Source organism: Heterodontus francisci, chromosome 42 (assembly GCF_036365525.1).
Source record: "Heterodontus francisci isolate sHetFra1 chromosome 42, sHetFra1.hap1, whole genome shotgun sequence".
Classification (NCBI taxonomy): Eukaryota; Metazoa; Chordata; class Chondrichthyes; order Heterodontiformes; family Heterodontidae; genus Heterodontus; species Heterodontus francisci.
Window position 1 is genome coordinate 8,018,649 of NC_090412.1, and position 144,179 is coordinate 8,162,827.

General features: G+C 45.0%; 2 protein-coding genes across 4 annotated transcripts; both read right to left on the minus strand.

Moving 5' to 3' along the window:
* Positions 1–12,284: 12,284 nt before the first annotated feature.
* On the minus strand, positions 12,285–12,842 carry LOC137355308 (basic phospholipase A2 Sms-N6-like). Its single transcript, XM_068020294.1, has one exon. It carries the CDS (start codon positions 12,840–12,842, stop codon positions 12,285–12,287), a length of 558 nt encoding a protein of 185 aa, XP_067876395.1.
* Positions 12,843–14,786: 1,944 nt separating this feature from the next.
* LOC137355430 (ras-GEF domain-containing family member 1A-like) lies at positions 14,787–72,067 on the minus strand. Of its 3 annotated transcripts, none has more exons than XM_068020483.1 (14): positions 72,005–72,067; positions 40,202–40,381; positions 39,240–39,359; positions 34,215–34,352; positions 30,990–31,211; positions 29,419–29,493; positions 28,468–28,563; positions 27,438–27,540; positions 26,930–27,009; positions 25,195–25,290; positions 23,869–23,964; positions 23,627–23,750; positions 21,206–21,278; positions 14,787–17,917 (listed from the first exon to the last, which is right to left on the minus strand). In XM_068020483.1, the coding sequence occupies exons 2-14, from the start codon at positions 40,373–40,375 to the stop codon at positions 17,893–17,895; spliced, it is 1,422 nt and encodes a 473-aa protein (XP_067876584.1). In that variant the 5' UTR covers positions 40,376–40,381; positions 72,005–72,067; the 3' UTR covers positions 14,787–17,892. The 3 variants fall into 3 exon arrangements, with proteins under 3 accessions (XP_067876584.1, XP_067876583.1, XP_067876585.1); XM_068020482.1 differs by lacking the exon at positions 72,005–72,067 and adding an exon at positions 45,936–46,255; XM_068020484.1 differs by lacking the exons at positions 39,240–39,359; positions 72,005–72,067 and adding an exon at positions 45,936–46,256.
* Positions 72,068–144,179: the final 72,112 nt, after the last annotated feature.

Below are 144,179 nucleotides of genomic sequence, written 5' to 3' on the forward strand. Positions count from 1 at the left end.
GTCTGTCTCTTTCAGTTGAGACGTTAAGCCAAGATCCTGTCTGTCCTTTCAGGCCGACGTAGATGATCCCACAGCCACTATTTTTAAGAAGAGCAGAGGAGTTATTCTGCTGTCCTGACCAATATTTTACCCCTCAACCAACATCACAAAAAATACAGATGATCTGGTCATTATCACTTTGCTGTATGTGGGAGCTTGCTGTGTGCAAATTGACTGCCACATCTCCGACAGTACAGCAGTGATGACACTTGGTAAAGTATTTTGTTGGCTGTCAAGCACTTTGGGATGTCCTGAGGTCATGAAAGGCTCTATGTAAATGCAAGTCCGTCTTTTCTAGTTTGACATTATTTCTGCAGAGAATTGAATCAAAGTTTAGGTAAAGGGAATGCAGTGGATGTTGCAGATTTGGATTTTCAAGAAGTATCTGTTGCATCTGCATTATTTCGGCAGCAACCACACTGGTGCATGGGTTTTCGGTGAGGAATTTCACGGCCAAAGACATGGTGTGAAGAATGGGGCCCGCAGTATTAAAGGTAAAGCGAAGAGAGGGGACAGCGGGAGAGAATTGACTGGGACTGAATAAAAGTGGCTAAACCAGCGGTGTTTAATGGGACTGCTGGAGCTGCACCAAAAACAGCAGCATGTTGCTCTTCATGGTCCCACAAAAATCTTCCTGCCTCTGCATCCCTCCACCTTCAGTTTTGACCCACACTCCCCTTTAACACTGCTTTGCGACTGGGCTGTGCAGAGGATCTGCTGGATTTCCTGGGCCCAATCCCACCCCACCCATTCCTGCTCACTGACCTCCGAAAACGGCTAAGACCTTTGATAACCATCACAGCAAAAACAATGGTCTGACTGCACTGTCTGATGAGGGGGGCATTTGAAAATAATGTCGGCCAAACCAGAAATGTGAGTTGCACGTAAGCATTCATAATATTTTCACTTTCTAATTTCTGGTCTTAGAGAGTGGGAAAAAGTATTATGTACTGCTGATGAAAATATAACTTGTCTACACATGTTTTAAAAAAGGTTTTAATTCTATATGTGGAATTCTTGATGGAGTTGGAGGTGTGAGGTGTCATCTGCAGGAGTTCAGTGAAACTAACAAACAACCAGCCTCAAAGGGCATTTTTTGCATGCAGCTGGCCAGATGTTTAATCTGGTCATCTGCAGTACGAGTTTCCTGCCAAGAGAGGGGGCTGGTCAGCTGTACTAAAGAGTCACAGCAAAACTGCTGCAAAGTCTCAGTAGGTGAGGCATCAGTGGGCATCCTGCGTGCTTGCTGGTTCTTAAAAGCTTGTCCTGCACTGCAGTCTTCTTGAGTACACTCCTCCCCTCACTAATCTGTTTGACCTCTTCCCCTTATTGCCCCTTTCAAGTAGTTTACCTTATCCTTGGTTTGTCCCAGATCATGTCAGATTGGATCGTTAAGGTCTCTGCTATCCAGGGGGTTTCACAGTTTCCATTCCTAGTATGATATCTGGGATCATCACCATTGTCAGGCCTAAATATTAGGCTCCCCACCACCCCCCCCAGTGATATCCACAATACATTGGGTCCCAAATTATAGGTTATAGATCGCTTGGTAGGAAATACTGTTAGAATGCTTAAAGTCCCCCATTAGTATGACCGTTCTGTTCACATGTCCCTTCCTTATCTCTACACAACGCATAACCCACAAACGATCATTGCTTGCTTCACACTGCCAGTCATACTATCTCACTGGAAAGCTTATCTTTACGGGGTATCGAGAGATGCTGCAGGATTAAACTCTTGTTATCAAATCAACACTGCAGCATGACGATGTAACTTAATAAAATATTTTGAGAAGCTGACATAACATGATGTTGATCTGAGCTTTGGATAAATGAGTTTGTATCTTACAAGAGGGAGTTAATAGCTGATGGTATGTTGTAACTGAGAAAAGAGGTTAGCGTGATGTAATAGAGGTAATTACATTATGAAGGGGTTGGATAGGATAGGAGTAGAGAAGATGGGTGGAATTTTATCGAGCCACTTAGAATGTGTTCAGAGGTCGACAGGTTCGGGGGGGCTGCGCAGGGGTAGTGCCTGTAAAATCTAAATGGAAAATGTTTGGCCAGAACTCCAACATCTGTTCGTCGCTCCCGGATCTTACCGACAGCAGCAACCTTGGAAGGTGGACTTTGCACGTTGCAGTGGGACAGTAATGAAGGTATTTAAAAGGCCAATTAACTGGAATTTTACAGTGCTTTTCTGATTTTACTGATGGCGCATGGGAACCAAGGGGCTTCGGAGTCTCGCCTGCTTAAAGAAGGTGGCAAGGAAGCAGCGACTCAGTGCTGGGTGTCTCAGCCAGCCATCAAGAGAGCCAGCGTGCGGTGCCAGGGAGGGTGGTGCAATGGCAGAAGGGGGTAAAAGGTGCCAGCAGTGCAGGGGAGCATGTGCTCCAGGGAAACATGGGGCAGTGGCACCTCCTCCAAGAGAATGATTCAGGGAAAGCAGGGGTGTTGTCTGGTAGAAGGTCTAGGAGTAGGAGAGAGTCCTCAGGATTCGGGGCTCTCCAGCGAAGCAGTCACAGATCTGTGGGTCATGATGCAGGACGAGCAGATACCCATGGGGGTTGGTGGACACACAATGCCAGTGGCGCAGAAGAAAACCATAGCTCTCAACTTTTACACCTTTGACTCTTTCCAGGGATCCACAGGGGACTTTTGTGAGATCTGCCAGTCTGCAGCCCATCAATGCATCAAGGAGGTGACCAATGACATGTTGAAGAGGGCCTGTGACTATCACAGCACTACCACATCAATTCAGACTGTCAGTTCCATTGGTTTCAGGGCTATCGTTGGATTCCCCAGGTGCAGGATGTCGTGGGCTGCATACATGCGGCCATCATGGCTCCCATGGACCAGTCAGCAGCCGCCTTCAACAGGAAGGGCTTCCACTCAATGTTCAGCTGGTGCGACCACAGAAAGTGGATCCTTCCGTGTGCACAGTTCCCAGAAAGTAGCCATGACGCATGCATGCTTTGTCAGTCCCAGGTGCCACAGCTTTCTGGCCTCCTGAGCAACTTCAGGGATGGATACTCAGACGAGGACTACCCACTATGGGTAGTCATGGCTACTCACCCCTGTGAGGGACCCATATAGAGGAGAGGTACAACACCTGCCACGGGGCAATCCGAGCGACCATCAAGCAGGCCATTGGGCTTCTGAAGGTGCAATTCTGGGGCCGAGATTAATTAAGTGGAGCCCTTCAGTACACCCCTGCAAGTGTCTCATGTATCGTACTGGTCTGCGTGCTCTGCACAACCTGGCACTGTAGAGGGGGGGAGGCATTGAAGAATGATGACATCTTCGATCACGATGCCTCCTCTGACGATAAGGATATGGAGGAGACGGCTGACCAGGCGATGAAAGAAGAGAGAACCTTTGGACCACAGGCAATGCGCAATGAGATATGTGCAAGGGAGGCGTTGGATGCCATAATACATAGCCATTTCTTGTGACCCTTATGCCCTTTCAGAAATATTCCAGTAAAGCCTTCGCTTTATGCAGCCCTGCTGTTGGCTCCTTCATTTTGCTCTCCATCGCCCAGTGCCCAGGTGCATAGTGCGCAGTAACAAGGCTGAGGAGCTGACCATCCGTGGCTTAATCCATCACTTCCAGCACATCGAGGGAGCAAGGCTGTCGATGATATCTCGAAGGGCAGCAAGAATTGGAAAGTGAAGCAACAACAGCGGGTGAACCCTTTATCGAACGGCTCAACAAGTGTGAGGCTCAAATGCAGCTAGGTGCTGTTCTTACCTCGCTTACGAGTGCTGCTCCATGGTGCTTCCCCTGCACTTGACCCTGAGGTGGAGGTGGGCTGCTGGTTGTGCTGCCTTGATGGCTGGGATGACCTTGGCAGCTGTCCTCTGGCTGCCAGAAGCCTGGAGGGCCTCGGAATGCTGAGGGGCTCCTGCACAGGTACAGGACCCTCCTCTGCTGTCACAGCCACTTGAGACGCTGGAGTCACTGGCAGAGGGGCTGAGGAGCTACTGTGCACACCAGGAGCGCACTGAGAGGAGCCCCCAGAGGTGGAAGGCAGTCGCTCCTCCTCCCTTGCAAGGCACACCTGTACCTGCTCACCTGAGAAGTGTGAGGACCTGGTGGAGACTCCAGGCGCCTCATTCCCCCTCTTGCCTTGCCACTGCTGCGGTGAGTTTATGGAAAAGACAATGGCATACAGGGTCTGCGCCCACTCCAGCATCCACTGAGTGGTTTGCTGAAACAAAGCTCTTGCTGGAGGAAGTCAAGCATGCACCCATCAGAGACTTGGCAGCACTCATGGCCTGGATGGACTGTTCCATCATCCACGCATAGATGTGCATAGCCTCTGGAATTTCTGCCAGATGTTCCCATAACCTCACACTGCAGCAGTTGCTGACAACCCGAGACACAACATGGGCCTGGCCTCCCACAGTCCTCCCACTGTCAGTGGCCTCGGCTGTCACAGCCTCCATCAGCTGCTCGGGTGCATCAGTGATGTGCTCACCAGCTCTTGACCCCGAATCTAATCTCAAACGCATACCCAATGATGTGATGCTGCACCCTCTGAGGATACCTCCTCCTCCTCCTTGGTGGTGACCAGCTGAGCCCTGGTCGCTTGAGCTCTTTGCACTTTGGCGTGACCCTGACCTGCATGGTGGAATATAAACATTGAAGGGTTAAGGGCTTCCCATCGCATCACCCCAACTATGTGGAGCTCCAGGTATCCAGTGGTGGATACATGAGAACTATGCCTTGTGTGTGCCAGATGCACCCTTGTGCCCCTGCACTCGTTCACTCACCCTTTTGGGTCGGCACTCCCGCCTCACCATCAGCAATCAATGCGGCCACCCTGGTGCCCTGCCATTTCCAAGGCGGCCTCCTACTTGGGGGTCAGGATGTGCAGGTACAGCACCCCTCTGCCAGTCTCGGCCCTTTCCTTGCTATTATGTGCTGTCTTCTCCTGCAAGAACAACAAAGCAGAGTGTTAGTTTCCCCACAGAGCGAATCACAACACTTATGCTGGTGGCAGCCCAGTGGTCCATGATAGAGGCATACAAATGCATCCAGCATGCAGTCAACTTCGAGAGACCTTGTGGGGTCAGCAGTGACAGATGGGTGCCTCACTGAGATGCATGCCGCCACACGGCTGATGGATATGCTTCTTCCTGACTACTTTGCCACTGACTGGGTGGTCTCTCCCTCTCCATCGATCTCACCCTCTCATGTTGCCACACGCAAGCCCCAAAGGGAAAAGAGCTGTGGACCGCTGACCTTGGCAGACTGAAAGAGGTCATTGCAGCACTGTATCGAGGTTCTCTGGGTGCTGACCTCCTCTGCGTTCTCCGTCCAGGCTTCCTGTCCCTGGAAAAGAGGATCCCCTGCCTTGCCCCTGCAGCCTGGAGGAGAACCTGCAGGGAGGTATCGCTGAACCATGGGGGTCACCTGGGATCTTCATTCTGCCTCAGGTTTCCGTTCAACTCCATGGCTGAAGGCAGCAGTCAGGCAGAGGCTCTGTGCAAGCAGGCAACAGTGACTGCAGGGCTGAAAGCCTTTTAAATATGGCGCCAGCACCTGCCGCAGTATTACCTGATGCTGCCATCACCGCCTCGCTTCCCACCTCTGCTGTTCAATTGGAGGACCCCCACACCTCCCCTGAATTAATTGACTGGCCGCCATGGGGTTCCTTGCAGCTGACCACTGAACTACTTCCGTCGCCACTGCCAGGATCTGTGACCTCACCACAAAATCCAGCCCGATGTTCCCCCTTGAGGGGGAATCCAAAGCTGGGGGGGGTCATAAATGTAAAATAGTCATTAATTAATAAATCCAATAGGGAATCCAGAGAGTAATGAGAATGTGGAACTCACCACCACAGGGAATGGTAGCAGTGAATAACATAGATGCCTTTAAGGGGAAGCTGGATAAGTGTATATGGGGGGGAAGGAATAGAAAGCTCTGCTAATGGAGTGAGATGAAGATCAGTGGCAGGAAGCTCATGTGGAACATAACCACTGGCATGGACCAGTCGGGCTGAATGGCCTGTTTTTGTGCTGTAAATACTATATAATTATATGTAGTAGCGGGTGTGTGTGTGTGTGTGTTTCTCTCTCTCTCACATATATGTTCACACTCATTCTCGGCTGCTCTCTCATCCCCCTCCCCTCGCAGGTGCCAAAGTGCTGGAGTTTTGATGGGATTGTGTTTGGCTGTTACACTAATATCAGGCCCCCAGCCTCTGTGATTTCATTCAGTAATTTGTCCCTGAGCAGTCTTCAGATCAGGCTGCTGCTCACAGAACTTAATGTCTTTTCATCTTTAGCCAGCAGCGCTATCATTTCCTGTCCGCTCAAGGGATTGACTCTAACAGCCGTGGAGCTTTTTGATGTGCTGCACCGTTCCCAATTCCTTAAGATAAACTTGATTAGTTTGTAAGCCTCAAGAGTTGTCCTTAATCAAAACTTTCAGTTGGCATTCTCATTCTTTGAGAGTGACCACAGACTGCATCCATTTATCATGTTCCAACAAACGGAGGGCTGCAGCTTTGAGGAAAAAAAATCTTATGTTTCCCTACCACCAATTTGGAAGGGATAGGAGCCTGTGTTAGTTCTAAAAGAAAGAGAGAAAGACTTGCATTTATATAGCACCTTTTATGACCTCAGGACGTCTCAAAGTACTTTACAGCCAAGGAAGTACTTTTTTCAAGTGCAGTCACTGTAGTAATGCAGGAAATGCAGCAGCCAATTTGCATACAGCAAGCTCCCACAATGTGATAATGATCAGATAATCAGCTTTTGTGATGTTGATTGAGGGTTGAATATCGGCCAGGATACTGGGGGTAGCTCCCCTGCTCTTCTTCGAAATAGTGCCATGGGATCTTTTACATCCACCTGTGAGAGCAGACGGGGTCTCGGTTTAATGTCTCATCTGAAAAATAGCTCCTCCGACAGTGCACAACACTCAGCACTGCACCAGAGTGTCAGCCTAGACGTCTGTGCTCAAGTCTTTGAAGTGGCTCTTGAACTCACAACCTTCTAACTCCAAGGAGAGAGTGCTACCAACTGAACCATGTCTGGCACATGTTGATCTCCAAGACAAAACCCTGCCGGGCAGCTCTCTAGTGTGGTTAGGCCCTGGCCTGGACCTTGACCTACTCTGAAAACAAGGCCCTAGAATCCTGATCTCTCCATGTAGAGAGGTATGCTCAGGCCAACCAACCCTCCCAGGATTGTCTTAGGATCTCCAGGAATTAAATATTAAACTCAAGGGCACTGCTGCGAGTATCTTGGGAGAAAGAAAATGTTATTTTTGATTCAGTTATGTAAGAAGAAATATTGGAAATAGGGAGGAAAAGGCTGTTTGCCAGTCAAGAATCATCCAATCGGGCAATGGAAGAGTCTGTTCGTTGCCCAATTGGTGGGGGAAGGCGGGTGTCATGAGTTGAGACAAGCCAGGTAACCAATTGTGGGATGGTTGGAGATCATGTGATAAAATATCCAGGAATGTGTCCAATTAGAGAATCCAGTCCTACTCATGCTGCTTACTTACCCTGTGTCCCCTCTTCTGTGATGTCCAATCCCACTGCTTTGAAGTTATGTTGGGGTGCCGTTGCTGCTCGTCAGGTACAATCTCATTCTGAGGAGAACACCCTTCCAGTGCTCCCTGGGATCCAGTTCCATTGAGGCTATGACTCAGAAACAGGCCATTTGGCCCATAGTGGTGTTTATACTCCCATCCCTCTTCATCTCATTCTATGAGCATATCCTTCTATTCCTTTCTCCCTTGTGTTTATCAGGCTTCCATTTAAATGCAGCTATGCTAGCCATTTCAGCCACTCCATTTGGTAGTGAGCTTCACATTCTCAGCACTGTGGGTTTAAAAAAGAAACTTCCTCCTGAATTCCCAATTTCACTGCGTTAACTATGATTAATAATTTGTTTCAAATACAGGTGCGGTTTCACTGCAGGTATGCAGATAGGTACTGCCACAGTACCAGGGGAGTTAAATGGGACATCTACTGTGACAGACGCTGAGTCTAGCTGTGTCATACACTTCCTGGTCTACAGAGTTCCGGGGCTGGAGTTGACATCTGGATGGAGACTGTTGTGTAAGAGGAGCAGCAAAAGTCCAGGTAAGAAAAGAACATGAACATAAACTGGGTTATTCGCTATCTTATCTATGTTATCCTTTCAGATTTAGTTGTAGTTTTACAGTGAGATAACAGGCTGCTCCGATGTTGTAAATAATTGTTTATTTACAATTATTAGAATTTTTACGAACCTCGAAGATAGCTTTTATTAAAAGCATCATGACCAATATAATAGAGTGGGAAAGAGCGTAGCACAGGACCGAAAAGTCCCTACCACATGTTCATCACTCTCTGTTTAAAATAGTTAAAACTTAAAGAAAGAGAGAACAAAATTGGATTTATATCGTGCCTATCGTAACCTCGGGACCTCCCAAAGAGCTTCGCAGCCAATTAAGTACTTTTGAAATGCAGCCGCTGTTGCAATGTAGGAAATGCAGCAGCCAATTTGCATGCAGCAAGCTGCCATGAACAAAAATAACAACTTGCATTGATATAGCGCCTTCAATGTAGGATGAATCTTGATTTCAAAACAGTGCAGAGACAGGGAGGAGGATGAAATATTTGCAGCTTAGGAACAGTTTAAAAATAATAATTGAATTTTACAGTAACTTTCTGGAGCACAGTTGATAGGCTATAAATCGCTGTGCAATGAAACTGGTAATTATTATAAATCTCACTGTGTATAATAATGGATTTTGTTTTCATTCTTGGGTCGTGGGCGTTGCTGGTGAGACTGGCATTTGTTGCCAATCCCTTGTTGTCTTGATTTCATAAAACTGAGTGATCTGCCAGTCCTTTCCAGAGGGCAGTGGGATTGGAGTCACATATGAGACACACTGGGTAGGTTAGGTTTCCTCCCCGAAGGACATTAGTGAACCAGTTATATTTTTGCCGCAATCCGACTGCTTTTACTAGTGCTGGCTTTTTAATTCCAGTATGTTTAAACTGAATTCAGTTTCTCTAACTGCAGCGATGAGGGTTGAACTTGCATTCCACTGGATTATTAGTACAGGAACATAGGCAGGACACTACCAAAGTGCCACGATAAGGCATCAGATCTCTGACGACGTGTTAGACATCAGATGAATTGTTGGTAAATAAACTGTAGAGTGATGTTTGAAAGCAAAGGCTTGATGTGAGTCAGAGGCTGAGGCTGGAGAGAAAATGAGGGCAGATGGGGGAGTAAGACGCAGATACCAGGGATGGAGTGAGAGAAGAAAAACAGAGAGAGACAGATACCAAGGAGAGAATGAGGACCAACACAAGAGGAAACAACTCAATCCTCTTCTTTCAACAACATCAACAAATCTTTATATAATACCTTTTAATGTAATAAAGCATCCCAAGGCGCTTCACAGGAGCATTATAAAACAAAGTATGACACCGAGCCACAGAAGGAGGTATTAGTGTATTAAAGGAGGAGAGGGAGATAGAGAGGTGTAGGGAGGGTATTCCAGAGCTCGGGGCCTAAGGCAACTGAAGGCGTGGCCACCAATGGTGAAGAGATTAAAACCAGGGATGCACAAGAGGCCAGAACTAGAGCAGTGCAGATATCTTGGGTTGTGAGGCTGGAGGAGATTACAGAGAAAGGGAGGGGTGAGGCCATGGAGGGATTTGAAAACGAGGATGAGAATTTTAAAATCAAGACGTTGCTTGACTGGGAGCCAATTTCAGTCCGTGAGCACAGGGGTGATGGGTGAACGGGACTTGGTGTGAGTTAAGACAAGGCCAGCTGAGTTTTGGATAACCTCAAGTTTGCAGAGAGTAAAATGTAAGAGACCAGCCAGGAGTGCTTTGGATTAGTGAAGTCTAGAGGTGGCAAAGGCATGAATGAGGGTTTCAGCAGCAGACGAGCTCAGACAGGGGCGAAGTCAGGGAATGTTACGGAGGTGGAAATAGGCGATCTTAATGATGGCACGATTGAGGTCGGAAGCTCACCTCGGGACAAATGTGACAACAAGATTGCAAACAGACTGGCTTAATCTCAGACTATTACCAGGGAGAGGGATGGAGTTGGTAGCTAGGAAATGGAGTTTGGAGCAGGGACCGAAAATGGCAGCTTCAGTCTTCTCAATATTTAATTGGAGGAAATTTCTGCTCATCCAGTGCTGGATATCAGAAAAGCAATGGAGGAGTTGAGAGAAGTGATGGTGAGGTAGAGCTGAGTGTCGTCAGCCTACGTGTGAAAACTAACGCTGTGCTTATGGATGATGTCGCCAAGGAGCAGCATGTAGATGAGAAATAGGAGGGGGGGTGGCCAAGGATATATCCTTGGGGGACACAAGAGGTAATAGTGTGGGAGGCAGGAAGAGAAGCCATTGCAAGTGATTCTTTGGCTACAATTAGACAGATAAGAATGGAACCAGGTGAGAGCAGTCCCACCCAGCTGGACAACAGTGGAGAGGTGTTGGAGGAGGATGGTGTCAATGTCAAAGGCTGCAGACAAGTCAAGAAAGACGAAGAGGGAAAGTTTACCTTTGCCACAGTCACATAGGGTGGCATTTGTGACTTTAAAAACAGCTGTTTCTGTACTGTGGCAGGGCCAGAAACTTGATTGGAGGGATCCAAACATGAAGTTCAGGGAAAGATGGAACGGATTTGGGAACGGATTTCACCATCTGATTCCCCACGTTGATCTTCCGAACAGCCATTTCCCCAAATCCTACAGATTGAAGCACTGACTGGGAATGATCTGTGCAGCAAAATCACTGAGTCATATATACAGATTTTAATTTAGATTGGCAAGTTTGTTGTGCGAATCCGTGCTACAATTAGTTTCTGTACACATGTTGTAACTGATCTGCAGATGGTCGCAGCATCTGAGTTGGATGGTGCTATGCGCTGTTGCTAACGAACACCTTGATGTGTTTGTGTGAAACTGCTTTTAATAAAAGGTTTCAGCCCAGGTTAAATAAATGACTTAGCATCACCGTTAAGCTGGCATGTTAACACCTTCTTTGTTAAGACTGCGCAATTTACAAACAATCGAAGACAGAGCAAAGACTCCACTGTTTATGGGGGTGGGGCCGGGAGGAGTGGCTGAGGATGAACATTGGTAACTGAAATAACATTATATATTGTAAACTGCTACCCACTTCCCCCTGTTCCTGAGGGGAAAAGGACCTTGGCAATCTAAGAAAAAGGATCTGAAAGGATTGTAAGGTCATATTTCGCAGCTAAGGAAAAACAATATAGCAGACTGCAACTTGCATAGTCCCGTACCCTGGCACCCTGTCAGCAGGCCAGTAAATGGGTTAAAGTTTTGCTTCTGTTCTGCCTCTGTTTTACGTGCAGTTTTAATTATAGCAGCAAATAGGGTTCATTTTATCTCTCCTACTGCACTCTGTTCTGCACACGAGCTCTAGGCTGCAAGGCTTAGACTGGGCTTGCTGGTGTTGCCCTGCTTCACTCTTGGTTGCTATGCTGCCTTGCTCCTCTTGCCGTTGCTATGCTGCTCTCCATGGTTGCGTTGCTACATTGTTATGTGTTGCTATGTTCTTCATAGCAACAGCGACAACACATGGGCTAAGCGGTCCAGTTGGTGGAATAATGTGTGGCTGCCTTTTGAATGGAGTGTCTCTGATCCCATGGGCACTAGTTTAGGTGCCCTTGCCTCATTTTGCTCCAACGTGGGGCAGGTTCCAGTTCATAGGACTAAATGCCAACAGTGTGCACAGGAATGAGGTTCATGGCCGATTGATCATTCCAGCCAATTCCCCCAACTGCTTATATTTCTAGACTCCGACATCTTCCTCCACAACTTAGGACATTCAGGGGTGATGTCAGGGAGCATTTCTTCACACAAAAGTAGTGGAAATCAGGGGCTCTCTTCCCAGACAGGACAGACAGGGCTTTGGTTTAACATCTCACCTGAAAGGCATTTACCCCTGATTAAAGATGGGTCACTACCCAAACATGAGGATCCCATTGAACTGCCTACCCTATGATGAAGGACAGGCATACCAGCCATTATAGGGTTCATTCTTGCTCTTCTCACTCTCTCCATCCCCCACCCTCATCCCTGGCCATACAAGAATCCATTCCATTAATACTGCAGTAAATTTCAGGTTAAAAACCCCCATTGATAAAAGTTTGCACATTTAACAAAATGTAATTGCTTTTTTTTTATAAACAATTATAATTTCCAATGGAGACCAATGATGTTCCTTGAGGTCCCTCTTCTATCTTCTGGTGTCCCCCTCCACGTCAATCTTCTCTTCGTGAGGGCATTTCCGTTTAGGCTCAGTGCAGAACTTCTGCTGGTAGTTGGAATGCTCGTCTCGATATGTGGCGATTGCCAGGCACTCTCCAAACTGCTTGTCGCAAAGGCAGAGGTCACTGGAGCAGGGGTCCGAGCCCTCTGGGCACTCAGCTCTGCCCAGCTTACACAGGGAGTAATTTGGCTTGAAGTAGACGTTGGTGCCTTTGCCACAGGAGGTGTGGAGTGCTCCCTCGTAGCAGCAATCGTGATTGAAGCAACAGCTGTCGAAGTCATCAAGCGGAACACCGTCACCCCCTTTACCACAGTAGCAACCGTAGCCGTTCACACTGTAAATGGAGAACTGGTAGCGGTTCCTGTAGCACCACAGGACAAACGCGATGTCCAGCACACTCCTCCGTGACATATAATGGCGACGGAGGCTGTCATTCTCGACTGGAAGGTCCTGGCAGATGGGTAGAGGCATCAGTTGATAAAGCAGAAAGAGATGGAAGAGGAATGGTGGTCTCATACGATCCATTTAAACCTTCTACTGCTGAGGTTTCTCCAACAGGCCTCCCTTACAGATAGGTCTCGGCCACCTGCCTGTTTACCCACCTGCTAGCTCTTTCTGCTGCCAAGGGGAATCCTGCAAATTAAGCATTCCCCATGGCAGCTTATTGGTGCGTTTATAATGGAACACCAAAACACAGCAGACACAGGAACATTTCCTTAAACTTTCTTTTTTGTATCTTTCATAATGGGAAAGCTGAAAGACAGTTGAGCCGGCGTACATACAAAATAGAAGGGATTCTAGAACAGAATAGAGAGAGGGAGACAATTGTCAGTGGAAAGTGAGAGATCAGAGACAGATGGCAGGGGAGAGACACATAAAAGAACTGTTAGAGGGGGCAGTCAGAGAAAGTAGAAGAGATAGAACAATTAGAGGAATCAGTCAGAGAGTATGAGAAACAGACAAAGAATGCTGTGTGTAGGTGAGATATCTAAAAAAACAGAGAATATTGACAGTGAAAGAGGTCAAGATGTTAGGTTAGCCCGTGAGAGACAGAGAGCTATTAGAGGTGAGAGAACTGTTAGAGTTGGGGGAAGAGAGAACGAACAAACCGACAGAGGGCAGTTCGGGAGATGATAGACAAAGACCACAGTAAGTGTGAGGCAGAAAAAAGTGAGTGAGCGAAAGAGGTAGAGAAATGTCAGAGAACAGTGTGTGTGCGTGCGTGGGAGGGAGTATGTTTGTGTGCGCGAGAGAGAATCTGCAAGAGAAGTTCTGAGAGAATAGTCAGAGTCAAGGGATGATTCCACTTTGAGATTCTTTTGGGGGGGCAGTTGGGGAAACGATGATAGAATAATAGTCAGGCTGTAAGGGTAGAATGGTCTTTTCTCTGCCCACAAGGGTGGTGGAAGCGGAGATGATCAATGACTTCAAGAGGACGTTGGATGGCCACCTGAGAGAAATAGACTTGCAGGGCTACGGGAGTCGAGCCGGGGAGTGGAACTGACTGCATAGCTCCGTGGAGAGCCAGCATGGAATTGATGGGCCGAATGGCCTCCTTCTGTGCCATAACTAACTATGACTCAGTCCTGATTTTCTAATGTTCTTGTAACACCCTTTAATTTAATCCTATCACCCTGTTGATAATTGTGAGACACTTCACTCGAGCAGGCACAGAAGATTAATACATTTTAAGTTAAGGACAATACACTTCTGTTGTTATAAAACAGTGTATCCTCTGACACCCAATACCCCTGTACTTACTGACCCACTTTGGCTCCCAGTCTGACACCGCCTCAATATTTAAAATTCTCATCCGCATTTTTGAAACTCTCCATGGCCTCGGCCCTCCCCGTCTCTGTAATCTCCTCCAGCCACACAACCCTCCAAGATTCCTATGTTTCTCCAATTATGGCCTCTTGCGCACCCCTGATTTCAATCACTGCACCATTGGCAGCTCTGCCTCCAGCTGCCAAGGCCCTAAGCTCTGGAAATTCCTCCTTAAGTCTCTCTGCCTCTCTCTCCTCCTTTTAAGATGGTCCTTTAAACCTACCTCTTTCGCCAAGCTTTTGGTCAGCTATCCTAACATCTCCTTATGTGGCTCATTGTCAAATATTGTTTGGGAAGGCGCTATATAAATGCAAGTTGTTACTGTGAGAAACAAGAGCTGGTATTTAATCGCTACAATGCAGGTGTTAATTTTTATTGTGCTGTTAAGTGTGATTTGCCTTTTGATGCCATGACTGTGCTAGTGGATGGAAACAAACTTTTTTTTAAATTACATCCTTTGCCACAGGAAGACTCTTTGCAATGTGCTGAGCTTCCCAATTCCACCCTTCCCTTCCCTTCCCAAGACAAAAGCAACTCCCACTGCCAGACACCAAGCCTTTTTTTTGGGAACAAGCCGAAATGGAGCAATTGGAAGTTTGTGTACATAAGGAATATAAAATTAAAACCGCAAGTGGAAATGTGTAGGATTTTCACATAATTTATTTTCTGTAGTTGTATCTTTATAAAAACCAAAAAACCAACAATTTAAACATTGAGAGTGGCGTACGATGCATTCAATGCTTCTAAAGAAGTAAACCCTCAGAGAAAGATAAAAGGAGAGCTGCTAAATCTTTTTCTGGCTGGGGAGAAATGCTTCCCCTACAAGAAAATGAAGGGAGGCATTTATTTTTAAGGGGAGGGGGCAAATATATAAATTTCCTTCCTTTTTATGTTTTAAATTGCAGAACAGATGCAACCAGATACCTGCAATAGCTGTCTTCCCACAAAACAGGCTGAAGTGTTACTAGATTTGTCTCCCAGTCACAATGTTTGCAACCCACATGCTGTTTTTTTTTTAACAAAAGTAATTTTCAAGCAAAGGCTGTCGTTTGCGCAACGTATTTACTAGCCGTTGTACTTCAATAGGCAGGGTCACCAAATGTAGATTAATTTTCTTCACGATTTTTTTCAAATCCACAAGACGTTTTTGTTCAATTACTTTTTATCTAGCCAGGTGGAGCTTCAGAAAATGACTTGAGGACTTTGTGAAAGTTATCTCACTGGTTGCCGTGGGTCAATAAATCCAGAAAAAAGCAGCATCCTTGCAAAAAAAATAGCCACAGCTGTGATTTCCGTTAGCTGTGTGTATATATTTTGCAGGCAGATACTTGGAGGTCCCAGGGCAGCCATACTGAAGTGTGTGCTGGTGATATTGTTCCAAGCAAAACCAGAAATGACGGGATTGCTTATAATGTCAAATTCAGCAATGACAAAATGGACTTTGATCTTATTGTGGGGGGGGAAGGTTTCCTGGTGTTATGTGTAACTAAATCATAAACCCTTTCTTTATGAACAATTTATAAACAATCATTCCACACAGCACACTGAGAAAATGAGAAAAACTGTGTTTTTAATTAAAGTGGGGCGGGGGCATTTTTAATGAAAGATAACTCGGGTCCGTGTCCTCGGCCACAATTTTCAGTTGAAATTCTCTATAACAGCAGATGTGCAGGGAAATGGGATTATAGTAGGTAACTCCAGTGTGGAGATAGCATGGGTAGGATGGGCAGAATGGCTTCCTCCTGCAATCTAGGTAATGATCATGTATCACCATGCTATCTGCTATCTTTGGTGTGTAATCCCAATGAGAGGTTTTGCAGAAGTTATATGATGATCAAAGTCCCTCCCTTGCTTTATGACAACTAAATTAGCTGAGTTTTGTTTTTCTGGAATTTTAGGCATTGATGCTGAGTTTTTCCGTCACCTTGATTCGCAGGCCATATTGTCGAAGCCCCGTAAATCACTGATTGCTGTCTTCAATCAAACCTCCTTCACAGATTGTTCAGAATAGATCCCGAATGACTGAGTTCTCATGTTTGATAGTTAGGCTCAATTTGAGTACTTGTGCTTAGGAAAACGCCCAGAAATCCACTCCTTCACCCAAGGTACAGACAGAAATGCATCGCCACTGCCTGGGCCATTGTAAGATGCTGTAACGTGATGGGATACAGTGTCCCATTCATTTGACTAAAGGACATAAATTGACGGATTGGGCGGACTGGTTACAGGATGGGCTTGGATCAAAGCTCTTCAGACTATTTTACCTCAACCCTCCTGTCCTCCTTTTACAGCATCCAGCTGCTATGTCCTGTGTCTTGCCCTTCCTGGCCCACTTTATTCAAGCTGGTGATTGTGCTCGGTATAAAGAGATACGTCCCCGTACTGTGCCAGAAAGTATTGTTTTGGATTTATCTTTTCAATCTTGTCTAAGTTGCCCCCGGGGATATGTCTTCTTTTTAGATTGGCAAACTTTTGTTTTTCAAATCATTCATCGCCTTGCCCTCTAACACTAAGGATTAGCCTAGCTGTTCTCCCCTGCACTTCCCCTTTAATGACCTGACACCCAGACATGTGCACAGTATTTCTGATGGGGCTCCATCGACAGTCCTGCACTGTTCCTTGTTCGGAGTCAGTAGGCCAGAGGGAATCTATTATATAAGATAATTATTGACACTTTTGTTTTTTGGAAAGATTCTACACAGTAACCGATTAGCAAACCTAAGGATTGGGCAGAGATCTTTCATCCTGGTCAGCAACTTATTTCAAATTTTTAACAGTTTTGCAATGTTTAGTTGAGATGATTTTATTTTAAAAATCACCTATTTTCAAAGTTGTGAGATCAGTTTGAGTTGGAACAGCAGCAACATGCACACGCAGAAGTAAGACGAGGGCTAGGGACTCCTCAGAGCTTGGGATCATCCATTCCACGGGCTGTAGAGTGTAATATGAAACAATCACTGCACTTTGCCCTTCATTCTAGTGAGTGTCTAAAGTGGGGTCTGAATTCTGTAGAAAAGAAAAAGTTCTTCAATCCAATATGAGTTATAGAGCACAACATAAAACAATCTGCGCACTCTGCTAGAGCAGGAGACTAGGGCTGCCGGAAATCAATATGTCGTATTATGGTCAGTCTATAAGCTGCATTGTAAAGCCATCAGTACAAAATGCTTGGTGGACAGTCTTAAGATCTGGCCTGTCTAAAGTCTTTTCAATTTGCCCCCTCCCTTCACTCTGTACCCCCCACACAAAAGACAGTAAGATTCTGATGCAACATACTCCCTTCATACCCGTAACTAACTCTCTCTCACAGAAGCAGCAAGTTGTCACAAAAAGAATGAACTGACAGTAGTAGGAATTTCTCACAGGCTGCTATTGTCCTATTTATTTTCTACTGGTATCCATAGAAACAGCAGCCAGGGATTTCCCATGATGCTTTTCTTCATTAAAGGGTCCTGCCCCATGGCAAAAGTCATTCTTCTGCCTTCTCTTTGTCTTCCATTTATTTTACAAGTCAAAGCGCAATGTCTGATGTGAAAAGCGTTGAATAGACAAATCCCAGCCAGCGGGAGCAAAGCCCCATCAGTCGGCCTCTTTCTCTCTCTACAGTCACGATCCGAGTCCGAATCAAAACCAAAGTTACAAATTTAAAGCAACAATGACCATGCCAAGTCTCTTTCCATCCAATTGGAGCTAAAGTCTGTCGCAGTGCAAATGATTCGCAGTGTCTAGTATGTACAAAGTGGATGCTTCACGCCCTGTTCAACAGTGTAGCCCTGCCAAGAGAAAGGGAAAATAAGGAATATGTTAGAATTCTGATTAAAAGACATTTGAGTGTTGGCTTGGCTCAGTGGTCGCCATCTCACCACCACCCCCCGCCTCCCCCAGCAAGTGATAGCAGGTCGAGGGTTCAAGTCCCACCCTAGGATTCAGTACAGAAATTAATTTGAGATCCTGTCTACCTGTTCAAATGAGTTTGCATGGCACTATTCAAAGTAAAGCAGGGAGTTCTGTTGGTGTGCTGATCAACACTTCTTTGTTGTACTGATTACCTGGTCATTCATAATCCTGCTGTGTTAACCTACACCAGAGTTGTCCAATCTTTTCACGGGGGGGGCGGGGGGCACATTACAGTTTTTGTCTTGAATAGGGGGCCGGTGAGACAAATTCGGAAAGATAAAAGGCATTAAAAATGTATCTTACTATTAATCAAAACAACAAATGTGCATTTTTGTGAAGAAGCTTTAAATGAGAAGATTAATTTATTGACTTACTTTCTCATCCCTATGTTGGACACTGATCTAGTTCAAGCAAATAATGCCAGGTATCTCACAAGTAGTTGCCCACGCAATTGTAGTAGCAATGCGGAGAATTCCAGATAAATGTCCAGCTGTCAGGAGTGATCTTGATCACTCTCTCTCCCCTCATCCTTTCTCTTTCCCCTCTCTCCTCCTCCCTTCTCCCTCCTTCCCTCCTCTCTCTTTCTTCCCCCTCCTTCACGCATTCCCCTTCCCCCTCCCCCTCTCTCTCTCCACCCCACCCCCCCCCCCAACAGTTGCAGAGCAGTTTTGTGGGTTTTTTTAAAGAAATTCTCAAGTCAATTTCACACCTGACAGTGGTTTCCCACTTTCTGACAGATTCAGGATTTTCCAGCTATTATTTTAAAGTCCACTGGAAAACTCCGAAGTTGGGAAACTGCAGTTCCCGATGTCAGCACCTGTCAGCTGTGAAACTGACAGTGTGATTTTTATAAAAAGCTGGTCTGAAAGAAAACAACAATGGAAAATTTCTCATCTTTGAAATACATCCGCAGGCTGAATGGAAACTTTTGGCAGGTCGTATGTTGGACAACCCCGATCTACACAGTCACTGCATTTCGTCATGGGAGAGTTTTAATACTTTTTCAGGGTGTGATGAGGCCCTCTGCGAATTCAAGTTTTCACATTGCATCTCATCACATCTCAGCCACCTCTTCCAAGTGCCTCATATACAATGAGTTACTCTGAAGTGCAGCGACTGTTACATCAACCAACGCAGTAGCTATTTTACAGTAAGATCCCACAAACAGCAGTGTGATAATAACCAGATCATCTGTTTTTGTGATATTGATTGAAGGATAAATATTGACCAGGACAATGGGGAGAACTCCCCTGTTCTGCTTTGAAATAGTGGCATGGAATATTTTATATCCACCTGAGAGAGGGCAGACGGGGCCCCCGGTTTAAGATCTCATTCTGAAGGCCTGCGCTGGCGTGTCGGCCTCTACTTTTTGTGCTCAAGTCCTGAAGTGAGACTTGCACCCACAACCTTCTTTTTCAGAAATAAAAGTGCTCCCCACTGAGCCACAGCTGGTGCAGGCAAACGGTAAAATGGATCCATATTGAATGGTTGGCATTGGAAAGCACTCATTTCTGAGGGGTTCACAATCATTTGGACAATAAAAGGTGCATTTTCCATTTATAATGATGCCTGTATCCTTCAGACTTCTTCCAAAGAGCTGTTACAGACAGAATTCTAGGTGTAACACAAGGAACGGATGGCCAACATACACCTGTGCCCTTGCATCAGACTAGATAGAGGCAGAGAGTTTCCATTTACTAACGTGACTCGTGCCTCAAATTCTCAGAACCGTGAGAGAGCCCATTTTAACTGGTCCATCCAGAATCAGTTATTTCCCTTTGTCTAATCATGGAATTTAAGTGGGTCACAGGCGGTAATGGGTAAATTCCGTCAGAGCTTCTCCTCCCTGCTCCCATCTCTTCACCGGAAGTATGGCAGAAGCCTCTTACTGAGGAAATTCACCCACTCTGTCCAAATCTGACAAAAGCTCCATTTAAGAAATGGGTCCAGACACATTTTCAGCTATGAAGGGAGACTGGATAGGCTTAGGTTGTTTTCCTTAGAGCAGAGAAGGCTGAGAGGGACCTGATTGAGGTATACAAAGTTATTAGGGGCATTGATAGTACAGATAGGGAGAAACTTTTTCCCTTAGCTGAGGGATCAATAACCAGGGGGCATAGATTTAAGGTAAGGGACAGGAGGTTCAGAGGGGATATGAGGAAAAAAAATTTCACCCAAAGGGTGGTTGGAATCTGGAACACACTGCCTGAAGGGGTGGTAGAGGCAGGAACCCTCACAACATGAAGAAGTATTTAGATGAGCACTTGAAACACCATAGCATGCAAGGCTACAGGCCAAGTGCTGGAAAATGGGATTCGAATAGATAGGTGCTTGATGGCCGGCACAGACACGATGGACTGAAGGGCCTGTTTCTGTGCTGTACAACTCTGACTCTATTTTAACCTTTACCTTGTTTATTTCTTGTTATAGTCAACTACTACCCCACTGCCTTGTGGGCGTCTCGGGAGAGACCAAGGCTAAGGGAGTAAACCCTAACAGAAAATCCAGAGCGGAACCCCGTAGGCGGAGATAAGGAGGCCAAAGAACACAGTCAACTACTAGTGTCGCCTTTCTCATGTTTCCCCAAATTGAATTGATCTGTTTAATGGATCTTAAATTAAAATTTGGGCCTCTTGCCCACAATGCACAGCTAAATTGTTATCTCGGCATCATCAGATTATGATAATCAGCAATTAGGACCAAAATTATGTGCTTTCAAACAGGGTAATCTTAATAGCATTTACTACCTATTTCACCTTTTGGTCAAAATAACCTCCAATGCTTCTATTATGAAAGCCAAGGATTCGATATGTATTTTTTAAAACAGCCTTTTCAACTTGCCCTGCCACCTTCAAAGATTTTTATACGTACATCTCCAGGTCTCTCTGTTTCTGCACCTCCTTTAAAATTGCACTTTTTACCTCATATTTTGCTGTTTATTTTTCATTCTTGGTCCTTTTAATACTTCTGTCTGCAGGTTATTCTGTCCCAGATTATATTAACATCTTAAACACAGAACTTCTTGCCCGACTTCTTGTACAATAGTTTAATGATTGCTTCTCCTTTGCTTTCTTTACATTCAGTAAGGATTCACAATCACAACATAACATAAATGAGGATGAGGTGCTCAAAGGATTAAGAATCACAAGTGCAGGGTCTGGTACCTGAGTGACTTCCAGCTGTCCTTCTCCATGTGATTCTCAGGCCCCTCACTCTCGAATGAAGCCAAGTAAAGTGCTAGAAATGAGAGAGAGAAAGAAAGAAAATTATTGATGAGCCTTCCAAATCACATCACTCCGAACCAATCAGAAACAGTTTATTCTTGCGGTATGTATAACTTAGCTTTTTTAAATTTGATAATTGTTCTGCTTATTAATGCTGGGAATGGACAGTTTCCCACTTTTGACGTGCGAGTGGTTAGTTTTAACCTAACTCGCTGGGTGGGAGACTCAGGGGATCAGATGGAAATCGGGTTTTACAACCCGCCCATTGACTTCAATAGAGTGTAAAATCAGCATTCCCCCCATCCCGTCAGTTCCACAACAGGTGGGTTATATTTAACCGTTCCCGTAGTGTCTGCAGCAAGCACTTCTAGCTTAGCCAGTTCTGTGATGATGAGTTCTGATGAAAGGATTTTGACCTGAGGCGTTAACTCTATTTCTCTCTCCGCAGCCTCTTTGCATCCTCCACACAGCTTACTTTCCCATTTAATTTTGTACTGTCAGATTTGAACAGGTTAAGTAAGTGGCAAGAACATGGCAGATGGAATATGATGTGGAGCAATGTGAAGTTATCCATACTGGCAGGAAAAATAGAAGTCTGCGAGACTGGGAAATGTTGGCATTCAGAGAGATCTGGATTGCTTGTCCACGAAGCACAAAATTAACATATAGGTACAGCAAGCAATGAGGAAAGCAAATGGTGTGTTCATAGAGAGATACAGCACTGAAACAGGCCCTTCGGCCCACGGAGTCTGTGCCGACCAACAACCACCCATACCAATCCTACATTAATCCCATATTCCCTACCACATCCCCACCATTCCCCTACCACCTACCTACACTAGGGGCAATCTACAATGGCCAATTTACCTATCAACCTGCAAGTCTTTGGCTGTGGGAGGAAACTGGAGAACCCGGCGGAAACCCACGCAGTCACAGGGGGAACTTGCAAACTCCGCACAGCAGTACCCAGAACTGAACCCAGGTTGCTGGAGCTGTGAGGCTGCGGTGCTAACCACTGCGAGAGTAAAGAAGTCTTACTGCATTTGGATAAGACTTTTGTGAGACCACACCTGGAGTACTGCGTACAATTTTGGTCTCATTTATCTAAGGAAGGATATACTTGCCTTTGAGGGAGTGCAACAAAGGCTCACTAGCCTGATTCCTGTGATGAGGGGATTGTCCTCTGAGGAGAGATCGAGTAGACTAGGCCTATGTTCCCAGAGTTTAGAAGAATGAGAAGTGATCTCACTGAAGCATATAAAATTCTTAAGGGGCTTGACGGGTAAATATTGGGACAGTGTTGCCCCCGGCTGGGGAGTCTAGAACAAGGGTCACAGTCTCAGAATAATGGGTCTGCTATTTAGCAGTGAGATGAGGAGAAATTTCTTCACTCAATAGGGCTGTGAAGCTTTGAGCATCTACAGCTCCCTGGAGTAAAGAATTCCGGTCATTCAGCATATTCCTGTCAGAGATCCGACAGATTTCCCCCCACTGAAAGTCAGTAGCTTCTGCAGACTCGGGGGTAGCACTGCTTAGGAGCGGTAGGCCAGGCAATGGAACATGGAAGAGAAGCACTAATTGAATGTACAAGGGTGGTTAAATGACGTTTGTAAAGCTGGTCCAGAATGGAAGTTTTGTGGTGGCTTTTATTTTATTTCGTGCTCTCTCTCCTTCCTCCCCCTGCATGCGCACTCTCTTGTGCTCTCTCCCCACTACCCACCTTGTGCTTGCTCTCTTCCCTCCTCCCCTGCGCTCTCCCTCTCTCTCCCCGCCACCCTCCTTGGGCACTCGCTTATTCTCTCTCCCTCTTCCCCCTCACTCGCTCGTGCTCACTCTCTCTCCTCCTCCCTCCTTGTGCCCTCACACTCTCCCCCTCCCTTCCTCCTCCCTTGTGTGCAGTCGCTCTCTTCCCCCCACTTCTCACATGCACTCTCCCTTTTCCCCTCTCTCCACACACCCCCCCCCCCACATGCATGTATGTACACTCGCTCTCCCATTCCTCCTCCCCACTCATGAACGCTCTCCCCCTTCCCCCTCATGTTCTCTCTCTCCCCTGCCCCCACCCTCACAACACTTTTACCAACTCAAGAAAAGCCAGTACAAATCAATCAGCATCTAACCTGACAAGGTGATGCTCATTTTCTCTCAAATGGTGCCTGATCGAGAGCACTGAGGTCAAAAATAGCGCCACTGATATCAAATCCAAGTCACAATCTGCCTACTTCCAGCACACATTCCTAAACAGCCTTGCTAAAATGACAGACATAGCGTCAGAAATATGGGTGCTACGGAGCTGAATTTTGCAATCCTGTAATGCAGGGACAGCACCAACACCCCACCTTGTTCATGTGAAGCACCTACCTTCCTCTGTGTAGACAGGAGCTGTCAGGAGATAGTTTTTGATCTTCTTGTCTTTCTCGAAGGGACATTCCACCTGTTTCCACATCATAAACTCACTGATCTGTTTGGCAATTTCCCAGAATTTCTGCAGGGAGAGGAAGTAACAATAAACCTGGGGTATTTTGCCCCTCATTACAAAACCATGCAATATGTGACTGATGGAGCTTTACTTTGTGTGTGTCGTTACTGCTGGTCCTGCTTACCTTGAAGTTAATTTGTCCATTAGCTAGCCTGTTGGCATGAATCTTGTTCAGAAAGTAGATGTCTTTAATGAAGAGATTGAACACTGGAATGACAATCTGAAAGAAAATTAACAATTTATTCCCTTGAGTTACTGAATCAGAAATAGCTGTTTTAATTAAAGGAAAGTAAAGAGGCATATGATATTTTATCCTGTCTTATCTTACATTCACACAGTGCTTTATTGTGTCTCTTCAAATGCAAGTTCTTGTCTGTGATGATGAAGCGTATTCATTCCCTATTGTGTAGGCAAAAGTAGCAGCTATTTTTTGTGCACAGAAAGCTCCCACAGACAGGAACGAGACATGCAGCCAGATAATCTGTTCTTTTTTTCTTGTGCTGAGGGATGAAAGCCAGCCTGGATGCCACCAGAATTCTTGCTTCCTTTCAATAACTATCATGAAAGACTGAACAGGCTGGGGCTCTTAACTGGAAAAGAGAAAGCTGTGGGCTGACTTGATTGAGGTCTTTAAAATTATGAAGGGGTTTGATCGGGGTAGAGGTAGGAAAAATGTTTCCACTGCTGGGGGAGACCAAAACTAGAGGCTCTAAATACAAGGTAGACACTATAAATCCATTAGGGAATTCCAAAGAAACATCTTTACATGGAGAATGCTTAGAATGTGGAACTCGCCATTATGGCAAAGGGAATAATTGCATGAAGGAATGGTTAAATAAGTATGTAATAAAGGAACAACAAGTTATGCTGACAGGACAAGATGAAGTAGGGGTAGGAGGAGACACATGTGGAGCATAAGTTTCCATGCTTTACATTTGATGTAATTCTATGTATGTAACAGTGCCATGGGATCGTTTAACCTCCACCCAACCGTCAGAAGATGGCACAGTGGCGCAGTGGTTAGCACTGCAGCCTCACAGCTCCAGGGATCCGGGTTCGATTCTGGGTACTGCCTGTGTGGAGTTTGCAAGTTCTCCCTGTGTCTGCGTGGGTTTTCTCCGGGTGCTCCGGTTTCCTCCCACAAGCCAAAAAAGACTTGCAGGTTGGTAGGTAAATTGGCCGTTATAAATTGTCACTAGTATAGGTAGGTGGTAGGGAAATATAGGGACAGGTGGGGATGTTTGGTAGGAATATGGAATTAGTGTAGGATTAGTATAAATGGGTGGTTGATGGTCGGCACAGACTCGGTGGGCCGAAGGGCCTGTTTCAGTGCTGTATCTCTAATCTAAAAAAAAAGAGGCAAGACAGAGCCCTACTGAAATGTCTCTGCCGACAGATGGGTTAGACGTGATAATAAAGCACCATCTTTCCATTGTAATGCATTGCTTACCTTCTCCCTGGTGCTGTGTGCTGTCTGCGATCGCTGGACTGCCCCCTGAAGTGCTGTTCTATAGTGAGAGAAATTGCTGGAAGGGTCCATGTGATTCTATTCAACAAAACACAGAGCAAAACAAAACAATTGGCATCAGTTGAAAGCTTCTTCGGGGCTTGAATGTTCTTCCAATGCTGTGAGCGTGGCAGTGAAGGACACTGGCACAAGAGTGAGACCTTTACACGTGCCTCCACCTAAAACCCAGTGGAGAGAGAGTTACCCAGACGCTGGGTCTGTATTCACAATTTAGACTGGAATTGTTTCTAGAGCAAATCAGCAGAAACTGCTTCCAGTGGCAGAAGGGTCGGTAACCAGAGGACACAGATTTAAGTTGATAAAAAAAAGAATTTCCTCTTGCCCTTTTGCCAAATAACAGCATGTGATCTGGAATACGATGCCTCAAAGGGACATGGAAGCAGATTCAACAGCAACATTCAAAAAGGAGTTGAAGAAATATGTGAAAGGAAAATTTGCAGGGCTACAGTGAAAGAGGAAGGGAGTGGGCTTAATTGCAATAGCTCTACCAAAGAACCAGCATAGGCACAATTAGCCAAATGGCTGCCTCCTGTGCTGGAAAATTCCATGAACGGTACTCCCAAGGCATGATTATTTGGTGCTAGATTCCGTCAAGTGCAATGTGTACCGGATGTTAATGGGGGAGGGGGGCAGGAAGAATCAGTATTAAAGGATTGAATCTCAATTGTGCTGTGCAGTATCAGCATATGTTGGTGCTGTGTTTAAGGAGGCACTGACCCATTTGAATCAGGTCACTGCATCTATTAAAACAGCAGAGAGGATTTCATGCAAACTTGTTCACGCTAAAATGATTTCAGCCCAAAGTGTTTTTAGTGAACATCACAGCCAATGGATGAATAAACCATACAGTAAACATCCTTTTTTTGAGGCTACACTGATCAGCTCGAAGTGTTTATGACACTTCAAGGCAGACATTCCTGTGCTCAACTTAATGGGCACCCAGTCGTGTGGGCAGAGTTCCTGTGGCTGTGCCTTGTATACAGAGAAATCGCGCTTCTATTGCCGAAGGTTTGAATGCACATCCCAGAACATCCTCCAGGAACTGGACCCTTGAGCCAAAGCACTGCCACATGGTGGTGCTCTAATCACAGAGCAATCAGGCGGGAGAAGAAAGACCATTGACCCAAAGATCAACAACTCTCACACTCTGGAGAGGTGGAAGGGACATCCCACTCCACCACACGCTACTCCACCATACCCCCATCTCTCCCCACCCCCCCCCCCCCAATCAATTTATCACCAGAGAAACTGTCTCATTCCCTCTCAAATTTCCTAACACCTCCCTGGCCAGTCTCTCTCACTTCTTTCATTCCCCCCTTTCTGTGTGCAGATCTGAACCGATCCTGTTCACTTTCCCTCTTCTGAACTTCAGCCTATGCCTCCTGCTGAGAGTTTGTGGTCATACCAAGTAACTTGTCAGGTTATAAGCAAAAGACCTTTAAGAATGTATCAGAAGGATACGTCAATAGGGTAGCGAGGAAAACAACAAGAAGTCTCACAGCTTATACTCCCAGAAACTAGGGAACTTATATTTTGGTGGCCTGCTGTTTTTTCATTGTGCAAAATAAAAGGTGACAAGACAGCATGTGGAATCCGTGGGTACACTGCACACACACTATCCCAACAGAGACAGATGTGTGCACTCACAATCACTTACTTCTAAAACTTCAAATTTTGCCTTTTTGACCTTGGACCAAGTTTTCTTCAGCCTGGCGACAGGGCTCAGGTTCATACCAGCTGCAAGAGAGAGGAAGGAGAGTAATACCTTCAGTGGAGGAACTGGATTCAGTATAAAAGCCTTCACCTCTCAGAGCACAGCGAATGGAGAAGAGAGATTCCCTTCTCATTTTACAACAACAAAACTTGTATTTGTATAGTGCCTTTAACGTAGCAAAGCACTTCACAAGAGCATTATCAAACAAAATTTGACACCAAACCACACGAGGAGATATTAGGGCAGGCGACCAAAAGTTTTGTCAAAGAGAGAGGTTTTAAGAATTGCTTGAAGGGGTAGAGAGAGGTGGAGAGGTTTACGGAGGGGATTCCTGAGCTTAGAAGGGCCATGCCAGCTGAAGGCATGGCCGCCAATGGTAGATCAATGAATTTTGGGGATGTGCAAGAGGCCAGAATTGGAGGAGTGCAAGGGATCTTGAGAGAATACTTACAGATGATGGCCATTAAGGAGTTGAAGTTGCCAATGTTAAAACATTCCCTTGCCACGTCAATGAAAAACTCCACCATCCGTGTCCTCTGTTTCTTTTTCCCAACCTGCAATTAGAAATGGCCAATGTCATATCGGTACAAGTGGGGAAAGGGAAGCAGAACTGGTTTGAAAAAGTGACTGCTGGATGACATTAGGATTCCACAGACCAACCCCTTAATAAATCAAATATTTGCCTGCACAATGTGTCACATTTAACAAAGGACACACAGTCATAGAGTCATAGAGTTATACAGCACAGAAACAGGCCCTCCGGGCCCATCGTGTCCGTGCTGGCCATCAAACATCTAATCCCATTTTCCAACACTTGGCCCGTAGCCTTGTAATGCTATGGCGGTTCAAGTGCTCATCTAAATACTTCTTAAATGTTGTGAGGGTTCCTGCCTCTACCACCCCTTCAGGTAGTGTGTTCCAGATTCCAGCCACCCTCTGGGTGAAAATATTTTTCTTCAAATCCCCTCTAAACCTCCTGCCCCTTACCTTAAATCTATGCCCCCTGGTTATTGACACCTCCGCTAAGGGAAAAAGTTTCTTCCCATCTGCTCTGTCTGTGCCCTTTATAATTTTGTATACCTCAATCAGGTCCCCCCCCAGCCTTCTCTGCTCTAAGGAAAACAACCCCAGCCTATCCAGTCTCTCTTCATAGCTGAAATGCTCCAGCCCAGGCAAAATCCTTGTGAATCAGTCTGATAGTCAATGAAGATTCAATCTGAAAAAAAATTCTGGGGGAATAACTTAAAACATCGAGGCACCAAAAATCCTGACTGTGGCCCCTGGAACAGGTGCAGGAGATACCCAGACTGAATTACTGCACCACCACCATGGTGATTCACTTATTAGAAGACTCCCTCCCCATCTCCAACCCGCAGACAGAGAGCCAAGGCGGCTGTTAACACCAATATTATTGACACATCGCAGCACAGCAGAGGTGACTAATCACACGCCAGAAGCAAGAGTCATCCCAGTTAACTCACTCTGCATATCTCGGTCGCGACCAGAGAGCTGAGCCGATTAAACCAGTTGTCACATGCTTCCAAGTTGCACGTCTTCTTGATGTCACTGCGACAGCTCTTGAAAAGAAGCAGAATAAAAAATAAATAAATGTCAAGGATTTGTCCGGCCGCAATGTGAGGACTTTGATAAATTATTTTTTTGATTACCCCATCACCCCCCCCCCCCCCCCCCCCCCCCGAGTCTTTGGAGGGTCTTAATGCTTACGAGCAACTTTGTGGTTTAAAGTTTCTGGCCTGCTCCTTCCAGCTGTTTGCTGAGTGTATCGGTGGCTCCAGGATGATTGCATTCCTGACTGAGCCGCAACAAAAGCTCAGCGTCAATCTATCAAAAAGCGGTCCATACTGGGGAGACCTGAACAACTGCAGCTTAGAAACGTTTTAAACTGGTGGGCCACCAGCTGTGAGATACCAGTGTTAAAGCGTGACAGAAGAGTTGTCTGATATCTATGATCCGCTATGTGTTATGTTGTACACCATCATGTTAAAATAGCAGATGAAGGAATTTCACACAAAGTGACATCTCACAGTATAATCTCTTCTTTAGCGTTGTGCCCAATGAGTTATTAAAAAAAAAATGCCTTGCTGCATTTGAAATATATTTTTACGCTTGGCTAGATAAGTATCAACTCCCTCTCTCCCCTCCCACCACCATTAAAAACACCTGAGCTTGAAGTGCATTAACACTATTACTCCATTGGTGTACCACACACACACACAAACACAGTCCACCCCACCCGACCCGACTCCTTAACATTTCACACAACAAAACATATAACGGTGATTTACTAATGACAGAAAATCATAAAGGTCCATTGGTTAAACTCCTGATAAGTTTGGCCAGCCGGTGAAGCTTGATAACAGAAGCAGGATCTTGTAAAACAACCCTTTCTTTCAATGCGCTCCCATCCCTACCTTGTGATTGTCCATTGAATCCATGTGGTTGAAAATATGCACGAGTTCCTCTGGGGTGATGTGTGTTAACCGTTCCTACAGACATCAAGGAGACATCAATTAGCATGCAGCTACATTAATGACAGTCAAACAACTTGCTCTTAAAAGTGTAGTTGGTATATTTAACTTTGCACACCTTAAGGACAAGACGCAGGCTGAATTAAGAATAAAAGTATTCTGTTCTCTGAGGCAGACTGTGTAGTAAAGTTCATGATCTAAAGGCATTGGAACACAGAAAAGGTCTTTCACTGCCCTCATACGTTCTAGGAAAGCTAATAGAATGTTATCGCTTATCGCAAGGGGAATTGAATACAAAAGGTAGGGAGGTTATGCTTCAGCTATACAGGGCATTGGTGAGACCACATCTGGAGTACTGTGTAGAGTACTGGTCTCCTTATTTAAGGAAGGATGAAATTGCTTTGGAGGCAGCACAGAGAAGGTTTATTAGACTAAACCTGGAATGGGCGGGCTGTCTTACGAGGAAGGCTAGGCTTGTATTCACTGGAGTTTAGAACATTAAGAGGCAACTTGGTTGAAACATATAAGATCCTGAGGGGTCTTGACAGAGTGGATGTGGAAAGGATGTTTCCCCTTATGGGAGAATCTAGAAATAGGAGTCACTGTTTAAAAATAAGGGGTCGCCCAGTTAAGACAGAGATGAGGAGAAATGTTTTCGCTCAAAGGGTTGAGAGTCTTTGGAATTCTCTTCAAAAGGCAGTGGAAGCAGAGTCTTTGAATATTTTTAAGGCAGAGGTGGATAGATTCTTGATAAGCAAGGGGGTGGAAGGTTTTCGGGGGTAGGTGGAAATGGGGAGTAATCAGTTCAGCCATGAACTTATTGAATGGCAGAGCAGGCTCGAAGGGCCGAGTGGTCTACTCCTGCTCCTAATTCATATGTTCGTAGATTATGAAAGGTTGTAATAAAGTAAATAGTGATTGATTACGATGGTAATGAGAGGGCACAAATTTCAGATAATCACAAAAAGAATTAAAGGGGAGATTACAAAAAAAATCTCTTTACACACAGCAGCTGGTTAGCATGTGGAATTCTCTGCGATACACCAGTTTTGAAAGAGCCCATAAATTCTTTTAGAAGGGAATTAAGATATACTGCTTGAAAAAGAGCAATACGCAGTACAGGATGAGCGGAGGATTCTATCATCAAGTTCTTGTGGAGAGAAAGGCCAGTATAGACTTTATGGGCCAAATGACCCGTTTCTCTTGCTGCATTCTGAGTCTTTCACCTCTAGCTCAGCTTGTCATGTGGCTCCTTACTCTGAATTTGCTCGAGTGAGGTTGTGTGCCAGTAGAGTGCATTCTGAAAATCACCCCTTGTAACTCAACCTTGGTGGCAATGGAAGTGGCTTGAAGCCAGAATTAAGAGGTGAAAGGGCAGTGTTGTGACAAACAAGCCATCTGTACACGTCAACTGGTAGGTGGTAAATAGCCCTTTTATTGCCATGTTTAGGCTCTACCACCATTTCTTTGGACTGTGATGCCCAGGTTCATTAAGCGCAAAAGCATTCACCTACCATCTCGATATGGGTGAGCTGCTGGGCTAAGACACAGGGGTCATTGCACACGCTCAGTATATCCTTCTGACTGGACTGAGTCTTGGGTTTCAAGATGGTATGCTTGTCCGTGACTGACGGTTTGATTATTTCCCGTGCCTCTTGGTATTGACTGTGGGTTGAGAGGTTGTGGATCAGACTTTGGGTCATCTGACTAATGCTTTTCTTCACACTGGAGTTTTCCTAAGGGGATGACAAAGAAAGTATATGATTTACACAGTGGAGTCATAATGCATCAGTAAGGGTTCCTGGGTGTTCAAAACAACCAAATTTACGTGCAAGTACCAGCTTAACTGTTGTGGCGGATATGCAACTCAAGTAAGCTTACATCACAAAACCACAGTATACATAGGAGCGATCAATAAGGTCTGCACTGGGGTGTATCTAGACTTTAACTAAGTGCACACTGTCCATTGTAGAGCAATGAAAAAGCTCCACTAGACTTCTTCACAAATCATATATAAACCCAAATTAAGTTTGGTTCGAATATAAGAGGCCAAAATCACGATTGGTTCAGATGCAGAAGGTTAAATCAAGTTTCTAGTGTGGGAGGCCCTTCAGCCCATCGGTCCCCTTGTTCCAGAATTCCAACCTTACTGTTTCTGCATTATACCATTCCACTCATTCTTAAAGGAGTCCTGTATGCTGATCTCAATTGAAAGCTAATGAAGCCCTTTTATCAGGAGTTAATCCTGAAAGGAAAATCGTCACACAGTGAGAAGAGAGAGTAACTGCTACCCTTGGGGATAGCACACAATGGGCAAGATGTACTGATGGTGGGCTACACCAGCGTTGATGTTGCCGAGGGACCACTATCTCAGTTCATGCTACACTTTGATGCTGCATTCCTGCTTAGGCTGAGGTACTGGCAGAAAATACCCCAAAAAATCACCAAAGTTTTAGTTGGGTTTCCGCACCAGACCTCAGTCTCCACTTCCTCTATCTCTTGCTCCCTTTATCTCGGTCAAGGCAATGGCACCTGAACTAAAGGAACCTGAAGTGGAGAAAAATAGGCAGAAGGAATGGAAAAGAACATCTTTGCTCATCAGTGACAATGGGCGAGAATTTCCATGGGGTTTCTTCCGATTTCCTGCTATAACTTGAGCAGACACCCTGGAGAAACTGTGTTGAGGACCATTTCTCCAGGGCTGCTGTTGACCTTTCACTCGAGAATCCCGTGCGCAAAGTAGTTGTGAGCTGCAATACATTGCCTGAAAAGGGCGGTGGAAGCAGATTCAGTAGTAATTTTTGAAAGGGAACTGGATAAGTATTTAAAAAGGAAAATAAAATGCAGGGCTGTGGATAAAAGAACGGGGGGAGTGGGAGTAATTGGATAGCTCTTTCAGTGGCCACCTTCTGTGCTGTTAAGTTCGATGGCCTGAAGAAAGTTACTTCGGGTGAGAGACTGATTGGACAACCTGAGATCCCCAAAGGAAGACTGGGGAAACTTGGGCTTTTCGGCCTTCAGAGTAAAGCACATGGTCAGTCTGCTTTACTTCATCTCAGCCTTCTGATATTTCCTTTCAAGCAGCATTTCATTCGACAGGTTTGACCATGCCAGTTCCTTTTGATTGTGCCGAGGCCATTGAGAGATTGAAAGAGCTGAATTCTTTGTGGATAGCAGAGGGGAGGTGGGGGTGGGGGGAACTTAAGATGAGAAGACAGAATGTGCTGGCATCACTTTCCTAAACATTCCACTAATAGCTGCTGTTTCTTCATTTCTCTTGCATAACCAGGATGAATATTTCCCAAACATCTTTGAACTAGAGGCAGAGAATTAACCCCTCGCTGGCTTTAACCCAAACACCAACACGTTGAAAACTATTCACAGTTGTACTCTCGGGGTTTGTGACATGCCCTGAAGAATCTCTTTCATTTTGTTGCCATGGAGATCTTTATTTTTCCTTCACTACTGCTGCATGGATACATCCTGAGCTGTACAGGGCGGAGAAGGAGATGAAATGACAAGGGATGTGTACAGCAAAGAGAAAAAGATGGAACGACGCCCCCCCCCCCCCCCCCCCCACTCCCCGTCCCCTCCCAACTGCCTCCCATTCTAAGAAGAGTTTATGTTCTTCCCTTCAAACCTGACCCAGGCTTCAATGATCCTGAAAGCCAACACCAGAAGTTCCAGAGACGTGAGAATTCAGGAGCATTGTGGTTGCGTTTTCATGCATTTTTGCAGTGCAGACAGAATCCATTAGTTTTGCATGACTGTGAACTCAGCACCACACAGCTCCAGGCATGTTCTGATTGGGCCAGTTCTCATGTCACTTATCCCTTTGAAGGGTAGGCAGTGCCCCCCCCCCAAAGATCCTTTATTATCCTCAAAGGTCCAGTGGACCCCATTCTCAAATGGTTCTTAAATTATAGAATCACAGAAACTTCAGCACAGAATACCTGTACCTACACTAACTCCACATCAGAACGGTCTGCTCTATTCCCATTTTCCTACTCTTTAATATTGCTCCTTCTTAAATGCTTATCCAACTCCCTTTTAAATGTCCTGACTGACAACAACAACTTGCATTTATACGGCACTGTTAAATGTAGTGAAACTTCCCAACGTGCTTCACAGGAGCGTTATCAGACAGAATGTGACAGCGAAGCACATAAGCTGATATTAGGGCAGACAACCAAAAGCTTCGTCAAAAAGGTAGGTTTAAAAGGGCTTCTCAAAGGAGGAGAGAGGGGCGGAGATATTTAGTCTAATCCCCTTTTGAAAGTTACAACTGAATCCGCCCTTTCAGGCAGTGCATTCCAGATCATCATAACTCATTGCTTGAAATAAATTCTCCTCATCCCCCCCTGTTCTTGATTCAAATATCTTAAATCTGTGTCTACTAGTTAGCGACCCTCCTGCCAGTTGAAACAGTTTCTACATATCTACCCTACCAACACTCCCCATAATTCTGAATTCCTTTATTAAATCTCCCCTTTGCTACTTTAAGGAGAACAACCCCAGCTTCTCCAGTCTCTCCACATAACACAGACCTTGAAATTATACTGGGGGAAGTGGCATTAACACTTAACACATTGAAGCAAAAATATCAGTGGAAATAGTTTCCCTTTATCTACTCTCTCAAAACGTCTCACAATGAGGGAATGTTAAATTCTTCGGACGCTTCCATAGAAAACATGTGTCGCTAAATAGTTTTTAAAAAATTGGCTTTTTTTTCTCCTCACCTCGTCACACTGTGCTATCTGGTGAGTAATCTCCTTGAGTTCCTTCATTGATTTCTCATCCTGAAAATCATGTGGAAATGTTTCAGTCCACTCTGTCAGCAGCTGGATGATCTTTGGGACAAATTCCTTCACTTTAGCCTGTAGGAGAATGAAGCAAGAGTTTAATGACACGACAATAACAATTTGTATTTATATAGCGCCTTTGATGCAGGAAAACATCTCAAGCTGCTTTATAGCACCGTAATGGATGTCGAGACACAGGAGATATTGGGAAGGCTGACCAAACATTTGGTCGAAGAGGTGGATTTTCAGGTGGGTCTTAAAAGGAGTGAGAAAGAGGTAGAGAGACAGAGACGTTTAGGAACTCCAGAGCGCACTGCTTCGGTGGCTGCAAAACGTGGAGTAAAAAGGAGAGCATTATTCACAGGAGGTCAGAGTCAGTGAGATGGAAAGTTTGGGGTTAGGAGTTGTAGACCTGAAGAGGTTACAGAGATGAGGGAGCAATGAGAGGCCACAGAGAATCAACAAGCAATAAGACTGTGCAGTTCTGAAGGTAGATGAAAGATATATTTGAACAAAATGTTTGCTTTTAACTATTTGAAAAGATCGACTGAACTAGCTGAATTTCACCCATTGTTTTGTCAGTTCCTGTCAAACCCTGTTCAAAGTTTGGCCTGTAAAGATCTATGAAATATCTTAAACACAAACACAAGATATCTGAAAGAGTTGTGCAGCCAGTGCATTCTTTTGCAAGTGCTAGATATCCCAAGTCTAAAACAAATTCTCCATCGACCCCAAAGGCTAAAATTCCTATTGATTTCCAAGACATCCTGGGGTCCTGACAAAATCGTGGATATCTCTCTGTGTACACACACTGCGAGGAAGACATACCGAGTGCACACAAACGTCGAAGTCAATTATACCCTTATATCAAGCCAGCTTTTCTGCCATTGCAGAAAGTCCACTTCAAATACTCAAACACAATAAATAAGCGACCATGTGTTCCTTCAACTACTCAAGATAACGGGGCAGTGAAATGGTTACAGATACGTGCATGGCCACAGGTGCTGGCCAGCGTTGCCTAAAACAAAGTGTTCTCATAGCAAAGATTAGAAGGGGCGGGTGTAGCGTGTGAAGCTGCCTGATTCTTGCCAAGAGTAACTTTCGACGGAGCACTGCCTGTTCTCAACTGTTTGACGTCACTGCAGGCAACTGTGGCATCTCGCCAGGATTGAAATGTTGTCAGATGTTCACCCGCAACCTCTGTCTAGACCTAGCGTTAAAGGGATAGATAAGAGAACATTGGGGTTGGCAGGTTGGGGGGTGGTGGGGGGGGGATGCACAGGAACAATTTTAACTCCTTGAACTTTTCACTCTGGTTGTGACAACTAGTTCTTTAACTGGAAATCAGCAATAGTTAACAAAATAAAATACATTTTGATTTCTGTTAGTATGAGAGGGTTAGAATACAGGATAAATATTTAATCTGGCTGTTTGTCTCATGTTACAAGAGCCTGCTGGTACGACAGCAATGTACAAGCAACATAGACAGCAGGGCTAGTTATAGTTTTGTTATGAAATCAAATGGCTTCTGCGGATATTGGTGATCCAGAGAATTAGTAACTTGTACTGATGGTCAGTTTGCCTGTTACTCGTTCTAATGTGCCCAAATCTATAGACGTTTTAAAAACAATGCTCTCATTTTACTGTCTATGTCAACCAATAGGTGCAAGCAGGTGAAGAGGAAACCACCAGACCGAAAGGGAGGATCCAGGGGCAAGGGGGACACGGAGTGGGGGGAAAGTGAAGGAAGAAGGCAAGTGAAGAAGGAAAATAAAAAAAAAAGAAAGGAGAGGAATTAGAATAACAGTGAAGAGCGAAAAAAGTACTGAAAGCAGAGGAAAACCCCAGGCTGCAATTGTGCTGTGTGGCTTTAGTGATTAACCCGTGACTGTGTAACATGCCTTCAGCTACCCAGGCCTCAAGCTCTTGAATTCCTTCCCTAAACCCCTCTCTTTTCCTTTAACATACTCCTTAAAATCCACCTCCACCTGTCTTAATATCTCCTTATATGTCTCGGTTTCAAACTTTATCTGATAACGCTCCTGTGAAGCTCCCTGGGACATCTTTAATGTCTTTAAAGGGGCTATATAAATGCAAGTCGTTGTTACGTTTCATTTACTTTCTCAGTGCGTTATTAAACTAAATAGATTGATGCCTTCATCAAACCAGCAGACAAATAATTTCCATTCAAATGTGCCAACGCGCCCTCACCAAATGCGTCAACCCATGACCTACAGGAAAGATCTGACTGGGTTACAGGAGCAGCAGTGCACTGTTCAAGAAAAGTTCTGATCTTAATTGCTGTCCCAAACTGTACATAAACGGACAGCAAGAAAAAAAAACTGCAAATCTGAAATAAAATCCATAAAATGCTGGACACGATAGGTGCGTCAACACTTGTGAAGTGTCTCATGTGCAAGGTCCCTCCCCTTAACACAGTTTTGACCAAAGATTCACACCTGAAATGCTGACCTGTCTTTTGTTGGAAGGACCAGACACCAACAGATCCAATGTTTGACTTCACCCTGCCGTGTGGCAGAGATGGCTCTGGAGCCACTAACATGGGGCTCCATACAGGAACGTAGACAGTGGTACAAGTACGAGTCTGCACTGCACAGCAGTGCATGGGAGGATGAAGGAGAGGGGGCTTTCAACAGTGATGGCTCATTGGTAGCAATCTTGCCTCTGAATAATCAGAGGTTTGTGGGTTCAAGTCCCACTCCAGACCCTTGAGCATAAAAAGCTAGGCTGACACTCCAATGCAGAACTGAGGGAGTGCTGTACTGTCTGAGGTGCCATCTTTTGGGTGAAATATTAAAACAAAGGCACCGTCTGCCCTCTCAGGTGGACCTAAAATATCCCATTATTTCGAAGAAGAGCAGGGGAGTTATCCCCAGTCTCCTGGCCAAGATTTATCCCTCAATCAACATCACTAAAGCAGATTATCTGGTCATTATCACATTGCTGTTCATGGGAGCTTGCTGTGCGCAAATTGGCTGCCATGTGTCCTACATTACAACAGTGACTACACTTCAAAAATGCCCTCGCTGGCTGTCGAATACTTTAGGATATCCTGAGGTGGTGCAAGACACTTACAAAAAAAAAAAGAAAATTCTTTATGTACTTCCCAGATACTGAAGACAAAAACAGATGAGTCACAGTCATTTGCCACAGGCAGGCATGGATCTAACCAGAGAACTGTTAAAACTCCCTTCTGTTACCCAGCAGAATATTTCCATATTTCGCAGCAACGTTGTGTAAAATCACATTTCTGTCTCACAGACCATTCCCGTTGAACAAATAGCGAGTTTGTCAGAGCTGCCAGATTTCACGAGTTTGGCTGCAGGCGCATACATTTTGAGTCTCTTGTCAAAAACACGTTTTCAGATTTCACAGCAAGCCCCCTGTCATTGAGCGCATGCTGCAGGCGGAGTTCTGTTGCTAAGAGTCTTTCTTTTCTCCCTTCATTTGCTGGAGTTTAATTCTTCAGTAAAGAAACAGGAACTCAAAAAAGAAACCATGCTGCCCTACAAGCGCTAAACCCAGGTCCTGTCTGGTCTTTCAGGCGGGCATCGCATTGCCTTGTTCAAGGAAGAGCAGAACATGTCCCAGTTTGGGGGGAAGGGTGGGGTGGGGGGGGGCACATGGGGGCGAGTCGTGCCCTGGGCACAAGATGTGTTCTCGGTACCAGACGAGGCTTCTGAGCAGCATTCCAACTTAAGGTGGCCACCAGTTATTTCCAAAAACAAATCTGGGCACCTGCCCACCTGACCTTTGTCCACTGCCTTGGCAACCTGCCTGGCACCAAAAAGCAGGAAGATTAAATTGAGGCACAGATCAGCCATGATTTAGTTGAATGCTGAAGCAGGCTAAAACAACAACAACTTATATTTATATAGCACCTTTAACGTAATAAATTCTCCTAAAGCGCTTCACAGGAACATTATAAAACAAAGTATGACACCGAACAACAAAAGAAGATACTAAGTCAGATGGCCAAAAGCTTGGTCAAAGAGGGAAGTTTTGATGAGTGTCTTAAAAAGAGGAAAGTGAGGCAGAGAGGTGTAGGGAGGGTATCTCAGAGCTTAGGGCACGGCCACCAGTGGTGGAGCGATTAAAACCAGGGATGCGCAAAAACCAGAATTAGAGGAGCACAGATATATCGGAGGGTTGTAGGGCTGGAGGAGATTACAAGATAGGGAGGGGGTGAGGTCATGGAGGGATTTGAAAACAAGGATGAGAATTTTAAAATCAAGACGTTACTTACCCGGGAGCCAATGGAGGTCAGCGAGCACGGGGGTGATAGGGGAACAGGACTGGCTGTGAGTTATGACACAGGCAGCAGAGTTTGGATGATCTCAAGTTTACAGAGAGTAGAATGTGGGAGACCAGCCAGGAGTACGTTTGAATTGTCAAGTCCAGAGGTAATGAAAGCATGAATGAGGGTTTCAGCAGATGAGCTAAAGTTTGGCAATGTTATGGAGGTGGAAATAGCTGGTCTTAGGGATCGCAGAATTATGAGGTCAGAAGCTAATCTCGGGGTTAAATTTGACATCAAGGTTGCAAACGGACTGGCTTAATCTCAGACTGTTGCCAGGGAGAGGGATGGAGTCAATAGCTTGTGAACAGAGTTTGGAGCAGGGACTGAAAACAATGGCTTCAGTCTTCCCAATATTTAATTGGAGGAAATTTCTGCTCATCCAGTACTGGATATTGGATAAGCAGTCTGATAATTTAACAACAGTGGAGGAATGGAGAGAAGTGGTGGAACTGAATGAACTCCTCTTGTTCGTATGTTGCATGGGTGAACTCCAAGTGTTTACTCAGTACTCCGCTAATGCAGTGGTCACTGAGATACACACAATCCAAACAGCAGTGGCTGTAGCGGATTTCTTGTTTCTCACCTGCTGTATACTGGAGGTGAATAACAAAGCTAAAAGGTTGCCATATTCTGCTCTGTACCTTATCCGCCTCAGTTCCCATCTCTAGCTGTTTTGCGCAGATCTGCCCAACTTTTGCCAGCAACTCCTGAGGGTGGATGAAGACACGTGAACTCAGCAGAAAGGTGAAGATATACGTTCTCTATGGAGAAGGAGAGAAACAGATACATTTTCATTCACCAGAACTGGATGATGGTCCTGAAACTACATCAGGGGAGGCTGTAATCCCATCATAAATATATGGTCTAAAATACAGAGAGACCAACTCCTGACCAATAATTTAAGAATCCATACATCAGTGCCCGTGTCTTTGCGCCCGTGTCTCCTGTGATTGGAGAGTTAATGTACCAGAGGGATGAGCTGCAAATGGGGCAAATGACTTTTTCTCATCCCTGATGTTTCTCATGTTTTAATCAAATACTGGTCAGGAAGCTTTGGCAGTAACGAGGCTCAAATTTGAGTATGGACTCCAAGGATTAAGCTAGGAGGAGAGATTAAACAAACTAGGGGTGTATTTCCCCTGGAATTTAGAAGGTTAAGGGGTGATTTGATCAAAGTTTTCAAGATATTAAGGGGATCAGATAGTATGGATAGAGAGAAACTATTTCCATTAGTTGGGGAGTCCAGGACTTGAGGGGATAGTATAAAAAATTAAAGCCAGATCTTTCAGAAGTGAAATTAGGAAACACTTCTATGCACAAAGGGTGGTAGAAGTTTGGAATTCTCTTCTGCAAAAGGCAATTGATCCCAAATCAATTATTAATTTTAAAACTGAGATAAAATTTTAGCCAAAGAGGGGTATATGGAGTTAGATCACAGATCAGCCATGATCTCATTGAATGACAGAAAAGGCTCGAAAGGCTAAATGGCCTCTTCCTGTTCCTATAAAATGGAGGAAAACCATCCAGGTAAATCACACTGATCAAAATAAACAACATTCTGATGGTTAAAGAGCGAGAGGATTAACCTGGGCAAAATACTCACATCAGGATAATAGTCAACCGTGGGCACCAAGTGCTCAATGAGCACCTCAAGGGACCCTGAAACTAGACTGCCATCCTGGTACACCGGGTCTCCACATTTCTCCTCCATATCTGGTTGCACATGACCACTACAACTGGTACCAAGCATGCTTGGGAAAATTGACGTCTGGGGCATAGTTTCCTAGAAAGAGAGAGAGAGGAAAAAGTGTGAATGGCTTGGGAACATCCTTGCACTTTAATGTAACAAGTAGCTTCCCGTTCCTTCCGTGAAGAAACACAGATTTGCATTTATCTCGCGCCTTTCACGACCCCATGACCTCCCAACTCGTTTTACAGCTGAAGTACTTTTGAAGTGTAGTCACTGTTGTAATGTAGGAAACAAAACAGCTTGCACACAGCAAGATCCCACAAACAGATTAAAGACCAGATAATCCATTATACCTTTCATATCCTCCCTGTCTGGGATGACTATAGTTGGCTATATCACCACTGTCAATACCAAGCTATCATGGGCAGGCCAAGCTCTTCCCACCTTGGCTCAGTCACAGCAGACATGAGGATAAAAGACTGACTGACAGTCAAGAAACATCCAATCAGATATTGGATCTATTTGCTCCAATTGGCATAGGAAGGATGGGTGTGTTGGGCGGCCAATGGCAGGAGTGTAGGGGTGAGATAGTTGGAAGCAGGAGGTCATGTGATGCCAACTCCAGAAATACGTCCAACCAAAGTAGGCAACCCTAGTTACTGAGGCGAATCAACAATGTACATGTTAAAACGTACTGTCTGAGGTATAGAACTTATCAAATGTGCAGCATTTCTTGGCTACATTCACTGCAGAGATCATTTGAAGCCAGCCAACAATAGGTTTTACTTTTTTTTTAATATATGATTTATCTGAGGTCCTGTAATAAAATCAAGGCTATGAGCTTAAGATAATGTGCGGACTTGGTCTAATGTCCTGTCAGTGTCCAATAGCAAATAGCAACAGCACATAGCAAAGACCTCCACAGGTTGGCAGCTGAGGTATCTAGATATCTGCCTGAAAAATCCTCATTATGATCCCAAGGATAGAGGGGATGGGTTATGAATATTAGAAAAGGGAAGGTTTAGAGAGAAGAGGGTTATGGACGGGGCCTCGAACTATATTGAACCCGAGGCAGAAACAGAACATTCCAGTAATACGCACTGCATCCATCAGCACCTGTGAAGAGAACAGGTGTGTTTGTGATCAATCGGTGGCCATCTGAAATATTAACCTGTACTTTTCAGATTCTGACAGACTAGCCGAATATATCCCGAATTTTCTGTTTTTAAATTTCAGATTTCCAACAGTTTTTTTTTATTAAAAGGAAACAAATTATCTGATCATTTATCACATTTCTGTTTGTGGGATCGTGCTTTGTTATAATAGTGACAGTGCTCGGAAAAAGTATTTTGCTGGCTGTAAAGCCCTTTGGGACGTCTTGAGGTTGTGAAAGGTGCTATATAAGTGTAAGTTCTTTCTTTTTATATAAAATAGACAGTGTGTAGAAAGCCATTAGAAGCCGCTCAGGAGACTGCAGAACAAGCCCTGTTTGGATAACATAATGCCCTCAGTACTTCCTATATCACTCCCTGACCCTGTTCATCAGCCAGGATTAACCCCTGTATTGTGTGCAACTGCCCTGCACGACAGGAAACTTGCCCACTACCAAAACAAGCCAGTGTTCAGGACCAAAATGCGAAGCAGGTTAAAGAAAACAACTCCAGCTACATTAGCGCCACTTCCTGCTCCCAGGTCAAACATGGAGGGAAAAAAAAACACACACATAGCACTCCCTGGAAAGTTTTTTTTAAGGCACAGGCCATCCCCCAATTAAAAAAAAGGGTTTTAATACACAGAATAATATAGCACAGGAGGAGGCCATTCGGCCCCTGGTGTCTGCATCGGCTCTTTCGAAGAGCAATCCAGTTAGTCTCATTCTCCTGCTCTTTCCCCATATCCCAGCAATTTTTTCTCCGAGTATTTATCAAACTCCCTTTTGAAGGCGACTATTGAATCCGTATCCACCACCCAATCAGATAGTGCATTCCAAATCCTAACCACTCATTGCATAAAATAGTTTTTTCCTTATGTCACCTTTGGTGCTTTTGCCAGTCACCTTAAATCTGTGTCCTCTGGTTATCGACCCTTCAGCCGCTGGAAAACAGTTTCTCCTTATTTACTCTATCTAAGCACTTCATAATTTTGAACACTTCTATTAAATCTCCTCTTAGCCTTCTTTGCTCCAAGGATATTAACCCCAGCTTCTCCAGTCTATTCACATAACTATAAATTCATTCCAACGTGAAGCCATGTCAGTGCCAGTTGTGGGGGGAGGGGGGGGGGGCTCCCTCTTGTGGCTGATGGAACCTGGCAGTTCATTGAGAGCCACCTTCCAGTCAATGTTCAAGCACCTTAGCCAAAATATGAACAACATAAGCTGAACAGAAACCTTCTTGATATTGGAATCGGATATAGATTTGGATTTAAAAAGAAGAAAATATTTGCAAGGCAATGGGGAGGGAGCAGGGGAGTGGGACTAGTTGGATAGCTCTGACAGAGAGAGCTGGCACAGGGACAAAGGGGCGAATGGTCTCCTTCTGTGCTGTATGACTCAATGATCTGTGAGATTGTCAGACAGGAGGAGATTGGTGTGCTGTGCCATGAGATAGCATCGCGTGCAAGGTGAAAATACTGGTGAGATGATTGATACCAGAGGTGACATTGACTTTAAAATTTTACAACTTATTCCTTCATAACACCCTGATCCAGGTTTGTACACAGCAATCGGCTGATATACTCAAATGTTCTGATTGGAATAATCATTGAATAGCTGGATGTGTCTGGGTACAATGAGCTGGGTTAAGGCATGGTGAGGCTGTAACTGGGCCATGAATGGGTGCCTCTATGTCGATTCCATTACACAGAACATGTCTGGAAGCTCCGCTGTGTAACATTGAGATGTTAATGGGGACACCATCTCTTCCAGCTTCCCCTCCAAGTCACACACCATCCCAACTTTGAAATACATCGTTCCTTCCTTCATCATCGCTGGGTCAAAATCCAGGACCTCCCTCCCGAACAGCACTGTGAAAGCACCTTCACCACGCGGCCAGCAGCGGTTCAAGAACAGCCACTACCACCTCCTCAAGGACACCTAGCACCTAGGGATGGGCAATTAGTCCTGGCCTTGCCAATGATGCCCTCATCTCAAGAATTGTTTTTTTTTAAAGTGCACAATAACATCACACCACCTAATTTTTTGGGACGTAAACATCAAGGATGAGCGGGAAGAAAAGCCATTTGGCCCATCCAGGATAGAACTCTGCAGACTGTCAGAGGAGAGATGGGGACGGGCAAAATGCAGCACGTCACTAAACTGCACCCCCCCCTGGGCATTTACCCAGCAACAGTGGCAGAGCCAGGCGGCGTGTGACACATTGACTGCACCCCCACTACCCCCCACACCCTCCACCCCCCCCCCCCACAACTGCCCCCGGTCCCCAACCATTTCAGCTTGGGAATGACGAAGGTTGTGAAGGACAGGGGCAACTCTTAAAGAAAATAAACAACATTTTTAAAGTATCCAGTGTCCCACACAGGAAGAAACACCGGCTCATTCACATTCCAATGTGTTGCTCACAGTTCAACCGCCTTGTAAATGCAGCAAGTTAAAAATACACAACTATCTCACTTCTTCATCTTGGCAAAGTCAGGAGGCTTCTTAGAAAAATGACATGTATGTGCACACCATGTACCCAGCCTGTGCCCAACTGGTATAATGTGGCACTTACACAGCATCTGATGCCCCATAACCAATTACTTCTTCACTACGTAAACAACTTGTAAGTACTTGGAGATGCCCAATCTCGCAAAGTGCGGGTGAGTTTGGAGATAGAAGGATACAAAGCCAGCGGAAAGGCAGCTTAGGGGCCAGGGCTAACACTCTTGTCTCTGAGTGAGAACATTGAGGGTTCAAGTCCCACTCCGCAGATTTGAGCACCAAACCTAGGTTGACACGACAGTGCAGTACTGAGGGAGTGCTGTACTGTCGGAGGTGCTGTCTTTTGGGGAGATGTTAAACCGAGGCCCCATTTACCCACTCAGGTGTATCGAAATGATCCCGTTGCACTATTTTGATAAGAGCTCTCCCTGCTGTCCTAGCCAATGTTTATCCCTCAACCAACATCAATGAAACAAGTTATCACGTCGCTGTTTGTGGGATCTTGCTATGTGCAAATTGGCTGCTGCGTTTCCTACATTACAACATTGCAGAAGTACTTCATTGGCTGTAAAGCACTTTGGGACATCCGGAGGTAATGAGAAGCGCTATATAAACGCTAATTCTTTCTTTAGGTCATCGCATCGTGCATCAGTGGTTTATCACTACAGTACTGTACCAAATATCAGCTAAAGTTGGCATGAGCAGTTACTGAGACTTGCACAAGACACCAAACCACATACAGATATTGCCCACACTTACACAGCCAAACATCCCAAGGCACAGGGCCAGTATTTAACAAGTTGTTTAATGGGCATTGATGAGAATTGGCACTTAAATACACAACACATTACGCCAGTAAATACTCTGCATTAAATAAAGGTGAAAGAATCAACATGCATTCATATAGCAGCTCATCGTGTCCCCAGAACATCCCAATTTTCCTCTGGTCCAGTGTAGTCACTGTTGTTAAATAGGTAAATGCTGCAGTGCACAGCAAGATCCCACAAACAGTAACTGAGATAGATCTCTGGGGAATCTTTTTGTTTGGTAGTTTGTGCTCAGGAATAAATATTGACCAGGGCACCAGGGAGAACTTCCCTGCTCTTCTTCAAATACTGCCACGGGATCTTTTATGTCCACCTCAGAAAGCAGACGGAGCCTTGGTTTCATATGTCTCATTAGAAAGACGGCACCTCTGATAATGCAGCACACCCTCATTACTGCACTGGAGTGTCAGCCTGGATTATGTGTCTTTACTGAATGCCGTTTCTCAGCTTTGTGCTTTCTCCATGACCGATCTTTACTCACTACATAGACAGGAGTTAGATCTGAGACACACAGGAGGCAGACAGTACCAGATGGAAGGAACAAGCAGGGTTTAACCCTTGCTTATAGTTCCCTAAGCAGTCACCCTTACCGAGTGTTTATACAGGAGTTAGCACCGAGACAGTACCAAATAAACAGTCTGCTTTCACTGTGTATACAGTATGGGGCGGATTTTCACAAACTGCATGTCAGGAGCTCTAGATTAATGCACCTGTTTCACAGCCTGATTTTCCATTGCTACGTATAACCGTCATGGTTGAGACTCTGTGTCTAATGGGTACAAGCTACCCCTATCTGTACAGGAGTTAGCACGGAGGAATACAAGGGGTCCAAAGGACCAGACAGGGGAATGTTCAGCGTTGACTGTACACATACAGGAGTTAGTATTGAAGAATACAGGGGATACACAGGACCAGACAGGGGGAATGGCCAGTACTTGTTTACTCTACACATACAGGAGTTAACATTGAGGAATACAAGGGGTCCACAGGACCAGACAGGGGAATGTTCAGAGTTTACTGTACACTTACAGATTAGCATTGAGGAATACACAGCATAGAATCTGTTTATAAGAAGTTCAAATACTGAAGTTCAAAGAGAATTTGAAAGATTCTCACACTGAAATCCAAACAACAAATGTGAAATAAAGTAACTCCTTACCCTCATCCTCAGCAACGACACGTTCTGCTCTCTCTTGTGACTCAGTGAGACGCTGAACAATCACTGCTCTGGGGGCTGCAGGTCAAGTGAAGCAAACTTCCCCAAATGAATTCCCGGCGGAGTTCCCCTGCTCCCCCTCTCTCTCATGAACCAACTGTGTGTGTGGCTTAGACTCTTTGTAAATAAGACTTAAGTCCTTCCCCCTTTGGACTGCTTCCTTTGCAAAGCAACCGACCCAACAGGTTTGAAGCGGCACTTCACTGTTTGAGGAAGATCATGTTTTATAGCACCTCCCAGGCACAAGGCAGTGGCCAGAATAACAGCTGAACACCCACATTAGGGACTGTCTCTAAACCTCCTTTGATTACAAAAAGCGTAGGAAGTTCTTTGCCACATTCTCATTTGTCACTCGGAAGCTCCTCCTTTTTAAGGCTGCTAAAAACTAACTCTGACTAATCACAGAACCATTTCCCCTAATTCCTGATCATTCTGTAAAAACCCAAGCTCTGGAATTCCCTCCCCAAAACCTCTCCACCTCCCCCTCTTCCCCTTTAAAGGCGCTCTTTAAAACGTACCTCTTTGACCAAGCTTTTGGACAGATGTCTTAATGCCTCCTTCTTTGGCTCGGTGTCAATCTTTGGTCAATTGCACTCCTGTGAAGCACCTTGGGATGTCTTACTCCATTAAAGGCACTATATAAATGCAAGAAATGCTGGATTCACTCAGCAGGTCTGGCAGCATCTGTGGAAAGAGAAGCAGAGTTAACGTTTCGGGTCAGTGACCCTTCTTCGGAACGTTCCGAAGAAGGGTCACTGACCCGAAACGTTAACTCTGCTTCTCTTTCCACAGATGCTGCCAGACCTGCTGAGTGAATCCAGCATTTCTTGTTTTTGTTTCAGATTTCCAGCATCCGCAGTATTTTGCTTTTATATTACTATATAAATGCAAGTTGTTGTTGTCTTGTCCGATTTTCCCCCATCCCTTTTCAGAAATTGTGATTTCCTTCACCTATATTGAGATGTTTCGCCCAACTAAAGGGAACATGTTAACACTGCCATCCCAAGCTAAGATGTCAGAGATCAGTAATGCATTATGAAAGGATTAGTCAAGGAAGCTCATATTCCCAAACCCGTGACCCAGTACATTGATGTCCTGGCACACGGTGTAACCCAACTACCCAATCTTCCCCAACTACCTACTCTGCCCATTTAACTGGAAAGTGAGACAAGCAGGGTCCTAGTCAACATGCGCCCAGCTCCACCCCTACCCACAAAGCTCTTTTGAAGAGTTGGCACAAGAGTTTGGTGGGCTGAATGGCCTCCTTCTGTGCTGTGTCATTCTATGATTCTAACCAACATCACCCAAAAAAAAACCAGATTATTTACCTCATTTGCTGTTTGTAGGATCTTGCTGTGCAAAATGATTACCCTAACAGTTACCACACTTTGAAGTAATTCATGGTATGCGAAGTGATTTGAGACACACCTGAGAGAGCACACTGCTTAAAGGACAGCTGTGCCAAAGATGGGCAGAATAGCCTCCTTCTGTGCTGACACAAAGGTCAGCACCTCTGGCAGTGCAGCACACCCTCAGTACTGTACTGCACTGTCAGCTGTGGTGTGCTCCAATTTCTGGAGTGTGCCTTGCAGTGATACTAGCTGACCCAAACTGACAGGCAATAATGAAACGTGGAGGGTATCATAATTCATTTATTGGGGATAACAAACCTATGAACTGTCCTCATTAGTTATCATTTACATACACAAATTAGGCTAATTCAGTCACATAACAGGAAGTAACCTTACTGAACTTAGACAATTATACAATTATTATTCTAATTAGGCATGACGTGTTATTGGATTAGGCCAATTAATCTTACGTTATGTAAATTCAATAATGAAAACTAGACTTTTCCCTCAGCTCAGAAACTACAAATGCTCACTTCATCATTGACCTGTGTAAAGGAATGGGCAACAGTGGAAAATAAACAATTTTGGTTTTCTCATCTTCTCTGCTTTGCTCTTGAAGCCTTGATCTGGGTTGAATGCCCCCCACACCTCCCGAAAAGGGGTCAAATTCTCACAGAAAGAGGGGGAGCAATAATATATTGTACTAATGAAACCATTCCCAGGTGGCGGGAATGGGAGGGGAAAACATGTTTCACTAGTTTGATAGAAGTGTATTTTATGAATCCTGCAGGTATGCATAGATTTTAATTTTTGCTGAATGAATTCTCCCCTGTCCTGTACCACTATAATATGCTGGGGATCTCAGAATGCAATGACTTTTAAGTGTTAAATGCTATTGTACAATGTGGATTAGCGGTCCAGTTCTATCCTGCAACACCCAGTGTTTGACATCTTGGAACAATCCACTCATAAATTATATTAAACCAGAGCACACACCCATCTGATCTTGAAAACAGCCTTAAAGTTCCTGTGCTTTCCCCCCCCCCCCTCCCCCTCCCCACTTTCAGCAACTCACTCTTATTTTAAAGAGGTAAATTCTCACCTCTAGCACACCTGGTAGAAAAATGGTTCGGAAATTCAGGTGTGCATGGGAAATTCCCGAAGGGCTGCGAATTAGGCTCATGCATTCCCAGCATGCTCTCATCTGCACTGGAAGAGCAACAGCTGAGGATTTGCCCTCAATATTCCTTCTTCAGTTCCCTCCCAAACTGACCATGGGGGTTTCAACCATTGCTGTCCTTCAGCCAGCCAGTGAGAGGCTCAAGAGAGAGAGTGGACTGGTATAACTGTTACATAGAACATTACAGCGCAGTACAGGCCCTTCGGCCCTCGATGTTCTCCAACATGTCCGCCAATTGGCACTGCCTCTCTCCCCCTGTCCTCCAAGGACCTCAAGCTGAGAAGAGGAACCTACAGTAAAACCCATGAAGCTTCCAATGATTGCAATTAAGCCATCTGCCTTGCTTAAATTGATTAAATTGCTCTCTTTAACCTTCCTGACGCTTGTAGCTTCTGCTCCGAGTCCAATCTCCCTACACACCCCTCTTTCTCTAATGTTCAAGGCTATGTAAGTTGTTTTTGTCAGCAGCGTTGGGAGGAGCCAGTAATTTTGAGATGGTCCCTTAGGCATGCATACTATTAGCACATGATTAATGAGATATAAAACTGAGCTTCAGTTGTATCTTAAGATTGACGCTTCACTTTTGGCATTTGGCTCTGACGTCAGACAGACTTAGCTCTTTATTGATTCTGTGTTCCACTCACGTGTGCAAACAAAAGCATCATAGAACAGGAACTTTTATCCTTTAAATAGGCGCTTGGTATTTTGCCTCCAGCAATTGCTGCTATTCTTGAACTTGAAACCACAACATAGTTGGCTGTTGAAGCACTGTAAAAATGTAACAACAATATTTTTCTGGCCACCGTCTCACGACATGTCACAATTTGCAAAAAAATGCACAGAATCAAAGTGTAGCCCCAGCCCATAACCCGCACGCCTGTCTGCCGTCTGTCTTACACTTAGTGGAGGAGACTCTCTCCAGACATCCCGACTCTCCCCACCTTCAAAAGCTTCCACGTTTGGAATGGAGATTCCCCCAAATCAATCCCACCCCCGCCACCTGCTCACACACTTGTGAAGCCTCTTGGGATATTAAAGATGCTATGTAAATCCAATTGTTTTAACGTTTATTTTCGTGTAACAAAATGAAAGAAGGAAAGACTTGTATTTATATAGCGCCTATCACAACTTCAGGACGTCCCAAAGCATATTACAGCCAATGAAGAACTTTTGGAAGTGTACTCTCTGTTGTAACGTAGGAAACATGGCAGCCAATTCATGCACAGCAAGCTCCCACGAATGTGATAATGCCCGATAATTTTTTTTTTAAGTGATGTTGATTGAGGGATAAATATTGGCCAGGACACCGAGGAGAACTCCCCTGCTCTTCTTCGAAATGGTGCCGTGGGATATTTTACATTCACCTGAGAGGGCAGATGGGACCTTGGTTCAAAGTCTCATCCGAAAGATGGCACCTCCAACAGTGCAGCACTCCTTCTGTACTGCACTGGAATGTCAGCTTGGATTTTGTGCTCAATTCTCTGGAGCGGGAGATGAACCCACAACCTTCTGACCCAGAGGAGAAGGTGCTGCCCACGAAGGCATGAATGACGGAACAGCTGATGTAGAGTTCCGGGCTGGGGAAGGATGGTTGAGAGAAATTTATAATAAACAGGTACAAATATTTTGCTATATGGTGGAACAGAAGGGTTCATGTGTTGGATTAATATGAGGCCAGCTTCTATCCTCCTCCCATCAAAGGGACTCTGCCTTAGAGTTATTTTTGTCTGGAGTGATTTTGACAGCCTTTGCTATTTTCTCTGGTACTGCTCAGAATCTATGAGTGAGCAAATCCCAGGATTCCACCTACTCAGTTGCTAGGTAGTGTGGGTGATGACCACCCCTTGGACTTTCGGCTGACCGATTTTCTTGCCCTGTCTTTGCGAGAAACAGATGGCTGGTTGGGAGTTTCCCTACAGTCGCACAGCTCAGATTAGCAACTGGGGGCCCGGGGCGATGGTGGGGGAAAACCCACGCCTTGGCAACTTCCCAACGACTTTAAGCTTCAGCATCTCATGGGTGACACCCTGCAAACTCATTATGGGATGTTTCATGATTCAGGTCGTCGTGGAAACTACACGGAGGGGGCAATACTGCTATTTTGTAAAGTCCAGGGAATGGTGAGTCAAGTCAAAGTCAGGGCATGCAAACTATGATGGAGTTTAAAAAGAACAGTAAAAGAAACGACTTGCCTTTATATAGCGCCTTTCACAACCTCAGCAGGTCCCAAAGTACTTTACAGCCAATAAAATACTTTTGAAGTGTCGTCACTGTTGTAATGTCGGAAACGCAGCCAGTTTGCCCTCAGCAAGCTCTCACAAACAGCATTGACATAATCACCTGGTTCAGTGATATTGATGGAGAGATAAATATTGGCCACAACAACCCCCTCCCCCGCTCTTTTTCAAATAATGAAATAGGATTTTTTCCATGTTGCCCGACAGGCCAATGCAGTACGGAGGGAGTGCTGCACTGTCAACCTGGTATTTGTGCTCAAGTTGCTGGAGTGGGGCTTGAATGCTTAACCTCCTGACTTGGAGACAAGAGTGCTATCCACTGAGCCACAGCTGAATAAGTAAGGAACCACAAAAAGATGGATTGACAAATGGTGTCATGGAAGTAAAAATGGACAGAAAATCATGAGGGGGGCAATACCAGTTCCTTCCAGCATGAACTGGGAGTGATAGAGCAGTAAAAAAAAGAACTGCATTTATATAGCACCTTTCACATCCTTAGGATGTGCCGAAGCGCTTCGCAGCCAATGAATAGGAATATGATCACTGTTGTTTTTTAGGCTAAAGTGAGCATAGGAAAAAGGTAAAGAACAGAGGAGGTAAAATGGGATTGCAGCAAACATACAAACAGAATGTGGAAAGTTTCCCTGGAATCGAGGAATCCAGGGTGACAAAGGAAACAATGGGATTCTGGGAATGCTCAGAATGTGTCCCTTGCAACAGGGTTTATGAATCATTCCGAGAAGCATCTTCCCCGTAAAAGGTTAGAGTTTAAAAAGTACAGAGGAAGAATAGCCGATAGATACAGAAATTAGCCACAGAGAGATGACAGAGATGCTGAGAGAGTGAGCAGGGCACCAGGCCCTGATCGGACCTCAGAAAAGAGCAGGTGGCAACTGAAATGAGTCACACATTTCTGATGAAGTGTCTGGGATAAGCCTCATTGACCTGAAACTGTTTCTCTCTCCACAGATGTTGCCTGACATGTTGAGTATTTACAGCATTTTCTGCTTTTATTTCCGATTTCCAGCATCCACAGTATTTTGCTTTCGTACTAAACACGGGAGTTGTGCGAAGGGACTGGAAAGGGATGAAAAATGGTGTCAATTTCTAAAAGTGGACGGAAGGATAACCCATGAACTAAGGGTTAAAGATTTCTCGTCTGTGCACCTGGCACAAGATCAAACCAAGAGACCACTTATCACCAGCTGTGATTTTATAGTTTTGGTCGTTATTTTAAACGGTTTGGGTTTGTCCAGTTGCATGTTGCAGGCTCCTGGTGTGCGAGAGGAGAACAGATGTGGGATTTTTGCCCTCTGATAATTAGGAGAGGGTAAATAACACAAAGCATCCTGAAGGAGAAGGCATCAAGGGACACAGAGAATGGGAAGTCGTTGTCAACACTGCTATACAGGTGGCAGAACTTACTCGACAAACCTATTCGAGCCCTTTGATGATGTAACAAGAGTTAGTTGACATGAGGCGGGGGAACTTGGTAGGTTTAATCTATTTAGACTTTAGCAAAATCCTTTGACACAGTGCCACAGGGGAGATTACAAGATCAAAGGGCATAGATTGGAGAAAGCTACTAATTGTATGAGTAACTAGCAGAGTCAGAGGGTTCAGTGGGAGTAGGTTAGTTGAGTAGCGTCAAAACAGAAAGAGGTGGCCTTTAGTCATCAATACAGGGGCCATTAACTTTGTTGATGTACATTACGTGGAAGAAAAAAATACAAGAAAGCTCTCCCGAGTATACTGGTAATAGCAAATTGGGAGCGGTCATAAACGTTGGAACTAGCGGAGTAAGTACAGAGGACTGGACAACTTAGGAAATGGAGCCAAAGAGTGGGATGATGTCATGTAATGTGGAAAAATACAAAGTCATGAAGCTGGGGAAATGAAACCAACAGTAGCCATACAAAGTGAACAGAGATAGTCCGCAGGGAGTGACACAGGGGACGGGCCTGAAATTATTAGTAGGGAATACCCTTAAATCAATAAAAAAAAAAGGGTGATTAAAAAAAAACTTAAGCAGGTTCTGGCGAAGAGCTCATGGATCAGAGCAGAAATGCCAGTAAGTGATGGTAATTTATACAAAACACCAAACCGTCATTCCTTGACTATTGTGTACAGGTCTGGGCACTGTCGCACAGGGAGAGGAAAGGCATTCCTGATCTTGAGGCAAACAGAAAGGAGGGCAATTAAACTGATCAGCAGGAATGGATACCTGCACTGTTGGGAAAGACTGTGGCTTCTGGAGATGTTAAAGATTCATTGGTATTTTTTTGAAGATGCTCAACATTCCTCTCTCAATGAGAAACCAATTAATCGGCTAGTCATCTAATGGCTGCTTGTGGGATCTTACTGCGTGCGAAATGTACCTGCACAGCAACAGCCAGTGCCCTTCAAAGTGCTTTGCGATATTTGAGAGATACAATAAAGCTGCTGGGTAAACAAAGCCATGATTTGGTAGACAAACACAATTCTTTTCCTTGTGTATGTGTGTCAGATTCACATTGTCGCATTGTTCATTGTACAGTAAACAAATTCCTCCAGCAAATATTTCCAAACCTTCAAAGTTAACATTGTTTTTTTTAAACTCAGCATTGCAAAATGCATGAGCAGACGCGTGACACAACAGGGAAGTTGTTCAGGAGAGGTTGTAGTGTGTAACCACACATGTACACAGCCAGCTACAACAACAAGGACTCACCGTTCCCTTCAACAGCCACCAGAAAACAGTGGCGCAGTGGTTTGCACCGCAGCCTCACAGCTCCAGGGACCCGGGTTCAATTCTGGGTACTGCCTGTATGGAGTTTGCAAGTTCTCCCTGTGTCTGCATGGGTTTCCTCCGGGTGCTCCGGTTTCCTCCCACATGCCAAAGACTTGCTGGTTGATAGGTTAATTGGCCATTATAAATTGCCCCTAGTACAGGTAGGTGTAAGGGAAATATAGGGACAGGAAATATAGGGACAGGTGGGGATGTAGTAAGAATATGGAATTAGTGTAGGATTAGTATAAATGGGTGGTTGATGGTCGGCACAGACTCGGTGGGCCGAAGGGCCTGTTTCAGTGCTGTATCTCTAAACTGAACTAAACTAAGAAGTGGACATCCAGCGCACACACATCACTTGAAACACTGCTGTTTGCAAAAGTTTCACGGGGTAGCCAACTGAACTCAGCCCAGCATCCCATTTGATTCTTGGTTATCAAGCAGTTAAAGTCATTATGCCCCCAACTATCTCCCAAAAGATAAATTGCTTGCAGAGGATTCGCACCAAACTCCCAATCCCGACCTCCTCTACCAGATGTGAACATATCAGCAATCTGTGCACTGGTCCACTGCTGCTGCTCAGAATTAGCATATTTCAAACATGTAGACGCACGGTGCGTGGTTAATTCAGTAATTTACTCCACTAACATCCGACAAACATCAATCAGACCCACATGATGCCAAAGTCACATGCCATCTACTTCAGGCAGTGCTCTTACTGGAGTCATCAATGCCAAGCAGAGGGTATAGACCCTACGCATTCACCCTGATACCATTTAAACAGTGACACATTAGCAAAATACAATTTAGCAGAGGCAAGATGATGAATGAGGAGCTGTCAACAAATTGACAAAAAGGTAAAAACAGATCCTTTGGGCAGAGATTCCCCCCAGGGCAAAAGGAGGTCACTGCAGCTGAAAGTACAGGTTGGGTGTGACTCTAATTAAAACTGTGAGCAGGGTATCAGAGGTACTGTCACTCTCCTGCCCTCCCAGTGCATCTTCTGTTACCCAACCCCATAGTAGCAAGGGCTTAGGCTAGGCAGCTCACTGTGATTCCTTGGCCGGCTTGGGAACATACTCAAGAAAGAAGAGGGCAGAAGATCTTTTTTTAAGAACTACAGTGAGGCCCCACAAACAGCAATGAGATCAATGACCAGATAGTCTACTTCAGTGATCTTGGTTCAGGCAACTGTCCTGCTGTTCTTCGAATGATGCCATGGGATTTTTTAAATGCACCAAAGAGGGCAGAGGGAACCTTGGTTTAACATCTCATCAAAAAACACCACCTCAGACAGTGCAGCACTGCCTCAGTAACTGCATTGGTATGTCAGCCTGGAGCCTCGGAGGTGGGACTTGAACCCACAATCTTCACAACGCAGGAGGTGACAGTGCCACCCACTGCGCCAGCACTAGCATATTAGAAATGCTTCCATAGTCTATATGTGTTGTACTAAGAACTGTGAGCTATCAGTGGTACCATACTATATATTAATCTGGTCTCATAATATACCTGGCCTCCTTACAGCTCTTCTGCAGTTAAGCAAAGGAATCTGGTAAACACTTCAGGGGATATGATGCTATTGTTGAGTGTTTGGCAATCTACCGACTCCCGTGTGGGTTTGCCAAGCGGGGCGGTACTGCTCTGACACTGTTGTCCAGGTGCCTCCAGTACATATCGTTATTCAAGAAAAGAGGGAAAGAGAAAATAGGGAACTACAGGCCAGTTAGCCTAACATCAGTCATCAGGAAAATACTGGAATCTATTATTAAGGAAGTCGTAACAATACACTTAGACAATCATTTTATGATCAGACAAAGTCAACATGGTTTTACGAAACGGAAATACTGTTTGACAAATTTATTAGTTTTTTGAGGATGTAACTAGTAGGGCAGATATAGGAGAAACCAGTAGATGTAGTATACTTGGATTTCCAAAAGGCATTCGATAAGGTCCCACACAAAAGGTTAAAAGGCAAGATAAGGGCTCATGGAGTTGGGGGTAATATATTAGCACAGATAGAGGGTCGGTTAATGGACAGGAAGCAAAGAGTAGGGATGAACGGGGCATTTTCAGGTTGGCAGGGTGTAACTAGTGGAGTGCCACAAGGATCGGTGCTGGGGCCTCAGCTATTTACAATCTATATTAATGACTTCGACGAAGAGACGAGAGTAATGTATCCAAGTTTTGCTGATGATACAAAGCTAGGTGGGAATGCAAACTATGGGAAGGACACAAAGAGATATAGACAGGTTAAGATAGTGGCAACAAGATGGCAGATGGAGTGTAATGTGGGGAAGTGTGAGGTTATTCACTTTGGTAGTGAGAATAGAAAAGCAGAATATTTTCTAAAAGGCGTGAAACTTCTAAATGTTGACGTTCAGAGGCACTTGGGTGTACTTGTCCAAGCAACGTGGAAAGTTAGCATACAGGTACAGCAAGCAATTAAGAAGGCAAATGGCATGTTGACATTTACTGCAAGGGGATTGGAGTACAAGAATAAAGAGGTCTTACCACAAATGTGCAGGGCTTTGGTAAGACCACACCTGGAGTACTGTGCGCAGTTTTGGTCTCCATATTAACGAAGGATATACTTGCATTGGAGGCAGTACAGTGAAGGTTCACTAGTTGGTCCCTGGGATGAGAGGGTTGTCCTGTGATGAGAGGCTGAGTAAATTGGGCCTATACTCTCTGGAGTTTAGAGGAATGAGAACTGATCTCATTGAAACATTCAAGAGTTTTGAAGGGGACTTGACAGTGTAGACACTGAGAGGCTGTTTCCCCTGGCTGGGGAATCTAGAACATCGGGGCACAGTCTCAGGATAAGAGGTCGATCATTTAGGACAAAGATGAGGAGAAACTTCTTCGCTCAAAAGGGTTGTGAATCTTTGGAATTCTCTACCTCAGAGGGTTGTGGAGTCTACATCGTTGAATATATTTAAGGCTGACAGATAGATTTTTGGTCTCTCAGGGAATCAAGGGATATGGGGAATGGGCAGGAAAATGGAGTTGAAGCCAAAGATCAGCCATGATCATATTGAATGGCGGAGCAGGCTTGACAGGCTGTACGGTCTACTCCAGCTCCTATTTCTTATGTTCTTATGTGCTGCTGTATAAAATAGTTGACAATGGTAACACAAAGACAAATATTCAAAATATTGCCAACAATTATCATAGGTAGAACTGAATAGACTGGTTGGGAACTGGTCAATCTGGTCCCCTAAAAAAGGACTCAAAAAGAGTTTTTGTAAGTTTGAGGTTTGCTGACTGAAAGTGCTTTCATTTATTCCCCATGGTACTGACTCTCACCCCCTCACTGAGGTACAATCACAGAGAGAGGATAAGGATGTGTGACCCTAAATTGTTTGACAGGGCTTTGCCACCTCCTTAAAAATAAATGGAGAGATTCATCCATTGTTTTTGCTCCAAGACACTTCCACAACCTGCTTGTACCAGGAATATCAGGTTCAGTTCATAGAATCATAGAATGATACAGAACATAAGGAGGCAATTTGGCCCACTTTACCTGTGCTGGCTATTTGGTAGAGCTAGACAATTAATACCACTTCCCTGCTCTCTCTCCCTCCATATAGCCCTGTACATTCTTTTCCTTCAAGTATTTCAAGTTCTTTCTAGGGCAATCACCTTCTGCTGTGCCCCCTGTCCTTTGTGCGGGGTTGCACCTTGCACCATGCTCCAGATAATTAGCCGCTGCCAACCCCACTGCTATGTGCCATGGAAGAGTGACGTACGAATCACTTGGATCTTGTCTTTTTGCAGGCGAGTGAGGGAAACACCTCATCCGTCCAGGGTAGGCGCTCCTGCCCTCTCACTCCACCCTCCTCAATTCTTTAGTCAAGGGATCAGGAACTTGGCATAGGGAGGATAAAAACTAGGGACGGGAACCTGTATCTGGGACAGAATCAGTGCGCCAATGCAGTGCAGCCAAATGTTTGAGCTGTATCTGCATTGGTGCTGCTGCTGCTCTGATTGCTGTAGAGCACCTAATGTGCAACAGAATCTTTGATAGCCATGAGTTTGTACAAGTCAGTAATCTCACTGCAGCGATTACTGTTAGCTCCTAAATGATGAAAGTAAGGCCTGAATAGCCCATTATAGCCATCTGAAACTGCTGCTTTGAAATGATTCCTGTATGCCTTGTTTTTTTATGATGTTACACACACTTAGTCAAGCACTTTCAGCTCCCCAAATTAGTTTTCTGAGGTGGCATTTGGTTGCCATGACAAATATCAATGTTTCACACAGTGTTAAAGTCCTTGTCCTTATCTCCAAGTCCCTCCATTATGCTGGCCACACCCTCTTCTCCACCATTGGTGGCACAGCATTTAGCCACAGCACCACCGCAATCCAGAACTCTCTCCAAGGTTCCTTTGACACTGATTTCCTCTATTTCTCCAAGTTTTAACCCTACTTCCTGCGCCATCCACATGGCTGTCTAAATAATTCTGTTTTGCAGAATGTGCTCTGCAAATGCAACTAGCTGTGATTGGTGTTCATGACAGTTGTGCTGAATCATTAACCATTGTGTAGTAAATTCACTGAGTGCCAGAAAACAGCTCATTATGTGCAACACCACATATAACAAATGCAGCACACGAGGTTTGGATCATTCTGGTCACAGCTTGACCCAGTTGGTAGTACTTTGAGTCGGCTTGTGGGTTCAGGGCCCCACTCCAGGACTTGACTGAGATGTCAGTGAAGCTGTGCTGTACTGTGGGAGAGAGACTGCCCTGATCAGACAAGATGCAAAGTTAAGTTTCTGCCTATTCCAGTGGCTCGGATGGGCGTTGAGTCCCATGGCATTAGATGAGAAAAAAGAGTTCTCCTGGTGTTTTGGCCAACATTCCTTCCACCACTAACAAAAAAAAATGGGTTTTGGAATCTTGCTGTGTGCAAAATTGCTGCTGTGTAGCAACACTCAATTCACTTCAATGCATAATGAAGAACATTGAGAAGTTTGAAAGATACGGTTAGGAAAAGGCTCAAGTCTTGGACTTTATGTATTTATCAATTCTGTCTCAGCTTTGTAACTGGTCCTCTTTCATGGCATCTATGTTACCTCACCTCCAGGTGACATCCTATTGTATTTATGGAACAATGGGTTGACTACTGATCTGAGGGAAATTTTGCATCACTCATTAATGACAGCTTCACTATGCCGATCACTGTTACATGGAGAGCCTCATAAAAGGCCAGTATGGTGTCAAAACCAACATAAGGTGAGGGAGCATTCCAGAGAGTCTCCCTCTTATTGTGTAGTGTTGTCAGGATTTCTGTTGGGAACAGCAAGAATTGCCTCCACACTCCCAGCTAACTGTGATATCCTATCTGCTGCTGGCTGAGAGTTGGCTTTAAGATCATTTTCAATGAGGCTAAATTTGAGGAAAATGTAATTGAGTCACACTCCAAAAAAACCCACAGCTCCAGAACGTTCATTTTCCCCTCATGCTCAAATTCTAAGTCACAAGCTTCTGCTTTTATTCCCATTGTCTGCCACAGGCATACTGAACAGTTAAACCCTCACAAATCTGCACCACATTCCCACACACAACAGACTGGTGAGCTTTAAACGCCAACACACCAGCCATTTATTACTTTTCTTCCTTAACATGTTTCGTTGAATTTTTGTGCAAGTCGATATAAGGGATGTGAGTGCCAGCATGGCACTCGCATACAGCTTCATTAAACAGGCAGTAAAACCCCTCCGGACTGGGCCAACAACACAGCTCATTAAGGAGCCTTCCGTAGCCCTTCTGAGTGAGATACCCAATTTAGTGCCAACCATTGTGAACATGTATTCATCAGCAAGTGGCATCAAACTGCCCAAAGTCATTTCATGTAACAAGCTTTCAGCCAACTAACAGATGGCATTCATTCTTTCATGCTGAGCAGGCGTCAAACTTAAAAAAAAAGAGATGAACGAAAAGAAAGACTTGCCTTTGCTTAGGAGAGACCTGCTCTTTATCGCACCCCTCAAAACATCTTACAAATGCATCACCTAGACAACCAGATATGTGGCTGTTGTTATGTAGGCATACGCTGCAACTGGGACACAACAAGGTCTCAACAAACTGAAGTAAGACAAATGACCAGTTAACCTGTTGTTGGTGAACTTAAGGGAGGAATGTTGGCCAAGGCACTGGGAGAACATCCTGCACTTTGAATAGTGCCATGGGATTAATTTACATCAACCTTGAACCTACATCAGCAAAACAGATTACCTGATCACTTTATCCGCATTTTCCCACAAAACAAACCTCCCAAGTGGGCGGCACAGTGGTTAGCACCGCAGCCTCACAGCTCCAGCGACCCGGGTTTGGTTCTGGGTACTGCCTGTGCGGAGTTTGCAAGTTCTCCCTGTGACTGCGTAGGTTTCCGCCGGGTGCTCCGGTTTCCTCCCACAGCCAAAGACTTACAGGTTGATAGGTAAATTGGCCATTATAAATTGCCCCTAGTGTAGGTAGGTAGGTGGTGGGAGAATGGTGGGGATGTGGTAGGGAATATGGGATTAATGTAGGATTAGTATAAATGGGTGGTTGATGGTCGGCACAGACGCAGTGGGCTGAAGGGCCTGTTTCAGTGCTGTATCTCTCTATGACTCTATGAACCACAACAGGCAGATAGGACCACAGTCTAATGCCCCACCAAAGTGAACTCCCTGACAACACAGCAGTCCCTTTAACCTGGAGTGGCAGCCCAGATTACGTGTTCAAATTACATACATATATACAAATTAGGAGCAGGAGTCAGCAACTCAGTCCTTTGAGCCTGCTCTGCCATTCAATTAGATCATGGCTGACCTGATTTGTAACTACAACTCCACATTCCCACCTACCCCCAATAACCTTTCACCCCTTGCTTATCAAGAATCTATCTCTGCCTGAAAAATATTCAAAGACTTTGCTTCCACTGCCTTTTGGGGAAGCGAATTCCAAAGGCTCACAGCCCTCTGAGAAAAGATTTCTCCTCATCTCTGTTTTAGTTTAAACAGCGACCCCTAGTTCCAGATTCTCCCACAAGGGGAAACATCCTTTCCACATCCACCCTGTCAAGACCCCTCAGGATCTTATATGTTTCAATTTGTGTCATCAGCAAATTTAGCAACCATACCTTCGGTCCCTTCATCCAAGTCATTTATATAAATTGTAAAAGGTTGAGGTCCTAGCACAGATCCCTGTGGCACACCGCTCGTTACATCTTGCCAACCAGAAAGTGACCCATTTATGCCTACTCTCTGTTACCTAGCCAACGCTCTATCCATGCCAACATGTTACCTCCTACACCATGAGCTTTTATTTTCCGCAATAACCTTTGATGTGGCACCTTATCAAATGCCTTCTGGAAATCTAAGTACAATACATTCACCGGTTCCCCTTTATCCACAGCACATGTAACTCCCTCAAAGAACTCCAATAAATTGGTTAAACAGGATTTCCCTTTCACAAAACCATGTTGACTCTGCCTGATTACCTTGAATTTATTTAAGTGCCCTGCTATAACGTCTTTAATAATAGCTTCTAATATTTTTCCTCAAGTTCAAGTTCTGTTTGAACCCATAACCTTCTGACACAGCGTGAGGACCAAATAGTCTCCAATTCACAGTTTACAGGCATTCATTAAATGATCCCAAGGTTTATGCCTCCATTACTCAGAACAGAGTACATTCCAAGTGCTGATTGCTATTTGTGTAAATAACTTCAAAACCTGACGATTGCCTATGTGACTGGCCCCTATATTCCTCGGTACCAAGTGTCAGCATTCTCTTATCTCATTAATTTTCTCCAGTTTCTCCCGAAGGTGCTGGAATGCAGTTCCATTTCTACTGGCTGCTCCTCATTATCTGACAGAGCCCCCCAGGCCTTGGTAGTGAATGCTGGCAGATTACTTCATTATGAGAGGCATCATTGACAGCCAAATATGTCCAAAGTGGGTTGAGCAGACCCATGACTAGTGAGGACCATGGTCAGTTTTCCCCGCTTTGATTTTGGGTGCTGAGGTTAATTGTAATGCTTCTCCTGCCACCCTAGCACCACATATTCCCGAAATGTAGCCGTAGCTAATGTACGTGCGTCAGTGTTAGCTGTGGCTCAGTGAGTAGCACTCTTGCTTCTGAGTCTCCAGGTTCAATCCCACTCCAGGACTTGATCATAGAAATTAAGGCTGATACTCCAGTGCAGTACTGAGGGTGTGCTGCACTGTCGGAGATGGGACATGAAACCAAGGCCCTGTCTGCGTGCTCTGGTGGATGTAAATATCCCACAGCACTATTTCGAAAAAGAGCAGGGGAGTTATTCCCGGCGTCCTGATCAATGTTGATCCCTCAACCACACATTTTCTGGGCATTATGGGTGCTGTTTGGGGGAAGTTTGCTCTGTGCAAAATTGACTGCTGTGTTTCCTACATTACAACAGTGACTGCACTTCAGAAGTACTTCATTGGCTGTAAAGCGCTTTGAGACGTTCAGCGGTCGGGAAAGGCGCTATGTAAATGCAAGTTTTTCAAGTCTTTCTTTCCAAAACATCCCCTATTGGGACAGTCTGACACTTAAGTCATCTATCACAGTGAGATTTCTCAATGACCACTTAGTGATAAATGCACGATAACTTTGCCCCGGAGAACCAAGTTGTTCCTGCCCAAAGGACCGTAAAGGGGTGTGTTTTCTGAGCTGCTTTCCAACTCCGGCTAATGGTGAGAGGACAACGTGCTAACCCAGCCCCTCCCTTCTACACTGTAGTTTTCCCCAAGCAATTTATTGTAACCAAATGCCGTACTCCCTCATTGCCTGCTCCACACGCAGCAGTACTATTAGATTTTTACTGCAACAAGTATGATGATTTCAGTCTCCAAGACTATGAAACACAGGGACCTCATTAACCATGATCACAGAGTGATGGCATCTTACACTCTGTTCAGGCCGAATTGTAAAATCCTTGTCTTTATTTACAAGTCACTGCCTGGCCTCAGCCTATCTAACCTCTCCAGCCTCACCCAGTCTCATGCTCTAACCTCTACCCTCCACTCTTTCGACTCTGCTCCTCTTCCTCCTACTCCACCATCAGGGACAGAGATTCTAATCACCACAACCTGACCAGACATTTCTCCAAAGACTTCAATCAAAACCCATCCCTCTGATCAACACCAAGTTGTATTTCGATAGTACCTTTAACATGGTAAAATGACCCAAGGCATTACAGGAGCATTAGCAAACAAAAATTTGGCACCAAGCCACGTAAGGAAATATTAGGTCAGGTGGCCAAAATTTTGGTCCAAGAGGAAAGTTTTAAAGAGTGTCTTAAAAAGAGAGAGCGTGTATTCCAGAGTTTAGGGCCTAGTAGCTGAAGACAGGGCAACCAATGGTGCAGCGATTAAAATCGGGGATGCGCAAGAGACCAGAATTGAAGGAGTGTAGAGATCTCGGAGGTTTGTGGGGCTGGAGAAGGTTACAGAGATAAGAGGGGTGAGGCCATGGAGGGATTTGAAAGAAAAGTGAGGCTGGTCACCTCTCCTAAAGCTGCTGTGATCTGTTGTGTGTCCTATGGCTCTGGTAAAGCTCGGTGGGCCCAGATGTGCTGCAGAGGAAGCCAAACAAGTGCAGGTCGCTATTTATCATTGATACCAGACTGATCAGGTCTGTAGGGAGGGGCTTCTGTAAGGGTATTGTTTGTCATTTGCTTCAGGCACACTCTGTAATAGATTATAATGTGCACATGTCTCATGGAGGTTCTTTCTGCTGATATCCGGACTGTGCGTGTATCTTCTTCTTTATTCCCCCGACCCCACCCCTGTCAACTCTCTCTCTGGAAGAGGATGTTACAAAGAAAGGTCAGACTTGGGTTGGGATTTGGTTCCACAAGTGGTTCCCCATCCAAGTGGCAATTCTTCATGTCTGACCTCAAACAGTCAAGGTTGGGTGTTTTATTTGTCCGGCCCAGATGCATTGAAGCTAATTTTAGTGGCAAACTGGGACTAGAGATTGAACATGGCAGCACCCTGGACTTAATCACTGGGGTGGGGAGGGGGCGCACACTCCCAAAAAAAGGTGTTCCATCAGTGACACCATGTGTGCAAATGCGTTCGCTACAGTGGCACTGCCCCCTTCCCCCATTATACAGGCACTGCTCAATTAAGATTTTTTTCAAAATACTTATCTCACTGTAACCACACAAGTCTGCTCAGCAATGCACCAGGGAGCCCTCTTGTCTATTTATACCCTGGTCATCCTCTGTTGCATTTGTACCAGGTTTAAGTAAACCCTTTTTACTCAATCCTCATAAGTTAGGAAGCTGTAAAACGTAGTAACCAAGTTCAGATTAATGAATACTAACACAGATAGAACTAAGGATTGCTAACCCCCCCAGGAATGCTCTGGAATCTCCAGACTAATCTCCGGGACGCTGCCTTGAGCAGATCCAGGAGAAAAATCAACGAGGCGTTAAAAATATTGTGGTTTTAAAACAATTTCCTTGAACACTTTTGTTTGTTAGTTATACTGGAAAAAAAGGCTGAATGGCCTGACAGTCAAGAAACAGCCAATCGGGTAAGGAAGAGTCTCTTTGCTTTCTGATTGGCCATGGGAAGGCGTGATGTAATGATGGAGGTGTCAGGCAACCAATGGTGAGAGTGTTGGGGCAGGACAGTTGGAGATGGGAGTTGGCAACCCTAGTTGAACTGGAAGACATCAATAAAGGTTACATAACCAGAGAGTTAAGTTAGATACCAGGAAGTTCTTTTGCAGACTGTTGTTGATCTTCAGAATAAGTTGTGCCTTGTGTAGATTTGCAGCAAACATTCAAATGGGATCTGCAAGAGCTCTTAGCGAGTGGAAGACATCACGAACTACAGAAGTTAGTTGATTTAATGGGCATGGAGTATCAAACACCACTGTCTCCTGGAGTTTGCTCGATTGCATATGGGGGTGGGAAGAGGAATTTCACGGGGCTTTCTTTCCCTAATTTGGCCCACAGTTTAATGGCGTCAGTAGGTTGCTCCATGGGAGATGGGACCGACCACTGGCCTGTTTCGCATGATTGTAAATCCAGTGATAGATTGGTGGACGAGTGCAACTCCAGTGCATGTGGCAGGCGTGAGCTCCAAGCACAGCTACGCTCTCTGGGAAAAGATGACTCCAAACAGAATCCAGACTCAACACCCCAAAGTGAGGAAGAGACAAGTATATATATATATAAATGGAAAACACAACTTGCATTTATAATAGCACCTTTAGCATAGTAAAATTCCCCAAGGCACTTCACAGGAACACAATTTGACACAGAGCCACATAAGGAGATATTAGGACAGACGACCAAAAGCTTGGTCGAAGAGGCAGGTTTTAAGCAGCATCTTAAAGCAGGAGAGAGAGGTAGAGCGGCGGAGAGGTTTAGGGATGGAATTCCCGAGCTTAGGGCCTAGGTGGATGAAGGCAAAACTGGACGCCAAGCCATTCTACCCTGAGCCAACAGCTAATAACACACCAACCAAGACTGCAGCAAGTTGTATATTTATTTTATTTAGAGATACAGCACTGAAACAGGCCCTTCGGCCCACCGAGTCTGTGCTGACCAACAACCACCCATTTATACTAATCCTACATTAATCCCACATCCCCACCACCGACCTACACTAGGGGCAATTTACAATGGCCAATTTACCCATTAACCTGCAAGTCTTTGGCTGTGGGAGGAAATCGGAGCACCCGGCGGAAACCCACACGGTCACAGGGAGAACTTGCAAACTCCGCACAGGCAGTACCCAGAACTGAACCCGGGTCAATGGAGCTGTGCGACTGTGGTGCTAACCACTGCGCCACTGTGCCGCCCCTCAATATATCCACAGCTATTGAAAGAGCCAATGAGAAGAATATAACCAGCGATATTCTGCTAAGCTCAATAGAAGTTCAGGGTTACAGTACAATTCTCAACGCTATTTGAAAAAAATAATGGCGGCTTTAACTTAGTGCTTATGATCCATATCTGATAACCCGGCTGAGTTATTTTTCAATAAGCTGTATGTTATTAATGATACTTTAATGTTACCGCAATAATCAGAGGACTTCACCTTTAACAACAACATGCATCATTAATGCCGGAGATAATCGAGTTTATATAACCTGCACATTATGTTCTTTCTCTTTGTGTTTTTAAAGGCCAGTGTTACCCCTGGTAACATGTCTTGCTAGACACTTTATCATGGTTATGCATGGAAGATGGTGCAATTACCAGCTGCTGCCTCCAACTTATTATTTCTGAATCTTTGTTGGAAATAAATGAAAACGGCACCAAAAGAGGTTTGTGCTTGCGTTCAGTCGACCCACTATGGTGTCTGCAGCAGCAAGGGCTGTTATTATGAACGAAAGACTTTCATTTCTATAGCGTCTTGTCACATCTGTTAGAAATATCACAAGATCCTCCACATACAATGACTGCTATTATGTAGCCAAAAGTGGAAGCCATTTGTAAATAGAGGCATAGTGGGACGAGTGATCAGTTAATCTCTCTTTGGTGATGTTAGTTGAGGATAGCACTTGGACAATAACTGCTCTTCAGACACTGCCATAGGCTCATTAAAATCTACTTGAAAGAAGGAAAGACCTGCATTTATATAGAGCCTTTCATAACTCAGGACGTTTCAAAGCACTTTACAGCAGATGAAGTACTTTTATAATGCGGTTACTGTTGTAATGTAGGGAACACAGCAGATAATTGGCGCACAGCAAGCTCCCACAAACAGCAACGTGGTAACAGTCCAACGGGGCCTTGCTTTAATGTCTCATCTAAAGGAGGAGACCTCTGACAATGCAATTCTCCCTCACAACTGGCAGTCTACATCATCCGTTCAAGATGTGCTCTGATCGGGAATGAGTGGATTCAACAGTATCTTTGGATATATACACTTGGAGGCCATAAGGGAATAGCAGGGGTGTGGGGCTAATTGGATAGCTCTTTTCAGCACGTTGGGCCGAATGGTTTCCTTCTGTGGATACGACGAATCTCAGAGCTTGGGTGAAGTGTGAAACCAAAAGTGATCAAAAATGGTGGCCCTACAGCAAAGAGGCGAGTCAAATAATTTCATCAGTGATTGGGTGAGTCTGTGGTCCTGCCCTCTGTTAAATGGAACTGCAAATCTTCATCAACAACTGGATTTCTATAGTGCCAAGAACACAGTAAATGTTCCGAGGTGCTTCACAGGAGCCGTTGATTATCAGACAAAATTTGACTCCCAGTCACAAAAGGGGATAGATATTAGGTGACCAAAAATTTGGTCCCACTCCAGGCCTTGAGCACTAAAATCTAGACTAACACTCCAATGCAGTACTGAGGGAGTGCTGCACTGTCGGAGGTAGTCCCTTTCGGATGAAACATTAAATCAAGGCCCTATTTGTTTGCTCGGGTGGATCTAAAAGATCCCATGGCACCATTTCGAAGGAGAGCAGGGGAGTTTTCCCTGGTGTCCTGGTCAATACTTGTCCCTCAAATCAATATCGCTACAACAGATTGTTTGGTCATTATCACGTTGCTGTTGGTTGGAGTTTGCCGTGCGCAAATTAGCAGCCATATTTCCTACATTACAACGTGACTACAGTTCAAAAAGTACTTCATTGGCTGTAAAGCACTTTGAGACAACCGGTGGTTGTGAAAGGCGCCATATAAATGCAAGTCTTTCTTCTTTTTAAACAGGTATATTTGAAAGATTGCCTTCAAGGATTAGAGGGTGGTAGACAGGTGCAGAGGTTTAGGGAAAGAATTCCTAAGCTTAGCTGCTGAAGGGCATCAATGGTGAAGCATTAAAAATTGGGGATGTGCAAGGGGCCAGAATTGGAGGAGGACAGAGATCGGAGGCTTGTAGGGCTAGAGGAGGTTTACAGCGATAGGGAGGGACAAGGCTATGGTGATAGTATATAAAACAGAAGGCCAAGCCATTTGACATGAAACTAGCAACTAATTACACACCAACTGAGATTGGATATGTGTCCCCTCATTTCGAGTGCAGTGTCCAACCAGCAAGCCCATCTGAAAGTAGCAGGGGGCCAATCAATCGTCATTAATGAGACCTCACTGTGTGGCCATTACCATCCAGTTAATGCCAATTTCACCAACGTAAAGATCTCTGTAAACCTCCTCCAAGGTATCTAGGCTTCTGCAATTCTAGCCTCTTGCACATCCCCGATTTCCTTCACTCCACTATTGATGATCATGCCTGCAACCATCTAGGCCCTAAGCTCTGGAACTTCATCCCTAAGCCTCATGGCTTCTCCACCTCTCTCTGATTCCTCCTTTAAAACCATTGCTTTAGAAGGCGACACAAAAAAAAATGCAATGAAATTGGACAGGGCAGAAAAATAAAAGCAACCTTTCATGTCATTCAGGCATTCCGTTTCATCTGTTCTTGTATTTTACAAGAGGAAAATAATATCCTCTCGAGTTAAGACACTGGAGGAGATCGGTGAATCTAAAATTGAAAGGGTTTGAGAGCATAGCCATTGCATTCTGCCTCATTGAAAAATGTTTCCAGAAATTCAAATGACGCTCAGCCAACATACGATGCCACTATGGACTGCGTCAATGGATCACATGCAGATGGCAAGACAGAACCAAGTTTAAAACCAGCAGAAGTAACTCCTGTCCCAATTCAGCGTGTGCCAGCTAAATCACACAGAGACTGCACATGGTTAACACACTGTGGCGGGGAAGAAGGTAACACACACACACACACACACACACGCACACACGCACGCATGCGCACAAAATCACAAGCAACAGCCAGCTCCTTGCAGACTAGAATGATTAAACGGAGAATCTTATCTCCCATGTTCGGCTGGTTGAGGAGTACGAGAAGCTCGCGTCTGTGTGTGGGAGAAATGCTAAAAAAAAACAACTGCGTTGCATTTTGAAAAACGACAGGTCAGAATAGAAGAATTTCAGGATGGATCTACATTAAAATTAGGGACTGCAGGGAGAGAGATAACTGATTTTTGAGCTGTAAATTCTTGATTGTTAATCCAAACTGGTTGCTCAGTATACAGGAATTTCTTGTTTGCAAGCCAGGAATTGCTAATGACAATATTCCTTCCCTGCATGAAGCCATGGCATCACGTCAAAGGCAGATCAATTTAAAGGGGTATACCATCCTATCTTACACCCTCTGTGAACTTGAGCTTATTCAAAACCCTGCTACCCATATCCTAATTCAAACCAAGCCCTGTTCGCCCATCACCCCTGTGTTTGCTGACCAACATTGGCTCCTGGTCCAGTGATGCCTCAATTTTAAAATTCACATCCTCGTTTTTAAATCCCTCCATGGCCTCACTCCTACCTATCCGTGCAACCTCCTCTGGCCCTACACCCTTCGAGATCTCTGCACTTCTCTAATTCTGGCCACTTGTACATTCCCAGTTTTCATTGCTCCATAATTGGTGGCCATGCCCTTCAGCTGCTTAGGCCCCAAGCCCTGGAATTCCATCCCTAAACCGCTTCGTCTCTCTCTCTCCTCCTTCTTAAAACCTACCTCTTTGAGCAAGCTTTTCGCCACCTGTCCTAATATCTCCTCACGTGCCTCAGTGTCAAATTTTGTCTGATAACACTCCTGTGAAGCACCTTGAGAACTTTTGACCATGAGGAGAGAGATGGAGGTGTTTTGGGAGGGAATTCCAGAGCTCAGGGCTTAGATGACTAAAGGCAAAGCCACCGATGGTGGACCAACTAAAATCTAGGATGCACAAGTGGCCAGAATTGGACGAGCGCAGAGTTCTCGGAAGTTTGTAAGGCTGGACCAGGTCACAGAGCAAAACCACAGAGCATCTGAAGTTACACAATGATGCAATTGATGCATAAACAATTCCTGCTACTGGCTTGAATGGGTAGGATCATTTTACAGTGCCCCATCACATTAGCCCCTGCAATACACAGCACCTGACATTAACACTTTATCCTCACCTAGCTAAGTAATGTTAGTTCCCCAAAGAACAGAGACAATTAAGGCCCTTTGAAGTGAAGAAAACACTGGCCACCAAGCCTCTAACCAGTGTTTTGTAGGATACTGCTGGCATTTATTTTTAAACACTAAGTAAAACAGCTGGAAGGTCACAATGTGCAACATCCCTTTTGAAGCCATTCATTTGGTCAAAACAAACAGCATTTCCCTGACGTGCAACTGGCAGATCTCAGATCATGCCAGCCCTTAGGATTCAGTGAGCTGGCAGGAGTGGTACAGGTAGAGGACAGACAGGGTTTAGCACACACCGTGAGGTGCGAAGGGTACCGGAAAATGAGCTCATGAAGCCTGTGATCAGATGACATTGAATTTACAGCACAGAAACAGGCCATTCAGCCCAACTGGTCCATGCTGGCTCCTCCCACCTTTGCTTATCTCTCCCCATTGACATACCCCAATCTATCTCTTTCCCCCTCATCCAGCTTCTCCTTAAATGCATCTATGCTCTCCGCCTCAACTACTGGTCGTGAATTCCACATTCTAAACCATTGTCCGAGTAAAGAATTTTCTCCTGAATTCCTTATTGGATTTAATAGGGCTTCACCAAAAGTTATTTTGAGGTACAGATTATTCTTTTGTTGGCAAAACCAACAGACAGTTTATGCACAGGAAGATCCCACAAATAGCAATGAGATGAATGACCAGCAAATTGATTTAATTGGTTTCACTGACCTGCACACCCAGAGCAGGTATGGAGCCAACTGTGCATCGCATGAGAGCTCTGAGTGATTTTCCTTATCGTCTCGCAATCATGGACACAGATTAATAGCCATTTCATGTGACTGATGGGAAATACACAATCTTCCCGGCCACCCCAGGTACCAGGATTCAAACCTGAAACGGTAACTCTGCTTCTCTCTCCACAGATGCTGCCTGACCTCCTGCATGTTTCCTGCATTTTCTGTCTTTATTTCAGATTATTTCCAGCATCCGTAGTATTTTGCTCTCGTACCAGGATTCAATGCAGCTTCCTCTCCGGTAATAATTATTAGAGAACCACAAATGCTGATGCAAATCTAGCACCAGACTGACTGGGAGCTGGGCACAGGCTCTCCTCCACTAGACCACTCGGAAACTTCATGCATTTCCCCTGAACACCAACAGGGGCTCTTCCCCACCAGAGCACTGAACACTCTCCTTCATCAGATCACCAACATATCAAACATTTTTCACCGGTCCACCTGCCTCCTGCCTACAATACAAGCAGCGACTCAGGCAGACTCTCCTTCTCAGACCGGTTGGAACTTAGGCACTCTTCCCCCATCTTGAGATCGGCGCTACAGATGCTCCATCCCGTTAAAACCAACCAGGCAAGACCACCAGATGTAAAATAGACACAAGAGAGTGAACAACCACCTACCTGTGTTGCTGTGGCTCCACCTGAACCCCCAGCAGCCATGACGGAGTGACATGGGATCGTCGCCCATTCATACGAAGACAGTCAGTCACTCTGCACATGCGAACTGTCTGTCAAATAAAGGGGCAGGGGTCACCATGTCCAAAATGGGCATCATTCAGATAACCAGAAAGCAATCCGCTTTGGCTTAATGAATACTGCAAGTGCGACGAGGCTTAACAAAGCAGTAACATTTTGCAGGGAATTGTCCAGATACCTCACAGCTCATTCTTCCAGACCACTCTGCCACCCGCCTTCCCCCCACCACCCCCAAAAAAAGGTAAACTGGCAAGTCCCAGAGAAAAACTTTTTGTGTTTTTTTTGCACCCATCCCAGTGACAGCAGTAGGTTGCAAGCAGCAGAAAAGTTCTGCCCTGGCTCCTTCATTTTGTCTCCTCCTGGGGAAAAACATGAAGTGATTGCGAGCTGCGAGAGATCTCTGCAATTCGCAACGAAACACAATCTGCAGGCAAGGGCTGGCACAGGATTATACACACCAAAAAAATAATTAAATAATCAGCTGTAAATATTTCAATCGAACCAGTACAGACTGGAGGTGAGGTGGGGGGGGCGGGGGGGGGGGGGGGGGGGGGAACCAGGAGAGAGGGAGATAACACGCTTTAAGAGACTGGGTTAAATCAAATGGACAGAAAGAGTAGCAGGGTGGAACGGTGCTGGGGATTGAGAGCTGCAGACTCACCTTAAACAGCAATTCGTGGATCAGCTCCTTCACAATCCAACCGACCGTCAACAGAGAGGATAAAAAAAAACCTTGTGGGTTGCATTCATCGGGAACTTGCTCACACTTTGTTAAGCTCAGACTCTGACTGTACATCCTTCATACACACATCTCTAAACTCCTCACAAAATAGATGCATTCTCACGTTAAAAAAGAGCAATTCCAAATAATTGATTGCACTCGTTTACCCACGAGCATGGCACTGCACTGCAGTTTGTCAAGGGTTAACTCCCTGACAGCTCAGTGTAACCCACATGCTGAGCTTGCCTTTATAATCACACATTGAAAATTGTGCACAAACTCAGCTGTATCTCCCTCTCCCCCTTGTACCTGATTTCCTTGCCTCCTGGTCTTTCTGTGTGGGTAATCAAACAGGCTCAGATTTCCCCCTCTCTCTCTCCCTCTCCTGCTTTCCCCGACGCTTCCAAACCAATTTAGAGGTAGTCGAGGTCTCAGTTTTACGCCTTCCTCCGCACAGCAGCTCCAAGGAATCCTTCTCTCACACAGATGAGTGAGTGATTACAGTTTCAGTTAGATTTCAATTCTGGAGATGCTCTTTGCCTTTAATGTGGGCCTCTGACTGACTGTAATAAGCTTTTTTGCTCACTCAATTCCCCCCCACCCTCCCCGTCTTCCAAGTCCTCCTCCTATTTTTAGCAGGCTCACTCACTTTGCATTAGCTTTAAGTGAGATTGTTTTCGTTTGTTTCATTAAACTTCATGGCCAAGGCCAGGGAGCGTCTCAAAATTGAGTCGAGAGCACCCCCTCCCCACCCCACTCCCACACACTCCATGCATAAGAGAAAATGTCCCAGGGCACTGTCTGTGTTTCAAGTGAATCAGTAGAGAATTCTTTCATTTCTCTTTAGCCCTTTCAAGGACTAGTTTTTGCCTAAACGACACTAAGATTGAGTTGGCACGGAAACACTTATGATACAAAGGAATGATCTGAGGCTCTGAACACTTATCTCGCACTGATTCGCAACGTTAATCACACATATTTATCTCAAATCAAGAGGTGAAGACTTTGATGGGGGAACGAAAAGCCTGACATTATTACGTCTCCGCACCGTGTTTTTGAGAACAATTTCACGGTACTGTGAGTCATACAGCGAATCACCTTGAAGAGCGGTGACTTGTTCTGTAGGCAAATGCAGCAGTTTCCAAGATCCCAATTGGAAGAATGACTAGCTGCTATGTTTTTGGCGACATTGGACAATGGAAGAATTTTAACCAGGCTGCTCTTTTTTATTTTGAATTGTGCCACGGGATTTTTAAAATCCATCCGAACCACTGACAACCTGACAGGGCTTCAGCTTAATATCTGATCTTAAATCAATACCTTTAACTGCACTGGAATGTTGGCCTTGATGTTGAGCTCAAATTCCCGGTGTGGGGCTTCAACCCACAACTTTCTGCAGCAATAACAGGATTATATCCACGACACAAGAACAGACTGAACTCTCCAGGACAATGATACTTGACATCTCCTCTAACTGCATTAAAATGAACCTATTCCAGTAACACAGGAAAAGGAGAAGACCATTCAACCCCTCAAGAGTGTTCCGCCATTCAATTAGACCATAGCTGGTCTCCATTGTAACTCCATCTACACACTATAGTTCCATATCCCTTAATACTCTTTCCTAACAAAAATCTACCAATCCCAGTTTTGAAACTTTCAATTGACCCTCAACCTCCACAGCTTTTTAGGAGAGTTCCAGATTTCCCCTTCCTTTGCGTGAAGAAGTGCTTCCTGACATTGTCCCTGAAAGCCCTAGGTCTAATTTTAAGGTTTTGTCCCCTGGTTCTGGACTCCCGCCCCAATCCCCACCCCCAAAGGAAATAGTTTCTCTCTATCTACCTCATCAAATCCTTTAATCATCTTAAACACCTCAATGAGATCACCTCTTAATCTTCTATACCCAATGGAATATAAGCCTAGTCTATGCAACCTGTTCTGATAATTTGGTTCAGTTTGCCTTCACAAACAGCCTATCTCAGCTTATGCCACCGAGCAGCTAAACTCACAACCTGTCTCATTCAGGACTTGCAGTGGATTGTCAACATTATTTGTTGTGATAGCTCCCAAGCATCGCACATCAAGACAAGCCATGAAACAACATAATAGGGGTCATTGCTATAAAATAAGCCTGCCAGCAGACACGGAGCTGCTGGGCAATGGTAAGGGCCAGTTTATCACTGTGGGTGATAACTATGTACCTGATTTCTGACTACAACACCAAATAATCCTCATTGAAGTTCCGAAACAGCAGACACAAATGCTGTGAGCAACTGGCCTGTTCCTCATGAGTGCTTCCTATAGACCACAGACCTAAGTGGCCAGATAGCCTTGTGCAGTATGGTTATAAATGAGACCATCTCTCAGGTGTGCGTAAATTACAACAGTGAGTACACTTCAAAAAGTACTCCATTGGCTGAAAGATCAGGAAAGGCACTATATAAATGCAAGTTCCTTCCTTTCCATGATACGGATTTGGAATCATGAAACTCTGCAATTTGGCGCTCGTCCGTAATTAGTTACAGAAAGAAGGACTTGCTCTTATTTAGCGCCTCCCTTGTCTCTCAGAAACATCGCAATGAATCCATATGTAGTGGATTGACTGTTTTCATGTCGGCAAATGTGGCAGCCAATTTTGTGCACAGGGAAATTCCACAAACAGCAGTGAGATAATCGAGCCTGTTTTTTCAGGGTGTTGCTGGAGTCTGAATGAATGGCCACGGCACCAGCCAAGCTCCCCAATCCTATTTAACCAGCACCACAGGATCTTCTATCATCTCCTGCCCCACTGGAACCAGACAGATAGCGTCCTGGTTTAATGTTTCAACCTCACTCTCCTACAAGTAAAACATGTTAAGCTAAGTAAGTGGACAATGAATGAAATTTTCCTGGAATCAAATAGATTCACTTTACATTAGTTAACGAGTGACAAATTTAACAAACAAAATGGGAAGCTAGATAAGTACATGAGGGAGAAAGGAAAACATGATTATCCTGATTTGAGTTAGATGAAGTAGATGAAGTAGGATGGGAGGAGGCTCATGTGGAGCATAAACACCAGCATAGTCCAGTTGAGCCAAATGGTCTGTGTTGTAAATTCTATGTAATCTTACCTACGTTACAACAGTGACTACACATCAAAAGTATTTCATTGGCTTGTAAAGCACGTTGGGACAGACTGAGATCATGAAAGGTGCTATATAAAGGCCAGACAATCTTTCTTCCTCTGTACTCACTGCTTTCCAAAAGTATTTCACGCTAAAGCATTTTGAGACATTTTCAACTTGGTGATGTGATGTTATGTAAATATAAAACATTTATTTGAACACTACTTTCAAATGCACATGAGCTATTTAATTCTGGATGCCTCTAATCTACGCCGAAACTACTCGCAAACAGCATATTGACAAAATACTGCCACTATCCAGGTTCTTGCCCCTGGCACAGGTCCCTGCAACCATTCTTAATGCTACTGTAATGCTTATTTCCTAGAAAGGTCTGACAATGAATGTGTGAAAACAATCCTTTGCTGTCAACAGGAAATTAAGTCAATGTGCGTCATCGAACAGCATAATTATTCACATTTGTGAACAGGCCAAAGTGTCAGAATGAAGTCTGAGTATGCACAGTAATGTGCAGGGTCCAAATACTAAGAGGAAAAGGTTATATTTACTGAAAATTGTTTCGAAACTTGTTCTTATCCTCAACGAAAAAGACAGAGCAGAATCACTGAGGAACAAGAGGATGGTGGAGCACACAACAGTGGTCAGGATGTGGCACAGTTCTTAAATGATCTGCATTAAGTGGCAGTGTGAACTTTACCTCAGTGTAATCACTCTCACCTCTGATTCAGAAGGTTGTGGTTTCCAGTCCCACTCCAAAGACCTGAGTAAAGGCTGACACTGCAATGCAGTACAGAGGGAGTGTTGCCTTCTCTTTTTTCTCATGGAATTACATCAAATTTACAGCACAGAAATAATAGGCCATTCGGCCCAACAGCTCCATGCTGTACATGAGCCTCCTCCCACCCTACTTCATCACACTCTATCAGCATATCCTTCCATTCCTTTCTCCCTCATGTGCTTATCTAGCATCCCTTAACGTTCAATATTCTCACCACTCTCCGGCTGAAGAAGTTTCTCCTGAATTCCTTATTGGATTTATTAGAGACTATTTTACATTGATAATCCACAGTTTTGGTGACATCTTTCGAATGAGGTGGTGTCCTGGCCAAACTTTATCCCTCAAATGACACCGCCAAAAACAGATTAGCTAGTCATTCATCTCATCGCGGCATGCAAATTGGCTGCCACATCTACCTACAAAACAAAAGCGATGACACTTCAAAAGTAATGGCATTGCCAAGGTTCCATTTGCCTCCTTATTTGGACAATAAAATTCCCGGATCATTGCAAATAGTGGAGCAGAAAATCAGCATGGATCTTTTAAAAAACAGGTCATGGTTGACTAACTTAATTGAATTTTTTGAGGGGATCACAGGAGACTGAATATAGGGAGCATGGTGAATACGGAGATGAATTTGCAGAACGTGTTTGATAAGGTGCCAGATAAGAGACTTGTTATGAAAATTAAAGCTCATGGTATTAAGGAGAGTGTTTCACATGGATAGAGAGATGGCTAGGGAACACGACGCATAGAGTGGGGTAAATGGATGGTTTTGTAGTGGCAGGAAGTAGTCTGTGCAGGGATCCCTTTATATGAATGAGTTGGATATAGGCAGAAGTTTGCTGGTGATGACAAATTAGGGCAGTGGAAAATTGTGAGGGAATTTGTAAGAATTTTCAAGAAGAAATAGGAGGGTTAGTGGAGTGGACCGAAAGACGGTTGTTGGAGTTGATGTCGATGCATGGAAGCAAGTGAAGAAAGAATTTGCAGTTATATAGCACCTTTCACAGTCTGAGGACATCCCAGAGCACTCCCCAGACTGAGGGTTACCAGTAGAAATATGAAGAAGAGACCAGAAGAAATTCATTTTCACGAACGATTAATAGAACACGGAAGGATTTCTGTAACACCTTTCATGACCTCAAGACGACCCAAAGCACTTTACATCCAACAAAGTATTTTTGAAGTGCAGTCACTGTTGTAATACAAGGAAACTCCACAGCTAATTTGTGCACAGTAAGCTCCCACAAACAGCCATGAAATAAATGACCAGGTAATTTGTTTTAATACAGTTGATTGAGGGATAAATATTTGCCAGAACATTGGGGAGAACTCCTCTGCTCTTCTTCAAAATAGTAGTCATTGGTCTTTTACATCCATCCATCTGAGAGGTCAGGTGGTGCCTCTGTTTATTGTCTCATCTGAAAGACAGTACACCTCTCACAGTGCAGCGCTCCAGCAGTACTGTAATGGGAGCGTCAGCCTGGATTCTGTGCTGATGTCACTAGAGCTGGGAAATGGATTGCTCCAGTTAAAGATGTAGTATAGGTGCAGTCACCTGAATGATGCTGTCAGTTCCCTACCCATTGGGTCACCCGTGTTAAGGAGTATTACCAACAGAAGACGACCTGCACACCTGATATCGGCTGCACCTCTGTACTGTAGCTCATCCAAAATAGTAACCTTTGCATGTGTGTCTTTTTATACATTCCACATTTGGTGAGGGTTTTATGGATAGTCCCTAACTACATTCTTGTTTTGGTCCATCAGAGCCCACAGGTCAGGGGTGAGGGGCATCAATCAGGCAACAATACCTCCCTTCCTAATGGACTGTGATGGAATTGGAGGGAGGTCCTTACAGGATAGTTCATTACTTAAAGGCAGGCAAGCTTGATTCATTCCTACAAGTTGTGGAGTTGGGGGATGGGTAATGGGACCAGTTGTTATCGCTGGTACAGTGGGATGGCAGAAAGCATTTAGCGAGGACTGGTTTGTGACATAAAATAAATGAATCTCTGTTTTAGTCTCTCCATTCATAGACCACTGTCCAGCCAGCCCCTTCTTCTAACAGCTCATTAATATGAATGAAGTCTTGATGAAAACCAATGTTGGACCCTTTTGTCCTCACTAACTCCCATCCCATTTCCAGCCGCTCTTCCTTCTCCAATGTGTTGTCACCTCTCAGATCTTAGAATTATCGAGTGATATAGCACAGAGATAGGCCATTCGGCCTTTCGTGTCTGTGCTGGCTTTTTAAAAGAGCTATCCAATTAGTCCTAATACCCCCTGCTCTTTCCCCATAGGCCTGCAAATTTTTTCCCTTTAAGTGGTTATCAAATTCCCTTTTGAAAGTTACTATTGTATCTGCTTCCAAATGACAACAACTGCATCATTTTTTTTCACCGTCTCCTTTGGTTCTTTGGTCCTGTGCCAAACAGAAGTCGCTGTTTGAATCCCTCCAATCAGATTTTCAAATGCTCACACAGCATCAAATGCCTCCAATCACATTCTTTGCGATCATTCCTATAGTAGATTATACCTCGTTGACCCCTCTGCAGCCTTTGACAGGGTTGATCATCATCTCTGGTCCCCAGCACAAACTGCATACACTTGCTATTCACTCTGTTCTCCTCCCCAGCCACTGTATCAGGCTGAACAAGGCAATTTGTAACCTTAGCATCCTGTTAACCTGGAGCTGAGCTTATGACCTCGCATCATCTCTATCACAATGAGCATCTACTTCCAGCTCCATAATGTTTCCCACCTCCATTCCTACCTCAGCCCATCTGCACAACTTCATTACTGCACTGGAGTGTCAGACTAAATTATATGCTCTTTTTATTACTCGTTGACATGATGTCGGCATCACTGGCAAGGCCAGCATTTAATGCCCATTTCTAAATGCCCTTGAGAAGGTGATGGTGAGCCAACATCTTGAATACAATGGACTGACTTGTTAGGCCACTTCAGAGGGCAATTAAGAGTCAACCACATTGGTGTGGGACTGGACTCACATATAGGCCGGACGAGGTAAGGATGGCAGATTTCCTTCCCTAAAAGGGCATTAGCGAACCAGATGGGTTTTTATGACAATCTGGTAGTTTCATGGGGTCACCATTATTGATACTATCTCTTTATTTCAGATATATTTAATTAAATGAAGTTAAATTCCCCAGCTGCCGTGGTGGGATTTAATCTCATGTCTCCGGATCATTAGTCCAGGCTCCTGATTTCTAGGTTAGTGACATAACCACTGTGCTAGCGTCCCCTTCTGCCTTATATCTATACATATATAAAAGTCTCAGTGTGAGATACCAACTCACAACCTTCTGACTCAGAGGCAACAGTGCTATCAACTGAGCCAAAATAATACTATCTGACTCAAAAGAGTGTTACAACTTTACATAGAAGTTTACAGCAGAGTACAGCCATAACACCCAATATGCCGATATCAGCGTTTATACTCCACACAAAACTCCTCTTACGTTCCTTCATTATCTTTCTATTCCTTCTCCCTCATGTAAGTATCTAGCCTTCCCTTAAATGCAATTTAGGCTGGTCGCTTCAACTACAATTTTACATATTCTTGTGGGTACAATGGCGCTGATCACTCCCATAAGTGGTCTGAAAGTCTTATGTTCAGGGGTGTGCCCAAACTGTGCAATTGCAAACTATACGAGAGTGTAATCCACGAGTGCAACAGTAGGATTCCTTTGCTAATTGAGCTGGACATAGTGTCTTTTATATATGCCCTCGTGTAGTTCTCCACACTTCTCGAAGATGGACTGAGAAACTCTTGATTAGACAAGATCAAATATCATTATAGACAAGAATCATTACCCTGGATTATTCCGCTGTGAATATAAAGAGTGACAAGCAAAGCAAATTCCACTTACTTAGCTCAATCTCAAAAACATGGGGAAAAGATAGTAAACCATATCTATCATGGGCTAACTTATATATTTTTGGTATTATCTTTCTTTCAGACGGTAACTAACTGCAAAATTTGACCAATGGTATTTTTGGGTTCTGGCTCTGGAGCTAGAGCTGGCAATCTCTCGTTTAAACCCTGTCTGCTGCTCTGAATCTTTACACTTTTAATTCTGGCCCTAGGAAGCAGAGACATTCGTCAAACAACCAAATGATCACACCTTCTCCCGGGAGGATATCCTTCACAGACACCTCGTGCATTACCTACATGAAACAAATTGTCCTCACCACAATGGGTGTGAATATTTATTGGCGACCTGAGATGAGATGACATATTGCTGAAATCCTATGTCATCCTGGCTAATGGGCCTAAGCATGGGACAATAGATCCTCACTGTAGCAGTGTGAAATAGGCTGTGGGTTGTGATATTCCCAAGGAGAGAGAGAGAGAGGCAGAGAGAGGAAGGGAGAAAGAAAGACTTGCATTTATATAGTGCCTTTTACGACCTTAGAACATCCCAATGCACTTTGCAGTCAATGAAGCACTTTTGAAGGATGGTTACTGCTATAATGTAGAAAATATAGCTACCAATTTGCACCCAGCAAGCACCCAAAAACAGAAATGTGATAATGACCAGATAATTTGTTGGTCGAGGGATAATTCCTAGCCAGGCTGTTCCAGTACAGGTAGAACACTAGCATCTATCTGACAATGCGGAAAATTGCCCAGGTATGTCCTGTCCAGAAGAAGTAGGACAAATCCGATCCAGCCAAGGACCACCCCATCAATTCACTCTCAATCATCAGCAAAATAGTGGAAGGTATCATCGACTGTGTTCTCAAGCAGCACTTACTCAGCAATAACTTGCTCACTGATGCTCAGTTTGAGTTCTGCCAAGCCCACCTGGCTCCAGACCTCATTACATCCTTGGTCCAAACATGGACAAAAGAGTGGAATTCCAGAGATGAGGTGAGAGTGGCTGCCCTTGACATCAAGGCAGCATTTGACCGAGTGTGGCATCAAGGATCCCATCCACCACTTTAAACATTCACCCCCTCCACCACTGGCATATAGTAGCAACAGTGTGTACCATTTATAAGATACACTGCAGCCAAGCCTCCTTCAACAGCACCTTCCAAACCCGCATAACCTACCACCTAGAAGAACAAGGGCAGCAGCTGCATGGGAACATCAGCACTTGGAGGTTCCCCTCTAAGTCACACTCCACCCTGACTTGGAACTATATTGCCATTCCTTCACTGACTTTAGGTCAAAATCCAGGAACTCCCTCCCTAACAGCACTGTGGGTGTGTCTACACCAGATGAACTGCAGCAGCTCACCACCACCTTCTCAAGAGCAATTAGGGATGGACAATAAATGCTGGCCTTGCCTATGAAAGATTTAAAAATATTATTAAGGACACAGGGGAGTGCTCCTTCTCTTTTGAACTCTTCTTCAAAATAGTGCCATGGGATCTTTTGTCTCCACCTGAGAAGGCAGGCAGAGCCTCAGTTTAATGTCTCCTCCAAAATATGGCACCTCCAACAGTACAGCACTCCATCAGTACTGCACTGGAATGTCAGCCTAGATGAGGTGCTCAAGTAAGCATTGATCCATCTCATGAAGGCAAAAAAAATTACACGTCTCTGTTGAAGATGATCATACATCAATGGGGTTAATCTAAAGTTACTCAAAACACCAACACCACTGACTGTGTAGTCACTAACCTCACCTCACTAATTACCTTTACCTCATCTGGGGATGGGTGGGGAGGACAGACTCGGAGTGTCACTCATTTGTGAGCATTTTGTTTGCACTAATGGAGGAGATAGGATATGGCACATAGTATCTTGTCAGCAAGGTTGGTGGCTGAAGTCGAGTCCTGGAGAAGCTAACAAGACTGGGAGCAATCTTCACATTTTCAGCTATAACCACTTACACGAATCTTGCAATAACATTTCAATGCAAAATGTACAGAACCAAGGAGCAGTTATTAATTTACAGCAATCTTTAAATAAACAGAAAAGTTGCAGTTTTGTTGCTTAAATACCTCTGTACCCATCCAAGGAGGAAAGGTGTGATGTTCAGAAAACACATCTATTTAAAGACTGTACTTTTAAACACACCAGAATCATCATGTTTCAGGGACTGTGATTGAACTGCAGTCACCAACTTCTCTCAATCAATTCCAAATGGTAGTAGCCCAAAAGGAATAAATTATACAAACAAGTCAACATCAACAGTAACCCTTTATAGTCACACTGCAGGGTCTTGATGAGGCCGGCCACCCACCGGCCGTCCATGTCTCCGTTATAAAGACGTCTGCAAACGCGACATGAAATCGTGTGACATTGATCACAAGTCGTGGGAGTCAGTTGCCAGCATTCGCCAGAGCTGGCGGGCAGCCATAAAGACAGGGCTAAATTGTGGCTTAGAAGAGACTTAGTAGTTGGCAGGAAAAAAGACAGAGGCGCAAGGGGAGAGCCAACTGTGCAACAGCCCCAACAAACAAATTTCTCTGCAGCACCTGTGGAAGAGCCTGTCACTCCAGAATTGGCCTTTATAGCCACTCCAGGCGCTGCTTCACAAACCACTGACCACCTCCAGGCGCGTATCCATTGTCTCTCGAGATAAGGAGGCCCAAAGAATGTGGTCAAGTTAGGGAGGTTTCCCCCCTGATGTGGACAGAACTTGTAAGTGTTTGTGTTAAGTTGATATTAATATTGCTACCAGCTCCTAAGGTTATTCACCCCTGTATTTTCTCTGTAAGTCCTTAATCATTTTCTTGTAATGGCAACTGGTAACAGGCGGTAATAATGGAAGCAATGATACTGTATGATTAATTGGCCAAGCATACAAGCCCAGAAATTTCTGCCTCAATATTGGTGTGACAAACTGACTCAACACCCCTTTGGTTACTTAAATAACTGGACTGTTGACCCATTCAATTCAAACAGATCAGTATCTCCATACACTACGCCACATATGCTCAACGCATTCCAAATTGACAACTTGATTCCAAAATCATGGGCATAGCACTAATTGTCCATTCACAGCTACAATCCATGCTGCTCAACTGCCTGACAACCAACACCATCATAGACTCATAATGATAGCAATGACTTGCATTTATACAGTGACTTTAACCTGGTAAAATGTCTCGAGGTGCTTCACCGGAGTGCAGTCAGACAAAAATCTGAAACCGAGTGACATAGGAGATATTAGGACAGGTGACAAAAAGTTTGGTAAATAGGTAGGTTTTAAGGTGCGTCTTAAAGGACGGGAGAGAGGTAGAGTGGCAGGGAGGTTAAGCAATGGAATTCCCGAGCTTCGGGGCTAGGCAGCTGAAGGCATGGCCACCAATAGTGTGATTCTAATGCTAGGTTAAAGCTGCTTCCCAGAATAGACTTGGGAAACGGGAACCCTGCATTTGCACTCAATAGTCTTAAAGTTTGCTGTGAAGCTTGAAGGTGGGAGGAGGGAGATGGCTGTAGACCTACTAAGAATGCTCTGCTTGGAGATCAGTCACTGTAAAGTAACCACAAATCTTTTCAAAGAGCGATGAAATGGAAACATCAACCAGGCCTGCATCATCAGCCACAACTAAATTACTCGTATGTCATTAGAAAAATGGGCAGAGGGTACATGAGGTTCACTCTCAAAACACTTGGACACTATTTTTGGGGAGATGGTGGCGTAGTGGTAATGTCACTGGGCTAGTACTCCTGAGGTCCAGGCTAATTCCCTGGGGACATGGGTTCAAATACTACCATGGCAGCTGGTGGGATTTAAATTCAACTAATTAATTTTTAAAAAGTTAATGAATTAAGTAAAAGCTGGAATTGAAAGCTAGTCTCAGTAATGGCGCTATGAAACTATCATCGATTGTCATAAAAACCCATCTGGTTCACTACTGTCCTTTAGAGAAGGAAATCTGCCATCCTTACCTGGTCTGGCCTACATATGACTCCAGACCCACCGCAATGTGGTTGACTTGTAACTGCCCTCTGAAATGGCCTTAGCAAGGGCATTTAGGGACGGGTAATAAGTTCTGGCCTTGCCAGTGACGCCCACATCCCATGAAAGAATAAAAAACAAAACTAGTCTCAAATTGTTACCTATGTCCTTCGATGATGCAAAGTGACCTTATAACCTTACCAAATGGCAAGATTGTTTGCAAGGTAAAGTACCACTGTTTAATGTTATTCAGCGAGGAACTGAGAAACTATTGAACTTAAAAGCAAGACCTTGAAATTTGCCCTCTGGGACTAGGGGTATCGAATTCGGAACTGAATGGTCATCCCAGGAGGGAGACAATGATGTCAGAAGGCACATTCCAGGTCAGAAGGCAGAAAATATTTGCTACCCAAATCTGGGAGATTCAGTGCTTCATATAAGTCAGAAAATGACATAAAACTCCTTCTAAATTCAGCATTGCCGAGAGGCCATCCATCATTGCCTGTTGCATCCAGTAGACATGACGTCCAAGTAACACTCTGGGTTTCCAAGGTTAGGCAGGCCCCTTATTATATCTGTCACAATATTTATTGGATCATTGTGGAGTGGTTTCACCAACTGGCTGGTTGAAGTTCGTCTGGGGAATATTTGACTGGATGGGGGAGTTCAACAGATGGTCCGCTGACAACTTGAAGGCAAAAGCAATTGGTGGAGTGATGAAGGAGGGAGGGGACAAAGGGCAATTTCAAAATGAAAGGACTAGTGCCCCAGTAGTTATTAAACCTCTAACCTACAGGTCTGAAGGGAGGGGGGATAAAAGCAGATAGAGAATAATTATGTTCAAAACAGAGCCAGTTTTTATTTTGAAATGGTTTTACATGAATGAGTCGCCAGCTGCCTGAGGTTAGCAGGTGGTTAGTACTCTCACCTCTAGATTAGAAGGAGGCTGTAGGTTCAAGTCCCACTCCAGTGAATTGAGTACAAAATTTAGGCTAACATACCCAGCGCAGTACGAAGGGAGTGCTGCACTGTTGGGAGATACTGTCTTTTGATAAGACGTTACATTTAATCTACTTTCTCATCTGGATGTGAGACCTTTGTCACTATTTGAAGCAAATCAGTGGAGTTCTCCCCAGGCCAATATTTATCCCTCAACTGACATCACTGAAACAGATTATTTGGTCATTATCACAATGCTGTTTGTGGGATTTTGCTGTGTTTTTCCTGCATTGCAACAGTGACTGATCTTCCAAGTACTCAAGTGCTTTTGTGAAAGGCTCTATAGAAATGCAAAGCTTTCTTTCCTTTTCACAATTAAGATTAATAAACATCCCATCATATCTTCGCACTCATCCCCAACCCATTCAATGGTGCGGGTGGGGGTTGGGGGTATGCTGTAAACCCACCAGACACAACTATTCCACTGGAGGTCAATGTAGAATTCAGGAACCAAAGGTTCAATCCCCACTCACCCAGAGAATCAGGAGTGGGGTTTGAACCCTGCTCCTTTTGACTCAGAGGCCGAAAGGCGAACCACTCAAATTGAAAGGGCCCATATTTGCATTATTTATAATGCTGATCTGAAAACTAGTGTGCAAGGGGTGGCACAGTAGCGCAGTGGTTAGCACCGCAGCCTCACAGCTCCAGTGACCCGGGTTCAATTCTGGGTACTGCCTGTGTGGAGTTTGCAAGTTCTCCCTGTGTCTGCGTGGGTTTCCTCCGGGTGCTCCGGTTTCCTCCCACATACCAAAGACTTGCAGGTTGATAGGTAAATTGGCCATTATAAATTGCCCCTAGTATAGGTAGGTGGTAGGGAAATATAGGGACAGGTGGGGATGTGGTAGGAATATGGGATTAGTGTAGGATTAGTATAAATGGGTGGTTGATGGTCGGCACAGACTCGGTGGGCCGAAGGGCCTGTTTTAGTGCTGTATCTCTAAAACTAAAGTCAGTACAGTACAGTGATTGGAGTCACCCGAACACATTGACCTTCCACTCTGAGTCTACGTTGGCCCAACACTGGAATTTAGGCAGAAGTAAAACCAATGAGTTTGAAATCCATGTTTGACTTCTGGTTGTAGATAATTTATGTTGCTGCTCATATGCTATCTGCAGTAGGAAAGCGAGGAAGAACTTGTGTTGATATAGCACCTTTCTTGACCGTAGAACATCCCAAAGCACTTTACAGCCAATCAAGTACCTTTGAAGTGTAGTCGCTGTTGTAACGTAGGAAAAGTGGCAGCCAATTTGTGCACAGTAAGCTCCCGCAAACAGCAATAACGACCAGGTAATCTATTTTAGTGACATTGGTTGAGGGATAAATATTGCCCAGGACACTGGGGAGGACTCACTTGCTGTTCTTCAAAATATGGCCTTGGGATCTTTCTGCATCCACCTGAGGGAACAGATGGAGCCTTGTTTTAATGTCTGAAAAACGGCACCTCTGACAATGCAGCATACCCTCTGCACTGCACCGAGTGTGTCAGCCTCGAGCATGTACTTGGGAAAGGAACCCTACTGTAGGAAATTTAGAATACAGATTTAAAGCTAAAGGCCAGAGCAATCTGTAAGCTACTCTACAACTAAGCAAAGTAAAGGAATACTGGGATATCAGAGGAGAAATTCTGGCCCATTTTGAACCCACAGTGAGTATTTCCTGAAATCATTGCGAAGAGAAATGTGCACTCTCTTTCTGGCAGTTATTCCTGTCAATGGCCTTCTACACCAAATCCAATCATTTGCTCCCAAGTTGTGATGCTCACACCTGCCAGGGGAGCACTAACCCAGTGAGGAGCGTACCTGTGTGCAGAGAAAATCTTACTCTAAGTCAGGATTAAATTGAACATTATCATGCCCTTTGACCTGTGCCTGAGGCAAAACCGTAGTTTGATAGATTTTTATTAGGCAAGGGTACCAAGGGTTACAGAAGCAAGACGGGTAATTGTGGTTAAGATACAGATAAGCCATGACCTAACTGAATGGCAGAATGGGTTCGAGGGCTGAATGACCTGCACCTGTTCCCAAGGTTGACTGCCAATTTACCACCAAAATGATACCACTGCAATGTCCTTCAACATAACTTCAACATACAAACACAAGTGCTGTGCTATCTTTCTGTTTACATCTTTCACTGCCTTATGGGTCTCTCCCGTTATCCCGTGTACCAAAATCTAGGTCAACAGTGCAGCTAAGAAGGCAACTCTCACCGACACACTGTCTGATGGAGCTGTTGTAACCTTTGGTACAAGACGATAAATCCTGTACGAGCACTGTATGGTTCCTGCGTGTCATTTTGATTAATACCAAAGCAAGAACTTGCTTCTAAATATCGAGTTGTCAGTTTCAAGGGATTCCCCGAACGAGAGTTCACATCTGAGTGTAAAGAGGGTCGCTGGTACTCATGTGTTCCAGCACTGTGCAGTTTGGACACAAATGGGTATTCACAGCAATCGAGAAGTTTACAATCTGGAAGATCACTTAACAGTCCTGAGGTTACTGATTGCACACTAACACATTAGTCTGAATTTCTTTTGTCTGCTATTTTGCAGATGCATAGAATTTACAGCACAGCAACAGACCATTCACCTCACCAGGTCTATGCTGGTGTTTATGCTTAGCACAATTCTCCTCCTACCCTAATTCATCTCATCCTACCAGCATAATCTTCTATTCAATTATTCCATGTGATAGCAAGTTCCATAATCTATCCGTTTTCTAGACAAAGGAGTTTATTCCGAATTCCTTATTGGATTTATTTGTAACATTTTTGGATTTCCCCACAAGCAAAACATAATCTCTATGTCTATCCTTTCAAAGATCTTCCTAATTTAAAGGTCTCTACTAGGTCACCCCTCAACCTTCTCTTTTCTAGAGGAAAGAGCCGCCGCCCTGTTCAATCCTCCCAGTTATAATCTCTTAGTTTCAGTATCACCCTTGTAAATCTTTTCTGCACCTTCTCCTGTGCCTGTGTATCTTTTCTGCAATATGGAGATCAGACCTGTGCACTGTCGTCTAACCAAGACTCTATACAAGTTTAACTGCTAACCTGCTTAAAGTAGATGGGTTAACAGCTCAATTACAATAGTAAACGAGGGGGTTCATTCATTAATATTTCACAGCTTAACATCAAAGCCTAAGATGTTATAATTTGGGCACATTACTATTTTGGAGACCCAGTGAAGCTCAATAATCTTGAGTTGATTTGCCCATTGTTGCTTTGGCCTTTGATACCTGATATTTCCTTTCTCTTTTTTTTGCCATTTCATTGGTATACTGCCTCTTTAAAGTTTCTTCCCAACTCCTTGCACTGGGCTGAGAGAGTAGGCAAGAAACCTAACTCCCTTGTCTCTGCCAGTGCTGCTCTTGAACTAGTTAGCAGGAGACGCACGAGAGCTTCTTGGAGTGATTTGTCCTTTGACTTTCCGTCTATATCTGTAAAGGTCCCATGTTATCCGAAATTATTTGAAGAGCATTGTGTTCTGGCCACTTCCTTCCTTCAATCAACAGTGCCATTCATTTATTGCTGTGTGGGATCTTGCTGTGTGTTTGTCCAAATAACTAAGTGACTACACTTCAAAAATGATTGTCGTATGCTTTTGAATATCCCGAGGATACGATAAAATGCTTTGCTAATGCAAGTTCTTCCTTTGCTTTGCAATACCTTGAAATGCAGAAACACAAAAAGCTATCCGGGCCAGTAAGTCAGTGTAATCAGACCAAATGTGCTCCAGGTTGAGCGACCCCCAAGTTTCCTGATGTGAATCCTGAATGTTTTCCAACAGGAACAGTAACTAGTCTAAGAGTTTGGTGTTTGTGGAGTTCTTACGGTAAAGGCCTGCTACCCGACCCAAACCCAACGGGACCCAACGACGAGTGTCAGGCTTGGGTCGCTCTTCCGGGTCCAGCTTTCGGGCTCAGGTCGGACACACACAGTACTACCTTTTGCTCTGCTGGGAGGGAAAGGGAAGTTGAGTAAGTAAGCGTCAAAATTTGAAAAGCCCGCCTGAGCTGGGAGTCTGGGACGTCAAGGAGGGAAATGTGCATCCGGATTCCACAGACTCTGAGTCTGTGCAGTGAGCGGGTGAGCATCTCTATGACGTCATCGTGCTCATGCTGCAGCTTCCTTCCATTCCATCCATCCAATAGCGGTAAGTACAGTGAGTGCACTATGGTCAGGTCGAGTCGGGTCGGGTCGGGTCAGGTCAGGCGTGGGAAAAAAATGGAAGGACTTGGGCCGGGTCGGGTTTTTTTTCCAGACCCGAGCAGACCTTGACCTTACGGTGCCAGCACACGACCAGAAGAAAACCCCATCTGAGGCCAGGCATGGGAGTGATATCAGGCCCTTGTGAAAACGGGGAAAGTGCATGATTCTGATCCAGTTGCCTTAAAACTCTCCCGTTCCACAACCAAATATTTGTGATTGCCAATTGCTTTTTTGCTACCTTGCTTTAATTTGTTTAGTGATTTTTCAGGCTCCTTAAGACCGCGGCTCTGGGGGCAATGGAACACTTCTACCCTTTGCAGCCTGTGATCCCAGTCAATGGTTTCCAGTCGGTTATATCATGAATCTCTACACTGCCTCAGCAACCTGCATTCACCAGCAAACATCATAAGGTGCTTCATGGGCAAGGAGGCAAGGGTGGAACTGAAACTCTATCAGCCCTGCTGTGCTCAATTTCCAGACTACTGATTTGCCATTGGACAGTTTGCGATGCCTCCCATGTCAAATTTCTTTAAATCATTTACAGTCTGGGCAGTAGCCCCATTATTTACGGATGAAAAGACAGTTCTGCCAATGGGAGCAGTCCCTAACTCATTGATCTATTGAGAATCTAAAGGATGTATTTTACCAGTTGTTACTCCCAGAGCTTCATCTGACGGGAGTATAGCTCTGGAGTTTGGGCTGTCTCCTAAAAATTGACATGGAGCCTCAATTATTAATTTTAATTTTAAACCAGGAAAGCCATGAAGGCTGCTCTCGGTAACTGACTGACCAAACCTCCCTACCATCAAAGTTCATCTGCAAAGAAAGACTTGCATTTCTTTAGCACCTTTCACGACCTCAGGATGTCCCAAAGTGCTTTACAGCCAGTGAAGTAATTTTGAAGTGTGGTCACTGTTGTAATGTAGGAAACACAGCAGCCAATTTGCACACAGCAAGATCCCACAAACAGCAATGTGATAATGAACAGATAATCAGTTTTTATCGACGTTGGTTGAGGGATATTATATTGGCCAGGACCCAAGGAAAGCCCCACCAGTTCTTCTTCAAAAGAGTCGATAGAACCTTGGTTTAATGACTTATCTGAAAGACGGCATCTCCGGCAATGCAGCACTCTCTCAGTACTGCACTGGAGTGTAAACCTGGATTTTGTGTTCCAGTCGCTTCAACCCACAGCCATCTGCCTCAGAGGCAACAGTGTTCCCACTGAGCCACAGATGACTAGTGTTGGATTCGAGTTGCTGCCAAGAATGATGCTGCTTGTAAGCAGAATTAATATAAACCTAAATAAAGGAAGGGACAGCAACAACACTGACAAACAGGGTGAGCAAAAACCTTTCAAATTGGCCAAAGCCAAAACACCACAAAGGCGGGAGCAGCAAACACTTTATTAAACCTCTTAATATAAAGCGACAGTTGCTAAGTAACTGGTTGTTGCAGGTCACCAAAGCTAGGCTGAGGGAAACACATATAGGAAAAATGTATCATGGAGATTCAAAATGTGTGGGCAGGCTCTTTTGTGCGACGCTGCACAGGCCCGGCTGTTGCCTAGCAACGGATTGACGTCTAATGCTGAAGTTAGTGCTGAGGTTAACACTGCATTTAAGGAAGGAAATCAGCTGCACTCCTCCACACTGGGTAGCCGAGGTGCTTGAAGAGGAAGTGAAAGGATCTGGGATTGTGCTTCTGAAATTTTCCTATGTATAACCGGATAGGGAAATCCCAGTGTATCAGTTAATCTAGAAAGTAAAATTCCACTGTCAAACAAAAAACCCACTACTGTATTTCCATCAGTATCTTTTGTGGAGGGGGTAGGGAGAGGTAGTGAAAGTTTTTTTTTGAATTCTCACTTTTCTCACAAGGTCTTTGGCCACATTACCTAACCTGACCCTCCAGTGTTGGCCTGAGGGAGTGCCACACTTCAAGTGAGTCATTAAAACCTCTGTCTATTCCAGTGGTACAGGCAGATGTTAAATATCCTGTGGCGCTCCTGGAGTCCGAACCATCATTCTTCCCCTCAACCAGCTCCACCAAAAAAAAATACATCAACCAGTCTTCATCTCACTGTAGTTGGTAGGATCTTGTCCGCAAAATGGCAACTTTATTTCCTTGCATAACAACAGTGACTGCATGTGATAGGGGTTGTACAAATGCTGGCCTGTCCTTTCATCCTAGGCTCAATATTTTTTTTTTATATTATAGAGTCCACGGACAGTTCTCCAGTGGGTATCCCAGCTTGATGGTCCTCAGTGCTGTTAAGAGCAAGGCATTTGAAATTTAGGTTCCATGGAGGATGGCTTTCAACTCTATCAAATAGTGTCGCGTTTATGAAATTACTCGTGCTTGGGACATGGACACTGTTGGCAAGCTGGGCTTTAATTGCCAATCCTAGTTCTCTTCAAGGGCAGTGAAAAGCCAACCACATTTGTTTGGGACTGGGGTCACATATAGTCCAGACTGGGCGAAGGATGCTCTCCTTCCCTAAAGGAGCGTTAGTGGACCCGTTGCATTTTCATGACGATCTGACAGCTTTGCGGTCACTTCTAACATAAACCTCTACACTACCGTACTCCTGGCGCAGCTTATAAACCAAGCACTGGCAAGTTTGGGTGTAAACAACTTAAAACGAGGCTAGATATCTGGTTGTTGTATATATATCTGGGTGCTCTGTTCTTATACTGCACTTACTACAGAGTTCTGAGAATATTCACAAGGCGCAGATTGACTGGTTAAATCAGCTAGAGCTTTTGTGCTCCCCAGTGAAGATCAATTAGTCATGCATTTAATCCAGGAAAATATGACTGGGGATGAGACATTCTGCTGTATATTTTTAGTACATATTAATCTTTACCTTGTTGTTCTGCTTTTTAATTTTGTGCTTGGTTTTCAGAACCCTGGCTTTTTTTCTGTTCTGACGTTTTCCCCCTCTCCTATTGATGACTGGAAATTTTGAATTTAATTTTTGGACTGGATCTTTCTAATTTTGGCTCCTTTTTTTTTCATGCTGACAGTTTCCGAATCTGAAATCACTTCCTCCATCCAATGAGTCTTTCCTGTAGTTCTGCTGAATGGGATTAACTCCACCTTCCCACCCCCCATCTGCTGAGTGCAAGAAAACCAGTGGCACTATCGAGTATTAACCTTCTGCAGTTTTGATCCTGGGTCTTGAGATGACAAGTCTAGATGGGCCTTACAAATGAGTTGGGATGGCTCAGCGCACCAACATACTTACATCACGACAGAAAAACATATAGTGCAGTATGAATAGGAGGAGGCCACTCAGCCCCTTGAACCTGTTGCACTAGTCAATGCAATCATGGCATTGGTCCAGCTCTTCTACCTCACATGTGTGATGAGCAGAGTGTGCGAGGGGGCAGTGTGCGAGGGGGCAGAGTGTGCGAGGGGGCAGAGTGTGCGAGGGGGCAGAGTGTGCGAGGGGGCAGTGTGTGCGAGGGGGCAGTGTGTGCGAGGGGGCAGTGTGTGCGAGGGGGCAGAGTGTGCGAGGGGGCAGAGTGTGCGAGGGGGTGCAGTGTGCGAGGGGGTGCAGTGTGCGAGGGGGCGCAGTGTGCGAGGGGGCGCAGTGTGCGAGGGGGCGCAGTGTGCGAGGGGGCGCAGGGTGCGAGGGGGCGCAGGGTGCGAGGGGGCGCAGGGTGCGAGGGGGCGCAGGGTGCGAGGGGGCGCAGGGTGCGAGGGGGCAGAGTGTGCGAGGGGGCAGAGTGTGCGAGGGGGCAGAGTGTGCGAGGGGCGAGAAATCTGCTGACATTTGTATTCCGCCACCAACAAAAGTTAAAATCGGCCCTTATAGTGTCTGATCACATTTCTCGGAAGAGTTTTACAAACATAGTAACTGTAGTGTAGGCAAATAGGACAGCAATTCTGTGCACAGCAAGAGCCCACAGACAGCAACTAGATGAACAAGGGAGGAATATCGGTGCGGAAACCAGGAGACCTCCGTGTTTTTCTTCCATAAATGCCCTGGAATTTCTAAAGTTCACCTGTACAGAAAAGCAGGATCTTAGTTTAATGTCTCATTTAGGACTACACTCCCGACAAACTGCACAAGAGCAGCAGCCCAGTTTACAGATCGAAGTAAATTCACAACCTGCTCAGGCTGGGGTATGGTTCGATGTAAAGTGAAGCACAAGGCAGGCAGAAAGTGTGAGTCGAGCAAAACAGTGTTAATTGTCACAGTCCATCACCATAGAAACAAATGCAGCAGGTTGATTCAGATGGAGGCATCTCGGGGGATGCCTAAAAGCATGCAGTGCCACCTTCTAGTCAGAGACAATATTTTATTTCAAAACAGAAATGTCATATCACTAAATAAGATACAGAAAAGCATTCACCCGGAGATGTTACAAAGCAGTAATCTAATTGCCCTCTGCAGCATATCATTGTCATTTGAACCTGCACAGGTAATTAACACATAAGTGTTGCATACGTACTCAAGGATCACCTGCATTTTGCATTTCTCTCCAGTCCATTCTGCGATGAAAGCCATGACTTGATATCCTGGGCTATCATGGTGCCAGGTGACTAAGGCCCCCTTATCACTGAAATAGCCCCTATATCTTAAGCTGTGGTTGCACTTCACATTGTCAAGTGCAAAGCACGGCCGCTTTAGGGATTTGTATCTTTGAAAAAATAAACTTGAGTGACCTGATTGCTCAGATGCTTTTGGTTTTGAGTTTGCTCTCGTGATGTGGGAGAGGCTGGCAAGGTCACGTTTGGTGCCTATCCCCAACTGCCCCGGGCTCATTTACAGTCAAATATACAGTGCAGCTCTGGAGTCACATTCGGACAGACCTAGTAGGGCAGGTTCACTTCCCTGAAGGACATTAATGAACCAGGCGGAAATTCTATGATAATCTGGCAGCTTTCCCTTTTGGTACTAAATCGCCAGATTTATTGAATTACGCGACTCACCATGGTGAGTTTTTTGACCTCTTTGATCAACCTCCAGGTTCCTATACTAATACCTCCTTAAATTTTCTTTGATAACTCTCCTGCGAGATGCCTTGGGATATTTTTACTACATTGAATATGCTACGTGAAAACGAGTTATTGTTGCTGTTGCTAGCCCAATACCATAACCACTTGGCTACTGTACCCTAGGTACTTACTCATTCTTCATTCATACCTGCTGACTGAATTGGGCTACTATTCATTCATTCCATTGTGGTCAGTTGGACATTTGATTGGTAACGTAAGTGAGTGCTCAATCCAGCGGTCACTAACTGTGACTCAGAGGTGTGTGACAGCCTGAGCTCTTACACTGTGAAGTGTGACACCTTTGAGATCGTCCTTTCAAATGTGACGCCATTGAAAGACGTGATGGGATGGGCCTGTTTTAGGGGCTAAAGTTTGATTATATAGATGGGACAGTTTGATTTTTGTCCAGTCTACACTGCATTGTACAGTCATGCGACAGGAGGTCAAGTTAAACTACGTCATACAAAAAAATTCCAAACTTCCTCTTTATTTTCTCAAACAAAATTTCATTCTTGAATCTTAGAACTGAAACCAATTCATGAACACACTGAACACTGAGGGGGAGGGGAATTTCCACATGGTGGTTGATTTCTGTCCGCTCGTGGTCTGGAAAGGCATTCACACACCCATTGAAGTAATGTTTAGTGTAAATTTAGTATCAGTCAAGAAAGTCATGGGTTCATGTCCCAATTTAGGGACTCGAGACTCCGCTGCAGTACCGAGGGAGCACTGCACTGTTGGAAGTGCCGTCTTTCAGGTGAGACGTTAAACTGAGGCCCTGTCTACCCTGGATGTAAATGATCCCGTGGCATGATTCAAGAAAGAACAGGGGAGTTCTTCCTGTTGCCCTGGGACCAAGATTTATCCCTCAACCAACGTCACTACAAAACAGATTATCTTGCCTTTATCATTGCCGTCTGTGGGAGCTGGCTGTGCACAAATTGGTTGCTGCACTTCCTACATTACCACAGTGATTACACTTGAAATGTACTTAATTAGCTGCAAAGTGCTTCGGGATGTCCTGTGGTTATGAAAGGCTTTATATAAATGCAAGTCTTTGTTCCATTCTCTTCGATCCCATGAAAAATGGGTGTAATTTGCTGGAGTGCAATGAAATTAGAGTGCAGCCTTTGAAGAGACAATTCAGCCTGCATATTTCAGACTGGGGAAAGCAGTCATGGAAGGAGCAGTGCTTGGCTCACTCGCTTGATCCTCTGATCACTTCCCTACGTGTCTCATCCATCTTCCTCCGATATGTTCAGGGGCTGCATTAAACACAGGGATTGTAGGGCATCTGCTAAATGTGTGGCCCACACACTAAGGCCAGAATTCTGTCAGCATAGTGGGGGCCTGGGCCCTTTGTCTGCAATTTTCAGCCATCTGGCAACTAATTAGTTGGTGTTGGGGCTCTTGTCCCTTTTAAGGATGGGCGCCCACCCCCAGGAGCTGCTGGCCAATCGGAGGACTGGTAGCTCAGCAGTTCCATTGGGAGCAGTAGTAACTGCGCCCAACTGAGAGGACGCCATGGGAGTAGGCCGCCGGCCTCCCAACTAGGGAAGGGGGGTTCTGGGGGTGCTGGAGCAAGTCAGGCAGGCCCCTGGGGGGGGTGCGGTTTGCTGTGGGGCAGCCTTTGCTGCCGGGGGCCAGTGTCCGATTAGGATGGCCTACCCCCTGCGCCCTGAGCCCACAGGGAGGCCGCCAGGGTTCATCAGGCAGTCCTCCCACAAGGAGGAGGGCTCACCCGCCACTGATAAATCTGGAGGAACAGGCCCTGAATCGGCCACTTAAGTGGCTCAACTGGCCTCTGGGTGGGAGGGCTGTCTTACACCTTCCCTGCCACTGGCAAAGTAGCATGGCAGCGGGAGGACAATGGGCATTGCACCCCTCCACCTCCCCTCACATTTTACGCTCCCCCCCCCACACCCACCTCCAGGCCCATCCCCAGAGGGCTGATAAAATCCAGCCTTAAACATATGGCCCTCCTGCTAAATATGATCTCAGCCTTGAATATTCTCAATGCCCTTTGGTGCAGAGAATTCCAAAGATTCACAACCCTCTGAGTGAAGAAATCTCTCCTTGGGTGGCACTGTGGTTAGCACCGCAGCCTCACAGCTCCAGGGACCCGGGTTCGATTCTGGGTACTGCCTCTGTGGAGTTTGCAAGTTCTCCCTGTGACCGCATGGGTTTTCGCCGGGTGCTCTGGTTTCCTCCCACAGCCAAAGACTTGCAGGTGATAGGTAAATTGACCATTGTAAATAGCCCCTAGTGTAGGTAGATGGTAGGGAATATGGGATTACTGTAGGATTAGTATAAATGGGTGGTTGTTGGGCGGCACAGACTCAGTGGGCCGAAGGGCCTGTTTCAGTGCTGTATCTCTAAAAAAAATAAAAAATAAAATAAAATAAATGCGGGGGCCCCTCTAACTAGGGAGCATCTGCTAAATGTGGGCCCTTTCTACATTTGGGGTGGCTGCCATGTCCAATTAGCTGCCCTCCTTCTGGAACCCTGGAAGCTCCGCCCCTGTGCACCCCCCACCCCAACCCTATTGGAACAAGAAGCCACCCATCAGTACCTGCGAGTCCCAATTTGAATGCAGAACACAGTCAATTGGAGTTTAATTGCAATTGGTGGTTCTCTTTCTTTTTTGAGACTGATTCTGTTGAAGATGCCAGTTGTTTTTTGTGATGTTGGTTATCATAAACTGGGGTTAAATTAACCATCAACCTCTTTGTTTTGGATTCAGAAATGGAAAAATTCCAAAGAGCTAATTGTTGGACTCAACTTGTTTTCCTTGCAAGACATATCTTTGGAAAGTCTCAATAGTGTCAGAGCCCTGCTATTGCAGGAATTCTCACTTATCAAGGCTTACAGCTCAATTCAGTTCCTGACGGGCACACGTCCATGGCAAAAAGCTGCCCACAAATGGACATAAACAGGCACTGGATAAACTGTCTCATATAAATTCCTTTTAGATCAGTGGCCAGTGGGGTTCTGAAGTGCAGCCAACGGCAGCCTCAATATAAACCTGCCCGAATCACCCCACTATCATTCATGTTTCAGAACAATCACAGGAATCTCTGGGATGATGCCGTACTCTTCTGACATATTTTGCGAAGGCCAGAAAAAAAAGTTTTACTCTGTATATCAGCTCTAGTTCTGCCTGACCTGGGAGTATAGAAGAATATGATTTTTAGGAGATTACTTAAAAGACCCTGAATGTTGTGCTCTTTTCCTGTTCCTCTGGGACTCCCTCCCTCAACCCGTCCACCTCATCACCTTCCTCCCTGTTTTCAAACTACCCCCCCTTCAAAAAAAACTCTCTCTTTCATCGTGCTTTCAACCCCTTCCCCAAATTCTGCCCCCCCTTTTCTCTATTGTTGGCTGCCCTACAGTTCCCTGAATTGAACTGCATTTGCCATCTAGGAACATTCGGAGGAGCCCATTCAGTTCCAAGGGCCTGCCCCAACATTTAGTTAGATCTTGGCTGATCGGTACCCGGACTCCATTTTTCTGCCTTTGCTCCATATCCCTGGATACCCTTACTGCCCAAAAATCTGTCGCTCTCAATCTTGAAAGCTCCAATTGTCCCCAGCCTTTTGGGGGAGAGTGTTCCAGATTTTTACCCCCCTTTTTATGTAAAGAAATGTTTACTGATTTTGCTCCGGAGTGGCCTGGCTCTAGTTTTAAGATAATGTCTCCCTTGTTCTTGTTTCCCCCACCAGAGGAAATAGTTATCTACTTATTTCTCTGCCCACTTGTCACGACTGCCTCAGATTACCTCATGCCCCTCAACAAGATCTCTTATGTTATCCCTTAGAATACTTCCAAATACTTTTCCAACAGTGGAAGTGAGGCCTACAGGTCTGTAATTTGATAGTTCATCCCTCGCTGACTTTTTTTAGTGTTGAAAATTTGCTGTTTCCCAGTCTGCTGAGATTTGGCTGAATTCAGTGAAATCTGAAAAATATCCACAAGGGGTCTTGTAATTGACGCAATTCCTTCGGAACCCCCGAGATAAAAGTTGCCAGAGCTGGGAGACTTCTCTACCTTGGGCATCTCATTTCCCCATTGTAGTACAACAACCCCTCTTTGCACCCCATGTTTACTCCTGACATACATGAAAAATATTTTACTCTTCTGTTTTATCTTTCCAGCTATGGGTTCCTCAACATTCCCTCCATCTTCAGTCCAAGTGTTGGTGGCCCTGGAACGTGCAAAGTTGGCTACGGCTGAACATTTACAAAGTCAATTGCAATATCTGGTGTTCCTCCAGGGAAGTAGGCTTGTTTTTTCCTGTTGGATGAAATAGCAGTCTGCCTGCACTAGAATTTGATCTCGGCCTGCACTAGAGTTCAAACTGATCTGGGCATAGTGTTTGATTGATCTGGGTTAGATTGTATCAGTCTGTCCACTTATCTGGTTCACTGTGTTTGATTGCTCGAGCCTATGTGTGGAGCTTAAGAGTTAAAAGTGAAACTAAAAGACACAGTTAGGATCTTCTACAGAAAACACACTGATTGCTCTGCGAAGACATTGTACTGAGATCTCTTTAGAACTAATATATTTTAAAGTGCTGTAAATAAACCAGTTGGTGATTTAATGCAAGTGTGATATCTGCATTGCTCTGAGATAAATCAGATATACCTACTATATCCAGCAAACCAGCGTAAACATAACACTGGGCCTGCACCATGAATTCGATCTGACCTGCACTAGATTTTGATCTGATTTCTTTAAGACTTCCAAAGTTGAAGTCAAGTCTTTCAGAAGTTTCCTCATGTTCGCAATTTCACTAGAGCTACCAGAGGAGATCTTTATAATATCGCCAAACGTAAAGTGGTCCAAGGATCTCTTGCCCAGAATTGTAACTCGGTGCCTCCCAGTTCCTCTGCTCTGATGAACTCCTTAGGTGACAGCTTCTCAGAGGAAATGCTGACTGAAAACCTCCAGTTTTCTCAGTCAAGAGACACACACAGAACTGAATTTTGTTACTCTTTCCCAGCTGGGTGGCTCACTATCTTTAGGGAGATTCAGCTCAGGAACCTTATTTATCGGAGTTAGACTAGTTCTCAGGTTGAAGTAATGAGGTACTAGAATGACTTCGGTCTGACTGTTGGGCGTCTGATGTATCTGTAATTTGAGACTGATAACAGCTGTAATACCATTTAGCACAGATCCCAGTTCCACTCCTATTGACTAATAAACCTTCTACAAGATGCAGAGCAGCAACTCGCCAAGGCTCCTTCGACAGCACCTCCCAAACCCGCCATCTCGAAGGACAAGGGAACAGGTACATTGGAACACCATCATCTCCAAGTTTCCCTCCCAAGTCACACACCATCCTGACTTGGAACTATATTGCTGGGTTAAAATCCTGGAACTCTCTCCCTAACAGCCCTGTGGGAGTACCTTCCCTACATGGCCTGCAAAGGTTCAAGGTGGCAGCTCTCCACACCTTCTAGAAGTGGGTAATAACTCTTGGCATTGCCAGTGCCGCCCACATCCCCTAAATGAATAAATAAAAATTTGATAAAGACCATGAGAGCAGGAATATGGATCCTGCTCTGGGATGGGATAATAAATACACTCACGCTCGATAAAAGGACCAGCATCTCCAGCGCCTTATTTCTAGGGGTCTGAGTGCTCGTTGCTCCCTGCCAGCTTCCAGGACATCATGGTTAAAAATTCCCATAGCCGCAAAAAAATCTAACAAACAAAATATTGACTGGGTCAATCAGCCAGAAATAGAAGGATAGGAGCTGCACAGACTCGGTGGGCCGAAGGGCCTGTTTCAGTGCTGTATCTCTGAACAGGCACCAGGTAGAGATGGGAGTGAGAGAATCGAGGAGGTACAATGTAGGCTGACCTACCTCGGCTTCTCGTCCATCTTCCTGTTCAAAACCCTCCATGGCCTCTTCCCTCCCTTTCTCTCCAAGAACTTTGCATTCCTCCAATTCTGGCCTCTTGTGCACCCCCAAATTGGAGGCAGTGCCTTAGCCATCTAGGCTGTAAGTTCTGGCATTCCCTCTCTAAACCTCTCTCCCTCTCTCTCCTCCTTTTAGACACTCCTTAAAACCTACCTCTTTGTTCACCTGTCCTAATGTCTCCTCTTTTGACTCTGTCAATTTTGTTTCTGATTATGCTCCAGTGAAACACCTAGAAATATTTTACCCCATTAAATGTGCTATACAAATGCAAGTTGTTGTTGTTTGCTGGTTGGACAGGGGGAAACAAGGAGAATAACAGATCAGAAGGGGCAGTAAAGAAAATAAAGATAGAGAATGAGTGGTGGAGGAGAAAAACTAAGAAATAATAGGCACAGAACAGGAGAGGGTCAACAGGAGATATGAGGTGGTGACTGGGGACAGGGTAAAAGAAGATACAAGGAGAGTAGCTGGTCTGGATCAGGCAGGGGCAAAAAGGCACTGCTTTTAGAGTCACTTACTATGAATTTAAAAATGTCTCCATCTAGTATTTTTGCCAACATGATCCTGCACTGAGTTTGTAGGAGGGTAGAAGGCTTTCAGGTGCCAGTCCGAGTTAAACATTTCTATTTTCTTGTCTAACCTTCTCCTGAAATGCTTCAGGCTTCAAAGCAGATCCTTCATCTCATTCTCTCTGAATATTATTCCTAGATAATTGAAAGCACGGTTAAATGTTTTAATCGGAACTTGCTGTCACTGGGTGTAGTTGCTGGGAGGTTTCCAGGTTTGCCTCCCTGCTTGTCATACTTAACCCCGAGGTTGTCTAGCACAATGTGGAACTTCAAGATGCATTCGTCATGGGCGGATTCTAAACTTGGCATGACAAAGATCAACTGCTTGCTGGAGGACAGATTTACGTACTTCCAATAGCTGACAAATTCCATTGCACCCTACCTGACCTAGTCTGCTGTCTGCTGATGAAACATCTCCAAGCTGCAGCCACATTTGACGAACTCCATCTGGAACGCCACCTACACTCCCTGGACAAACCCCCACGGGTATTTATTCACCAGGTTAACTTCAAAGTGTAAAGACAAAACAGAAAGGGACGCCTGGGAATGAGTCCTGGGCTGTCAAGTAATGGAGGAAGAATGGGGAGACTTTCACATCCTTAGGGTGTCAAAAATTGCTTTACAGCCGATGAAGCACGTTTGAGTGTTATCACTGTTGTAATGCAGTCATTTTGCGCATAGCAAGTTCCCAAAAACAGGAATGTGATTATGACCAAACCATCATTTTTTTACTGTGATGTTAGTTTAGGAGCCGCATGGAAGATGGCAGGATCCCCAAAGACACATTGTACAGCGAGCTCGCCACTGGTATCAGACCCACCGGCCGTCCATGTCTCCGTTATAAAGACGTCTGCAAACGCGACATGAAATCGTGTGACATTGATCACAAGTCGTGGGAGTCAGTTGCCAGCATTCGCCAGAGCTGGCGGGCAGCCATAAAGACAGGGCTAAATTGTGGCGAGTCGAAGAGACTTAGTAGTTGGCAGGAAAAAAGACAGAGGCGCAAGGGGAGAGCCAACTGTGCAACAGCCCCAACAAACAAATTTCTCTGCAGCACCTGTGGAAGAGCCTGTCACTCCAGAATTGGCCTTTATAGCCACTCCAGGCGCTGCTTCACAAACCACTGACCACCTCCAGGCGCGTATCCATTGTCTCTCGAGATAAGGAGGCCCAAAAGAAAGAAAGAAAAAGAAAGTTTAGGAATAAATATTGGTCAGGACACCCAGGAGAGCTCCCTTGCTCTTCGAATAGTACCATGGGATCTTTAACGTCCACCTGAGAGGGAAGTGGGGGGTGTCTAGGTTTAACAACACATCCAAAAGATGGCACTCCAACATTGTGGCACTCCCACGGTACTGCACTGGAGTGTCACCTAGATTTTTGTGCTCAAGTCTCTGGAGTGGGACGACTCCACAACCCTTCTGACTCAGAGGTGAGAGAGTGCTACCCACGGCATCAAGACTGACACCTAGAGAGACAACACTTTCTGGGCAGCAATCACAGAAGGCCACAGAGAATGACAGGCCTTCCAGTGCATGTAGATACATACCCTTTCCTGCCAGGCCTATCCACAAGGAAATAAATTCCACAACTACCTCCCCCGCCCCCCACCCCCCCCCCCCCCCCCCCACCCCCGACCTTCTGTAAGACACAGACTACTGTGGCTGAGAGCTATGAGACAGGGCATCTCTCACTGTGGAACCAGCATCCTCACTAAAACTAACACTGAAAAACATCTGTGAGACATATGCCAGTCTGAGTGGTAGATGTACAGACTCCGCCTGGTGCTCAGAAATGCCAGGCTGTCTGGAACTCGTTCCTGGAAGCTCACATTACTTGGGCACCTCCTGTGGAGGCTGAGACCACCCCACAAGAGTGAAGCCACAAATAAGCAACCGCTCCTTCCCCTCTCCTGCTGCTCAACAGACAGTGCCCCCAGCTGTATAATGCCCATCAATGTCTCTGTCAGAGCTTCAGTAACCTCTACACTAGCCAAAGCCCAGGGACCCTGACATCCAAACAGTACACTGTACCCAATGCCAGGGGCAGAGCTAGGGTTGAAGGTTGGAGGGGAGGGGTTGAAGTTCAGCTTAGGCCGATTTGGCACAGCACAGCCATGAAGACCTCACCTAAAGCCATTTGGGTCAGACTCAACACAACCCGATTCGGAAGTTAAAAACCAAGCAAATAAATTATTTGCAGTCGGCTTTGGCCGAGCTCTGACATATAACATTGTCTCAATTCAAAATCATTGGGGTTAGGGAAAAAAATCATGCTACCCCTGACCCTTAACCTCCCTCTGGGTCAACGTACTGCTTCCCCCAAGTGCCAATGTATCTGGGGTCAGCCCTGACTCAGGGGTTAGCACTCTTGCCTCTGAGTCGGAAAGTTGTGGGGGCGCACTTGCACTTCAGCGACTTGAACACAAAATGTAGGCTGACACTCCAGTGCGGTGTTGAGGGAGTGCTGCACTGTTAGAGGTGCCATCTTTTGGACGTGATGTAAAACCAAGACCCCCATCTGCTCTCCCATGTGGACATAAAAATCTCGACACACTATTTCAAAGAGCCAGTGGCCTTCAACCAACATCATTAAAAAAATCAGATTTCTCTTGTCATGCTACTACACCTTCTCTCTCCACTAGTCCATGCAGGCCCTGGTTTGGGAGTTGAAGACATTCAGATCTTGGGGCTACATAGCTGTGGTAGTAGAGGACGTTCTAGGAGCTGTTTCATCATTTGCGATGCCTCTCCAGTGTCACAGTCAACAGATTACGTTTGACTGTACTCCATTTCAGCATAAGGGCCTCACAGCAGCTGACACCAGTCCGGAAGCGATTGAGATGCAACCAAATTGGCCATGTTTCGCTGGCTATTGATGAAAGCGATTCCTCTGGGTCATTAGGCAACTTTCATGCTCCCATCTGTACATGTGTTGATCAATCAGCAATGCTGCAGCTGTGGGGGTTGGGGTCTAGGGGCTGGACAGTACGTAAGAAGTATGTAAAAATCAGATGCTCTGGTTATTATTACATTGTTGTTTGTGGGAGCTTGCTGTGTGCAAATTGGTTGCCATGTTTCCTACATTTTTTACTCTTCAAAAGTACCTCATTGGCTGTAGAGGTTGGGATGTCCTGAGGTTGTGAATGGTACTATATAAATGCAATTTCTTTCTTTTCTTTGTACTAATACATTAATGCCTGAAGTACTGTGTGATAAGCTGCATGGTAACCTTATAAAATAAACGTTATGGGGTAAATCGTAGGGGTGAAATTGGCCTTGCACTGTAATACAAAAATGCTGATAGTGAATTGTCCATCTGTTTTACACACCACCCACCCATTGTGTAAATCGTTGTGCAAATGGCCATCGCCTATTTTGTGCTGACCGCCCAAGACCAATTTTACCCCTGTGATCTATTCATTTCTGCCACCACCTCTGAGCTTTGTCTCTATTGGATGCCTCTCTTTCCTTTCTCTCCAATGGTAGAGTTCAGATTGAGTGCTTACTGTGTGGTGAGTTGTGTGTTGGCAGAAGCACGATGGGCCAAATGGCCTGCTTCCGTGCTGTGTCCCTTTTCAAGTCGCTCCATGGCCTTGCCTCTCGCTATCTCGGTAATCTCCTCCAGCCCTACATCTCTCCAGGATCTCGGAGTTCTTCCAATGCTGACCTCTTGAGAAGCCCAATTTTAATCGCTCTACCATTGATGGGCATGCCTTCAATTGGCTGGACCCTCTCTAAATTCCCTTCCTAAACCTCTCCGCCCTTTTCTCCTCCTTTAAGATGTTCTTTAAAATATACCTCCTCGACAAAGCTTTGGGCCACTTGCTGAAATATCTCATGTGGATCCGTGACAAATTTAGTTTGATAATTGCTCTTGTGAAGTGCTTTAGGACATTTTACTCCATTAATGGTGCTATGTAAATACATTGTTGTTGTTGTTGAATCAATAAGTCCTGACGCTGCTCGTTGGAGCGCCAGTAGTCCCCTTACTGCAACTAGCTACAGCTGACTTTGGCTTGTGTTACGCTGACTTACTGTCATGACACAGGTGCTGTCTCCCAGTCATTTTACAATTTAATGAAACAAAAGCAATGTCAGCCGTAAATAATAAATATCATTATTTTTACAGACTGTCAGGAGTGTTTACTACATCAAGCTGAATGTGATGTCCTCAGTTTCCATGGTGCATGAGAAGCAGCAGCAAGGAACCGCAGAGAAATGTCTTTGTAACACTGACTGCTTCAAGAGGAATGATTAATAATTCATTTTTTCCAACCCTGCTACTGCTAATTTGTTATTGACATCCACACGAGTGATAACAGCACACCTCTACTCAAAGCCAACACTGGTTATGTCCGTCCTACACAAAGGTGGGTAAAGTCAAACGTGAGTTAGAATCATACAGCGCAGAAATAGTCCATTCGGCCCATCATGCCTGTGCCCGCTCTTTGAAGGAGATATCCAATTAGTCCCACTCCCCCCTGCTTGTTCCCCAAAGGCCCGCTAATCTTTCCCTTCAAGTATTATCCCAATTCCCATTTGAAAATTACTACTGAATCTGCTTCCACTGCCCTTTCAGAGTGCATTCCCGATCACAACGACTCGCTGCGTAAAAAAAGAAATTTTCCTTGTCTCCTCTCTGGATTGTTTGCCAATTATCTTAAATCTGGTAGTTCCAGTTCAAGCAAGCACAGCACGAGACACAAGAATAAAGAACATTCTTTACACCCATACTAGTTTGTGGTAGTGATGTAACAAAATGTCGGATGACTTCAACATCTTCATTCCCAATAGCCCCATCCACCCTCCATCTGCATCCTTCTCCAGTCCCACACTCACTGCTTAGAATGGCCAACAGACTCTATATAAATGCAAGTCTTTCTTCTTCAGTTTGGCATTACTTTATGATAAGAATTTGGCGTGCACACAATTTTTATTTAGAACTGTAATATTATTAACATTATCATATCATTTGAGGTCTTGCCAAGGTAAGTTGGATGCTAATCCTTCATGGGACATGTTTCCTAACTGGTGTTGTTCCCATATTAGGGCTTAATAAGGAGAAATGTCTTTACCCAAAGAGTGGTGCGCATGTGAAACTTACTCCCTCAAGCTATAGTTGAGGTGAACAGTATAAATGTATTTAAGAGGGAGCTAGATAAATACATGAGGGAGGAAGAAATAGAAGGAATAAAAAGAAGAAGTGCTGGAAATACTCAGCAGGTCTGGCAGCATCTGTGGAGAGAGAAGCAGAATTCACGTTTCAGGTCAGTGACCTTTCTTCAGAACTAGCAGATATTAGAAATGTGAAAGGTTTTAAGCAAGTAAAGCGGGGGTGGGGTAAGAGATAACAAAAGGAGAAGGTGTAGATAGGACAAGGTCACAGAGAATAACCAACCAGAAGGTCATGGAGCAAAGGCAAACAATATGTTAATGGTGTGTTGAAAGACAAAGCGTTAGTACAGATAGGGTGTCAACGGACTGAAAACTGAACTACTACCAAACGCATCTTCCCCTCCCTTCCCCTGTCAGCATTCCGAAGGGATCGTTCCATCCGCGACACTCTGGTCCACTCCTCACCCTCGTCCCCTTCCTATGGCACCTTCCCCTGCAATCGCTGAAGGTGTAATATCTGCCCATTTACCTCCTCTCTCTTCACTATCCAAGGCCCAAAACACTCCTTTCAGGTGAAGCAGCGATTTACTTGTACTTCTTTCAATGTAGTATACTGTATTTGCTGCTCACAATGTGGTCTCCTCTACATTTTGGAGACCAAATGCAGACTGGGTGACCGCTTTGCGGAACAACTCCGCTCAGTCTGCAAGCAGGACTCCGAGCTTCCGGTTGCTTGCCATTTCACCACTCCCCCGTGCTCTCATGCTCACATCTCTGTCCTGGGATTGCTGCAGTGTTCCAGTGAACATCAACGCAAGCTCGAGGAACAGCATCTCATCTATCGATTAGGCACATTACAGCCTGCCGGACTGAACATTGAGTTCAATAATTTCAGAGCATGACTTGCCCCCCATTTTACTTTTATTTTTAGTTATTTTTTTCATTTTTTTTGTTTATTTTATTTTATCTTAGTTTGCTCAGTTTGCCTACCCACTTTTTTTTCATGTTTGTACTTGTGGCTGTTCAGTTTTCAGTCCGTTAACACCCTATCTGTACTAATGCTTTGTCTTTCAACACACCATTAACATATTGTTTGCCTTTGCTCCATGACCTTCTGGTTGGTTATTCTCTGTGACCTTGTCCTATCTACACCTTCTCCTTTGTTATCTCTTGCCCCACCCTTGCCTTACTTGCTTAAAACCTTTCACATTTCTAATATCTGCTAGTTCTGATGAAGGGTCACTGACCTGAAACGTTAACTCTGCTTCTCTCTCCACAGATGCTGCCAGACCTGCTGAGTATTTCCAGCATTTCTTGTTTTTATTTCAGATTTCCAGCATCTGCAGTATTTTGCTTTTATTATAGAAATAGAAGGATATGCTGTTCGAGTGAGACAAAGAGCGGTGGGAAGAGGTTCATGTGGAGTGTAAACACCCACATACACCAGATAGGCCAAATTTCCAGTTTCTGTTCTGTAGAACCTGTGTGATGGGTTGTCCTAGCTTTGCCTGTATGTGTTTTTTTTAAAATGCAGGAGCTAACACATCGTCTTGAAAAAGCAGACGGGGGTATATGGTCTGAACCCAACAAGTGTGCTTGCGAAGGAGTAGGGCAGTTGGAAAATATCTGTTGGAATTTCTAATTGCAGTTGATGGTTTTATAAACGTAATGACTACTCTAGAGAAACAAGCTTCTTATTTTGAAACATAGTCAAGAACAAAAATGGATCACCCCTGCATGTTACCATGGTGAAACAGTGCGAGTAAAACTGTTGCTCAGCCAACAGTAGAGAGACACACCCTGGGTTCAGATATCTGTTGTCACTTCTTTTAAGAAAGCTTGCCAGGTAGGATTGGAAAGAAGGGGAGAAGGTCTGAGCTCTGATGGAGGGTCTCCACTCTAACCATTCACTTGTCCTTCTGCCTTCAGATCTAATGGTTCTTCTGCGAGTTTGTTCAGTTCTGTTTCTGCAGAGGGAAACAAACTGGCTTCAAGAACGAGAGGGAAACAGAATGCAAAATAATGACCCACCCTACCTCTATGCTATCCCTTTCTCCCTTCTCTCTCTGATTTCTATCTTTCACTATCTCTTTATCCATACTACATTATTTCCCAGTTATTATTTGTTGATCAACAGATGATAAATGTGCAGTAATTATCTCCCGATCATTAATTCTTCAGTGTGGATGTCATCTTACACTACCTTCACATGATAGGGCTAGGAGCTAAACCATCCCCATGATGTATATATGTTTAAGAAAAAGGGTCTCTTGAAGCACATTCAGGCCTTCAAATCACTTTCAGACTCCAGTGATATCATCCAAACTTCTCAATGCCTTGTAAAGTGGTATTTAATTTGTTAATCTCCGTACACTGCTGCACTACAGACAGTTTAAAGCAATACCAGAATATTCAGAGGCATGTTTCCCGGCCAATGTATATTATAATTATCAATACCTAGCTGAAATGAACATTATGGATGTGTCCCTGACTCGGTTGTACATTTACAAGTGAACCCGTGGCTGTGCGTTAGCAACAGACTAACCAAAGTAGTTGCCTGTATTAATATAAAAGCAAAATACTGCAGATGCTGGAAATCTGAAATAAAAACAAGAAATGCTGGAAATACTCAGCAGGTCTGGCAGCTTCTCTCTCTACAGATGCTGCCAGACCTGCTGGGTATTTCCAGCATTTCTTACTTTCCTGTATTACCTGTTAGGCTTTTGTAAGGGAATCAGGATCTGTTTAGCACCATTAGTGCATATTCCCATTTAGAAACACATGGAAAACTCTTGGAAAAACGTGGTCTCTTGTTGAAGAAACTGTGGCTCTTTGCTCTGAAAAAGAGAAGATTGAGGAATGACCCGGTAGGGGTCTTTAAGATTATGAGGGGGTTCGATGGGGTAGACTCAGAGAAAATAGTCCCATTTGTAGTGGGGTGGGGGGGAGGTGTGGAGCCCAAAATTGAAGGCCATAAATATAAGACGGTCACTTACAAATCCAATAGGGAATTCAGGAGAAATTTCTTTATTCAGAGGTTGCTGAGAATATGGAACTCGCTGTCACAGGGAGCAGTTGAAGTGAATGGTATAGATGTATTCAAGGGGAAATTAGATAAACACACACAGGAGAAAAGAATAGAAGGCTATGATGATAGGGTGACATGAAGAGGGGTTGGAGGAGGCTCGAATGGAGCAGAAACACCAGCATAGATTGGTTGTGCTGAATGGCCTGATCTTGTGCAGTAAATTCTATGTAATTCTATACATGAGGTAACAAAGGAAACCAGCTGCACTGACATTTGGCTGAGTCCAAATCTTTTACTGCTCTATTGATTACATGTTGCAGCGATAACTTCTGGAGTGAGTGATGGCTTCTGCTTAATTGCATTCCAAAATACGTGGCAGGATGCTTTTAAGATCGCCAATTTTATTTCTATTTTTATGAAGTTATTTACATACCAGAGGCTCTCCTGTGGTGCTGCTTGTGGTAATTTGGACCTTGTACTGTTTTATAAGGAAGGGAATGTTATACCATGTGATGCACAATGTATCATTCTACCGCAAAGGTGCAGCTTTGTGTATAAAATAAAGGACTTGCATTTATATAGCGCCTTTCACGACTGTAGGATATTCTGCAGTGCCTTATAGCCAATGAAGTACTCTTTGAATTGTAATATAGGAAACGTGGCAGCCGATTTGTGCACAGCAAGCTCCCACAAACAGCAATGTGATAATGACCAGAAAAAAATCTGTTTTTGTGATGTTGATTGAGGGATAAATATTGGCCCGGACACCGGGGATAACTCCCCTATTCTTCTTCGAAATAATGCCACTGAATGTTTTACATCCACGTGAGAGGGCAGACAGGGCCTCAGTTTAATGGCTCATCTGAAAGGTGACACCACTGATAGTGTAGCATTCCCTCAGTACTGCACTGGAGTGTCAGACTGGATTAGGTGCTAAATTCCCTGGTGTAGGACTTGAACCTATAAGCTTCTGACTCAGAGGTCAGAGTGCTACCAACTGAACAAAGGTTGACCTCTATTGAAAGAACTTGCATTGACATAGAGCCTTTCACATCCTTAGGAGGTCCCAATGTGCTCAAAACCAATTAATTACTTTTGAAGTGCAGTCACCATTATTATTTCGGAATAGAAAAGGTTAAACAGGAATATTGCTTTTAGTTAAATCGTGAAGTTAAACCTTCAGACAAGGAATATGCTACAAACTTGGAAAGGCTTAGTATCAGTTATCCATCTGGCCTCATGGAATGAAGTTGTCACTTTACCAATAACTTATGCTGACCTGTAACCCCCTCATAACTGCAGTACACCAACTGTGAACAACTTGTTCGAATCAGTCCAACATTACAGCACACAGCAAACCCCTGCAGCATGTGGAAAGGAGGAATCATACAATCCCACGTGGACCCAGGTCCCAGAGCTGACACCAATCAAGCAATCATGGCAACGTGATGGTGTCAGAGCCGAGAACACAAAGTGTTAAGCAGGTCAGCGAGGTTGAATATCAGCCTTCACTGTCTGCCTCAGTCTGTTACTTTATTTAATGTGCATTGATATTATTGTTTAATATGTTCTAAATGGTTATGAGGCGATTGTTGTGCAGAGCTGGGATACAGCTATTGGATCGGCAGCTATTTAAATAAACTACCAAAAGTTGAGATTATTGCCAACTGGCATTATCATTTACTTTCACCGGCTGACAATAACGGGTTTGCAAACTTGTGTGACTCTCTGCTTGCTTTGCGCAGTGTGCTGCTGATGCTTGCTCTCTTTCAGAAAACATGCAAGAACTTTATTCAAATTATAGAATGATACAGCAGAGAAGGAAACCATTCTACCCATTATGCCTGTTCTGGGCTCTTTGAAAGAACTATCCAATTAGTCCCACGCCCCTCTGCCCTTTCCCCATAGCCCTGCAAATTTTTCACCTTCGTGTATTTACCCAATTCCCATTCGAAAGTTACTCTTGAATCTGCTTCCACCCCCCCCAGTTCTGTGCATTCCAGATCACAATAACTTGTGATGTAAAAGAATTTCACCTCATCTTTGCCTCTGGTTCTTTTGCCGATCACCTTAAATCTGTGTCCACTGGCTACCAACCGTTCTGCCACTGGAAACAGTTTCTCCTTATTTACTCTATCAAAACCCTTCATGATTTTGGATGCCTCTATTAAACCTCCCCTTAGCCTTCTCTGCTCTAAAGAACAATCTCTGCATGCAAATTATACTAAAGTCAGGGCTTAACAAAGCAGCCCATCATTTCCCACTTCTGCCCAACACTCACTCACTAAATCTTTCCACCTTGCTACCTTCCTCTGTTTGCAAATAGACAGGGCAGCAGGTGCATGGGAACACCACCACCTGCAAGTTCCCCTCCAAGTCACACACCATCCTGACGTGGAACTATATCGCCGTTCCTTCACTGTTGCTGGGTTAAAATCCTGGAACTCCTTCCCTGACAGCACTGTGGGTGTACCTACCCCACATGGACTGCAGCAGTTCAAGAAGGCAGCTCACTACCACCTTCTCAAGGGCAATTAGGGATGGGCAATAAATGCTGTCCTAGCCAGCGATGCCAACATCCCACAAATGAATCAGTCCCTCCCCAATCCCCAACTTCTTCAGCTTCCCATTTATTCTTGCCTGCTCACTATCCATTGCCTTCCCTCCAATCACAGAGTCCATTGAGCAGGGCTGCCGACCCTCCAGGATTGTCCTGGAGTCTCCAGAACTTGAAGATTAATCTCCAGGACACTGCTGTGAGCAACATCTGGGAGAAATATCATCGGAGCATGAAAAAGAATTACGTTTATTTTTCAATTTCTTTGAACATTTTCATTTAAACTGAAATGGGGGAGAAAAGGTTACTTGATTGGGCAGGGCAGGGCAGTGGGAGGCAGGAGGTCATGTGACAAAACCTCCAGGAATATGGCCAACCGATGTTGGGAACCCTAACTTTGAGACATCCCAGTGGATGTCGGGGAGGAAGGGCGGGTAGTTTAAAAGTCTCATTGCTGTTCTAAAGCCACAAGGTCAGAGAGAGAGGGTGAAAAATAAACTACTATTTAAATGGAGAGTAAAAAACTTAGATCCCTCAGTATTTTACCTCCGCCCAAATTGCTGAATAAAAGGTTTAATGGGATGTGGTAGAAAGTGGGTCTGCTTTGTGTTTGAAAACCATGAATCATGCAGCAACATTTCTGCAAATGAGGTTTCGAGCTTCCCAAAATGGAATCCTTTCTCTTTTATTTTGACGGAGACTCAGTTGCCACAGAGACATCTGGAAATTTCAAGATGCAAGCAAACACACAAAGGCAGATCTCACTGTGTTTGGCAAAGCATTTCCCCTTTCCGTGACACACTGACATTCCCTCGTGACCCCAGAGGGTGGAGGGTGTGGGGGAGGCGGTTAGGGAGGTGCTCCCAACATCTAGACTCAGAATGTGAAAGCTAGCCCCATGCTTAGTGCACACGTCAATCATTCCCGCTTACTACATTCTTTGTGGGTTACAATGAGGTAGCAGGCATCGGAACACAAACATGCCGTTCTGCTTTTTTGGAAGAGTGTAAATTTGGTTTTTTTTGGGAAAAAAAAGCACATTTGGGAAGCAGTTTACTGTATGATCTGTCAGGAGGAGATTTTTCAGTGAATTCCTCGGCACTAGGAAAAGGTCACTTACCTCTCAATACTGAACTCACTTGGCTTCTCTCCAAATCACATCTTACTGCTCAGAATCTCGATGAATTTCCCACCTGCCCCAACTAACACTCCATTTTTAATTTAATTTATATTCCAGGTTATTTTAGTGGTTTTCTAGGCTTTTTTTGTAAGAGGCACCCATTAAACTCGTTGCAGTCTCAAGACTGACTTCTGCCTGATGCCAATCCCATTTCTAAAGTCCATTCCCAGACTTGGTTGCCATGAGTGACCACAAGGGGAGGGAGGGGAAGGGAAATCGGCAACCTTAATCTAATGGCTGACTCGTGGGCCCATATTCTTGTGGAACTGCAAGGTTGGCAGTTACTGATCCTATGGAAAGAATGGGCAAGCAAGAGAGACAGACGAGACAGGACAGAACTAACTGTGGAGAGATAATTATTCCTAACATTGCGTCATGTGCTACTGTCGATCATAAAGGGTCAAGTAATAAATGGTCTTTCATACATCAATTCAGTTCACTGCCCAGCGCAAGGGGAACCTGGCTGCCAGTTCAATTTGTTGAGGGGCTTTGCTGAGTTCTGATTCCTTTACTTGACGCTAGGATTCGACACTCCACTGCTGGTGTCGGAACTGGGCTGATGTCTTATATGTGTATTTTATCACTATCGCATGGGGGAATATCATCTGGATAATGTGTAACATGAGGCGTTTAAAATGATTAAAGGATCTGATAGCGTATTTTCCACTGGTGGGAAGTCCAGAACAAGAGGGCATAACCTTAAAATTAGACATAGGCCATGATGTCAGGAATTCTCTGTCCCAAAAATCTGTTGAGGCTGGCGGGAGGTGCGGGTATGGAGCGGGGGTGGAAGGGTGGGGTGCGATCAAAGAAAGTTTCAAATCTGAGATTGATAGAGTTTTGGGTTAGCATTAAGAGTTACAGACACAAGGTGTGTAGATGGGGTTAAAATACAGCTCAGCCATGATCTAACTGAATGGCCAAAGAGTCTCGAGGGGCTGAATGGCCCCCTGCTGTTCCTGTGCGCTTCAGTTTGGAGCACAGGTGAGTTGGCTTCATTCACTATGTCAGTAAAGCTGGTAGGTGTTCATATTTGCAGAATTTCTGTGTCTGCCCTAAAAGTGTGGGAAATTTGGACGTTTCCTCTCTCGTTTTGTCAGGAACATAGTGCATGGGGGTTGCCAACACTGGTTGGATGTATTCCTGGAGGTTTCATCACATGACTGCCCTTCCTCCAACCAAAATTTTGTTCAGCGCCACCAGGATTTTCCTGCTGGGGATGGCTCACAGCAGTGGATGGGAGATTAATCCACAATTCCTGGAGATTCCAGGACAATTCTGGAGGGTTGGCCTGATGCCAAAGGAGCATCAATCTTTGCTGAGTGCACAAGGCTTCGATCTGAGAATGCAGATTTAGGCAAATCAGTTTCTGGCCTTGTATCTGAAATGGAAAGCAAAAGCAAGCTTGATGGTGGGCTTTCTTATAGGAATGTTGCTGACTCAGTTCATTCCCTTTGCTGAAGCTGTGGCAAAGTAGGGCACAACTCAAAATAAATCAGCCGCATCTCTTTTGCTTTAATCATATCAAATAATAAAGTTTACCCATCTGGGGCCCACATTGCCAGCTTGAAGATTGATTACCACAAAAGGATGCCACTGAGAATTGACAACAGGGATTCCTGCTGGCTGTGGTGACACGGTGTGCCCACACTTCACATCTCTTGTGATTCAACTTCCCCCCACCCCCCCCCCCCACCCCACGCTATACTCAGACTGTTGCAAACCTCCACAGCCACCACCAGCAGACTCACCTCAATCTGACGTCACTGACCCCCCTGCCCACGGGTCACTGACTCCCCCTCCCCAAAATTCCTCTCACCATAAGGACAGGACTGGAATCTCATCGTCTGCCTGTGCGTTCAGTGCCAGAATAAGTGTTTCTTCCACGCTTCTCTGATCCCAGCGTGGATTTAATGAATGATTTCACCCTGATGCCTCCAGCAGGGCGAGTTTCCTGCTCTTAAGCTCCTGAGCCCGAGCCACGCCCTGCCGGGAGCACACATCGAGGATTTGTTTGCCTACGGTTTCCTGGCCGCTGTGCATAGAAAACACGGAGAATTTAACTCCTTCAAAACCCATCCACTTGCACAGAGTTAAAATCGGGCCCGAGTTGCGTGCGTATGCAATTCGCCGGCAAGTGTCAGGAGTCCAAAAGTGGAAAGTGTTCTCCAACTGTGACTCAGTTTTACCTGGAATGGCCGGGTTGAGTGGATAGGGGAAGGGGGGTGGTGACTGCCTGCATGGGCTTGTAGGGGCCCCATGGTATTCCACATTCTGCACCTCAGGCAAAAACCTGAGACATTTCTGAGCTGTCTGCGCCTCAGAATGTTGAGGAGGTCAGGGCAGGGGGCATGAAGGCGACGGGTGGGGTGGGAACAGGGGGACTGTGTGTGGACAACTGTCTCAGTGTTTACAATAACAGGCTGCATTTATTGTAGAAGAATGCCACAAAGTGTTCATGGAGGTAACACATTAAAATAAAAAGTCGCTACGTCGAAGGAGATGTTAGGAGGGGTGGTGGGTTCTGAAGGGGGGTTTTCAGGGATGAGTTGGAGGTTTGGGGGGTGGGGGGGCAATCCCAGAGCATAGGGCTGAGGCAGCTGAAGGCACTGCTGCCAATGTTGGGCCTTGGGAGGTCTGAGGTGGAGGAGCAGAGAATTGGGGCAGCAGTGGTTTAGAGAAAGGGAGGGGTGAGGCCATGAAGGGATCAAAACATGAGGGGTCACTCCCCCCATTATCTGAATTTGCCCATTAATCACAGTTGGATGGCTAGGCCAAAAAGAGTCGCACATTGTGTCTGTACCCCACAGCACAGCCCATCCCACCTCCCGATGCCACCAGGGCTACTTCTCTCATGACCTAACTTGGCCACAGGCCAGTTGAGCCCCTTATATCTTGCGATGCTGTCCCGAGGCAATATTGGTCCCGTTCCCTCCCCCCACACCTCACCCACCCACCTCCACCGTCTACTGTCGAAAGCCCAGAATTTCACAGCTTCACACTGGTCTCAAAATAACTGGAACACCCAGAATGTTCCTTGACACTCTGCTAGATGGTGTTGCTTCGCAGATTAGTGTGACTATTTCGGGGTGGGGGAAGTGAATGGGGTAAGAGAGGGGCATGGTGAGCCTCTGAAAACAGCAATGCCAAGAATCTGTCATTGTCCTAAACTAAGCCCATTCCCCCAACCACAAGAGATTTATCAAAGAGTGAACTTAAGCAATGTTACAAGCAGGAAGGAAGTGACACGGTAAATGAAGTGGAATAAACTCATGATGTGCTTAAAAAAAAAAGTGCTTGCTGCTGATGACTACACTTCCCTTTTTGCAGCATGAAAGCAGCAGCAGGGGTGACATCACTCACGCTGTGGCTAAAATGAAAGCCAAGGCCTGAAGGATCTTAGGCGGCACCTACAGGAAGTGCAGAGAGAGGTGTTGATGTGGGCTTGGTTGTGCCTCCATGACAACATACGAGAAAGCGCTTTCGCAGGCTTTTGCCTCTCACTTTCTGGATGGGCGCTGGTGTGAAATGGAAATGAAAAGCAACAGTTGCCCACAGTTTCAGTCAGTACTGACTTTCAGGAGCTGCAACACCATCTCCGCAAGCAATCAAAAGATTGTCTTTATCTGCTGCAGGCGCGCCCACATCTTACACATCTCTGCTTTGAGCACAGGGTTTTCCACAGTACGCATGTTCCAACCCCCTTGCCCTGCCCCCACAGTGACGCAGTGAGACAGCATTGAGTTGTCATGGGAAGATTATGGCTTTTGGATCCATCAGCCTTGGCGATCCTATCTGTGAAGCTAAACAAGAACAACTGCATTTATATAGCACCTTAAACATCGTAAAAGACCCAAAGTTGCTTCACCGGAGCGGTTATCAAGCAAATTTAACACTGAGCCACATAGGACAGGACAGGTGACCAAAATCTTGGTCAAAGTGGTAGGTTTTAAGGAGTGTCTTAAAGGAGGAGAGGGAGATGGAGAGGTGAAGAGGTTTAGGGAGTGGATTCCAGAGCTTAGGGCCCCGGCAGCTGAAGGCAATTGGCTTTCCTGATGTCACTTACGTACCAATCCACAGGTGACAGGTTTTACATACATGCCGAATTCGATGAAATGTGATAAACAGGCACATCCTTCACATTCTTCAATGGACATTTACGCCATTCAATCCTTGAAGGTGTCAATTATTTATTGATGTGACATTTGACTCTATACTAGGGTTATGAGCCACGCAGGAGTCTCTACGAATTGAACATTAATCTCGTCGACACGTTGCTTACCTCGGAGAAAAATAATCGAGGCATTAAAAAAATTTTTTTTTTTGCTCTTTGAACAATTTTGTTTGAAAAGTATTGAAGATGGCGGGGGGTGGGGGGGAAGGGTCGTTGTTTGACTGACAGTCAAGATTCATCCAATCGGATGAGGAAGTAGCGTGGGAAGGCAGTGCGCCAGAGGATGGATGTGCTGGGAAATCAATGAAGGAAGAGTGGGGGGGGGGGGGGGGGGGTAGTGGGCAGGGTACATGGGGTGGTGGGAGGTCATGTAATGAAATGTTATCCAACTGGAGATGACAATGCTTGTTTTATACTGATAGAAATAATACGACACAATTTAACTGCAAGATCTTGAGAGTAATCAGAATGAAATGGCAAATAATGGATCTCATGCGGAGGATAGGAAATGAACAGATTGAAGGATAATGAGTCGTAGCTGACCCTTTTACCCACCCCGTGGTTCTCAGCCACCTGTAGTGATGCCATTCCAGCACCTCCTTACTCATTTATCTTTGCTTTCCAAAGGATATTTAAGTAAGGGACAGCCTTGGTTCACTGGGTCACACTCTCGTCTGAGTCCCACTTCAGAGGTTTGAGCACAAAATCTAGGCTGACTCTCCAGTGCAGTACCGAGGGAGCGCTGCACTGCCGGAGGCGCCGTCTTTCGGGTGAGACGTTAAACCAAGGCCCTCGCTGTCCTCCCAGGATGTTTAAGATCCCATGGCACCATTTTGAAGAAGAGTTCTCTCCTGTGTTCCAGTCAATATTTATCCCTCAAACAACTGGTTATCTGATCATTATTATATTGCTGCTTATGGGAGCTTGCTGTGCACAAATTGTTGTGTTGCCGACTGTACAACAGTGACTTCACAAAAAGTACAAAAGCAAAATACTGTAGACGCTGGAAAGCTGAAATAAAAGCAAAGTGTTGGAAATACCCAGCGGGTCAGGCAGCATTTGAAGAGAGAGAAGCAGAGTTAACGTTTCAGGTCAGTGACCCTTCATCAGGACTGATGAAAGAATCTGATGGAAGGTCATCGACCAGAAACGTTAACTCTGTTTCTCTCTCTGCAGATGCTGCCTGACCCGCTGGGTATTTCCAACACTTTCAGATTTTATTGAAAATTACAAATGGCTGTAAGGCACACTGGGAGGTCTTGAGGCAGTGAAAGGTGCGACATAAAAGCAAATCTTCCTTTGCTCAAATATTTCTGAGCTGACATTTTCCTTGCCTTGCGTGGGCAGCAGTGGGAGTGGGGGAGCTCACCAAGGACAGAAAGAACTTGGGGAGATAGTGGTTTTCAAACGCTGCTGTTCAATTTTCTTTTTATGTAACAGGCAATAAAAAAACGAAAAGGCGGCACTAATGCAGTTACTTATTTCACGCACTCCTTGCCGAGCTGTCTGGAACACACCTCGATAACCTTGATGTGTGTGCATGATTTGGGGTGAGGGGGAGGAGTGATAGCGTCCTCAATGAATTGAGTACTCTCCCTTTTCACCACTGGAAAATTGAGAGCCCCTGTGTAAGTAATTAGAGGAATGGAAAGTGATCGAGTATAATTGAATCAGCAAATATTTTTCATTGGAAAGAAAGACTTGCCTATCAATGCTCTGGATTTAAAGTGGCCAAACTGTACACACAGTAAAATCCCACAAACAGCAATGACATCACAGATCCAATAGAAATTACAGAGCAGATGGAAGCCAATCATCCATCATATTTGTACATATGAACCTATGAATTAGGAAGAGTAGGCCACTCGGCCCTTCGAGCCTACTCCACCATTCAATAAGTTCATGGCTGAAGTGATTACTCCACATTTCCACCTACCCCCGATAACCTTTCACCCCTTGCTTATCAAAAAATCTATCTACCTCTGCCTTAAACATATTCAAAGACTCTGCTTCCACTGCCTGTTGAGGAAGAAAATCCCAAAGACTCAACCCTCTGAGAGAAAAAATTTCTCCTCATCTCTGTCTTAAATGGGCGACCCCTTATTTTTAAACAGTGACCCCTAGTTCTAGATTCTCCCACAAGAGGAAACCTCCTTTCCACATCCACCCTGTCAAGACCCTTCAGGATCTTATATGTTTCAATCAAGTCGCCTCTTACTTTTCTAAATTCCAGCAGATATAAGCCTAGCCTGTCCAATCTTTCCTCATAGGAGGAATCTTGCTCTTCTTGGACTGCTCTCCTGTCAGATGTAGGAAACAGTCACAGGCCTTAGAGAGGGTGCAGAGGAGATTTACTAGAATGGTACCAGGACTGAGGGACTTTAGTTATGTGGAGAGACTGGAGAAGATGGGATTGTTCTCCTTAGAGCAGAGAGGATTCAGGGGAGATTTAATAAAGGTGCTTGAAATTATGAAGGGTTTCGATAGAGTCTATAAAGAGAAACTATTTCTATTGACAGAGGGGTCGACGAACAAAGGACACAGATTTGAGATAATTGACCAAAAAGCCAGAGGGGAGATAAGGAGAATTTTTTTTTTACACGGTGGATTGTTATGATTTGAAATGCATGGCCTGAAAGGGTGGTGGAAGCAAGTGCAATAGTATCTTTCAAAATGTAATTGGATACAAATGTGAAAAGGGAAAATTTTGCAGGACTATGCAGGGAAATAGGACTAATGGATAGCTCTACCAAAGAGCTAGCAGAGGCACGATGGGCTAAATGGCCTCCTTCTGTGCTGTATTATTTTGTGCGATGCTTTTTTATGAAGGCAGCTCCTTTTTAAATGTCTGTGCATTTGCTTGCTTTGTGCTGTTGCAGAAAATGAGCCAAAGTCTTTACTTGGAGTCTCCATCCTTTGCCCTCCAATCAAGAAAAAGGGCCCGTTGTTTTTTTTATTCTTGGGATATGAACATCGCTGACAAGGCCAGCATTTATTGCTCATCCCTAATTGCCCTCAAGCAGGTGGTGAGCTGCCTTCTTGAAGCGCTGCAGTCCATGTGGTGGAATCAATGTCTTTCTGTTGATCACAGCAGTGAATGTGACACTTTGACTGCCCCTGTGGGTTAGAGTACAGTCCATGCTGTGCCCATGTGGGTTAAGTGAAAATACAATTTGTGTGCGTGTTCTCGTGTCAAGGAGATTCTCAGCACTAGCGTCGACCAGTTGGACAAAATGACCAATCATTCAATGAGATTTTGTTGTCCGTCACCATCTATAAACAGGATGAAAGGTTTAACACGGCGGCAATCATGATTTAATCCTGGGATTAAAACAGCCTGTACATATTGATGGATCAGCTAATCCACATGATTCCATACATGGCTTGTCCTACTGTCAGACTTTAGTCAGCAATACTCCCTTGCAGAAGTGGAACTATGCCACCTTCCACTTTATGAATGAAAATCCTATGCTGCTTTCCACTTGTGTTCTGGGGCTGGTCTCTAAATAGCATGATGGAGCAGGAGAGGGAACGGAGGTCAGTCCCGACAACATCAGACAGGCAGAAAATGGGAAAGGGGGAAGGGAGAAAGCGAGGTAAAAAGAGAATGGAGAGAAATGAAAAGGAGAGAGACTGGGGCATGGAGAAAAATTCTACAGAGATAAAAGGCCTAAAACAAAGAGACAGAGACACTCTGTTGGAGAGAGATGGAGATATAGTGAATGAGTGAACCCATTTGATCAACTTTATTTTTCTGACTATTTAACTTGATCGCAGGCCTGTTACCAAGGTAGCCATTAATGGCACTGTCTGGTTAAACACAGGGAATGACCTATTCCATGGCCCAGGAACATGCTTTCAGCTGGTATCAAGGTAGAGTGCTCCTCATGTAGAGGACTGTAAATGCACAACAAGATCCCGTCATTCATACAATTCAACAGGGACCACACTTCAAAAGTACTTTGTTATAAAAATAATTAATTAAATTATTAAAAAATTCGTACGAAGAGAGATTGGGTGGATTAGGCTTGTATACGCTAGAGTTTAGAAGAATGAGAGGGGATCTCATAGAAACCTACAAAATTCTAACTGGACAGACAAAATGCAGGAAGGATGTTCCCGATGGCAGGGGAGTCCAGGACCAGGGGTCACAGACTAAGGATAAGGGGTAAGCCTTTTAGGACTGAGATGAGGAGGGATTTCTTCACCCAGTGAGTGGTGAACCTGTGGAATTCTCTACCACAGAAAGCAGTTAAGGTCAAATCATTAAGTATATTCAAGAAAGAGTTAGATATAGTTCTGAGGGCTAAAGGGATCAAGGGATACAGGGAGAAAGTGGGAACAGGGTACTGAGTTTGGATGATCAGCCATGATCGCATTGAATGGCGGAGCAGGCTCGAAGGGCCGAATGGCCTACTCCTGCTCCTATTTTTCTATGTTTCTATTTGCTGTACAGCAGTTTGAGACGTCTGGTGATCCTGAAAGGTGCTATATAAATGCAAGTCTTTTTTTTCTTTACATTCCAATGTTTAGTACAATGCATTAGAGCTCTTGTGAGGTGGAGCTTGAGGAAGGTTCCACTTACGATTGTGACTCTCCAGGAAACACAGGTATCAGTTTGATAAAACCTGGCCTACAATCAGGGTGTCCAGTGCTGCCGAGAAGAGGGAGAGCAAAGGGTTAACACCCTTCAGTTCAAATAGGCTGTTCAGTGACTCTATGTAGAGACGCAGATAGGGAGAGATTACAAAACTGACGTGAAATATGTATCTTGGGCAGAATAATTGCCCAATTTTAAATGTCCATAGATCATATTTATTAATGCAATCAACTCTCACGTTCCCCTGCAATGGCTTTGAAACTCAGTGCACATTAAATATGTATGCTAAGGAAACAGGTAGCTCCAGAGCAGCACAGGATTGATGCAAGGACACGCAGTAAGTGAGCATGATTGAACTCACTTAAGTCATTGGCTTACATAGTATTACAGTTGCATAGTATTCACAGCACAGAAACAGGCCATGCAGCCTAACTGGTCAATGCCAGTGTTTATGCTCCATACGAGCCTCCTCCCACCCCCCTTCATCTCACCCCTTCAGCATATCCTTCTATTCCTTTCTCCCCCGTGTGTTTCTCTAACCTCCCCTTAAATGTATCTATGCTATTCACCTCAACTACTCCTTGTGGTAGGGAGTTCCACATTCTAACCACTCTCTGTGTAAAGAGGTTTCTCTCGAGTTGCCTATTAGTTACTATCTTATATTTATGGCCCCTATAATAGATTAGTATTCGTATTACAATAAAAGAACATAGCTCTGTTAATGTCCGGAGGGACACGATGTTCAAATCTCTGGACATGGGCGGGAAAAATGTACCCAACGTGGCCCTCATCCTGATGACCACCTTCGTGTGCGGCTGCATCAAGCTATGTGTAGATCCCCAGTACGCAAACTCCAAGTGTCACTATGTGCTGAGGTTCTATCTGTCCCCGGTGTTGCGAAGGATGGGCCTGGTCACATTGCCGCGGAACGCACCACGCAGTTGGGCGGCGCCGTACCACCTATCCTTCGTGGAGCAGTTTCTGCGGAAAAACACCTTTGACCACCGGTCCATCAGGCAGTGGTCTGCACGGAATGTCCTCAAGGCCCTACGGGAAAAGGAAACGGTGGATCCTGTCGGATGGTTCCCCGAGCAGACCGTCAAAGTCATTTGGCGGAATGCCTCATCACCAGAACTTTCAAACAAGCACCAAGACGTAGCTTGGCTGGTGGTGAGAAGGGCCCTCCCCGTCAGATCCTTCATGCACACCCGAAGTCTCGCCCCCTCCGCACAGTGCCCCCGCGTTGGCTGTGGTGGGGAAGAGACGGTCGCCCACCTCCTCCTGGAATGTGCCTTTGCAAAGCAGGTGTGGAAAGAGATGCAGTGGTTTTTGTCAAGGTTCATCCCAAGCAGCTCTGTAACACAGGAGTCTGTGCTCTACGGGCTGTTCCCAGGGACGCACACCGAGACAAACATCAACTGCTGCTGGAAGACTATCAATTCGGTGAAAGACGCCCTTTGGTCTGCCCGAAACTTGCTGGTCTTCCAGCGCAAAGAGTTGTCCACCACAGAATGTTGCAGACTGGCACATTCCAAGGTCCAGGACTACGTGCTGAGGGACGCACTAAAGCTTGGGGCAGCCGCAGCAAAGGCTCAATGGGGAAAGACCACAGTGTAAGGTTCCCCCACCAAGCTGGACTGAGGGGCTGGATCCATGGGAAACCCCTCGAACTGTTTCGTTAATATTCTCAATTGCTGTAAATGTAAAACTGTAATTGACATGACAATTGTGAAACGGAAGGGTTGGGAAGAAACTCATGACAGTATTGAAGGAAACTGATCTCCCTTGCAATGGTTGTATTTTTTGGTGCTGTTTGGAAACTGTTTGGCAATGTAATTTTTACAGATTTTTATGAATAAAGTATATTTTGGAAATAAAAAAAAAAGAACATAGCTCTGTTAAGGAGATGTGAGAGTTTATGAACTCTGCCTCTGTAAGCTCTTTCTAACTAACCTCCTTTCTTCCCCTCCAATCTTATGTACCTGACATCATCCCCATCAGCATAGATCACTCTTAGGTGTCTGGCTGACTGCCTTACTGAACAGTGGCATCCCAACCAGTCAGTGGAACAATCCCACAGGGAGGCAGACTTTAGGGATTTTTTGTGGACAAGTCGGCACCTTAATAACAAAAACAACAACTTGAACTTGCGAAGTTACTCCAATACAACAAGATGGTTCCAAGGGGTGAGGTGGGTGGGACACAGAAACAGCTGACAGTCTGAAGAGTTAGGGGAGGTGATTGAAACCAAGGCCAACCAGATAGTTTATGAAGGGGTCCTTTATGAGGATGCAGAAGAGAGTTAGGTATAAGGAAAAGGTTTAGAAAGAAAATTCCAGAAATGAGAGCCATGAAGTCTAATGGCTGTACCGCTAATGGAGTAGGGGAGGGTGTCAGGATTTGGTTGGTGGGGGTGGGGGGGATTGTGGGGAAGGTGGCAAATGTACAGTAAACCCAAATTGGAAGATTGGAGGGTGTGAACTGAGCTGATAAACTGGAGAATGTTGCAGCAATAGAACAGGGGGAGTCCAGAGGAAGTTGTGACCTTGAACAATGACTTGGAAGTCAATATTTTGGGGGATGGGAGCCTGTGGAGGATTGGGAGAGAGATAAGCAGGATGTAGTACAGGAAAGAGTATAGGCAGCAGAACTCTGGGCTCTGTAATGGACAGTATTTGTGCATTAACTCATTGTGTTGCCGGGGCTGTACATATTGGTGTTGGACCAGTAGCAGATATGAATGGATATTTTAACATAGATCAGATCAAAGCTCCAGAATATATTCAATGCCAGGAAAACTTTAAATTCCAATGGATACTTCCACTATATTGAATTCTTCACAGCAACCACATACAACACTCTGAGCTCAGCAATGTGTGACATGGCTTTTCTCTGAGCATTAGTATTTGCAAAGAGTGCAATACCAGTTGAAAGCAGTGTTGGACAATTTTCTCCAGCTGTAGTGCTCCCATCCAAAAATGGGCTTGCGAAACCCGACCAAAACGAAACCCCACAGTTGGGGTGCCGTTTTAAGGCTTGGTTAAAAGCCAGTCATGGGAAACATGAGTACAGTTGCCCAATGGAGCCAAAGTTAAAAGTGAGCATTATGTGAGTATTTTGCCAAGGTGTTATTCAGCTAATAAGTGTTCTGGCTTCAGATGCGCGGGTCATTGGTATTTCCACAGCGTCATTGGCACTCACCTTCTAGTCCAGCAGAAGCAAGTGGACAAGGTGGTTTGACAAGCACAGGGGGCTTTGGAGACACAGGATTCCTAGAATAAATTACTAGCCACTTTGTCTCCCCCACGTCCCTCCTTGATCTCTTTTGGCCTATGGGGAGTTGTGTAGATGTGTTATCAGCAACAGTTTCACTGCGTTTCCTAAATCTCTGGCAGTGTCAAGCAGTAACACACAGTTACCATGACAAGGTGGAGAAGCGGTGACTGATAAGGCTCATGATCACTGTGAGGAGCACGACTTTGCACACCTTTTGGGGGAATTGTTCCTCTGCACTGCACGACCAATGGTACCAAAGGTCAGCAGTGCCCTTTACCTTTAGAGCAGAGGGTGCTAATAGGGGACATCACAAGAGTCTGACACTTTATCGTGCACGGTTCTGTTGACTGAAGTCCCATCTCACCATGCACTCATTTATTTCCAATTCAGTAATGACTGCCAACAACAACAGAGGAAGCCAGTGTACACAGCACCCATCTTTTGGCATAACTTAATTATTCCATCAATTTGCAAATATTACACACATGTCTGGACCATAATGGAGGTTAATGTGCATTTCTTAGAGAAGCACAATGCTTTCATGCACGAGTAACACTGTCGGAACATAAAACGTAGTCCATTCAGCCCCTCAAGTCTGCTTGGCATTCAATTACTTCATGGCAGATGATCATCTAACCCAATTTTACTGCCTTTGCACCATATGCTTTGATTCCCATACACCTACAAACCCGAACAATCTCAGCCTTGAAAACACCAATTGCACCCCAGATTTCTGCTACCCTTCTTGTGAGAAATGTGCTTACTGAGGTAGAGCTGGCTGTTTGGAGGTTTATGATGAGCAGTGCAGCCATGGCTGGTGGCATCACTACACCACCTCCGCACCCCGGCAGAGATGAGATACAAGGAGGGACTCAGACAAACAAAAACCTTCACCACACAGACATCTGGGGTGCTGCAGCAACATTTGAGATGCTTGGATTGGTTGCAGCGGGATGTGAGTGTCAGGAACAGCTTTATAAATGACCCGGAGAAACAAATCATTACCGATGCTAAATTTCAACTAAATAAAGGCCATGTGAAATATGCTATTCTGTAAAATATTTCCATGTACACTCACCAGATGAATGGCCAATTAAATGGCTTGTGAAGTGAAAGCTTTGCAAGTTGGTAATGTTTTTTAAAATTGAGGCTAATAAAATTACTGTTCTAATCATTGCAGCGTTGGCTGCCTGTGTTTTTCAGCAGGATTCAGTTACATTAAAGGATGATGAAAAATGATTCATCACAACACATTACTTTATGTGACTTTTCCTGAACCATTTCCAGTACTCACAAGGGGTCTCCAACAGAATTGCTGTGTGTTTTTTTTTTACAGAGACTGAGAATTTTCTGTTTTTATTTAGAATACGGCGATAACTGTACCTGATTTTCTGGTCCAAGTATTTCAGTATTTTTTGCATTAAGAGATCCCCGAGGCCATTAAATTACCAGTTGCTGAGTGACTCAGAATGATTGTAAACCATTTGCTCCAGTGACGAGATAGATTGTCCTTGCTGTATCAGCTATGGTATACCTGATGTACAATTCTTTTCGCATTTAATAACCTATCACATTAATTCACACCATTAACGTTGATCATCTATTCCAGTTCATGCAGGAGAGCCATACCACTTTATATTACTTTTACGTTCAAAAATTAAAAAGCTTAACATTATGCAGATTAAAAGGGGAAAAAAAGCTACTAGGTTAGATTTTCCATAAATTATCTTTAAGTGTTAATAAAATCAAAGGAGAAAGCAGAGCAGTGTAATTTATGACTGAAATAGATTGCAAAAATGCGGCTTGAAATGTAAAGAATGTTCTTCAAAAACTATTAATGAAAGCTGCTGACAGAGAAGGTTGTGATGTCTCGTAAAATGTAGGCAAGGGGAACTAGGTGGGACAGCAGTCTCGACCATCGTCCCATTGCTTCTGAGTTCTGGGTCCAAATCGGGCCCTGACTGACGGGCTGAACATTTTTTTCTGTCAACATCCTCCACGGCATGAACTTGTGGTATTGAGCGAGGTCCTTGGGCATGGGAGAACAAGGAACTAGCTAGATATGTCAGAGATGCCCACCATTTGGGGATAGGGAGTTGTTGATGTCGCAATTGAGAAACACACACTGTGGCTCAGTTGGAAACACTCTTACCTTGAGTTATAAAGGTTGTGGGTTCAAGTCCCACTCCAGGCCTTAAGTACAAAAGTCAAGGCAGTACTCCAGTGCAGTCCTGAGGGAGTGCTACACTGCCAGAAGTGCTGTCTTTCAGATGAGACGTTAAACCGAAGCCCCATCTGCCTTCTCAGGTAGATATAAAAGATTCAATGGCACTATTAGGAAGAAGAGCAGGGGAGTTTTCCCTGGTGTCCTGGCCAATATTTATCCCTCAATCAACATCACTAAAAATGCAGATTATCTTGGTCATTATTACCTTGCTGTTTGTGGGAGCTTGCTGTGTGCAAGTTGACCGCTGTGTTTCCTACATTACAACAGTGACTACAATTCAAAAAGTACTTCATTGGCTGTAAAGCACTTTGGGATGTGCTGTGGTCATGAAAGACGCTATATAAATGCAAGTCTTTTTTGGTGTGGCAGGGACTTCTCCACGGCTGAGCTTTAAGGCACATATTTGGGTGTTGAAGGAACTGAGTTTTAAAGTGCATCGGATTCATCCTGCACTTGACTCCATGGGCTGAATTTTACTTGCCCCCGAAGTCGAAGGTCATGGTGGGAGGGCCCAGTAAATGTCTCCGGGAGAGGCCCGCCACAGGCCTCGATGCTGGGAAGGCCCCACTCCATATTACTGGCAGCAGCGAGGCCTTGTGGTAGCCCCCACCCACCCACCACCGTCGCTTGGCATCGGGACATCCATTTGAATATGTGAAAACATTAAAATGAAGGAATAATTACTTACCTCATCCTGACGGCCATCCTGCTGCCATATTATGGTCGGTACTCCCATGCCATCAGATTTCTGACCGGAGATCTGATGCGGGACGCTGCTGGGATGGGGGAGGAGGTCAGTATTTCAGTGTGCGAGGCAGGGATGGAGCGCCCGCCTCCTCCACATCATCGAGGGGGGGGGGGGGCGGTCTGCCCTGGCCATGTAAATGAGCTGCTGCTCCACAGATCAAATCCTGAACATGTGCCCCGCCATCTTTGAAGCTCACCCTAGTAAAATTCAGCCCCATGTCGTCTTTGTTGACACTGGGAGCAAAATGTGACAGAGCTGTCCATTCTCGAAAGAAAAAGTTAACATTTATTTATGTGCATCTTATCACATCTCTCAGAATAGTCTGAAAGGGTCTCACATTGTAATAAGCTACTTTGAAGACGATGACGGTTTTATCGTGGCACATACAACAGCAATTTTTTGTACAGCAAGATCCTACAGGCAACGATGAGATGAATGGCCAATTAATCTGCTTTCCCTGGCACTGTGGAGGAAGGAATGGTGGTCAGGACACTGGGAGAATTCTGTACTTTCCTTAGAAGGGTGCCATGGGATCTCTAACAGCAGGACAAGCAGACAGGGCCTCAGTTTAACATTGTGTGATGAAAACCACACCTCCCAAAAATGGGACATATTAATTTTGTCATATGGAACATTTTGAACTGTTACTGGTTTTGAAATAACTTGTTTAAAGAGACCACAGCAGTAGCTGCAAACATGGTTGCACATTTGTATTCTAAAAGACAGTTGAATAAAAGAGACAATGGAACTGTTCCCTGGTTCAATTAACCAGCTGGATTTTGATCAAGAGACATTGATTGTTTAAAAGACCAACATTCCACACACCCCCCTCCACCCCCGAGAGTGTCTAGCAAGCTTGGGGGAGAATCCACAAACCTTGACGCGCAGGTTGTTCCAAATAAGGAGCTAGTCATATGACTAGCCTGCTGGCCACAGAAGGAGGACAGACTGCAACTGAACTTGAAGAAGAGAGCACCTATCTCTCTCTCTCTCTCTCATGCAAAGTTCCAGGGACCCACAGAAGTAACTCCAGCCTCAAGAGAGAAGACTCCTGCAGCATTCTGGTAGCAGCTAAATAAGTGAAAGTGTGCACTGGGCCCCAACGCGAACTGCAAGACTTAACTGCAATCAAAGGCTTTACATTGAATCCCAAAACGGGTAACTAAACTCCATATTACTTTAAACCCCTCATCTTTAATTCTTTCCCCTCCTCTGTCTCTATTTGTGTGTGTGTTTATCATGTATGCATACTAGTGTGGTCGTGTCATGTAGTTTTAAGTTTAATAAATTTACACCTTTCTTGTTTAAATCTAAGAAAACCTATCTGGTTGATTTCTTTTCCATTATAATTAGAGAACAGTGAACGAGGATTCACTGAAGGGAAGCTAAAAATATGGCGTTTTAAAAATTAAACCTTGTTACGGCCAAACCAGGATCAGGCTGAGAGGGGAGTCCTAGACCCCATCCTCACCTGGTTGTAACAATTGTATCTGAGGGACAGTGCCTCTGACAATGCAGCACTCCCTCAGTGTTGACAGCTTAGTTTATATTCTAAAGCCGTGAATGCACAACCTTCTTTTTATTCATTCATGAGATGTGGACATTGCTGGCAAGGCCAACATTTATTGCCCCATCCTTAATTGCCCTTGAGAAGGTGGTGGTGAGCTGCCTTCTTGAACCGCTGCAGTCCATGTGGGGTAGGTACACCCACAGTGCTGTTAGGAAGGGAGTTCCACGATTTTGACCCAGCGACAGTGAAGGAACGCAGAAGCAAGAACTAACATCCCCAAGAGCCCTAAAACACACACATGTTGCCAGCTTAAGAATAACTTTTAATAGAGTGACATTTTGGGGAATCATAACAGAAAGTAGAAGGGAGCAATTGCAAAAATATCATCCAATGTTTTCTCGCAACACGGTCCAAACAGTGCCAACACTTAGATGACATTTTCTGCCAGAAAGCTTCAGCTGCCTGCAATTTCTGATCTATGCTCCTGGCTTAGAAAATTATCGCTTACTTTTAAAATGAACAAAATGCCTTCTGTCAATTAATGGTAAATCACAAACAGCAAACTTCAGCCAGACCTGTCCTGCTGTGCTAATTATTACTATTTGATCATTTTATTATTCTATAATGTTACAGAAGTGCAGCTGCTATCTCTGGTGCACAACTAATATAGAAATAAAATATGAAAAATTAATCATTCTGAGAAATGACACCAGGACAGGAGAACTTAGTGAAACACTTAGCTACACACTCTAAATCCACCAATGAGTGAACAGCTCTTTTTTCTACCAATGAGGGAACAGCTTTGTTTTTAACCAATGAGGAAACAGCTTTTCTTTTGACCAATGAAGCAGCAACACCTTTCAAATCACTGGGACCAAAACATTGAAACATGTTTTAACAAGCAGCATCAGATATATAAACACAGATGGAAATGGAATGGCTGGGTTTCTTTGAACAGGTCACCAGAGCTCATACAAGGATCTGGAGTGTACTTTGGGCACAATTTTTAATAGCAAAAAGCAAAAGATCCACATTCAAGATAGACACTCCAGACATACACACTCCAGACCGAGACAAGCTGTAGATATACACCCCATATATAGACAGTTCAGTCAGAGACATGTTATAGATATATACTCCAGACATATAGGCCAAGATATTCATTGATGCCAGGTCCATTTTATAGGCATAAAACTGGCTATAGATATACATTCCTTATTGAGACACTCTAGGGATAGACACTCCCTGAATACACAGCCATTGCCATCTACAACATCAATGCCTATGTATTGGAGTCTGGTTCATCCCCAAGACCTTCCATAATTAGATATCTTGTAAACTTATTCAATGCCTGGTTAAGAGCTTGTGTCAATTGTAATGATGTCTTTAGTGGATTGAGTTTGAACATCAAGCACAGGTTCACCTGGGAATGCTTTCGGCTCATCTGCAGTCTAAAGGTACTCTGAATCGCTCAAAAGTCACTTACAGATTTCAGTGTCTTCTTAACAATTTCCTATTACCACAGATAGAACATCTGATGCACTGATGATTCCTGGCACACCAGATTTTGAAAGGAATGTAAAGGATGACGAGAGAAAAATCTTCAGAGTTTGGTAAAACTCAAAGATGTGATAATTCTGAATGTATTCCTCTGAGAATACACCGGGAATACAACCATAATTTGTGTAATCTCTCCTCATAATTTAACCCTTAGCATATAGGTATCATCCCGGTACACGTACACTGCGCTCCCTCTAAAGCCTACCTAAGGTGTAGTGCCCAGAACTTCAGATGTGGTTTAACCATGCAAGGCTTTGTATAGCTAAAGCAGGACTGCTACGCCCTTGTTTAACTTCTACAGCTTAAAATAAACTAAAAATTTAAAATCCAATGTATTTTAGCAGGTCAACTGAGGCACTTTGATAGGCTCTGATGCAAAGTTTTACCTTAAAATTCCAGAACGACATTCCAGTTGCCTTGGAGGGCGAGTTTGCTGCACTGGTGCCAATCATCACCAAGCATGGGCCAGATTTGGGCAGCAGATTAAACCCAAGTCCCCGAGCTGAAAGAAGACATTGAACAGATTGTACTGCACAACCATAGCGAACAAAAAAAAAATCTGTAATTCAGAATACATTGTCTAAATGGAACTCCTACACAGATCACTTTAATTATCCACATCTCTCTAAGGCTGGGCTGTGTTTGATCTTAAATATAAATTCACAAAACGTGGACTAAAATCAAACTAAAGGCCACACGTGTGTTTCTGTAAGGCTGACACCACTGCAATATTTACTTACTACCTGCCATTGGAAAGATTGTGTATCTGCGAAAAGCTCCAAGCCTCCTCCACATTGCCTGTCAAGAAAATATATTTCTTTGCCAGTGTGATTTTTTTTCTTTGCAAACAGTACATTTTTGAAATGATTGAATAATGTGTTTTATAATTTCTTGACTTAGTGTTGCAAAATAATCAGGCACTTTGGGGGTAATATTGACTTTGTGAGGTAGAGTAACAGAGCCAATAGCAAGTCAGCAGCCAGTTTGACCTCTCTCTTGATTGGCTCCATTGTAAATAAAAAAAACTCCCCTGCTCTTCAAAGAGCACCATGGGATCTTTTCTGTCTGACTCCGAGGTCTCGGTTTAACATCTTATCTGAAAGTCGCACCTCCAACAGTGCAGCGTTCCCTCTGTACTGCATTGAAAGGCCAGCATCGCAGTATGTGCTCAAGTTCCTGGAGTGTGACTTAAACCCACAAAACCTCCTGATTCAGAGGCCAGGGGGGTCAGCCATTGACCCCCAACTGACACCATGGGATTGTATACAGCCATGGCTTTGGAAGCAACTCATTGAATCCAGTCACTAAAAGCCCAAGCAACAAACTTTGAAAGATGCTACCTTCAACAGTGCTCCAAGTACTCTTTCTATTGGAGACCTCACAAGGACTGAACAAGAGCCTCATTAGGCCTCTTTATTTCATTCAATCTCAATTAAATTGATAGCACCTGGAAGCCATCCAAATGCTCACACCATCAACAGTGCCCTGCTCTCTCACCCCTCCCACCCCCAACCTTAAAACCAACTTCTGACTAAGCTTCTGATCACTTGTCCGAATATCTCCCACTGTGGCTCAGTGTTTGATAATGCTCCTGTGAAGAGCTTTGGGATGTTCTACTATGATAAAGGTGCTATATAAATGCAAGCTGTTGTCGAGATCTGCTGCTGTGGCATTTAGACATTTCCTTCTTCAAGGTGTTTAATGGTTATTTTATTACATCTGAATTTCCAGGGACTTTTTGTGGTGGGGGTTTGAATGTCTGTAGCTTCATTGTTGGGTTGTCAACTGTCCAGGATTGAGCTGGACTCTCCAGGAATTGAGGGTTAGTCTCACAGCGAGTTACAACCTGGAATGTGCTGCCTGAAAGAGAGGTGGAAACCAATTCAATAGTAACTTTCAAAAAGGGATTGGATATATACCAGAAGGGGAAAAATTGTAGGGCGATGGGGAAAGAGCAAGGAAGTGAGACTGATTCAATAACTCTTTCAAAGGGCTGGCATAGGCACAATGGACCAAATGGCCTCCTTCTGTGCTGATCTCTCTGTCCTTCTTTAAGATGCTCCTTCAAACGTACCTCTTTAATCAAGCTCTTGGTCACCTTTCCTAATATCTCCTTATGGTTTCTGTTGTGTGTTGTTGTTGTAGTAGTGGTGTTGTCAGGGCTTTCTTGAGAAAATCCCGGAGTCCAGATAAGGCCAACTAATAACTCTTATTAATTACACTCTCCTCAAGCCTCTCTAGCCGGCATCCTTCGTGCTGCTACTCTCTTCTTCCAAAGTCCATTGCCATGTGACTGTTACATCATCATCTACAGGAGGAGGGGTTGCTGTCACTGTCTCCAACATTAATCCTTTCAGGTCCTTGTACTACAGTTTGGTGTCAGATAACACTCCTGAGAAATGCATAGGGATGGTTTAACTATGTTAAAGGTGCTATCTAAATGCAAATTGTTATATGGTTTGATGATAAATAATGGCTGACTGAATGTTTTACAAGCTTATTTGAAAAAGGACTGTAATGTGCACAAACAAGACATCGTACTGAACAAACCAATCTTTCCAAAAACAAGTAGACTTTTAAAGTACAAGGCAAGCGCATGACCCAGTTTACAGGTCCATGAGGGGATACAGCCAATAAAAAATTGATTACATATTCCAACTTTTGAATAATTTATTCAATATTTTGGCTTTATTCAGGTTTATGGTCTTCTGAAGTTCATAAGCAGATTGAGGAGAGCTCAAGAGGAAATGTTATTCAGAGCCAACATTTCTGTAGTCAGATGAGATAGCTTCATAAAAGAAGAGCTAGTATGTTGGGTATCTCCTTTATAAGTACAGTGTCCGTTCTTATATTAGTGAGACTATGAGGCCCATCAGTTGTTGAGTCACAGGACCCAACGAGTGCCAGAAGGATGTCGAAGGTGTTTGAGGGAAAACCAAGCTAAACCCCAGTTTCTTACACTAGACGACCTGATTTCATGGTCAAGTTCAGATCTAGGCTGGGTTAGAGACTGAACTACGACCTCTGACCATCTGCACTAGGGTTACCAACTCTGTACGTATTCCTGGAGGTTTCATCACATGACCTACCATCTCAAACTGCCCTGCTCAGCAAAACACCCCTAAATTCCAATATTTTTGTGATTAATAAATGAAAGAGTTCAAACAAATTAGGGGGAAAAAGCACATAGAGGGTTGGAACTTTAAGTTCCTGACGCATTGGCGGGGGGGCGCGGGGAGACCAGTGGCGTGCAGGAAATCTGCAAGTAAGCATCTCTCAGTGGCTTTTTAACTCAGCCACTGTATTACCAAATTATTTTTGGGTTTCACAACCAATTAGCTTGAGTGGGCATGATGATGGCCTGCAACTTCAACTCCAATATTTAAAGGGACATTGCCAATATGAAATTTGATGGACTCGGGAGTTGGGAGCAGAGCAGAACAAATTGTCTGAATGGAGTGCACATGTTCAAAGGCCGTGCCTCGTTTTTGTGACGCCTCTCTGGATGTGATACTGGGCGCTGTAAGGGCCTGCAGGGAGGTACTCTTCCCTACTGTCAGGAGGAAGAGACCTGCCAGTGAAACCAAGAAGGCAAGAGTTTGTCCATGAGGTCAGCAACAGGAGTGTGGTGCCACACTTGTGGATTCAATGCTGAAAGGGGTTTAATGATCTAAGCAGGGCAGGGAAGGAAAGTACAGTGGCACATTCACCGACAACCCTCTCACTCCTCACACCAAATTACCTTGCAGGTGCACCTGTCCATTTCTTCCTATGCATGTCCTCTCATCCCCCATCTGTCCACACGCCATTGACACTCAATTCATCTTTATGCAATGTCATGCTTCACCCTCAACAAATGCTCTCCAACCATTTGTTCAACACATTCCATCGCTCTCACTCATAGGTCTCTTCTTTTCCTCCCTGCAGCAGAAGAGAACTCAGAACACGAGGGGTAGAGAGTTGGAGATGGTCATCTCACCATCTCGCAACTGATAGCTGCCTAAGAGGAGGGATGGACATCAGCAGAGTCTCAGTGTTCTTGGCTGCTGGAGATGGGGGCCTCCCAGCTACCTGGTGACAGAATTAAATACACCCGACGGGAAACTTTGAGCCTCCTGAGACACTGGTGTTTCAACACATCGAGGAAGCTTATCCTCTGCCTGTAGACCCTGCCTTGCAGGCATGACCTCCTGCTGGTCTCCTCTCTCCTGTGGAGCTGCAGGTCTGAGGAGTAGGCTGTAGCTGCTCCTGCTCATGCTGTCAATGCTGCGGGGCATCTTGGCCCTCATCTGAGGTTCAAAATGAAACAGTATAAGTGTCACACATGCTGATCTGACAGATCAGAGCTCCAAAATGGAGAGCAGATGTGCAAGGCTGCAAAAGATGTCAAAGTAACCTCTAAATTTGTGAAAGTAACACTCAGCCCAAGTTCTGCGAACAAAGCCTTTCACACAAGCAGGCAAGAAAGAAGTTCTGAGGTTTCAGTACTTATTGGCAAATTTCCCTGTCATGTCTTCAACCCCGTCATTTGCTGCTGTGTTTTGCTAACCCTAACCCTAAACCTAACCCTAACCCTAAACCTTGCTTTCACTGGCGAATTCCAGGAAACCTGTGGACCCGCAACTAAATTGCAAAAGCCATGTTAGTATCACTGTAATGGAATGATTAACATATTGAAATTGACAACCCGCCTCTCCCAAGGGGCTGTTCACATGTAGCATCACGCGCTGGAGTTAAAGGCGGAGGTTGGTGGAGTGGAGCTGACTGACTTCCCAATGCACTGTCAGTTTTCACTCTTTTAAATCCCCCCACCCACTCTCAAACCCATGCACACCTGCGAGGTAAAACTCAGCCTATAATCTTTTTTAATTTCCCTATTATTTTTCTCTGTGTTTGCTCCAATCATCAGTTCCTGAAGACTCCAGGTCAATCGGGGTGCTTTGGGAACCATAGTATATGGTCAGTATCCCAAGCATGTACGATACCAAGCCTCTTTAGGGTTTCCAATGCTTTATACTTAATCTCCCACCTTGGATTTTGATTAATCAATTGCCATAAGCTCAATGAACACAAGATCCCTTTATTGCCCAGTTTATGATCTGAAATAAATACATATATATGCAGTATCAGGAGCTCATAGTCAATGGGGAAATCACTAGGCTTGTAATTGAAAGAAAGAGCTTGTTTTTATGTAATGCTTCTCAACTAATGAATAACATTTTGAGGTGTGGTCACTGTTGTTTTGTTAGCAAACATGGCAACCAATATGTGCAGTAAGGTTCCACAAAGAGCTCATCATTTTGGTGGTGTTAGCTGAGGGATAAATGTCAGCCAGGAGACTGGGAAAGCTCCTTGTTCGTCGTTCATTCATGCCGTGGGATTTCTTGTGTTCATCCGCAAGGACGGGGCCTCAGTTTAAATGTCCCATTTAAATGATGGCACCTCTAATAATGCAGTGAGTCCCTCAGTACTACACCAGAGTGTCAGCCGTGTTTGATGTGCTAATGTTCTGCAATGGAGCTTGTGACTCAGAAGCAATACAATGAGCCAAGGTTTGATACAATAAAAAGATGCTACAGCCTGATCTGTGTAGTCAACACTGTTGGTTTCCAGCAAGCATATCACATGGTGCTTTTTGTTTGGCTATCTGATCTCCAAGGTGGGGTTTTTGCCTTCACACTTGTATCAAATATAGGGAGGTACCATCTCTGTCTTGTGGGACGGCCTTTTACAAATTAACATAGGAACAGGAGGAAGCCATTTATTCACCTGGGCCTGTTCCATCATTCAATGAGATCATAGCAGATCCGTGACCCAGCTCCAAAGAATTGCCTCAAGAATGGGACTGCCCGGTTGAAAAAACAGATGAGTGATAACCCTGAAAAATCTCGGCTGCCGAGGCAACCTCGCCGAGCGGTTGTACCGCTTTTAGCTTTTGGAATCATTCGTTGCTTCAGCACGGAAATAGTCAATTTGGCCCTACTGTTTGCAAAATAAAATGTGATATATACTCCATTTTTCTTCATTCTCGGGATGTGGGCATCGCTAGCACAGCCGGTTTTTATGGCTAACCCGAATTGCCCTTGAGAAGCTGGCGGTGGGCTTCCTTCTTTGAACCAATGCAGTCTGCTGTTCATTAGGAACTCTTTACAAACTGGTGCTAGGTAAATCTCTTTACAAGGAAGGGATGGAGTAAGCATGTAAAGAAGTCACTTCGGACTGACGCAGGCCTAAATTGTTTATTAACGTCACAGAGAAATTTGGAATGTTTTTTATTCTTTTCCCAAAATATACTTTATTCATAAAAATCTGTAAAAAATACAATACAAAACAGTTCAAATCAGTGCCAGGTTGACAATACAAAGACTGCAAAAGAGATCAGTTTCCTTCAATACAGGAGTGAGTTGCCTCACAACCCTTCCATTTCATTTTACATGCCGTGTACATTTTGCAGCAAACCCATATTTTCTGGATACAGCCCGAGGGGTTTTCCATGGATCCAGCCCCTCAGTTCACCTTGGTGGGGGGACTTTACACGGTGGTCTTTCCCCATTGAGCCTTTGCTGCGGCTGCCCCAAGCTTTAGTGCGTCCCTCAGCACGTAGTCCTGGACCTTGGAATGTGCCAGTCTGCAACACTCGGTCGTGGACAACTCTTTGTGCTGGAAGACTGGCAAGTTTCAGGCAGACCAAAGAGCGTCTTTCACCGAATTGATGGTCCTCCAGCAGCAGTTGATGTTTGTCTCGGTGTGCGTCCCTGGGAACAGCCTGTAGAGCACAGACTCCTATGTTACAGACCTGCTTGGGATGAATCTCGACAAAAACCACTGCATCTCTTTCCACACGTGCTTTGAAAAGACACATTCCAGAAGGAGGTGGGCAACCGTCTCTTCCCCACCACAACCACCTCGAGGGCATTGTGCGGAGGGGGTGAGACTCGGGCGTGCAGGAAGGATCTGATGGGGAGGGCTCTTCTCACCACCAGCCAAGCTACATCTTGGTGCTTGTTTGAGAGTTCTGGTAATGAGGCATTCTGCCAAATGACTTTGGCACTCTGCTCGGGGAACCATCCACCAGGATCCACCATCTCCTTTTCCCGTAGGGCCTTGAGGACATTCCGTGCAGACCACAGCCTGATGGATTGGTGGTCAAACGTGTTTTTCCGTAGAAACTTTTCCACGAAGGATAGGTGGTACGACACGGTCCAACTGGATGGAGCGTTCCGCGACAATGTGACCAGGCCCATCCTTCGCAACACCGGGGACAGATAGAACCTCAACACATAGTGACACTTGGTGAATGCGTTATGGGGCTCTATGCACAGCTTGATGCAGCCACACACGAAGGTGGTCATCAGGATGAGGGCGACGTTGGGTACATTTTTCCCGCCCTTATCCAGAGGTTTGAACATCGTGTCCCTCCAGACCCGGTCCATTTTGGATCCCCAGATGAAGCGGAAAATGCCTCAGGTAACCGCCACGGTGCAGGAGTGGGGAATGGGCCAGACCTGCGCCACGTAGAGCAACAACGTGAGCGCCTTGCAGCTGATGACCAGATTCTTAATCACAATGGAAAGAGATCGCTGCCCCTACATGCTCAGTTTATGGTGTACCCTAGCTACTCGCTCCCTCCAGGTTTCGGTGCACGCCCCGGCCCTTCCGAACCATATCCCCAGCACCTTCAGGTAGTCTGACCTGATGGTGAAGGGGACAAAGGATTGGTCAGCCCAGTTCCCAAAGAACATGGCCTCGCTCTTGCCGTGGTTAACTTTGGCTCCTGAGGCCAGTTCAAACTGGTCGCAGATGCTCATCAGTCTGCGCACGGACAGCGGATCCGAGCAGAAGACGGCGACGTCATCCGTGTACAGGGAGGTTTTAACCTGAGTGCCTCCACTGCCTGGGATTTTCACCCCTCTTATGCTCGCATCCTTCCTAATAAACTCAGCAAAGAGTTCAATACAGCAAATAAGCAAGACAGGAGAGAGAGGACAGCCCTGTCTGACTCCAGATTGTTTTTTAAAAAAAATTATTTATTTATTTAGGGATCCAGCACTGAAACAGGCCCTTTGGCCCACCGAGTCTATGCCGACCATCAACCACCCATTTTATACTATTCCTACATTAATCCCATATTCCTACCACATCCCCACAATTCTCCTACCACCTACCTATTCTAGGGGCAATTTACAATGGCCAACTTACCTATCAACCTGCAAGTCTTTGGCTGTGGGAGGAAACCGGAGCATCCGGCGGAAACCCACACGGTCACAGGGAGAACTTGCAAACTCCACACAGGCAGTGCCCAGAACTGAACCCGGGTCACTTGGGCTGTGAGGCTGCAGTGCTAACCACTGCGCCACTGTGCCGCCCTATAATGTATGGTATCGGGAAACTTTCTGATTCCCACCCATTGATTGAGACTGCGCTACTGATGTTTGTGTAGAGCAGTTTGATCCAATTGTAGATTCACTCCCCATACCCCATTTTAGAAATCACGTCCATCATGTAGGTGTGCGATATCCTGTCAAAAGACTAATCCTGGTCCAGGCTGATGAGGCAGGTGTTCACCTTCCTGTCCCGTGCATAGGCAATCGTATCCCTGAGTAACGCAAGACTATCAGAGATCTTCCTGCCGGGGACAGTGCAGGCCTGGTCAGGGTGAATCACCAACTCCAGAGCAGACTTAACTCGACTGGCGATGACTTTGGACAGAATCTTGTAGTCAACATTAAGCAGTGAGATGGGCTGCCAATTTCTGATTTCTGCCCTCTCCCCCTTCCGCTTGTAGATGGGGGTAATGATGCCTTTCTTCATGGATTCTGACATGCTACCGGCCAGGAGCATACTCTCGTATACTTCCAGCAGGTCCGGGCCGACCCAGTCCCACAGGACGGAATACAACTCAACCGGTAAGCCATCGCTTCTGGGAGTTTTACTCATCTTGAAGGACCTGACGGCCTTTGTAAGTTCGTCCAGAGTTAGCGGCTTGTCCAGTCTCTCCCTCGTGCTGTCATCTAAGACCTCTGTGATAGATGACAGGAAGGACTGGGAGGCCGTGCTGTCTGTGGGCTTCACGTCGTACAGCCCAGCATAATAGGATTTGCCAATCCTTAGTATGTCAGACTACGAAGACGTATCAAGCCCTCCTCTTACTTCAGGCTGCTGATCACAGAGCTCTCTCTGTGTATCTTTTGGAAGAAGTAACGTGAGCACGTCTCATCCTGCTCAACGGAGCGGACTCTGGATCGGAAGATGATCGTGGAGGCCTCCGTGGCAAAGAGCGAGGCCTGCCGGCTCTTCACCTCTTGGAGGTCCTCCTTGACCTCGACCCCCATCGACTGCAGCCGAGCAGATTTTGCATTCTTTTCTGGAGTCGGGACATTTCCATCTGTCTCTCTCTCACCCTCTCAACACCTTTGGAGATAAAGAACCTCCTGATGTTCTCCTTGATCGCCTCCCACCAGTGAACTGGAGACTCAAAGAGGGGTTTCACGGTTCTCCAACCTTTGTAATCCTTTTTGAGTTCCTCAACATTCTGTGGGGTTAGCAGTGTAGCATTGACCTTCCATATCCCCCTGCCAACCCGCTGATCATCCTGTAAGTGACAGTCGGCCAGTAAGAGGCAATGGTCGGAGAAGAACACCGCTTGACGTCGGTGGATCTGACCGTGACAGCACGGGACACATACAGGAAGTCAACCCTGGAACGGGCAGACCCGTCCGATCTTGACCATGTGTATCTACGCTGCATTCCGTCTGCAGGTTTGCTGAAGATGTCGTGCAGCTTGGGCACCTTTTACTGTTTCCATTAGGAATCTGGACATAGCTTCCAGTTTGCTGTTATCACTGCCGGATCGTCCAGCTGCGTCATTAATGGAGTTGAAGTCACCGCCTAGGATGACCGGCCTGGACGTCGCCAGCAGCAGTGGGAGCGGCTGGAAGATGGTCAGCCGCTTGCTGCGTTGAACCGGGGTGTACACGTTGATCAACCAGAGCGGAGCGTTGTTGTACATTACAGCTGCTACAAGGAGGCGACCGCCCACCACCTCCTTAACTTTGGAGATGGTGAAGTTACCTCCCTGCAGCAGAATACCCAGGCCGGAGAAACGTGAATTATTACCCCCTGACCAGATCGGTGGCCTGTGGGACCACCATCGCGACCACTGCCTGTAGGTGCTGAGGTGTGGTATTCCACACTCCTGCAGAAACAGTAGGTCGGTTTTGACCTTGGCAAGGTAATCCAAGGTTGAAACACATCGCATAGTGAATTTAATGCTACGCACGTTAATTGAAGCAATCTTTATACCCATTTTTAAGTTAGTTGTTGCTTCCCACACTATTTGGCCTTGCTAGTCCCAGTCCTTTGGTATGTTCCTGCATACCCATAGTGTACACAAGCTGTTTCACGTTCATTGGGCTCAGAAACCCCTCCTGGTTTTTCATGCAGGGTTTGTTCTGCTGGGGTGACATCGGTGGGGGGGGGGTGGATCTTGTAGGCAGCAAGGATTGGGCTGTCCTCTGCTGTTGGTGCCTTTCCTCTCTGTTCCTCCTCGAAAACATCACTGCTCCCGGCTTCCCAGAGCTGGAGTGCGCCTGACGCTTCTTTGTTCTCTGTGTCTCGGAGCTGGGATGCGCTGGGCATGTCGTTAGGTTCAGTGCTTTGGGTCTGGGGTGCGCTGGGCCCATCACAGCTTCCAGTGCCCGGGTTGGGGGGCTTTATTTTCGAGATCTTTTGAGTTCTGCAGTTTCTTTTGCAGGTGCCGTCGTTCCGGCATTTCTTCGTCCAGTGAGGAGGAGCTGCCGTCGTCTGTCTCAGACGGTAGCCTCCTCTTGCCATTGGTTTGGGTGGTGGCCTGTTCCGCTTTTGGAGGTTTTTTCTTTGTGGTTTTCCTTTTTACCACTTGCCACTGGCCTGTTTGTCCATCTGCTGCCTCCTCCTCCATTGATTCTGTCTGTGGAGGAGGGGTTTCTGGGCACAGGGTAGGTGTTGGGTCGCAGGTGTCAGCTGCCTCCCCTTTCTTCTCCTTCTCAGGTAGACTTTCCTCGCTGCGGAGAGGGTTGCTTGTCTCCTTCCCAGCACCTGACACATTTGTCGTTCTTCTCCCGGCCTTTCCTTGGACCGTGCCTCCTGAGCATAACTGAGGCAGCGTTTGGGGCAGGTTTTGTAGAGGTGGCCTCCCTCACTGCACAGATTGCAACACTTACTCTGCTTACAGTCCTTGGTCTGATGGCCTTCCTTCTTGCAGTTCTTGCAGACGACTGTGCTGCAGTTAGCTGCCACATGACCAGATTTGCCACAGGTGCGACAAACTCTGGGCTGCCCTGCATAGACCAAGAAGCCTCGACTTCCCCCGATAGCGAAGCTGGAGGGAGGGTGGATGATGGCTCCATTGGCATCGACCTTCAAGGTCACCTTGACCTGCCGCTCGCTGGTCCAAATGCCAAATGGGTCCTTGACATCAGTGCTGCTGCTGGCCACCTTGACATACCTGGCGAGGAAGGTGAGTACATCCACGACAGGAACATGGGGGTTGTAGAGGTGAATTGTCACCACCCGGTCACGTTGTGATGGCAGCGTGAAGAGTGGCTCCACTGTGAGGATGGACAGCGGCGCCTGGTTTCCCATCTTCTTGAACACCTTCAGGAACATGTTGCATCCCACCACATTTCATGTCGAAATATCCACTGCTGGGGAAGTCCTGCAGCAGAAGATGTCTGTAGCGTGGAATCCATAGCAATCAATTCCCCTCCCTTCCCCTGCCCATTTACCTCCTCTCTCCTCACTATTCCAGGCCCCAAACACTCCTTTCAGGTGAAGCAGCGATTTACTTGTACTTCTTTCAATGTATACTGTATTCGCTGTTCACAATGTGGTCTCCTCTACATTGAGGAGACCAAACGCAGACTGGGTGACCGCTTTGCGGAACACCTCCACTCAGTCCGAAAGCATGACCCCGAGCTTCCGGTTGCTTGCCATTTCAACACTCCCCCCTGCTCTCATGCTCACATCTCTATCCTGGGCTTGCTGCAGTGTTCCAGTGAACATCAACACAAGCTCGAGGAACAGCATCTCATTTACCGATTAGGCACACTACAGCCTGCCGGACTGAACATTGAGTTCAATCATTTCAGAGCATGACGGGCCCCTGATTTGACTTTTATTTTGAGTGATTTTTTTCTTTTTTCTTTTTTTCTTTTTTTTTGTGTTTGTTTTATTTTATTTCATCTTAGTTTGTTCAGTTTGCTTACCCACTGTTTCTTTTCATATTTGTACTTGCGGCTGTTCAATTTCCAGTCTGTTAACACCCTATCTGTACTAATGCTTTGTCTTTCAACACACCATTAACATATTGTTTGCCTTTGCTCCATGACCTTCTGGTCAGCTATTCTGTGACCTTGTCCTATCTACACCTTCTCCTTTGTTATCTATCTCTTGCCCTGCCCCCGCCTTACTTGCTTATAACCTTTCACATTTATAATATTTGCCAGTTCCAAAGAAAGGTCACTGACCTGAAACGTTAACTCTGCTTCTCTCTCCACAGATGCTGCCAGACCTGTTGAGTATTTCCAGCACTTCTTGTTTTTACTCAAAACCTACCTGGGACAGGATCAAAGGCCACTGATCCTGGTCTCTCCCCTGCCGAGGCTTCTTGTTGAAGTGACATGAATGCAGTTTGGTGCTTCTACTCTCTTATGCCTCTTCCAAACTTAACTTGTTTGTGCCCTAACCCCATTCACTCAAGGTGCTACTTGCTGACAAATGAAGTAGGATAATAAAAGGCTACAACTGAAAGAAAATCAGATAGGCTTGAGAAACCGAGAGCCAATTTGCCTTCGCTTGAGAAAACAAGTGCAAATGTTGAGGGAGGCAACCTGCTGGTAAAATGTTGATTTAAATTTAAATTCAATGTGTGCGTTCAAAGTTGTAATGGGGCTCAAATTTAAAATAGTGTCTGCTTGAGGTCAATGGGTGCACTTCAAGATGCAGATTTCACAGCTCTTTGAGTCTTATCCATTTTGCACATACTTGGATTCATATTGCAATCTTGTTCCATAAATTTGCAATGAGCAAATACATTTCTGTCAAGCACAAAATAGGCCATGCTCAAAATTGTTCATCTATTTTTCTTGTCAATTATTCTTGTTTTCCCTCCTTCCATGAATGCACAGATGCCCTCACCCAAGCTCCATGCAATGCTTGTTAGCAGGCTGCTTTGACATCAGGGAACATAACAGAGAAGGCTGGCCCCTAACATCCACACAGATGCATTTCCAGCTGACTATTGGATAGCCATTTGGAGCAGGAACATTCTCCTCTATGAATCCAAAGACACCAAAGCCACTTGTGGTGCCTTTACCATCACCCCAGGTAAGATCATCTCATCGCAGACATAAATTGAACTTTGGCACTTAGCAACTCACTGTCATGTGGGTCTCTGTCTTGGGATTCCTATAAACACATAAGAAATAGGAACAGGAGTAGACCATATGGCCCCTCGAGTCTGCATGCCATTCAATACAATCATGGCTAGTCTTCTGCCTCAACTCCACTTTCCCACCTACTCCCCATATCCCTCGAGTCCCCGAGAGACCAAAAATCTATCTCAGCGTTGAATATACTCAATGGTGGAGCATCCACAACCATAGAACCTGACCCACTGAAAGCTGTCTACAGCACCTCTCCCTTGAACTGCTTCACCCCATGTGACACAGCTGACCTTATTTCTACTTTCTTTCTGGAAGCACTGTCTGCACGAGAAACAGTCACCAAGCATACTTTTTTTAAATAAAAAATTTACAAAGTACAATGCAACCGTGTGAACCACTGCAACTGCATCACAGAATTATCACATTTCTTGTGAAGACTGTAACGATAACCAAAAGGAAGTGAAGATCTTTTGGCTCCTCCGCATTCCTGTTACAAAGTCAAACCTTCCCATTCAAGACAGAATGGCAGAATTAAATGTTTTTTTTATCACTTGAATCCCCTTGATGGCCCCAGGGTAA

Excerpts from the sequence above, each read along its gene's own strand:
- LOC137355430 (XM_068020482.1), bottom strand. Across the intron at positions 39,360-40,201 it reads CGGTTGACTATTATCCTGAT|AGAACGTATATCTTCACCTT; the intron begins GTGAGTATTTTG and ends CCTTCTCCATAG. Across the intron at positions 34,353-39,239 it reads TGGGAACTGAGGCGGATAAG|GCTAAAGTGAAGGAATTTGT; the intron begins GTACAGAGCAGA and ends ATTCTCCTACAG.
- LOC137355308 (XM_068020294.1), bottom strand. The coding sequence starts at position 12,842 with ATGGATCGTATGAGACCACCATTCCTCTTCCATCTCTTTCTGCTTTAT.